A 121,896-nucleotide genomic window follows, 5' to 3' on the forward strand; every position below is an offset into this window, starting at 1 on the left:
CATAAGACTATTGTCTTTGGACGTGGACACTGAAGTATGTGATAATAATGAAAACCCAGGCCAGTCATAACAATTTCTGGACTTACAGTCTGGGAGTGGGTCCGGGAGTGCTACTTGGGTTGAAAATAAAACCATTCAGGCTCAAAAGCTCAAAAGGTTCTTCATTAGAGTCAACAGCAGACGAGAACAGCAACTGCTCAGATCTCTTTGATAACGGTTCATGTGATCAAATCATGCAAAAAAAAACAAAAAACCTGGGGAGATTTTAGAAACATCTTTGCACGTGTTGACCCGAGCTCGTCGTCTTTGGAAGGCACTCTCTTTGTACATGTGAAGCAAGATATTACAGCCAGCTACATTGTTTGTTGTTTTAAACATTCCTCCAGTATGCTATGAGTTTCCTAACTTAGCCATGGGAGCTATTTTAGAGTGAACCCCTGGTTGGGTGTGACGTCAATCAGGGGACAGAGAGCTGCACTTGAAAAAAAAAAACCTAAAACCCCTTTGAAAAAAGAAACACAACTTTTTGCAGCAGATTTTTTCCTTTATAAATACTCATTGAGGCCAAAAAAATATATTTAAACAGAAACTGTTTTGCAGAAAAAATTGAAAGTGATACTCATGAATTGCCTATTGTAGAATTTTAAAGCGTAAACACCATGTAGTTATTATGAATAAGAGGCAAATTACAGTTTCCATTTGCTTATCTCTGAAGAATCAAATTGTATAGAGTGGGATGTTATGCAGTATGGGGTTCAGTAAACACACTGAACGCAGTATAATGTCGAATGATATGTGAACTCTGTGAAAGTTACTTGAGGACTGACGAAACAAAAACAAATCAGAAAATGTCACAGTCACTACTTATTGATTTTGTTACTTAGTATGTCATTTATAGTTCTTGCAAAAAGCATGTATTTAGGTGCAAACAAGAAGGTTGGAGGGTTACACTGCCCTGTCTGTTGACAGAGGTTTCCGTAGTGCAGTGGTTGTTGGTTCACACCAACACATCATTGCCACTTATCATTCTCAGTATTGTAAGGTGTGACAGTCACTCCAGCAACACTCATAAGAGCAAGCCTGGGCAACAAGTCCTGACAGTAAAAAAGTAGAGTCACAATATGATAATATTAAGTTCTGTTGTTAGAAAATAATTTTGTGTCACCTAATATATATTGTAACAATATTATTATTAATATTTCACTTATATCACTCAGCATTGCTTAAGGGCCTCTTTATTCCCAGAGGCATTTTCCTCTGCCAGGGCTTGTGGGTACCCCCAATCCTCAAAGCCCCTCCAGAAGGAAATGGCAGTATTTGTGCTGCTCCAACTCCAATTACAGTCTTGTAAAGCATCTCTACTGGCATCTCATGTGCAACAGTCCCACTGGGAACCACAGAGTGAGCACTGAGCACTGTGAACACACGCTGGAAATGTCTGTAGGGCCAAAAAGTAACAGGAAACTATTGCACTTGCAGGCTATTCCCTGTAAGGTAAAATACAGAAACTTCCTACTACAATAAAGTGTCATTTAAATCTGTTGTTCTGGTTCTGTTGCCTGGTTGGATCAGTTCCAGTAGTTTCTCTAAAACAAGAAGGCATTGCCGTGCACAGTGGCGTCATGAAACATAATTATTCGGGGCTTCAGCCCTGAATACTTTGAGCTCGGCCCCAAAACATATTCAGTCCTGTCACTAAGTTAACTCTAATGTCATGGCCTGGAGTGACATGGAACTTATTACAGTGTCGGAGACAGGCATAGTAATTCAGTGATGCTTATCAAGGAATCAAGGAGGAACCCAGAGGAAGGTGCAGATTCACTGACTAGCAGTCATAAAAGCATGAAACGCTGGAGTGGTAACACCCAGTCCGGCCTCCCTTCAAGAAGAGAAATGAAGGTAAATGAGAAAACTACTACATTAAACTGTGTAGGACTCGAAGTTAATGGCCCAAAGTTAAAACTGTTACTGACATGACTTCTAGTTGCAAACCAGTGGGAAAATCCAAGTTGTCCCTCAGTTACACACACTGCTGTAAGTCTTAGCAGTCAAACCATTTACCTCACTTTGCACATTATTGTGTGTCCACAGAAGGATGGACAGACAATTATTTCTCATACAAAATTATTCAAACTCCTTTACAAAGAGGAAATTGCTCAGGCAAAGTACAGTATGTTATATGTTGATATTTGCATGTAAATAAACAAACAGATGGAGACTGAATGGACTGTGTGTGTGTGTGTGTGTGTGTGTGTGTGTGTGTGTGTGTGTGTGCGTGTGTGTGTGTGTGTGTGTAATGACAGTTTTATTACATTATTTGATATATCTGTAGGTGACACCTCCCCAACCAATGGTACAAGAAAACATAAGCCCAGTGCAATCAAGACTTAGCCCCTGATCATTTCAGTTGCTAAAAGCACCCCTGGCCATGCACACGTTCAGCAGGTGCACATCCAGCTGGGTTTACCTAGAAACCAGGAAACAGCTTGAATATACAGTCCTGTATGTGATTTTGTTTCCTGCTGAAGAAATGTGGATGGGAAAACACTGCTGCACTGCTACCAGCGCAACTTTAACATAAAATAACCTCCAAAATATAAACTGACAATTCGGCTGTCCCATTTCGCAACAGTGACATCTCTATTTCGTCAGGTGTCTGTCAGGGAATTAGCCCTTGATGATATATCTATCCCTGGGGCAGTGAGGGAAGCTAGACCTAAGTGTATGGGTGAGGGTACTGTCTGTGTGTTTCCTCACCATATGACATTTTCTGTTATGTTTTTAGTTTTTTCATTTTCATTGCTCAACACCATTTTGCACCAATATTAACTATAACAGAGAGGAGCAGGCAGCTCTGGTTGGAAGGATAAAACCTTCTCATTGAGCATTTATGTAAAACCATAAGACCAAAGTTAAAATAATGGATCAGGACACTGTCAGACAGAAAACCCTCTTCTGAGCCTGGACCTAGAATTCTAATCCAGCTTCATCACCACAATAACAACAAAGCGTTAAAAGCCTTTTGACACCAGACAAGGCTGTCTGTGTGAATTACTTGCATATATTAATTTCCCATGAATTGACCCCTGTTTTCTTGACTGAAGAGAACTGTTAATATGTTGGACACATTGAAACTGTCATTTGTTATAAAATCACTTGATCGACTGTCACATTTTTACTGCAAAACATTTTGCACATCAGATTTAAGTGTAATCTAGCACACATGGACCATAGATCCATAGTAAATGTAAAATGTGATACAAAAGTGATAACTGAATTAAAAGCCTAGATCACACCACTGTAATCTGAGAGCTGCTGTTAGTTTGATAAAAGCTTGGTAATTTGATTAAATGATCGTTTGCAGTCCACTTTAAAGAGGAGGGTAAAGAAAGTTCAATATACTTCTAGATCTAGATTTGTGCATGCGGCCTTAAAGTCTATCTGATGATCTCTGTAGTTCACAGTGAGCACAAAGATCTCTGGTGAACTGTTTGATTAGACATGGTGATAAATTATTTGAAGGAGCACAGCGAGGATATCAGCAGCTCTGGGATCAGGCCCTTCACCCAGGAAAAACCTCTCAGTCAGCTGGGTCTAATGTGCGCCATACTTGATGGGTGCTTCATTGATCTGCCGCCACAGATACACAGTCTCCCAAAGGACGGTCAGCTAGCAGTGACTCAGCGGTCAATATGTGTCAACCTAGTGGTCGTCCTGCATCGACCTGCTCTGAGGAGGACGTGCAGCTGCCAAAAGCAGCAGTCTTCTTCTTCTTCCCACCCACGATCCCGGTACTCTTCACCTAAATACTAGTCCCTCTTCTTATTTTGACTGTTTATCTGTATGCAGGCCCTTAATTAGCAGATGCAGATCTCAGTGAGACTAGCACTATAATTAGCAGTTCTTGGGAAAGATGACTTCTGGCATTCTGAAGGTATTTTTTGACTACGCAAAAACTTTCAGTGTTTTGTCTATGTTAACGTGTGAGGCATGTGCAGCCATTTTAGTTGCATTTCAGACAACACTAGCACTTATTTTAGTTACTTTAGTCTAACCTCTGCAGCTGTGTCCACTGAGTGCTACATATGGGGCCTCCTCCTGCTGACGGACAGCCCTGCAGGTGAGACAGATCTCTTATCTCAGTAGCAGGGAATGACGTTCTGCTACACAAGCAAATCTTTGTCTGCTTGTGACTGCCATCCAAACACATCTGAGAAACAGCATCAGCTGCTTACAGCTCTCTGTCTGCCCTGTGGTCCCAGAGCAGAAAGGCCAGAGACTCACTCAGACATCTTCTACAAAATTTCTAAATAGGCAGGTAGATGGTTATTTTTCCCACTAGGTTTTTATTACCTAAATGGTCAGTAATGAACAGATTAATCAGAATAGATGAATCAAAATAGCTACCTGCATCCTAGTTTTGGTATAATCCCATTTTGACACATTATACTGTATCTGAACTACCTGTGCAACTCCTTTGTGGGGACGTATTTCATAGAGGAAGTACAAATAATAGCACTGTGCTAAATTATATCAAACATCCTAAACAAACCAATAATAGCACAATGAAGACTTTATCCAGCCTTCATCCACAACCTTCCTTGTAGGAGCAGAAATTCAGAGCTAAAATGCCTCTGTGCAGTCTGACCGACAGACACATTAACACTTTGTATCTGTATGTGAGTGTGTGTGCGTCGCAGTGGGCACAGTCGAGTATTGAAGGGCCTCTGGATGGAAGCAGCAGAGCTTTTGGGATTTATTAATTACCCCTTGACGGGGTGTGGTGTGAAGTAAACATTGCAAGTGGGACATTGGTCAAGAGAGGTGTGATGGTCAAATGACATCAGCAGGGGATCCTGGGAAATCGTGTTCTGCTTCACTGTGTTCAGTAGCTGGCTGCTGCAAGACTGATCTGCTCTGTAACACACTGTTATGACGCACCAACATGTGGACTGAAAACTGAAGTCGCATCTTGATAAACGACTATATGAAACAAGAGAGTGTCAAAATAAAAGATACAACAAAAAAAATCACTTCTGATGACAAAGCACATTTGTAATAATAACACATCAGATTCAACGCAGTAACAAGTGTGTAAATGTGAAGGCCTTTTCTGGATCTTTACACAAACACACACTCACGCAGACAAACTGATTTATGTAATCTAGTATTGCCCATCACATGATAAGTGAGAACATGAGAACAGGACTGGCTGCAGGGATTGCTTCCAGGAAGCAGTGACGATCACATGATGATAGGTCCCGCTTTTATCAGTATAGACTTAAACTGGAAATTACCAGAGTAGACATTTGTTAAATAAATCTACAAGTCAGATTCCAGCCATTATCTCAAAGCAGTGAGCATTCAGCCTGTGCAATGAACCAGAATTTAGACAGTGCTTGTGTTTGAGTGGACACAGCCGCTGAGAGGAAGACACAGAAGAAGCTGCAGAGCCTTCTCACAGTGGTCCGCTAGCAGAGGAAGTGGACTTAGAGAGACACTAGTGATGTGTTGCAAAGATCGTCCCTGGGAGGGACATTATGAGAGACTAGTCAAGATGTTTATTAATTATAACAACCAAATTTATTCCATAATTACAGACTAACGTCTGCACTGCACAGCTGTCAAAGATCTCCTGCCTCGGTGCCAGAGATGAGGAGTGGGCTAGAGAGGTCTAGTAAGCTCATTTTACACCCATACACCCACGTTTAGTTCATTTTCAGACTTCAGCTCCAGCCAGTGCTGATTCAAGTGACGTCACTTGAGGAAGTTTATTGAATTTTTCACAGCTTCCTCTAGAGCCACAAAAAGCTTTACACAACATTTGTCACACAGGGAATGGTACACCCCAAGACCTGAAGCATGTGTAACATCGGTGGAGTTCTCCTTCATTTCTTACTAAATGCTGCCAATAAACACACTGACACTAAAGCTGCATATGGCCTTGTAAACTTTGTAAACAGCAGAGTGTGAAACCATTTCCTACCAAAACAGCTTTTAATAATGTAATCTGTGATAAACAAAATAGTTGGTATGGTTCTTTAATTTGGAAAGCATGGGAAAAATCTTGACCTTTGCACTGAGGGAATTTCATTTTAGGATTCATACAATAATGTAAAACTGTGACAAACACAGAAACATGAGGCCAAAACTTTTTGTGACTCAACATTTGGCTTTGCACAGACTTCATTCTCTAACCTGAGCTACATGGCAACAGAGATTATTGTCTCTTTCTCACACATGTAAACTTAAACACACATGTATGGCACAGGTATATATACTGTGTAACGGTAACTGTTTCAAACTCAGGCTCACACTGGACAAATCAACGCCTCTTTATGGCAGCAACCGCAGCTCCAAAATGTGACAAATCCTTCCTCCGCCAGTTTCCCTCTTCACTTCAACACACCCACACCCTGAGCCAGTACAGCCCTCCCCACCACCACCACTACCCCTCCCCTGGGCCCCCTTCAGCCGGCTGCATGTCTCTGGAGGTCGCCTCTGACGTCAGCAGCTCGACTGGGCAGAGTGCCAGCCCTGTGGGCCCTTGATGGATGCGGTTGGTCTGAGAAACAGTCCACTGTGTGTGGAGTGCACGGCACCGACTCAACTCGGCCCGCTCAAACACATCTAATGACCCGTAAACACCCGACAGGCCCGTTCCCTCTGCTTTTCTTCTATTGTCTATCACACACACCGATGATTAAAGGAGACACATGTGAAGATGAGTGATTTGTGCTCCAAACAACCCACAGAGGCACACTCTGCCTCTGCTCTGGTTATCCCTTGTTCTATAAAACAAAAAGTTTCAGTTTTTCATCACAATAAAAGCAAACAACGGACATGGCTGCAGATATTCAGGGCAGCCAGTGTTTGTGGTTGACTAGTCGGGAACTCATATAGGATTATGTGAGCTAAAAAGTACAAACATTTAACCAAAGCAAAATATTTCAGAAATTACACCTCAGTGTCTGAAATCCGCTGAGCCAATCATCATGTTACACTGATCCAGTGAGCTGTAGCATGTGTGTGTTTCCATGTCTGTCCCTGTGTGTGTGGAAGTGGGTTTACCTGCAGGCCTGCTGCTGGTCTTCCTCTTCAGCCATCTGTCCAATGTTTCTGCACTCACACTCTCCAACACAAAGTCATCCAGCATCTGCGGATGCAGCGAGAGGTAGGCCTTCACTTTCTCATCTGTCAAGCCTGAAGAGCACAGAGACACAATGTGTTTTTAGTTCATGCACCATCCAACTTTCTTCATGATTAAGTAAAAATAAACAAATAACACTGGTGGATGTTGCACAAAATCATACGAGAAAAATGTGGAGGAGAGAAACATAAGAAATTAGAGAATGGAAATAACATCTCACATGGGCCCATAGTGTTCCTGATAATCAGCCTGTGCAAGGTCATCTCTAGCTTTAGCATGAGATCAGCGCAGCAACAGCAGCAGCACCTAGATTCCAGCTAAAGCTCTAGCGCCGTAATGTTTACTGTAAGGCTGTGTCTCCTGGGATAGGAGCCCCCAACAGAGGCAGCAGGATAAAGGAGGACTCGATTGTGCTTAATAGGCAATTAGGTTCTTGAGAGCTCGCTAAGTGCTGCTGTTTACTGTCTTTGTTGTCAGGGAAAAAAGCCATTTGCCAGACCATCACTGAGGGGAAGTTGTTTTTAAAACACCCGCTGGCGTCTGAAAGGCCGTCATGACCATCATGTTTAGAGCACTCATGCAAATTGAGCATGTGTCTGAAACATGTAACTTTCTGAACCGTGAATGCAGCACTGACATGAAATGCAACCCAAAGTATAAATTCCTGGAAAAGAACTTCATTGCTGAATTAACAGTTTATGACATGGTACACTGTAGCTGTAGATTTGTTGTCATAACTGCATAGTAGAGAAAAATCTGTATTCAGACGACCCTGATTGTTTTTATGCAGCTTTCTCACGAAATGTCTGGTTATATGCAGCATCTGTGTAGACTCCCTTTGAGTATGAATCACAGGAGGATTTGCAGCTGGGAGGCATGTGTTCTTCAGTCAAATACACACACACACAGGGTATGGAAATATTACCAAGTGTGGTGTCTGTCTGAAATCCTGTGTGATATCAGGGGAGTAAATGGACACTTGTGGATAGCAAAACAGTACATGTAGGGTGGCGCAAACTTGACCCCTGTGCCAGATGACAGAACAAAATCAGATGCAAGATACAGAAGCATCCACTTCAGCTGCAGAAAACCTGTTGCGTGTCTATAGAAAGTGTTAAAAAACGTATATTTTAGGAATAACTTTTACTTATTTGAATTAAATTTAATTTTAGAATAAAACTGACTCCGGCAAACAATGTAAGCAGCTACCTATGACCTTTGATTTATTCCCCACTCCCCACCATGAACAAATCATTTGATCAGTTACCATGGATCATCTGCTCAGTGTGCGTGTGTGTGTGGGTCTAGCAGGCTTGTGGTTGCAGGAAAATAAGGCAAACAGAGGTGGGGATAAATCTGGGTGGGGGGAGGACAGTGCAGTCTGACACTGTCCAGACACGAGACACAGCTCTTCAGGAGCGGAACGCCTCACGAGACTCCTGGCCAGCTCTGACGCACATCTGCAGAATACAGCTTAATAAATCTGAGAAAGTTATGGGTGGAGGGGTTGGGGGGAAGGGAGCTGCAGGGGACAGAAGGAGAGGAATAACATGGGAGCACTGCAAAAAAGACCCTTACAGCTTTGTCCTATTTGAAGCACAAAGAAGCCACTGTCATTAGCGATACTACCAAAAAAAAAAAGGAAGAAAGAAAAACAAGGATTCTGTATCAACTTTTAAATACACGCTTTGTGGCTCTGAAAACTTATCATATGTGTGCACATGAACACAACCAGCGAAATGTCAAATTTCCGTGGGGGAAAAAACAGTAGTGATAAGGAGTTTGGGCATGTAATGGATGAGAGAAGTATGGTCTAGATACATCCTTCTGCTTAAATGTAGTAAGTCACACTAGGACAGTGTGTGAAGCCTTCAAGGCAAGAAAAAAAAACCCAAACCATGTTTCTCTAAAACAGCCACAGTTTATTTCTGACCCTGAAGTCAACCCTTAACCTTTGCTTTGGCTGATGGACTTTTTCATGAAAAGGTTCAGGAAAGAGAAAGTAAAGTATGAGCAAATTCAATGTTAGTGATATTATAAAGAGTAGCACAATACAGTGCATGTCAGCTAATCACTGTCAGGACAGTGCCTACTTAAGCTAAAATACTGTCTGTATTTTTCGTAAATGTACATGTATTTATTATATACAGTCCTACATACTGTACATTTTACAATAGTCCAAATGCAAAAAAAAAATAAAATAAAAAAAAATCCAACCAACATGTTTATATCTCTTGATACTTTGTGACTTCCCTACATATCAGTGCTGATTTGTTCCTTCTTACAATAAATCTCTCTCTCTCTCTCTGTCTATGAGAGAACATATAACATATAACATATATATATATATATATATATATATATATATATATATATATATATATATATATATATATATATATATATACACACATGTTCTCATTATAAGAATACAAAATCATTTCCTAAAACAGCTGAGCACTGCAGTTTTTATCAAACATTATTTGAATACATTATTTAAATATTGCATTTGTTGGGAACTATTTTCAGTGGATTAATACACATTTGTGCTCTAATGGTTATTTCAGGCAGAAAAACAGTGTTTCTGGGATTGGCTCAAAATAAACTACAGTGCCCAAACTCATCATAATGAGGGAAAAACTCACCCAGTGTGGCTCAGTCATCTGTTTTTATTACTTTTTGGACAATGGAGCTCTATTGCACAGACAAGTAGGCTATACCAGGTTTGCATCAGAAACACACACACACACACGCACGCACGCACGCACGCACGCACGCACGCACGCACGCACACACACACACACACACACACACACTTTTTAGTAGTAAAATCAATTCATTATTGATTTTGGTCTTTTCATTGTATATAAATGTGTAGTAATTCAAAGAAGATTTTTTTTAAACATACTTCAGAACAATGTTGATGATGCATTAATTAAAAAATTATTTAAATAACACATTGTTTAAACATCACAGGTCATTTAAACTCCACTGTTGCATTTATATGTATCACATTAAAAAATATAAATTTGTCAATCTCTATTGATGCTCTCTGGAAAAAGGGGCCAGAGGAATGACTGGTTTGACCCATGTGCCACTATACTGCAGCCTGATGGTGATTGACTTTGCTCCTACTTTCTGCAGCCCTTACAGGCTTTCCCCCTGATTCCTTCTGAAGTCTTTTGAGCCACAGCTCAACTTAATGTGACCACAGTGACACTCGGAGTTGTGGGATATGCGTCATTGTCCTGAGCCTGTGACTATGGCAGCTAATCAAAGGTGCAGTAGATTTGTCCCATGTGCTGTGGTCCAGAATGGTTAACCCCATTGGGAACCACATGTTCTCAAGCAATCGGTAGAGAGGCACTGCTGTGGGAAAGTTTCTTTTAAATTTAATTTTATCAAACCTCAGTGAACCACTGAGGCTGAAGACAAGTATTGTCAAGATGCAAAGATCAAAATGCATTTCATTTGATTCTGATAAACATGATAGAGAAACATGTCCTCATGCCCTCAATGACACACAACATCAAACTAAAAAGTATGTCCACATCTGCATTAACTTCATCCATTGGCTCTTTTATTTAGATTAGTTGCATTTAATTTGATTCAATCCAATTTAATTTGATTTCTGACAGAGCAGTTGGTTCTTCCCGTATTTATGACTTTAAATTGTCTGCATACTGTAGGTTGTGCAAAGGCTGTGGCAGGAAACTGCCATTTACTTAACATGCTTATGATTATGCCTAAGCTGTGATTGGGCAGAGCCTGTGCTTACTTAAAAGGTAAAAATGCTCTGTCATATGAAAATATGCAGTAGAATCCCACAAAAGTACAGGAGTATTATCAACAAAATGTACCTATAGTATCACATGTAAAAGTACTCACTCTGCAAAGAAAACAACACAAAAAAAAGCGCTATGACTAAAGGGTCATTTTATAAACCTGTGGGGTTGTGACATGATTAATGGGGTTTTGGGGTTTAGAACCTTTTGCTCTACAAACATGTGTAAAGTGATGCTGGAACTACACTACTTTTTGACAAGGGGCTCAAACCAGAAAGACGCATGGAACCACTGGTGTAGTCCAAAGATGAATTTAAATCTATGTTTAAATCTAAGTAAAATATAAGTAAAACATTTTTAAGTAAAATCTTGACTTTCTATTAGATAAACGTAATGGAGCAAAACAAAGTGGGATAAACTTTTATTACAGAAATACTAAAATTGCGTTTACCTCAAAATTGCACTTAAACCATTACTCGAGTAAAAGTACAAACATACTGTAACTCACATGTTTGTGAGTGGCTGAAACCCAGTTGGCAAATATTTTGATGTCTGACTCAGACTTGGGCTTCCTGTGTAAAAACTGAAGCCTGAGTTCATGCAGTTAGGTATTGTTGCATAACACTTATCTTGACTACAGCACACCACACCCTGGGACTGGGAAAGGAAGGCCAATCCAGTTGTAGTTGTCTGGGCCTTGGTGCTCTCACACACAGTACAAGTTTCAGTATGAGTACACCCCGTTTGACTGCGGACGCAGCTAGCATGGACCATCAATTTGTGGTATTAATATGGAATTTCAGGCATCAAAACCTTCTTACTACAAAACAGTACTTCCTTGGGTGTTACGATTCAAGTTTATGAGCATTTTTATTAAGGAAATCAATTAACCATGCGATGATTTTATATGGAAAAGTAAATGGATTGTAAAGATGCTATAAAATGTAAGTCATTCAGTCCATTGTATAATAAAATGCATTTCCAATAAATGTTTTCTCAGCCTGTGTATGGGTATAGCATATTTAAAGTAATGAAACCACCATCAGCAATCAAACTTAAAACCAAGTTGGATTTTGTGAGATGTCATAAGTTTGCAGGTCAACCTTTATAAATGGCACACAATAGCAAAAGCCCCAGGGTATTTCTGATGCAACATCTATAGGAAGCTCCTGCAGAGAACAGGAAAAGCAAAGAAACCCCTATTTTACTTCTGTTTAACTTGAAGGACTATATTTTTAAAATGAAATTGTTTTTCAGCTGAGCGTGTTTGACTCATTCACATATCACTTGTATTGTATGTTTCCTATACATCAGCATCTCACTGAAATTTCAGTGAAACGCTTTTTTAAAAAAAAATCATTGATTAATCTGTCGTATAATGACTAAGTTTCTGAAAATGGCAGTAATGGTGGAAAATACCATCAAACATTTTGCAATGTGACTTCTGTTGTTTTTGGGTTACAAGACTTATAAGTAGGTACATGTGAAAGGCTGCTTTTAAATTTAGGATTAGTTCAGTTGTTTTATTCTTGCTATAAATGATTTCAAATTCCTGGGGACTTTCAAAAGAAAATTTTGCTTTCATTGACACAATGAACTCACATATGCAGATAAAGGAATATTTGGAGAGCTGCTAAAAACAACAAAAAGCTCCACCCTATCTCTGTCACTCATCTCTACTTCCCACGAAGCAGTAAGCTATGTGTGCCACAACGCCAGAGCAGAAGTGAACGTGTGTCTTCTGTGCCACTGTGAGACGATGTGGCAATGATTAGAGAGCAAGATGTTCCTCCTCTGCAACACATAGATAAAAAATGCACATGAGAGAAAAAGGGAAAAGACCACTTCTCTAGCGCACTCCTTCTGGCACAGAGTCAAGGGCAAGCTGCCAAGGTACTACTTTTCACTTTCCTGACATGAGGCTGAGGCAGGAAAGGGGAGGGAAGAGGAGAGGGCGGGCTGCAGGGTGCGTGCGTCAGCAGGTCCGCCTGGGACTCCCTTGCCAGGAGGTGGAAAGAGCATGTGGTTCTTATCTTATCTGGAAGGCTGGAGCGCAGCGTCTAACGCTGACATTTAGTGAGCAGCAAAAGAGGAGCGAACACTGAAGATGAAAACCCTTTGACTCAGCATGTGGTTCCGAAATTGGCTATGTGTGTGTATGTGTGTGTGTGTGTGTAAATGCAGGTGAGCACACACATATACACCCTCCTCCTATTCCACATGAGCCAACAGTGAGGTGACCAGTGCAGCTAAATCAATACAGCAGTCAATGAAAAGGTGACAAATTAAGAAAACGCTGTTTCACCCTGGACTTTAACTGCAGTCCCATCACTTCCAGAGACACACCCCCACATGGCGAAAACAAACACCACTGCACAAACACTTCTTTCTTTCTCTCTCTCTCTCTTTCACACACACACACACATACACACACACACACACACACAGAGGGAGATTTCCATGGAAATGTAATTTGCATTATTTCCACTACCATGGTCCAGGTCATTAGATGTAAAGGACAAGGGCTATAAATGGCAAAGTGAGATATAGATAAGGCATGTTCCTTGATCCACAGGCTAATAGTGTGGTCACAGACAAGCGGCGACACTCTAACTGCAGTTACAGACACACTGTCAACCTTTACCTTGAGCTCAAAACTTTCTTGTGCATTTCCTCCAGTGAGAGGAAACTGAATGGCAGCCAGAGGTTGTAGATCACACACACTGCAACACTAGTGATGATTAGTTTTAGCAGTAAAGCTGAGGCCACTGCCTAAAAGTTTGCATCTCGCCTGAACTGGTGATTTGATGTAGCGCTGTATTCCCCCCCCCCCCCCCCCCCCCCCCCACCTCCCCAGAGCCACATCAGTAATCAAGGGTCATGTTCCCTGTTCCACATCTGGACCAAAGCTGAACTCTGCAGCCGTTCTGCAGAGGGGCCAATGGGGACCCGGTAATGAGAACCACAGATCCTTGCATCTTCTCCAGTGTCGTGTTCTTTTATGAGCCTTGACACGAGGACAAGTTGTAAAGAAATCTACATGCATGTGGCCTTTTCCCATCCCCTCAGATACCAACCCATGACAAGCTGACGGGGGTCAACGGACGCCTCGAGGAGAATGTCATCTGTTTCACCGCTCAGCTCATACAATGTAGCCTGGCACTGATCCAGTTCTGCACAGATCTTGAAATAAAAAAGGGTTCAAACTACATAACAAGCTACTTTTCTTTGGCTTGAATTTCCCAAGAGTTTAAATAAACACCAAAGACAAATCACAAAGAAAAACTATCTGGCATGTGCTCAGTCTGGTCTGGAGTTGTTCAGCCAATCAAATCAAGCTTTAATTTTTATACTGCAATTGTGTCGCTATATGTATTTATATGTGACAGCGCTGAGAGAAGTCCTCACTGTGAGAGAGAAGGCATGCGGTGAGGCAGGAAATATCCAGCCTGAGCACTTCCGGCCTGACAATGCAGGCTTCTTCACTGAGTTAAGCAATTCGTCGACAGCCAATTGGCTTTGAAAATGCCTGAGAGATCACATTAGGGCAGACCCAGAGTGACCCCTGATACTGACCAGAAGTATCCACAAACAATGCACACAAACACACACACATGCACATGTAGTTTCCCACACTGTGAGCCTACACACAGCTTTAACATCAACCTTCAACTATCACGTCTAATGCCTGCAGAAAGCAGTCTATGTAAATCCATCCATTCAGTATCTACCGCTCAGCCTGCCAGGGTTGCCGAAGGGGGATCACATAGAGACAGACAAATATGCTCACATTCACACCTATGGGCAATTTAGAATCAACAATGAACCTAACCCCACAGTCCAAAGAGTACCTGGAGAATACCCACACAGACACACCGAGAACTTGCAAACTTCACACAAAAAGACCCCGAGGTCGAACGGGATTCGAACCAGGAACCTTCTTGATGTGAAGTGTTGATGTAAATATTGCCATAAAAATATACGGAGCATATAATCACCTGTTTTCTAATCTGTTCTCGTGTGTTTTTGTCACTGTCAAAAAGCTGTGAATGGGAAAATTAAATATTTTCTGATTTGAAAGCAGTCAGAGAGGGACATGCAGTGAGGAGGCAAACGGCGCGTCACATTAATCTTACTTTTAACCCAGATTACCTGACAGTTGTACAACATAAAAAAAAAAACAGCATACATATGAGTGCTGCTCACACAAAAAAATAAAACGGACAGTCGATGATGAGCTTTTTGTTGGGCCAACAAATTTGTGAATGACTTTGTGAAAAGAGCATTTAGACAACATGATCCTGCAGATGTTCCTCTGAGGTGCTCGACCCTGACTGCCACCCACATCTACTCTTGTTTTGTAAATTCACAAAGTGAGGAGCTTGGTGAAATCTGAAATTCTTGTCCTTTTTTGGTCAGTGTGAGGGCGGGATACCTACATACTGTACCTCAATAATACATTCCATGACTGCAGTTTACTGCTATGTGTGTACTTTGGCATCCCCCAGCATCCCAGACTGTTAACTTGTTATTACAGGGTTGCCACTAAAGGTCACTTGAGGTGCCACTGACACAACTGGAACCACTGACATAATTATTCATCTGGCACACAGAGTAAATTATGATCGCAGAAATGATGAATTACAGTAAGTTCCCATAGAAATGTTACCAAGACACAAAAACAGACAGAATGCCAAAACATGCAAAGAGGGCTTTCACTAAACTATGAATCCACCAAACTTTCTTCTCAATATGTGTAGTTGTATTTTTAACAGAAACAGTGTGTAACTGTGGGGGAATCTGCCTCTTACATTCATCATACTGGGCCCAAAAATGTAGGCTACAAAATAAAAGCTAACAGAAAATCCATCATTAATTTTATGAGGACAGCAAATATTTATCACAGCTACAGATTATGAAACCTTTGAATATTTTGAGTATTATATGAATATTTTTTAGCAATATAAGTATTTCAATAAAAGTATAAAAGATTTATAATAATCTACTGTTTTCCTAAACACGTTTCTGTGCGATTATTTGCGAGATTACATTTTTTCACACTGCTCACACGTCGCTTCGCTTTTTTGATGCCATGTCTCACTGCAGCACCGCTGACCGTCCCCTCCGTGACAGACCGCACCGTGGGATTCACAAACCCCCGCACTATGTGTTTCATTTGCTAAGTAATTACACACGGTACATTTTTCGAATTGCAGTCCTGCTTGGTCCTCCTCCAATGAAGTCCCCACCCATCCAGATCAACTATCAGTCTGTCATTCATAAAGTTGGACGGACAAATAGGTAAATTGCGTCTCCCTGCATGACCAGTAAAAATAAAACACCATAAATATGTTGATGTTCTTTACCATAGTAGAAGTTAAAGCGGTGTTTATTTTTTTCGGTTTAAATTTCGGTTGTGGTTTTTCTACTATTCTTTCTAAGGGTTGGTCAGAAAAACACTTACTTGCACCCAGGAAACAGTCCGTTAACCTTCTGAAACAGCTTGTTGAAGACGGACCATCTTCCATGTCGGATTGTGAGCGCAAGAGGAGAGAGGAGCCACGGAGAAAAGTGCGCCTCTGCAGCTGCAACTTGGTGCGTCTGGGCAAAAAAATAAATAAATAATGATAATAATAATAATAAAAAAACAAAACTATTCCAAGACGCAGGGTCCTCAATGCTTGAGGCTGTGCACGGTTTAGGAAGGGCAAGAAGAGCAGTGTGCTGCCCCCACCCCACCCCCCCCTCCACCAGCACTATAACCCAGCACCGCTGGCCGAGGTGTAGCTACAGTCGGTCCTCCTCCTCGGCGTGGTGGCTCCGCTGTGGATGTGCAGCAGCAGACTGAGAGGACGACGCATAGACACGGAGAAATGGGAGTAAACACACACACGTTCTCTCTCTCACTCTCTCCCCCCCCCCCCCCCCCCCCCCCCCCCCCCCCCCCCTCGCTCTCTGTCTCTCTCTCTCTCTCACACACACACACACACACACACACAGGGAATCAGGAGAGCTCCAGTGTCAAGTCAACCACAACTATTACGCACGATATCTACTGAAATTATCAAAATAAAAGCATGGATGCCTTCGCGGGAATGGTAGAGTTTATTTCGACACTCTTATCAGAAATTACTTCATGCTTATGTACAGATTTGATGTGTATAGATAAATTGGCCCTTATTTGAAATACGACATTTTAAGGTCAGTACCGACAAAGACAACAAACACCACGTGAGGGTAGAGATTTTACCTATTCAAATTGAATGAGTGGATATAGTCCCTAATATTATATTGACAGTGTAGGTTTTGTCATTTTAATGTGAAGGGTCAAATGTCAGTGTTTCCGTTTGTGTTTCAAAGCGTCGTCTTGACGTGACGCTGCTGCGCTGCTGTTCCTGTTCCTGGATTTGGCTGCGTAAAAGGGGCTGAGCCGTATGCCCAGCGCTCATCAGGGACCTGCTGCTGTCTTCCTGATCCACGACTCAGTGGTCAAGAAGGAGACAGGAGACAACCTCCACATTTACAGCATGGCAGGGCAGAGAAATGAAGCGCCTCATTTCGCATGTGCTGCCTGAAAAAGCGCAGTGAAGTGTTTGAAGCTGTCATACCGACGCTGAAAAGACACTGAATTCACGGTCTTGAGGTGCCAGCGCAGACCCTGCCCGTACTCTGAGCAGGGACAGAGTTCAAAACAGGGAGCGATCTGCAGAGGTGGAGTTACATGTGGGTTATTACACCAAATGTTATGAATGCCTTGTGTCCAACAAACAGGGCTCTCACCTAAAGCCTGGCAGGAAGCACAACAATTTATCTGGTGTCTAATAAAAGTCAAACATCTGAATACACACTTTCATTAGGGAGTACTACTACTACAACAACAACAACAACAACAAAGTGTATTTAATGTACAGAAAACACAGTGTGTGTTGCCTGTGTGTTTAAGAGTAAAGTAAAGCTGGGACAGGTCTAATAGTTTTTTTTATCTAGCTCAAGATTTGAAATCTAAAAAAAAATCTAATAAACCTCAAATTCAGGTCAATGAGCTGAACGTTTTGTGTTCTGTGCTGACTGGAGAAGACAATCTGGAGAAAACATAATTATAAACATGATGAACATGGTTAAAATTAGAAAAGGGAACAATTATAATGTTTATCACCAAATGCTAGATTCTTCTTCTTCTCTAGCTTATTTTCATATTCATATGTTAAAATGTCAAAGGATTTCCTGTATCACACTGAACTTTCTCTGACGTCTTTAAGGCCGCAGTTGGTTCCTCTTAACTGTACAGTTTTTGCTTTAGAGCAATCACAGAAATGCAGCACTCTACTGCTGTTTATGTTTTGGATATCTATGCAGAACACAGACAGAGCAAAGCAATCTTGTCACTGAGTTATTATTGTTCCATAATTTGACTAACTGTATATGAAGCCTTTAGCTCAGATACAATGTAGAAAATGTCAGAAGTTCAGCTAGTTAGTGTTTTTCTGTATGAATAGTTTAAGTCATGATGCCATATCAAGTCTCAAATGAAATGAGCTGCCAATCTTCACCACCTCTGTAAACATGTGCTCGTGTTATCAGCACCCACGGAGCACCTAAACAGCCCTGAGTCGGCAACATGATACGGCACAAAGTGTGCCAGCCTCCCTCAGGGCCACACTAATACATACTGATCATATCGGGACAGAGTGATCGGGAGGGGAGAGAGAGGTGTGGTTGCTGTGTATTACGTTAGCGTGGGATTCCTACACTCCTGAGCAGCAGGTCATGTATATCTTAAGGGATTTTCTGTGACGCACTGTCATGTTTTTCTCCCGGAAAACATGAAACAGTTAATGTGCCACATATACGATTCTGCTGTGTCAAAGTACTTCACTAAAACATGCATGTTTTTATGTAATACTAAATACTGGTGTTTTCTGATGACCAAAATCTTAGGAGGAGAGATGAACAGATTCAGTCATTTAATGGAAATATACCACAACACATTGCCAGCGTTTTCTTTGAAGATAGATACACACTAATGATATCTCACTCAAATCTAAAAAATACACATCAAAATGGCCATATTCATTCCTTTAATAACCCGAGCATTAATAAGATTTTATTTTAAAATTGTGTTGAATATACAGACACATAAAAAAAGAGAGAGCTCTGTGCTTCTTCAGGGCTCACCTCTGTGCTTCTTCCCTAAACTTCACATAGCTTATGCACAGAAATCTGGATAGAAAACAAACGTTCTGACTGCAAGGTTGCAAACTGCAGGTTTCTGAGCTTCTGTGAAACGATTGTGGTTGAAGAACTTATACGGTAATGCAGCAGATCACAGGGATTACCGCAACTCTGTCTGTGACCCACCAATGAACCCCTCGGATCCACAAGTCTCCAAAAAGGCAGAGCAACCGAAAAAAAAATGGTTACATAACAGGAAGCAAGTGACCAGCTCAACCTGTCAAATAAACCATCTGTGTTTAAAATTAGGCCACTTGGTTTGAGATGAATCTCAGCACTATTACATTACTCCAAAACAAACTATTGAGACAAATTAAAAACTAGCATGAATTGCACTAATACATAATAATCTTTTTTTTTCCCCACACAGAGATCTTTAATAATTTTCGCCCTTGTATACACTAATTGTTTGTCTACACAGTAATACAATATGTGCAACGCAAGGAATCTCTTTTCAATCGACCGTTGCAAAAAGGCATAAAAGCAACTGAGAGATCCCAGCAAATCTTGAGCTGTCAGATGTTTCCTGTACTATTTTGTGCACAAAGAGAGAGCTGCATGTAGTTAGGGAGCTGTGTGGGATCTCTGCCGGGCAAGTAAAAGACTCTTTTGGCAAATTGCTACTTTAAGACCAACATTTTGAGATTGTGTTAAATAAGTTTACAATTATTTTGATTTTAAATTATAGTAATTGTGTGATCACAGCACATCCACTTGTACAGCATCTTTATTCAAGTCAACACAATTTGGTGTGTTACTCCAGACACTAAAATTTTGATTACACAGAGGAGCATTTATTTAAACTGAAGTAGCAATACCACAATTTTCCAAATATTATTATCAAAATGCATACAAAGTATTCAAGTTTCATTATTACTGATGGCCAAACAGCATTTTGTTGTTATAGTCGCTGCAGGTGGAGCTAATATTCACCGTAAAAGGCTAAAACTATTTTTTTCATTAAAGATTAATTTAGTTTTCAAAACTTATTCAGTTTCCCACGATGTAAAGCAGCAACAGTGTTACATTTGAAGCTGGAATTGTTTTGGGTCTCATTTAACTCACTGTTAGGTGATGAATCTAAAAGTGCATTATAAACAGCATATGCTACATAAATATAACTTGGTTTTACAAAGTAACTATAGCTGTAAAATAATAAAAACAATGTTGCTATTTTATTTTTCTGATCTGTACTTAAGTACTTGAGTAAATGTATTTTGTTATATTCTACCACTGCTACACACACACACACACACACACAAAAACTCACAAAATGTCCGCCAGTGCTCTTTGCCTTGATCTGTATCAATTTGGACAGGCACTGTGCACTCTTTTCTCTGTCAACATTATCCTGACACTAAATCCCATATCCATCTGTGAATGGGTACGTCTGCTACAGAAAAAATGATGATGAACTCTCATTTGTCTCAATATGAGATGTATCACATCCAATAGGTTCCTATGGCAGTTGGTGAAATAGCAGATTTTACTATTGTCCACTGGGGGATCAACAGCTGAGTGAGGAGCGAGGTGGTCGGCAGCCATGCTTAACTGTTCTCCCCTCTTGGCTGTTTTTAGCAAACATCCTCCTGATGACTCCGGCCTCTGTCTCCCAGCATAAGAGCTGCACATCTTCAGACGTCTGTGTGCTTGTTCACACACAGACTTACCCCCTACCCCCACATTACAGACCTCATCCACTTAAGCACATTTCTGATTCAAGGAACTGTACAAGCTTTTTGCACACTGCACACACACACACACACACACACACACACACACACACACACACACACCCCAGCTGTAAGTGAAACATTTACAGATCATATGCAAGCACACGCAAACGTGAACACATATGCACACAGGAGCATACTTACATCTATGTAAGATCTCACACACACACACACACACACACTCACACACTCACACACATAACATGCGGCAGACGCGCACCATAGAGACTTTCAGTCCCCTCCCCCTACTGAATAGTCTGTTCTGACAATCCACAGGACAGCCGGAGCATTGACGTCAGAGGCAGGCCCATGAAAATACAGGGTCCCTGGGGGGCTGAGGGAGTTATGCACATCTTCACAGCTTGGCTTGCAACTAGTTCAACAACCAATGAGCATATTATTGCCTCTGTTTACTCTTATTTGTCGGAAAATGCAACAATAAAAAAAAGGAGTTCCACATTTACACAAAGCCTGGCGTGCACAAATTTGCATGCGACTGCAATGCGGATCATCTCAAGTGTGACGTCAATGGACGTCATTGCACTGTGATCCATTAGGACAAATGTGAGATAGGTGCATTATTTAGGTTAATGGAAATACAAATCACAGCACATCGGTACCTGCGCTCCGTCATCTTAATAATTACCATTTTGAAGAACTACTGTCAGATTACGGAGTATTAAACGTACCCAGAGGAAAGGTTTGTTGCTCACTCAGACATCCTCACAGTCCCAGGGGAAACTATGACATCTTTGTTTATCGCTCAGTGTTCTGAACCTTTTTCAATTTTTTCTTCTTTGAGGACATCATTAGAACATCAGAGTCATTAATCTCATTGTTCTCCTCCTCACACCTTTTCTGACACCGTCCATGGCAAATTATGAAACACAGTTACTTTCTGTCTGTCTGCCACCAAATACGTTATTTGTTGTTGGGGTCTAAGCTGCGCTCTAATAGATAGAATATATCCCGCACGAATTACAAAAAATTGTTGCGTCTAAATATGTCTAGAGATTATTAAAACAATGTTAGTGATAGAGTGTCATTATACTGAAGGAGTATCAGATTGTGTTTGGATGTCAGAAGAGCAAGTGGAAGAATTTCAGGAGATAAATTAAAGACCAGTTGAAAATCCATATTTTGGAAGTATAATTAATACATGTATAATTAAAAATACATGTTTAGGATGTCCGTTTAAAAGAATTTGTAGATTTTATCCCAAACACTTGGATTTTTATTCTAACTTAAATAACTTTTTTTTTTAATCTGTGTTACTTTAATACGCACTTTTAAGCTCTACCTGCTCACTATGTTTGTGCTTCCATCTTTAGCTTTGCTCCCAGTCCTTTGTAACTGTTGTTTCTTCCAGAAAATGACAACAAAAGGGAGAATAGAAAGAAGCATGAATGAAATAGTGGAAAGGCTTTTCGTGCATATGAATTTATGTGATACCACTGCAAGGCATCAAAGGCTTAGTTTTCTCACAGCCATGCACGTCTATTGAAGTTGGTGAAACACTCATCCAGGGGTGTTGGATTCTCGCTCATGACCACAGACTTCACTATATTAGACGATGTGGAAGGTGCATCAAAGCCATCTGATCTGGGTACGCTATAGCTGGAAGTGGAAAGTCAAGAGGTTTAGTATTTGACTGCAATGAAGAGAGAGGAAAGTGAGAAGAGGATGTAGAGGTTTGTCTCAGGTGACTTAACCTCTTTTTCCTAATTCTCTTTAATGTAATTTTCTATTCCAGTGCATGATTCCTGGGATTTTTTGATTGCCCAACAGAAGCTTTGGTGGTTTCCTTCTTGTTGCAATAAATCAGAATCGGGGTCCAATCTCTAAATGAAATCCAAATGTAAATATTAAGTACTTGTGTAATTACGGGTGATGGCCTATTTCTTTTCAGGGCTGCAAGAAATCACATTCAGGAGTCTGCTTGAGCATCTTTTTGTTATATATGTAGTTCTATGCCCACAGTTTGTGGCCTGCACAGCCTCCACATGTACTAAGTTGACCATTTCTTGGAAGAACTTTCTTCCATGTGGTGAATATGGTTTTACAGGAAATTAACAGTCCAGTGCAATGGAACCATTAAGAACAAGCAGATTTTTTCTCAGCATCGATGCATCAGCGAGAGCACTGTGTAGTTCATACACCAGGGATTGCATGTTGTGTCCCCATGGGCAAGTGTCCACTAATAAAACTTGGCTCTTCAGCTGCCTGCATGTCCTTCCAGGAGAGGTGCAGCGCTGGCCTGTCAACAGGAAACAGGCTGATCTGGTGAAAGTTGCCTTTTATGGACTCACTGACAGTAATGCTCAAGTAACCTGAGGAAGATGAGGGTTCTAAGTTTCATTTTGGGTGAAGCAGATTAAATGAAATACAGTCCTGTTCTTTCCATCATAGTATTGGATGATACAGGACTGTGCTGCCTACTCTGCTTCCGCTGCACATCACTTAGACACACAACATTCTTGCTTCTCTTTGCAGCAAGCCTCTGGACATCCACAATGTCATAGTCGTCTTGCTACGAACCTGCCCTAACAGAATGGCAGAGCTGGATACCCTTCATCTCTACTAGCCTCTATCTTCCAGTGGTGCTCCACTGGGATCTGAACAACAACGGCTCAGTCAGTTAAGCCCAAACAATACATGAGGTAATACCTGCACACTGACTCTCAACCAAAAAATAAAATAAAATAAAATAAAAAATAAATTATAATTAAATTTAAATTGTAAAAAAAAAAAAAAAAAAATTCCAGTCACATCATAATTAGGGCAAAATAACAGGTTACATTTTTTTTTCCTGTGAGTGTCTAAACACTGATTGCAATGTTTAGGCATGAGTTTTTCCACTAACTTGTGGCGTTGAACAATATTTATTTGTGTTAGAGCAAAAATCCTAAATTAGCACAGGCAGCCACAGACACAAGAGGAGCAGGAGGTAGAAAAGCAAGTAAAACCAGCCCATAACTGACATGAGGCAACACTTCATGATCGCTAGATTTTCTAAATGATTACATTGCTGGTGTTGTTTGTATTAGAAAATAACTTCCCCTGCAGGGAAAGTCTCATATGTAATCAATTTCTACAGAGGGGTCAAACCTAAACTAAGCCATAACTTGTTTTTTTCAAACTACGGAGAAACTTACAAATAAGGTAACAGTTTCACTTCCCCAGGTGGTACTTACATTATTGAGTAATTGGATAATATGCTATTAGTTATTAAACTGAACATTTTTTAAATTATAAGTACATTTGTCACCTGAAAAACTGCGAGACAGGTTCAGCCTGGAGGCAACCGATCTGTTGCTTTTCCTGGCTAAAGTTGAAAAAGCCAAGTCCCACACAGCATCTACAATAATGACACTGACTCATAGCTATCGCTCTCCAGCACAGTATTTTGCTTATTTATAACCTGTTCATTGTGTTACTGCACTTAACAAAAGTACACCATGAAGCTGGCAGAGAAGCTGTAATCATGTGACACAGGATAAAACACATTTCATTGTACATTTCAACAGTTTTAAATGCAGCAGCTGACTGAAACAGTGGAAATCGTCTTCTGCTTGTTTACCCCATGCTGACAAATTGAATGTGACCGTATAACGCTGTCAGTGGCTCACTGTGATTCAAAGCTCATATTGCATAATTAAATTCACAAGGAAAGGGGATTAACATGGATAATATGGTGAGAGATAAATGAAAGAAATGGTGATAGGGTTCTTATCAGTACATGAGAGAAAACTGAGGAACTAGGTTCAGACAGCGCACAGTGTATGTACAGACAGGTATAGATGTGTGATGCGAAAATGTGTAGAGCGCTGCAGTGGAGTGAACTGCAGAAAGCACATGAATTTAAAAAAAAAAACATTTAAATGGGTGAAAAAAAAAAAGAGATGAAAGAAATGTGCAGGGGTAGGGAGGGGTTAGTGGGTGTATCTGCGTCAGTGCTGGAGCCAATGAAGTCAGAGATGGGGCAGGCTCGAGCAGGAGATGCTGTTACTGCCACTCACGGCACCCGCCTGGGCCTCATGTCCTCTACGTCACAGAGCTGGCACAAATTATGCCTGCCTGAATGTTTGTCACACACACACACACATACACACACAGATGGTAAAATGTAATACATGTGCACTACACACATATACTGCACCATCAGACGTCTATTTTATTTCCTTCAAAGTCTAACCACAGCAGCAGATTTTACTCTGAATTCAAAAAAAAAAAAAAAAAAAATACAATGCTGACAACTGAGAAATATTTTTTTATGTGTTCTGATATAGCAACAGTTTTTCATGCTTCCTTCTTTGCACCTTATATAACATCAAACTGTTCGACATCAAGCAAATGTATGTGTATGTATGTATGTACTCAAGTCAATGCAGCGTAGAGTATAGTCTGACAGCTGAGGCGCAAGTGCCATTATCTCCAGAGGAACCAAGTGGCTTGCTTGTGTCACAATGCACTGCTAATAAAGCAACCTGTCCAGATTTTGCATACACTATTATTGCCATATTATCATAACATTAAGCAGTATTTCTGAGTGGCTCTGAAGTGAAAATGTAGATATGGTATAGTGTTTGATAATAAAATTTTAAAAAAGAAATTGAAACCAAAGAATTCCTGCCAGTGTTGAGGTAACAAGCAGGCTTTTTTTTGTTTTTTTAACAAGAAATAAATGAACAAAACCCCATCCAATATTTACAAACACAACAATGCATCTCTCACACATGCAAATCCTTTTATTTTTTTTAGATGAGTGGGTAGTTGGCATCACTTCTGACCTAGATTATCACGTCCGTAATTCTAGAGGATGAGTGTGATGATGAGCATGTGGTCAGAGGTTTGTGGTGAGGAGAGAAAAAAAAAAGGCCATGCTCATTTGCTTTGCTGACGTCACTCGGCCATGTAAAATGCTTCACTGTGCAATGTTGTAAAACTGCAGGCAAAACAAGAGGTCAAACGTGTGTCTTCAGATGTGCACACAAGCACATGCGATTGTGGCTTCAGCACATTTGCAAAAACACACACACAGACACACACACAGACACATACCTGCAAATATTGCCCAACCAAAATGAAAATGTAAAAGCATTCATTCTGTTGTTTCAGCATATGATTTGTACGTTTTTTTCATCAGGTAAATTTTGCTTTCTACCTCAGGTTTGCTGGTCTTTCAGTTTTTAACTATATTTGGATTAAAACATGTTTCACATTTTGTTTTTTGTTACAGTCTTTTTTTTTCTGCTTCTGCTTTGTTACAACATCCAGAGTAGCAGCTGCAATTCTGCTGGCTGGAGCCACATCTTATAGGCGATGACGCAAGCAGGAGACATGAGCCATGACCTTAACAGCTCCTCATCAAACTATCACTCAGCTTTTTTTAAGTCTCTCTCCCTCTCTCTTTCTCTTACACACACACACACACAAACACGCATACACCTGGTGATGAGTTACCGCTGGTTTTACGAAGGGCAAATGCTCCCTCGGTGCTGTAGGATGCTACCACTGTGCTTGTTGAACACAGCTGACAGGCAAGCAGCACCCTGGCCAAACAGAGGCCTTTTAACCACCAAACACACTGCTTAACGCTGAGTGATGTCTCGCTGTCAGACAGTAAGTAGAGTGTATAGAGCGAGCTGCTGTCGACCAACTGTTAGACTCTACTTACTGTGCAAGCATTACATTGAAACACACAACATACACAGTTCACAGCATTGAAAAAATTAAGACTTCAATCCATCCATTAACTATACCTGCTTACTCCTATTTTAGGGTCACGGGGTTCTGCTGGAGTCAAAAATGAAGACACATATGTATATATATATATATATATATATATATATATATATATATATGCTTCTTCTTGTACTTGTTTGTTTGATTTAACCCAAAATTTGCTTAATGTCCTAAAAGAAAAAAATATTATTTGGCTATTTCCATTTTTTTTACATTTTTAAAATATGACTACAAGTTAATTCTTTAACAAGCCTCCAATAATGAAATTCTGTTCCACTGTTATATAAAATGTGCACACATATGTTTCTCATATTTAAACAATAGATAATAAAATGTTTAAGTTGTCTTTTTTCTGATCTTGGAATTTCTTTAGTCTTTAGTAGAAGAAAAACAGCAAGTGATGGAAGAATAAAGCAAAGTGAATTAAATGCAGCTGACTTTATCATTAATTTGTATGTGTGGCCATAAATGGATTTGTGCCAAAAGAAAAGAAATACTTAAAAAGAGAGAGAAAAAGTGAGAGAGCTCCATAGAAGAATTTAGGGAGTGGCTGGGGATTTGGGGGGGGGGGGGGGGGGGAGTGTTAGCTGAGTGCCTGCAGGCCTCATCAGCTGCCAAATAAAGTCATTAATCGTAGGTGAGAAATATGGGTGCCGGTGTGCAGGCCTGTCAGTCTTTCTGCGCAGCAGAAATCAGAACAGGCCAAGAGCAGAGGCCGAGCAGCCAGACGTCAGCGCTGTCTGTTTACTGATAACACATGGACACAATCCACTTCCGAAAAACGCACACACACATTCTTGTTTCTGTCTTGTACTTCGGTTTTAAACTACGGAACAATATTCCTGCAGCCTTTAAAGAGCTATAAGAGCTCTTTTCAGATTCATTGCCTTTAATAATTCCAAACAAATTCATTACAAGAAAACTTAACCTTGCTCAGCACTACAATCAAACTGAAATTATAAAAATAAAAAACCAATAACTTTGGTTTTGTAACATCAGTGTCACTTAGATAAAGGAGTGGAATTTTATTTGCCTGCCTTGTGCTGGTTCACAAAAAATAAATAAAACCTCTTTTAGAAGATGATAGAAATCTGTAATTTTATGGGACCTTTCAGTAGTCATTTACAGCTCTGCAGAGATATAAAGATATAAAGGAATATCTTAATCCAATGTCTCTGGTCGTCTCAACGTTGTGGGTTTTTCTGATGCCTTTCCCTGTATTTCATCTTTATACTTTAGCTCCACCTAGTGTCTGTGTGTGTGTGTGTGTGTGTGTGTGTGTGTGTGTGTGTGTCTGTCTGTCTGTCTGTCTGTCTGTCTGTCTGTCAGACAGGCTGAGGACACTAATTGAGGCATCTGACTGTGGTCGAATTGAAGAGAGGGCAAAGGTCACCATTTGTTATAAATGTTTTTAAAAAGCAATAAACATGATGAAATGCAGGATACATAACCTATAAAACTTAATGTGTGCTATTATGACCTGCAATACACATTAAGACCACTAAGTGGTATTGTTGTACAAGTTGTGCTTGTTGCAAGCAGTCTGCAGCTATGGTCCTCAAAGTATGAAACTATGCTGCTGTACAACATTGTCTTCAGAGCAAAACATGGATGCAAGTATTTTTATTTTATTGATTTTTAAAGATGTGTGAGTGTGTGTGTTTGCACGAGGTTTATACACTAGGCGCTCTGTGGCTTCATAGAAGTCGCCTCTGTTGCACTTCCAGTCTTTCAGCACTGTAGGCACAAAGCCAAGCTAAAGACACACACACTGTGTACTGCTGGAAAAGTCATGTCAGTGTATGATGCTGAGCTGCCCCTTCAGTGGAATTGATAAGTACATTATCTGTAACCCATTACACAAGATTTGGAGCTATTCTTTCCACAGTGTGCATTCAGAATGAGTTTGAGAAACTCTAACTGGTCTTGACTGTACTTAATGTTTATCTCAGCTTAGGTTTATATATGTCTTCGACATCCAGAGGTAAAAACAGTTCAAATTAGGTGTATATTTTCTGAAAACAAGCTTCATGATTAGCTTTGCAGTCCTATCGAATTGTAATGGGACAAAACTGGAAATCTGCACAGCTGTGGTTGGTGGTTGATGGTTCAGGTGCCGGAGGGGGCACCCAGGAGTGGCCCTGTAATAGACAGGCCCAGGCTGCACACGGAGAGACAAGACAAAAAACGCTTTGTCTTGATATGAATCTCAATGCCCCTGTTTCTACACCTCGCTCCTGGCCTCACTGTGGCTATCTGAGTGCACAAAAACGATCTCCATGAGAAAATACAAGCCTGAAGACTCAGAGGCGACAGTAAATGGAGCAGCAGCCGTAACAACACCACAGGGACTGGTGCTGCTTTTCAGTCTGTTCATGATGCACAAATATATCACGGACAAACATTTATATCACAAAATGTTTTAACACTTTCATTTTAAAATGGTTTTATTTAAAGCATTGACCTGACTGATTTCAACACATGTTCTACTGATAATCAAACTACCAAGTGCTATTCCCTGAATGTTTCAAAAAGAGAATTTTGTAAGAGGTTAAAGTATATTCTCTGGTTTCTTTCCAGAGCCAAATGATCTGTTGACTTTCTTTTAAAATCTACATTTATTTTGACAATTTTTCTGTAGTGTACCAAGCCTGCATCAAATCATGAGTGGGAGGGGTTGAGTGCGTGTGTACCCCCTAAGTAGTCACAGATGCCAGGCACAGTCAGGGAAGGAAGTGCCCGGCTCTCCTTCCGTGTTAGCCAAGGGAAACTCTAATTTAGGCGCAGGCCCAAAAAGACACACAGCCAAAGACTGTGATGCAAAAGGGTCAGTGCGAACAAACCTAGTCTGCAGGCCTGAAGAAGCCATAATGTTTATAGCACTATATCCTTCAGCTTAGACTGAGGTCATAAAGGGTCATAGTTACTGAAGTTACAAAATAAACGTACCCCCAGAGGTATCTAACCATGCAGATAAATGTATTTGTTCAGGTTTTGAGAAATATGTGTTGTTCCATTTCTGCCTCAACAGTGAAAGAAATCTTGTTTGCGCAGCTCATAGAGTTGAAAAATTAACAGTGTAATATCAATATCTCTTGCAGGACTATGTGTTTCTCAGGATAATGCAGAGGACTCACACCTAGGACTACAACAATTCAGCCCTTATTGTACTGGTGATGGGGCAAACATAGATATCTCAAAACCTGTGCAAATAAAAGCATAAGTTTCCACAGAAGTGAACTGAATTGAATGAGATGTCCTGTGGTAGAAATAAGGGAGTTCAGTAAGTATGAGAACTAAGATGAATGTGATTTGTTCTTTAAGTTTTATGAAACAGGACAAATTCCACTTTATAATCAGACGTGATAATGAACTTTGAACTTGAATAATGTGACCACACACATCTTGTTCTCGTGCGAGCTGTTTCCATTGCTACAGCCCTATTCATGCAAACAGACGCGGCTCTCCGCTTGGAGGTGAGGCTGTTCTTGGCCTTGAACTTACAACTCCTGTCATGTGTTTGCCAGCATATTAAGCAGGCGTACTGCCTGGCGTGGTATTTCAAAAGCTGCATCGTGGAATACTTGAATTTCAAACTAAAAGGATGAGCCAAACCTGTGTTTTCAAATATTCAACCAGGGGTGTGGTAGAACTAAACCCAGCTGCACACAGTCTGGCCATGTAAGTCATCAAGACACAAACTCACATTAGAAACCAGATTGAGTGGCATCAGACAGGGACATCATTCCTAGACAGGGAATCGCGTTTTGTTCTAAAGGTGACAGCCACCAGTTTGGTGGGGGTATCAGGGGTGACCAGAGGGGTTGTATTCTGCAATCTCACCACTAGATGCCGCTAAATCCTTCACATTTTACACATTGGACCTTTAAATGAGCACAAAGACAGAAAATGACCATAAAGAGACACAAACAAACATATGCAGAAACAAAACGAAGATGAGACACAAGAGTCTTGCTCCTATTTAGGAGTGATGAGGGACTTTTTACACGTCTATGTCCATGGTCTAATAATCCATACATGATTGTAGAGTTGGGCTTACAAATAGCAGGTATTTACTGACATAGTTTCATTGTAGAATATTAGAGCTGTTTACTTGGCAATAAATGTTTTACACTGAATACACAATGTAACTATTTATAATGTAAAGTTTATTTTTGCCAAAAAAAAAAAAGAAAAACAGCTCAGGTTTGTAAATATGGCCTCTTCTTAAAAATAATGCCCTAACACATCCTGGAGCCAACCATAACTCATCTTTAATTAAAGAAAACATATTTTCCTGCTAGATCCATCCCTTTGAACCCACACTGTGACATCTACCAAATAGTGGCCACCACAATGTGTGAAGGATCAACAGGTCTACCTTTACCTGAATGATGATGAACCTAAGATCAACCAAGCTGAGTTCACCCCATCTTTGACTGAGATGCCACAGTGTGAAATGAACTACAGTGCACTTCCCTCTGAAGCTGAAAATGAAAGACTGTTCTGCAAAGCAGCACTAATGTCGCACAAATGTGACTCTGCTGAGGACTGACGCCAGATTAGAAAAGTAATCTGCAGCAGCACACAAGATTTTTTGTAGGGATAAAAAAAAATGCTTTAATTTAGTGGAGAGCTGGCTGCATGGCAACATGGCCATGTCAGTGTACAGGTTTAATACTGTGTGGGTTCATAGGGTTAACACAGGAGCTGCAGCAGCTGTGCACCCTGAGTCTTTTCTCGGTGCCTCTGACTTTGCAGTAAAACTGTGGCTCCTACTCAAAAGAAATAGGAAGATAAAGGAAATGATCAAACAGTCCCTGAGGGAATTCACATACCTGCACTCTGACAGCAGTTCAACTTTCAGACCGTCAGTTCTGACCATGACTCCTACCTTGGTCGCTGCATCGTGCAGGCGGCGATTCCTCAAAGCCCTGGTCGTCAGGACTTTTCCGTTTCTTCGACATTTGCTGCGCCCTATTCGACTGATGGCTCTATCCGCCGCTGAATCGATATCTGCAGTTACCGCGAGACACCTTCAACCAGCGGGATATACAACACATAAAACAGTCTGGGGGAGGCGAGAAGAGAAATGCGAATAAATCTCAGTCCCATTCATTCAGATCTCTGGTCTATACGTCCTCTTTCCAGCGTGCGGTGTGCGCAAAGTTACCATGTGGTGGCCGGCCGAGCATCTGGAGACGCAGCGAGGCATGGAGCTGGAGCCGATCAGCTCCTGAATCCCGCCGTAACCGCACAAAATGTGTCTCCGCGGACTGTCCGGGGTTTATTTCTCAAATGAGAAATATCTGCAGCTGAAGTGATTTGTCGATCACGTGTGTCGTCGATTATGCTTGAACCCCGCTCAGATGGAAATTACGCACTGGAGGCAACTTGTTGATCTGTACTTATATGAAAAAAAAGTGGTTTTCGTCACTCCGGATGATGTTTGAAAGAAAAAAAAATCAATTTAGATTTTCATCACTGGAGCCTATAAGATGTTTTGCTTGAATGGTGCTCGGCGACGTCAAACTACAAGTCTAATCAGGCACGGATGACGCCAGTCGACACAACGGGAACTCTTTCGTATCTCAAAGAGTATAGGCCAGTGCACACGGAGACTATCTGAACGTGGTCTGGCCGCTAAAGTCCACCAAAGCATGTGTCCCTGTGGCATTTGAACTGCATATTAAGTGGCGGGTACAAAATATTCCCCGGCAACATCTGTGAAAAGATTCCCCCCCAGTGCAAAACTGGAGACTGTGCACTAAGTAGCGCAGGGTACAGTACCTTCTCTTCTACAAAACTATCTGTCCAGCGACGAGCAGGACAAACTCTGCTTGTCTGTGACACTTCTTGCGCAAAACCTCCTAATCCAAGTGCCAAAGTAAAATGAAAAGAACAAACGCGCATTGTGTTATGATGACCAGTCTTGGACAACTTGCAACTTGAGAAGAACGTCTGAATAAATGCAGCAGGAGAGACGTGGTGCTGCGCGTACTATAGAAGAGGCAGTGACGCCACCGGTCTGGCTTTTACAAATTGCTTGATGGTAGTTTTCCCCTCCGGTCGACTCAGCTCTGAATGCCGGAGAATAGAGACTCAGCACTCCTCTTTCACTAAAGCAGCATGCGCTTGTGCGTGTTAGGGCCGTGTTAAAAGACATCCGGTTGGATAAAACTGCACAGACAGATGGGCAGTGACTTCTATTCTCACACATTTATTTTCCTTTCAGGAGAAGAGTGTCTGACACCAGTTGAGCCACCCACCTCCACCTCCACCCCCTTCATTTTCTCATATGCTGATTTATTTATGAACAGTCCCAGGTCAGGGGATCCTACTCCATTTACTACATCAGGTTCTGGTTTCCACTCACCCAGCTCTACAGGGCGAATAGTTTCGGAAATGAAAAAGCTGGGATTTTTCTGTGCATCTTTGCGCACATCCGTGGCGGTTTTCTAGCAGAGAGCTAAGGTTGCATTCATGCCAGTGACGTTGGTATTTTGTGGTATTTTCTGAAGGCAAACACGTCTCTCTCTCCCGCTCTCCCTCTCTTTTTCTCTCTCTCTCTCTCTCTCCCCCTCCCATCCCTCATTCACTGCAGCTACTGACGTCAAGACATGCTTGCGTCAATGCTCCCTGCTTTGACAGGGAGCTTTTTTTTCATTGGGATCATAATGGGATTATTAGGCTTAGAGAAATACCCTGCCTTCATGGCTTTTTAGATTTTTTTGATAGATGTCCCATTATCTTTCTTTGCTTTAAATATTATTCCTCATAATAAAACAAGGACATGAGGCATATAATTGGCTCTTAGAGCAACACAAGCACTGAGTTATGGTACACACTTCCATAATACGATGATGATGATGATGATGATGATGATGATGATGATGATGCTCTTTCCTTCTTTTTTTTTTCTATTGCATTTGTAACAGCACCGGACACAAGCCTACAAAGAACATATGGAGAGCCAATATTCATTTATAAAAGACAAATAAAAGTGTTTATGATCATGAACCAGCACAAAAATGAAGAAAACAGTTCACCTCCTTATTTGTTATTATAAGTAGTTACAATACACGTAGTCCTCTCTGTCTGTGTTGATTTATTTGACGCTGATATGCATCATGTGTCAGTTTAAGTATCTCCGGCCACAGACAAACAGCCGGTGCGCACACACAGTTGTATATACACACGGTGACACATAAACTACAGACACAAACCATGTCTTCCACTGAGCTGCTCAGCAGCATCAGTGATTCAGGCAGTTGTGTATCTGATTTAGTGGACTCTTCCTTCCTGTCATGATGTCCTTCTGACCTTGGTCTTCTGGGCTGAATGGGCTCTCACGTCAGCCATAACGCTAATACTGTCTCAGCTCAACGACTCTGCGCTTTATGCCGCTCTACGGCTTATTTTTTGAAGGATCATGTACTTTGCAAGTATTAGTGATGTTCGCTTTTCTCTTCATACATCAGTGTGCTGTGCTGTTACAGAAAGTATGGCAAGAAACAAATTTGCTTCCATGCAGACTGATGCTGTATGTGCAGATTGCAAATATTAGAAATATTAAAAAGATGAGACAAATCTTATTAAAGTTTTAGCACAACACTTGATCACTGTTGATTCTTTTGAGTTATCTGACGTCTTGAGTTGAGGCTCTGTCTTTACCCCTGGTCTGGCTGTGAACAGTCTCCCTCTGGCCCCTTCCCACCTGTCAAAGTGTTTTAAATACCCACACAACAGCATCAGGGTGGGCTTCATCATCTGTAACATGGAGCCAGCAAAGATGACCGACTTTAAACTACCTCATATCATGATGTTATGTTAGCACAGGAGCCAGATTATGTGCAAATCACATATATATCATCAGTTTACCTCTTTACAAACTTACTGTAATCGTCACCAACTGCAGAGCAGTGACTGAACAGAACACTTTGCTGAGTCACTTGAGGCAAAATTAGGTTGATTTTCAGCACCACTATAAAGTGGTACATGAATATTTCTTGCATAAAGTCCTTCCTGTGGCAAGTGAAACAACACAGCAGCTTCCAGAAAATGTGGAATAATCTATAAGCAATTACTGCTGCATTTCACCCTGTTTACCATAAATATCTCAATTGACATTCAAATGATACTGACTTAGGAGAAGATGCTTGTGATGGGTGGAGCTCTGACTGATCAGATACTGGAGAATAATCACATGTTTTCTGAATGTGCAGAGAAAAGAGTTTCAGCTGACACAAAGGTGGGAAGATGGGCTAATGGGTTTCAGATCTCACTCTGAATTGATTCTCCACTGCTGCACTTTTCCCCACTGCTGCACACTAAGGCTGCTAAACACATGCTTATATTTAGGTGCACTTTATACAGTAGGTGGTTAAGACTAGGCATAGTGCCATGGTTTGATACAGGATTTCTTAAATTGTAATGAAAGGAGCAGGAATTGCACACAACCTGAGAGGAAATACTGTGTGTGAGGCTCAGCTCAGGCTGAGAGAGTCTCAAAATGTTTTGATATTTTTCTACTTTAAACTTTGGAGACATTTAACTTCTGATGCTGAAATTATATAATTTATGTGATTAATTAATTGCATCTTGGTGGTTTTGGCAGGTATTTTAATCTGGATAAATCAGAGGATATGTTGCTTACATCAGCTATAGGAAATATGTAGTTTATCCTCAGAGATAGGCAGATGTGGCAGCAGGAAGAAGAGACTAAATACATTTTGGTGTTGTAATAAATAATTATAAGTTATTACATTTAAGTTAAGTTTAAGTTTTCTAAATATAAATTACATAAAATATTATTGTAAATCAGTTCTTAAAATATGTTTCAAATGTTTCAGTCAGCTGAAAAAGAAAGAAGAACAAAGAACACATTATCATATATCTTCAGATCATCGTATTGTTGGCCAGCACCGACATGACAATATATTCTCTCAGCTAATTAACTAAATTCATGTCTTGGCTTGCACCACAGCAGGACGGTGCTATAAACCTCTGTATATACTTAAGGAGGGTTAGAACAGAGTGGGGTCTGAGGGAGTTTTAAGAAATACTCATTTATTTTGAAGACAGTCTTAATCTTTAACATGCCTTTTAGCTACAGGCTTAAAGTAATATTTTGTTAAATGCATCTGAAATTCTATTTAGGATAACGATGGTTCTAAGATGCCAAACATTTTTGGAATCAGTAGTTGAATTAACAGCATGTATAAATGACTGTCTGTGTTTCATATGATGCAAATGGTACAGTCAATAAAAAAATTTGATTGAGATCTGATTTTGCGATTCAGTGTGATTGAAACTATCCTGTTGTCAAAACAGTGAAGAACATATTTTATCCAACTTTAAAGAAATCAAAGTATAGAGAATAATAACCCATTAACATTAAGTGGTAAAACTGAGTGTGAAAGGAATTGGTAGCTCTTGGAGTTCACATTGGAAAACCTCCTCCCCCCCAAAAAAATCCCTGATACAAATGACGACAATGTTTAAGAGTAAATGGCTTCATGTGCCTCATGTTAAGGAGATGTAAATGAAAACAGGGTTAAGGGAGCTGAAGTTAAATGTGGATCACCCTCATCTGCTGCTCTACACTAAAAAGGGGAGTGGGAGGATGAGCTGAGATCGCTGACAGATTCACAGCATATTTTGAAGATAAAATCTGTGACTTTAACATTATGTTAAAAAAATCGGTAATGTTGAAATTACAAAAACAGCTTTTATAAAATGTTTCTTTGTCATTTTCAAGTGTGATATAAGGAACATTACGATCACACAATGAAAGCAGTGTGTTGTTTTAGGAAAAAGCTTCTTTTGTCTTAAAGCGCTAATAATTAAAGTTTTTTTAGTAGTGTGTTTTGTCACAAACGTGAATGAATGTTCATTAGACAAAAGCCTAAACAAATTAACAAGAATTATAAATGATACGGTAAGATAACATAAGAGAAGAGAGGACAAGATAAGAACTTAACATTGTGATTTCTGCAGAAATTAAGAAAAGACCAGTTTGACCACTGACCCAGTTTTACTTCCCAAGAACCAAAGAATACTCAGTTATCCTACCAGGGACCTCCCTTACTTTAAGGAACTCCAGACATCCCTGGACCTGGCATTTCAAAAATTGCCACTGGAGGATTGTCCATACCCTGATATTTCAGAAAAGGATGAAATAAATAGGGCAGAAATCTGCTTGTGCCCATTTATCAGTGAATTAGCTCACGTGTGATGCTTTTGAGGAAATCATACCACTGTGGGATTAGTATGTCTCTGCTTCAACTAGATGGAAAGCTGAGGATGCTGTAACCATACATTAGGACAACTCAACAACATAAAGAGCTATATAGTGTGCAATTCAAGTTTTTAATGTCATGTACATGGCCTCAAACAGCTATTTGAAAGACGCCATACACATTTCTAAAAGAATGTGTATCATCTGCATAGCAGAATACTGATATTACAGCCCACTTTCTATTACATTTTTTTAAAATCTGGAACATAATATCTTAAATGGGATCCTTGTGGTACAAAAAGCTTAATTTGACTATTTACATGGTAGACCTCGATTGCTTTCTCATTTACAATGTAAACAATGTTTAAAAGGATTTTTCAGCAGTACACACTCTGGTTACTGCTGTGACTACTGCAGACTTGTGCTTAATATAAGCAGGTCAAAATAAAGTGTGGTTTACAAACATTAAAATATACTTTTTCTAGCTGTGCTGAATGAAAACATCTGATTAACTTAAGAGACAAATCAACCGAAAAGAACCAAACAAAGAAACATATTCATTTTGTTGCATGCTGGGTATTTTGGGATATTTGGGATATTTATGGAAACTAAAGAACCTTCTTTTGATTAATACCAATTGAAAAGGAGAAAACAGTTACTGTAATGTGAAGAGATTGAATTAATCCAAATTGGATTAGTAAAGAAATAAAACCTATTTAATTTGGGGTTGATTTGTCCCTGAAGTCACATCAGATCCAACATTTCATGGACATCTCCCTCCCAACTTGCAGAGATCATCAGAGGGACGGTGGGGTAACAGGGGTCCAGGCTGAAGGCAGTCGACTGTGTGGAGAGGTGTCGTACTGACCTGCATCATGCATTTCTGTGGCTGTGCTGTTGTCGTACATGGGAGAGCCAGAGGAGGGCACTGTGGCTGAGTGAGACAGGCTGGGGTAGTGGCTGCTGGATCCTCGAAGGAACTGGAGGCTCAGGCTATTGTTGATCTCTCCATTGTGGGACACGGGAGTCAGGGGAGAGTTACTCACAGACCACAGGCTGGTGTACTGACTGCACAGGGAAGCAGACAGGAAACATCTTACACACAGATACTGTTAATACTGTTACTGCAATGTTTATATAAACTTACAATTTTAGGAGAATCTCAGTCTCTTGTTGTTTTCAAATTCACCTCCTCATACTCCTGTGGCCTCACTAACATTTTCCTATTTTTAAACACAGCATCACTTCGATAGGTTTTTCTGTTGCTCTCATTTCTTTCTAACCAAAGCAAAGAGCACTGAAAGCCATGGCAAAGCCATCGAGTAGAAATATGCAGTTTTCTAAATTTTATGGGGAATCTTTAATTAATTACTTCATCATGACTAATATTAAAGCCAACCTGTTGTTTGTCATTAGGTTCAGTTGCTCTGGTCTTGATTTGCAATATAAACAAGTCAAAAACAGAAATATTTGCAGATAGATGAACACTGTGTGCACTTTGGAACGTCCCAGTAATTTTTCCATCATATTTTTTATGTTTATGAATTGATGTAAAGAAAATAAACCAGTTGGAGCTATACAAACCCAGAGGTGGTTCCAGGGGTGGAATTGTGGGTCATGGGCATTGTGCTGGAGTGTGTTGGCATCTGACCAGACCAGTTGTCGTGTGTTGGAAGCCCTGACAGACAGGCTGAAGCGTTATCTGAGTAACCAGCTACGACACAAACAGAAGCACTTTAGCAGGTACATGGGCTGCTGGTGGTGTCATATATTTGTCAGAAGTCAAATTCAGTATCACAAAGTTGTGGTTTTATCAGAATGATTCAGAAAACTGTCCCTCTGACATCAGTATGACAGTCAAACGCTTGAATCTTGTGCCCATAAGTTCCTCATCTGAAGCCCAACTATTTACAGCTCTGTGGCTCCACTCACACAAAAGCCAGAGGAATGCAAAGCATTCTGCGCTCAGCAAGTTGTTTGAGTTTCTTGTTAATGGCTGGGGAGGAAACGATGCATTTTCAGCATGTATGGAGGTAAAGAGCGGAGAAGAACACAACACTTACTGGGAGAACTGGTCCGATGGGTGTATGGACTGGTGTAGGGGGCAGAGCGGTGGTTCCTCAGGGTGGAGTAGCTCTCACAGCCATGGGATGGCGAGAGGGAAATGGGACTCCCAAACTGGTTGTGAGGATTAGTAGGAGGACAGAGGGAACCTGTGCCAGGAATAAACCAGCCACCCACTGGCTCCACAGAGGAAGAATGACATGATGAATAACTTAGAACATATCAGTCTGAGACAAATGTAGTCAAATAGAACATAATCAATATTGTGGACTTACATTGAGAGTAGGTTGATTGTTGGCTTTCACTGGCATCTTCTCTGAAGTCTTTGTTATCACTCCTGCAAAATAAATATGAAATCATTCCTCTTTTATAGACCTACTGTTGCATTTCTGACATCATTTGATTGTTCCTACCTTTCCTTTGCATCTAGGAAGGCTTTGGCAAAAGGGTTGTATTTTATCTTAAGCGAAGTTATCTAAAATCCAAACATAAACAAAATAAATAAATAAATAAGAATATGGATTGGCAACAGTAATAAATCAACAGGTGAGCCAAAATGGGCATAAACGCTGTGCTGAAATTACGCACACATTTTACGCACAAACTCAAAACGTAACTGTTACATTAATTTTTGATAGAATGAATATTTTTGTCAACCTCTTCGTTTTGATAAGCTGTGACTGCGATGAACTGGGTCTCCGGGAAAGAGTGGCTGGTGATCATCCTCCTGGGGCCTCCAACCCGCACTATATGGATACGTGGCTCGTACTTGTGCAGGGAATTTAACATTATCTGGAAAACCAGAGATCATGTCATGTGCCCGAATCATCACATATATGTATTTTATTTCGAAGAAAAAACAAGATGCTTGGGGAAAAAAAACATGAGAGTAACCATGAAAGACACCAAAAACCAAAAACATATATATCGAACCATCCCGTCTTTCCCTCTCCTCACCTGACCTCCTCCGTTTAGTTTATTGGTGAGTTTGACTTTACTAAAGGAGACGGGTGCTTTCATCCAATGCGCACCAAAGTTTGGAGAGTCCGGGTGAATATACACACAGCTGGGAGTTTGAGGTTCAGGTTTTCCTCCAGGAACCCACTCCCCGTTCACGTATTTCCACCTGTGATTGTCCGCGGATACGAAGTCGAGCAAAATGGAGTACATGGCGTTCGGGTCCAATCCAGACACGTTCATTTTCAGCACGGGAAACATGCGCCTTGATCAAAACAATAATAGAAAATGTGTTTATTAGTAGTAAAGGTGTTTCATTTATTATCTGGTGTTTGTTATTTCTAAACTCACCTGCCATTCTTTGTAACTATCATCTCATTAGTAAGATCCTTAAATTTCTGCCACAGTTCGCTCTCCTCTAGGGAGACTTTCAGCTCCCTCTCCGTGGGGTCGCCCTTCTCGCTGCCGACCTGCAGCTCGCTCTCCACGGCACTGAGGAGGTGATCCACCCGGTACTGACTGGCCTTCCCGGGACACTCACCGGCCATCCTGTCCAACAGATCTAGAGCCGGATAGTTGCTGAAAATACCAAATCTGTCCCCAGACTTACTTTCCTCTTCTTGTGTCTCTACAGCTTTAATCCCAGGATGCCAAACGTCATGAACAGCTCCCAAATATATACCCCGAAGAGGAGCTCCATCTCAGGATGGGTGTTTGGGTCAGAGGTGGTTGGCTCTTCTGCTCTTTGATCTTTGCGGGTTGTCAGTGATTGGTTGAGAGCGGCCATATCATTGAGCTCCACAGGAGGACAGCGGCTTGAATGAAGCAGTTTAGCTTATTTTATTACATCAACGTGTAAATGTTGACACTTAGATCAAAGCCACAACTGCAGAGAGCAAACCGGTGTAGGCTGACAGTGGTTGGTCTCCAGCGCCACAAGGCTCAGCTTTTAGTCCAGGCTTGTTTCTGATTTGTGGAGCTTTCTCTGAGGAGTGCTGTGCTTTGATGACACAAGCTAGTTTAGATTGAAACAGAAACCCTGAACCAGTTAGGAGAAGGAAGAACAGACATAAAAAATGTAACAAAAAGATTTTAAAAACTCCTTCATTAAACTGAACACGGACACACACGGTGCCAAAATTATCCACTCATAGTGTGTTAGTCCACTTTCCTGGGATTGTTTTTAAACATAGACCAACACTGAAGTGTCTTAATGAAAATAAATAAATAAAATGTTGTTTTTAACTACTCATCATCCTGCAGGCATCAGCCCTCATTTCAGTACAAAAGGTTTTCAGTTTGATTATAGTGTCATTTTTTATTTCAGATTTCAGCAAACCTACAGATATATGAGGTCATCACTGTACATACAGCTAAAATCAACAATAAAGTCAACAATCTACACATGAAAATCATAATAATAATAATTAGATCATTAAATTATCATCAAGTACATTACACTCCATATACTCTGTGTTTTATATATAGTTCCTCCACAGTTTAGGCCCATGGTCAATTATCTGAAGCAAGAAGAGACACAAGATTTAGAAAAACAATATATTCTTTATGAAGAAGTAAAAGTAATCCAGGGAAAAAAATCTTACCAATACATGCTTCTGCTGACACACATCTTCAATGGACAAGGGATCAGGTGTTTTAGGGCAGCACACTGCTGCATCCCAAACCAGAGTGTCAGCACAGCACTGGCTGGTAAGAAGAGACCTGCACATGCACAGCAGCAGCTGGCGATCAGTCTTTTGTCTCCAGCAAACACATTAACACAAGGCGCTTTTGAATAAGGGTTTTTATGCACCTGGTTGAGGTCAGTCTGCTCAGCAGTCGGGGACTTGAAGGTTGGTCAGTTTGGACACTTTGTGTCTGTTTCATAGAGCTGAGAGGAAGCTGTTTGGTTTGACTCCTCTGCCCTTGTTTGGAGCCAGTGACTGAAAGCTCCTATGGAAGAAGATTAATGTAAACAAATCTCTCGGTGATAACTAACATCTCAGTTAATGAAACACCATTCACATCCAGACACAAATAGCTACTGTATGCTGGTAATTGCATTCACTGTGACCTGATGCCATGGTGGCTTCCAAAAAAAGACATGTTAAAAACAGATAGTGTGTGACAGCTATGTGTTAGCTTCCATAGAGCTCTGCACTGCTGTGTTGTGTTGTGTTGTGGCTGGTTTGTGTTACTAACCGAATCTTGGATGCCTTGCTCCTCCTGCCAACACACTGAGTCTGTCTTTCTGTCCAGGAGTCTGGACCAGAGTTCGCAGCAAGCAGAGAAAAACAAACCTCACTCAGTTTAAAGAACAGTTGAAAGACTTCTTCAATACACCTCTGATCTCCTGTCTGCTCTTTAGTTCTGAATTAAATCTGAAGTCATAGAAAGGACCTAAATTCTCTATGTCAGTGCATTGTTTTCTTTACGTTTCATCCTGTTTACTGAATTACCAACCTTTGGGAGAAAGCCATATTGCTTAAGCAAAGATTGTGCATTTGTCTCAGTCGGTTCAAGTAAATCTCCGCTTTTCTGCTCTTCTGGGGAATCTCAGGGATAATCTGGGTGGAGAAAATAATAACCATGAGCATTTCCTTCTGCTGTTCAGTGCTGAAAGGCTGTAACTACAAGAGGCAATGTTAATTGCTGACCTACCAATTTAGGGATTTTGCTTTGGAAGTTCCTCATAAAGTTAGGCTATAGAGTTGCAAATGTGGGGACTTTTATTTGTGGGTGGCACATATTACATGCATTTATCATTTCCTTGTGCATTAATCATTGTGTAATTTAAAAAGAGATGCCCCCCACCCTTGCAGATGAGCTGAGGTAAATGTGGGGTAAGAGTCAGAGGTGTCACAGACAGTGTCATTTCCCACAGTCCTAGTGTTCCATTTGGCGCCTTTTACTCCTCCTCCAACACCCACCCAGCACTAAGTGTCACACATGGTCACTTCCTGATGTGGGGCTGCAGCACAGTGAATTAATGTTATGGCTCTATATGGTACTATAGATCTCCCAGCCCATTCTTATTCCCCTTTAAAGGATAAAATGCAGGTGCAGCTCAAACAAACCTAGATAGGATAAGATCATATAAGATAAGATAAGATCTTCTATTAGACAACAAAGCATCATTAAATAACATAGGTGCATATATGCTGTTGACTTTTTCCCTTAAGACAAACACATTTCATGTCTTTATTAGTTTTTTTTTGATGGAATAGCTAGAAGATATGTGGCATAATTGAATTTATAATTAGTGTGATTAAATGGAAAAGGCAGGCTACCTCAGGACTATCACTCAGATAATCAAAAACTAACCAGTTCCTCTGATGTCCCTACTATTCCCACACATGTACTGTGGAGTAGCTGCCTCAAAGCTTGAACCTCAAATGGACACCCTGAGGATGTCAACAAGGGTGAGGTGCCTCTCCAGCAGTGGTGGAGCTGCAATGTCAGTGCAGAGCTGCGGTGAGTGAAGCTCCTAAATGCCTGTTGGCTTTGACCAGTCCAGTCTGACCACTGTTTGCCTTCCCCTGCTCTCCCTCCAGCCGGACTCTTCCTCTGTTTGCTCAGGCCCAATTTGACACAGAGGTGAAACAAAAATGAGTCCTGCATGCTTGTCCATATATGCTCATCTCAGCACCTGAGCATAACCTAATTTCTTTTACCAGCCTCTCTCCTGATCTCTGACATGACTGTAAAAATATGAAAATATACTTCTCACCACTTAGTATTATCTTCTGCCTTCTTTAAATTCTGCAGAATTTCATAATTCAATCAATAAACTTTAATAAGTCCTCTCCGTAGTGATGGGTAATACCCATGTTTTTTTTTTTAAAAAACTACACATTTTACATGATTTGTTATACACATTTTTTAAAAAAAATTAATTTGCTGCCTTACTGAGAGAAGACAGATACAGTTTTTATATGCATTAAATATTAAATATGATTATTAGTGAGCCTTAGAGGTGGAGCTAAGGTCTGTCTGTGAATCAAGCCAAGCTAGCTGTTTCCCCCTGTTTCCAGTCTTTATGCTAAGCTAGGCTAACTGGCTGTTGGTAGCAGCTCACACTGCCCAGTCATGAAAGTGATGACAATCATCTGATCTGACTCTCAGATGGCGAAAGAAAAATAGAAACTGAAACGTGAGGAAGTGAAAAAGAGTGAAAATAAAACATTAAGCCAGTAGTAATACAGCTTTCTGCAAAGTGCATTCTATCGGTGTGGGTTTATGAGTGTTGGTTTGAGGTGGCAATAGGGTGATCACTGCTCCAGGTGTGTTTGCCTCTCACTACCCCTGTTAAAAGAGATTACTGCTCCTGTGGTTTTGACACTAACCTTGGGAAACATTTGCTCAATTTCATCCTTTTCCTGGCTGCCACCGTAGTTCAGCTCCACTGAAGTCACCCCTGAGTGAGACCCTTGCTCTAATAACCTACATACACACACATGAAGGGACAAAAAATGTCGTCTATAAAAATTATACATTAACCCAATATATGAAATCGGTCTCAGTCCTTTACATGTGTATAAAATCATCTTTGTCAACGTCCTTGCTGCTTGTGATGTGTGACCTGCACACAACATGCCAGGTTGTTAATACTGTATATTCCTAATGGTGTGCTACCATCAACACCATTATGCTACCATAATGGTGTGCTACTAGCCATAGTGTGGTGCTGCTCACACCCGATAACACTGCGCACTCGGGTGACAACACACTTTGTCTGCTGGGTGCAAACTAGCTCCAGGGAGGACTCCTGAGTACGGCAGCGTTTACTCACAGGACAGTGCAGCAGCTAACAGATATATACAAACCGTACGGGCTGCGCCGGATGCAGGTGGAGGAATGAGGATGCAGATCTATACATATGTACAACAGTTGTACTGATATATACTGACAGGTGATGTTGTAGAAGGTTGACTATTAAAAACTCTAAATTACTTAGAGTACTGTAGAATAAGAAGCAGCCAGACCAGCTGTCACTTATGTACATTTTCCATCCATCATGGTCATTTTTCTAGTAATATACATGGTATGTTCTGGTCAGTCTACTTTTGCAGATCTGTACTGCATACTTGTGAAATTCAGCATGTTGAAGAGACCATGACCAGATGGCCACACAGATAGCAAATTACTGCCTCAACTGTCCAATAAATCATAGGCGCTAATAATAAACATATAAATAACCACAAAGCAGGACAGATTGGATAAACTGGCTCATTGCCTTAAAAAAGGAGCACTTCATATTTTGGCTTCAGCTCTAATTGCTTTTATTTTGGGTATTTCTCATGGATGTGGGGAATGTGCTTATGGCGCTGTCTCGCCATGTTTGTCTGTGCAGCGGTGAGATTTCACACTGATGGAAGACTTGTCAGCGCGAGCCTTCACTCGCCTTCTTACCAGGCTCCTAATGTCCCAAAGCCAATGTGCTGCTTCATGGTGGCAGCCGTGTGCTAACATCATACATGCCCCTACTAAACAGACTTCAGCTCTAATTAACAGGGAGTGACAGTGACCCACACCGTCCTGTTATACAGTCACAACATATAAACACCATGGATCCTGAAAGTGATATGTGTACAGGTCTGAACCACGTGGACTGGAGATGAACTAAAAACAAAAACACCGGTATAGTGTTATATATGATATATGGAAATTTTTGGGGGAGTTTTGTTAAATACCAGAACAGTCGAAGTGGCATTTAATATAGAAATTTTAATAGTGTAAGTGCTGATTGAAGTATTGAAGTCCTGAAAAAAAATTAAGTGTATAAACTGAATGACTATGTCAGCTCTAAATCACACCATGTGTAGTTAGATTCTTCTAAATGACCGGGATAATATTTGTATAACTAGTGACCACATTACAACTCAAAGTCTAACTGACTCGCTCTCTATCGCTGACACTTTAATACAGGCGTTGTTTGCCTGAAAGCCCATAAAGCTTTACCAGAGAAGCCACTTTCCAAACAGGTCAACATCTGCTTGCAGTGCCGACGTGAAGTGACACCACTGGCCCAATTGCTATATCTCTTTTGTCGTGGACATAATTATGACATTTTCCCCCTGGATGATGTTTGCGAGAGCCAGAGCAGCCGTCTGGGGAGGTGAGTCTCCACAACAGAGGGGTCAGATTGTGTTTGGTCATGTCACTTCTACGTGAGTAATCAGCTCTGTCCTCCAGGAGGGTCCATGCTAAACAAGCCTCCAGTGGAGTCGGTGTTTGTTCTTGAAGGCAGCACAAACAGAGATCCAGAGTACTCACAGTTTTAGCTTAGTACCATCTCTGCAGCTGGGTACCATTCCCCTGCCGGCCCACCACCGGCACCTGCCCTGTCTTTGATACATAAAATCCCACTGCACACTGCAGTTCCTCAGATATGGAGATAATACAAAAAGAAAACAACAACATTTGGCAAACATGTTAATGCCAGATGAATTTCAGTTTGCTCAAATAAAGCTCAAGTCTTATTCTACCACTTTAAAAGTCATGAACTATCCCCTTTTATATGATTGAATGAGCAGAGATTATGATTATTTGAAAAAACTTTGTTGGATTTTTCAGTAACATTATCGTGTATTAGTTTCATAAAGTAATCACTGAAATATATTTTGGAAAAAAGTGATGCATATTGACATTGACCAACATGACTAAAACAAATGTAGAGTTTATGTTGACACAACCTGGAATTGCAAGTGTGATCCCTGTGTCCTCTGTCTTCAGCAGCGCAGGGATGTTTTTCACATGTCCTGTCCTGAGATGACAAATCAGCTGCAGATCTGCTTGCCAGCACTGTCAACATTACATCAAAATATGCACATGGTCACTTCTGTTGTTTCTCCATAACAGATATAAGAACAAGGAAAAGAGACAGTAAAAATGTGCATGGATCTATAACCGAACTCATTTTCCTGACATCCTGCAGACTTCTGCGTAGCTGTGATGGTTGATGGTTATATTTGATACTCCTATAAAAGTCCTCCAAGTCATGGTGGGTTTTCAGACATCCATGTTCTGCTAACTGCTTCTGGAGATCAAAGATCTTAGAAAATAGATCCAGGGGAACAATGCTGTGATTAGCGTCATAGTGAGTGATCTAACATGAATCAGTGACAGAGCTCAGGTGTCACAGTTTAAGTGTAATCTTACTTTCAGTGCTGGGTCAAGACCTACCAGGTAGTAACTGGTTTTGGGGAGAGACGTCAGGTACGAGTCATCGTGCTGCAACTTGGAGAAGGCCAGCTTCTTTTGTTTCTGAGTACAGAAGAAAAGAGGAGGTGGCAGTCAGACAGTCAGAGACAGGGGGCTGTGGGAATGGAGATTTTAAAGTGAGCCTCCTTGTTTCAGGAGCTGGGAAACAGAGCACACAGAACAAATGAGAAGTAAACACACAGCCACAGGAAGCCATTAACTGCTGTAGGGACCAATTAGGCCCCAGCAGGTGTTCTTGCTTTTGCCTGCTTTGGTCCTGCCTCACCTCCATGTCTGTGACAGTGCCTCTCCATCTGAGCTGAGGAAACAGCGGGTAGTTTCATTTGCTCAGCAGTTTGAAGCAAAGGATTCCTACTAGAGGGCCTCTGAAGTCTTTTATTGTGTTCTGTTTGCCCCCCCCCCCAAAAAAAGAAACTCAGCTTTTACAGGAGGGGAAGATAAGACAGGATCTCTTTCACATGTTAGACCCCCTCTCTGAAGCTTATTGCTTTGTTCACACCCAGTCAGAACAGACAGAAGACAGTCAAAACCAAAGTCAATCAGAGCTGCCACAGCAAAAGGTAAAAGAACAACAAAAAAAAAGAAAAGCATTTCAATGGTGTAATTGAATTTATATTAAATTTCAACATTAATTATTCAGTAGTGATAATCTGTTATTTATAGGACACAAATTATTATGGTCTATCTTTTCTTCCATAGAATTAAATAAAAAAGCCATAAATTAAAAGCTGGAATGTTACTTACAAATCATTTAATGTAATTTTTGATTTGACTAAAGCAGGTTTGTACAGTAGTTGCTGCAGAAGTCATGTCCATCAGTGGTGTTTGCCTGTGATACTGCTCACACAGTGTTTAACATAAAGACTGACAGGATGAAGTTGTTAAGTGCAGCTGTAGTGGTGTTAATGATATGCATGTCACTTCAGAGAAAGTGAAGGTGTTGACAAGACAGAGAAGCTTTGACTTTGCATAGTTGTGTATCTGAGCCCAGACACAGTGTTGACAATGGCCAAATCTGGCCCAGAACAGAATATCTGGGCCCCACCCCCAACCAACCAAGCCACTGCCAACAGGCCTCTGGCAAAATAATAAATATTCATTTCATCTCAAAGTTTGTTTGGGATTTTGGTTAATTGGAGATTTGTTAGGAATGTTACAAATTAACACCATTAAAGTACAACATCAGTGAAGTCCTGGATTAATATCTGGTTTTGCCTGTGTCTTGTAGAAGAGAACTAAAGTTTAGAACTTTTATTATTTCATTTCATGCTGTGTTATATCTAAATAATGTTGTGATGAAAAAAAAAGGCAGCATGGTGGCACCAGGGCACGGCTTTGACTTCTGTTGCCTCACAGCAAGAAGGTTCCTGGTTTGAAACCCATCAGGGGCCTTTCTGTGTGGAGTTTGCATGTTCTCCCTGTGCTTGTGTGGGTTTTCTCCAGGTACTCTGGTTTCCTCCCACAGTCCAAAAACATGTATGTCAGGTTGATTGGTGACTCTAAATTGCCCATAGGATTGAGTGTGAGTGTGTGAGGTTGTTTGTCTCTATGTGGCCCTGTGATGGACTGGTGACCTGTCCAGGGTGGACCCCTGCCTTTCACCCAAAGAGAGCTGGGAAAATCTTGAGCAATATGAGGAATAAGCGGGTATAGATAATGGATGGATGAAAAAAAAATCTTATCTTTAAAATTAAACCATTAAATGTGGACGTCAGAGAGGTTGTATGCAAACTCTCAGTTTTGCAAGTTAAGCTTTATAATATTATAAATGATGTACCTGCTTCGTTTCATTCTCTGACTTTGCTCTGGCTGTCTCCTCTCTCTGCTGCAGCAGCAATCTTTGTGAATGGACCTTGTCTTTGAGCAGGGCAGCATAGCGGTTATAGAGAGCGTCTCTGAGACGGTGCATGTTCCTGTAGGCCTCTAGATGGCGCTAGAGAATAAACAAAGACAGTGAAGGCGACAGCATCTTAAAGGAAATTAGCTAAAAGGAAGCAGTGGCTGAGCTCAGGGGCAGAGCATGTTGTTCCTGTATTGAGCACAGACAAAAGTGAAATCATATATTACTATGAGGCATCAATCAAATGCTATGTTCTGTTGCAGTGTTATTATGCCTTGTCTGTGACGATAAGTGTTTTAAAATGTTATAAGATGGGTACAGTATTCATCAACCTGTTCCAGTAGAGCCTTCCTCCGGGCCTTGGCCTCTTGGTCTGGGTCTGGACCACTGTCTTGCATCGCCTTCCTTGACTTCCTCATCCAGGGCAAGGCTTTGACTTCATTCCCTCCCTATTAATAGTAAAAACCCTATTTAGACGCTGTGGGAGTGAACCAGTCAGCTTGCATGGAGATTAAAAAAGAATGCGTTTTTCGTAATCCTTCTCGCCTGCCAAGCGCATCTTCCCACACAACTCCCCTGACACTGTGCTCTTTCAATAGCCAGCAAAAAGAGGGGAAAAAGATACGTAGCAGTAACATGTCCACCTCCTTTCCTACAAATCCCTCCCTTATTTCCAACTCTTAAGCGTGTCTCTAGCAAACAGATTTAGATTATGATCTGCCCTGACTCTATAATGGGAATGAACAGAAGTCACAGAGAAAAGTTTCAGGAACATATTTCGTCTTCTACATCCCATCAAAGACTACAAAAAGTCTAAAGAGAAAAGGAAAATAATAAGATAGATTCTGCAATGCAAAATGTGGAGCATTAGTTGCTCATTAGTTCATTTTTAAAAAATGAAAGAGTTACAGCAACAACGTCAAAGCAGATTAATTACACAGAAAAACATGGAGCTACGTGCCTCCTTTTCTAACCCTCAGATGAAGAATAAATCATGTCTGAGCTTTTATGGGAAGACTGCACTCTCTGATCTAAGTCTTCTCTCTGAGGTCACCCTGCCCCGAAAAATGTCCTGCTCTTAAAAGGCTGCTACTGAATGACCACATTACTAAGGTTTATGGGTAGATTTTGTTCAGGAAGTGTCTGTTTTGTCTTTGGAGATGCAGGATTTATCAGAACTGTTGCCACAGTAATGTCCTGGCAGAGCAGGAGGACCTGAAGTTCTTTGCTCTCACTGCTGTGTGCAAAGTGTCAGTGACGGGCCAAAGGCAGCATCCGTCTGTGCTGCCTGCCACTGTAAATCAGCGGAGGATGATGCAGCTGTCCTGCTGTACTACGTCACTCTGCTAGACAGTAATCATGATACTGCAGTGTGATGGACAGAAGCCTGCGGCAATTTCTTTTTTTACTCTTGATTTAAAAACAGAAGGCTCGATGGCACTGACTGATCAGAGACTGAGTCATTGCAGACTGAAACAGAAAATAAAGACATTAGATGCTGCAGGGGTAAACAGGAACAGTTTTTGGCAGAGGATGAAATATGGAGAGACCTGCAGCATGGGTTGGAGTTAACAGCTCTTTATGAAAAGGACCTTGAAGGGCAGGTTGGAAAAACCGTCTCAACTGTTGCCAGCTCCTGCTATTTTAAAATTCTACTTTTCCTATTCAATACAAGTATTCAAACTACTCCAGTCATAATAATGCAGTTCTCACCCCCAGGACTGTGATGAATAGCCCGGCTTCAGGCCTAAGTCAGACAGCAATGAATATGAGAGGGAGGCACATAAACAAGAGCACAATTGAAATGACACAATAGAGAAGGATTACACAACTTTCAGTCACTGAGCCAGTTGATAATATCGTCACAGGAACCATGGACAACCGGACGGGTCTTGGTACAAACTGTTCTGGCTCAGCCCTAATCTCACCCTGCCACATGTGACAATAAAACCACTTTGTGACACATCCATTCAAGACAAGATGCCTTGTTCTAGGAGCTTTCCAGGAGCTCCTAGAACAATGTTTGCCTTTGGTTCTAGGAGAACAAAATGAAAATCTGTAATTTCACATACAATACCACAAAATACGCTAATCTGAAATACCTTTCGAACTCCAGCAGGTAGTACGCGTACATCTGAAACAGGGGGCAGAGTGCTGGACTGTCTCCACTCAGATCTCATGGCAAATCCACTGCTTAGGTAACCTTTAGAGAAAACTGACACAGACCACTGGGAAAAAACGAAGAATCCGCACCGCTGACAGGAAAACGATTTGCCATCAGATTCCAAAATCATAACAAACGACAGTGTTACATGAAGGTATAAGTGGAAGTAATTATACAAAAACAGCTTACCAGTATTTTTATGTGTGAGCTTTTCAAATGCACACTTATAGCCAAATGTCTCAAACGCCACACTGCTCTGTTCAAGTTGTAATTGAGCAATAAAGTGTACAGCACTGAGTAAAACTCTGGTTACCAAGTTACAGAGAATACAAAAGAGTTCAAGTTTATTGCAGGGAACTGCCACACTATGCAGATATTTCAACTATGTCTGAAACCCAGTGTGCAAAGCTTGCAGGTGATTGTTGTTTCCATCAACGTTTCTCTTGACTGATTTGATGATCAGTACAATAAAGCGTAGGACGCTGAAGTGAAGACAAAAAGAAGCAAAAGCTGTCTGTGGTGTAATTTGTAGATGTTTAGTTTATTGTTCTTTTATCCCCACAGAGAACAGTTTGGTTTGTTTCTAAGCCCTCACTTGGTCCCTGGCCAGCTCTTTCTCCCTGAGCAGTAACACAAAGTCCATTACCACCTGTAGAATAAAAAACATGATCTTTTGTAGCTCAGTGAATACCACAAGTATGGAAAGGGCAGGATGAAGATGTTAATTCAATGTATCGATACCTTTATTTCAAATCATGTATTTTTGTCACTTTGGGTGAAGACATGGACCAGATTCTGATACCAATAATATTTCTCTCTAGTAGCTACATGGATTATTTTTTTTTTAGACAAAACCAGATTGGTGGTAATTTCCTAAAGGGATCATGCACCTGGGCCCTGCAGTACATTGGTCAACCCTGCTTAACACGAAATCTAAGAAGCTTAAAGCACTAATGCCCAAATGCCTTCAGGTAGCTCGAGTGGCAACAAAGAGTCTTTACTGTCTGGGAACTGGCCAAGCATGTTAAAGAAACATAAATGACTGCAAATCAGCTTCATGTAACAGAATTATTTAAGAGGCACAGCACAAATCAGCCTTTAAGTGATTGAAAAGGGTCAGTGACACTTATTTAATGAACAAAAAAAAAACAACCAAAAAACATTTTACTTCAAGTGGCATGATGTCAGCTGAGAAAACGTTTGACAGTACAAATATTTAGCCAATATTAAATACTGTGCATCGCTGATAAATCCCTACAAAGGATATAACCCTCCCATCAGAGGAAAAATAAACAGTACAGTTTGGTTTCAGCAGCAGGCGCGTATAAAGCCATGTTGCTGACACTTTATTGTTCTTCAGCACAAAGGAACCGTTTTGCGTCCCTTTACGCAAATGCCTCTGCCAATCTAGAGGTATCCCACTGGAAAAAACAAAACAAAACATGTGCAAAGGTCGAGAATAGTAAGGTATTAAATTCAGACTTCAACAAAACACTGAACAGGCATTGAACTCGCAAAGCAAAATCCCTGTGCAGAGTAAGAACCCTGTTTGAATTAACCAAGCTGCAGTTGAGCTTTAAAATCGGATTTTCGTTGCGACAAATGTCAAATTTCCTCTTACAGTAATGCAACTGACTCATCTCTTTTGCTTTATTGAATGGGTGTCATTTGTAAAGGCCGTGACATCTCGATTAGGAATTAAATCCTAAACAAATGCACAATGCTTTGGCGGCAAGTGGATAATGTTCTCCTCCCATTTACATATGTTTTCATTTACAGGACTCAAATTTAAGATGTCACTGCAGCAGGCCTGCATTGGGTGCACGCATTTCATAAGTTCATCATCTGTTCCTTCTCGTAAATGAAAGATCCAACGATCAAACGTCAAGTATCAGCAGCCTTTAAGGTGCGGGAGTGCAGAAAGTTTGTCGACTTTTCCCAAAGCAGCAGCGTTTTCGACCCCTTTCAGCCACTCTTTGCATTTCCTTACGACAGTCTCGTCCACGTCTCCGTCCTCTTCTTCATATTCCACATCGTCATATTTGTATTGATCATTTAACAGAGATATTTTAACGATGGCGGTGATATCCTGTTCGGCGCTCTCCACTTTGGCTACAGGAGCGCAGCCCTTGGACGCTCCGTGCGCCTTTTTGGATGGGAAAACTCGTCTGTGCCGAAAGTCCGCGGAGGCGCAACACTTCTGCTGCTTTGCCATCATCTGTTTTTCTAGATTACGTTTTTGGATGACAAGAATGGCTTCAGGGGTGAGACTGAGAGTAAACTGAATCTCCTTCTTTCCTTCGTCTTTGCTCTGGAGCTGTCTGGCGGAATCCATGGAGCTGGAGCGCCGGACTCCTTCTGATGAGTCCTGAGGTTTGGGAACCGTCAACCAGGAACACTTTCCCTGAGTCTCCTGATCGGCACCCGGCTTCTGAGTTGGGCTTTTACTCTTATCTCGCTGTGGTTTTCGCCCCAAATTCCTTATATTCGCCGACGTCCAGGAATTGGACAGCTTTTCTGACACCCCTTTCTCTCCGCCGGATTTGCTGGTGTGCTCAGTGTGAGGAGGCACTCCGTTGGCTTTCTTCTTCCCGAATAGGTCCCTGCCAGGAGATGAAATCCGCTGATGGAGGTTGATAGGCGGAAAAGGCATTTTTGTGTCTGGAAGTGATCAGGATATAAAAACGTGCAAGTGTTCAAAGTGCAGATGAGGAAGCCCTGCGCAAACAGAGGAGCGGCGCTCTGCGGGCATTATCCGACAGAGGTGGAGGGAGGATGTGGTGCACCTGTTGTCTGCACTGACTGGAGTTCAGTGAGTGCACGCGCACAGCCTGGCTGCTTTATGGTGGTGCTGGCAGGAAGGCGTGGTCAGGAGACGCACCAAACAAAGCCACGACAAAACGGTGGTGATGTCATTTCATAATTTCCAAACACTTCCTCAGGCGATGAGCCACGTCCACTTCATATACCCTCCATCTTTTCTCACAGCGCCGCTCCGCTGTTTCCCACTGAACCGGCTGATGCACATAAACTACTCAAAACATGTTTAACTGCTGATCAGTTTGAAACATTAATAATCTCTATGGAAACGTGGCATAATGACTGGATGGATGTAATTGCCTAAAGTGTTTTCTCTTTATTCTAATTTTAATAAAAATGTACTCCACTGAAGTGTGTATGCAATCTTTGTCTTACATGTGCTCATAAAAATACACTTTGCCTTGGTATGTAAAGATAATCCTGCCTGTCCTTGAACTTAAAGAGCATTTCACTAGAACAAAGAGATGCTCTTTGATTTTATCCATTCAGTCAGTCAATACAGTCTCAAAAGTCAATTAACTGATAGATGGTCCATTGTTGTTCTTTTGGACATGCTGCCTATGAAAGACATCAGGGGGAAAAACAAATAGTCTGCGATATTGATTTCTCTTCCTTTCTGCTGTTATCTGCACTTTCACCCAGACGGTTCCACTCCAGACCCATTGATTCAGTATGATTTTGTTTCCCTCGGTGTATGGCATAAGAAAAAAAATCAATACTTCCAAAATCTATGGTTTTATACTGTTTTCAATGATGCTCATATTCTACAATATGTGACACATTTTGCCATTGAGAAAAATAAACATGAAAACAGTTTCCTTGACTAGAACTATGCACCCTGTACCAAGTTATTTACTGGTCTTTACACAAGGAGTTGGCTTGTGACGCCAGCGAGGACACGGATTGTTTAATTTTAGTGGTGGTTGTGGTGTGGGATCCCCCTTCTCTCTCTGACATAACGGATTAGACATAATGAAAAAGAAACAGCAGATTGCTGCAGAGGTCAGGGTTTACTTCCTCTCCATCCTCAAACTTCAGCATAATCCAAAAATGGCAGGAAATGAAAACAGATGACAGAAAGGCCCACACTCCCTCCATTTTACAGAATGATTTTATCCCAAAGATTACTTCAAGAGGGATTTGCTGGGTCTTTGCCAAGTTAGTTGAAAAAGTAGTACTGGAGGGCGATTCTGTCTATGCTAATCCTCCACCACATTATAATGAGTGTCTAATGAAACTGTGTGGGGGCTGCACAACAGTTGGGTGACACAACACTGTCACTCTCACAGTTTGCTTATTAGGACCAGTCATCACATGAAATACTGGACCAAGGAATCCTAGACACAAGATGTGAAATGCAGCTATTTAGTCACATTTAGTACAGTTGATACACATAGTGCTGGGATGCATTAGTACATTTTTATAAACTGATGAAGAAAAAAATCAGTTCAAAAAAATATATTTTCAGTATAAAGCAAAATCTACTGATATATTCATGATGGGCTGTGGGTACCAAGGTATAAATTGAAACACACCTTCTCTTTAGGATATTGTGAACATCTGGAATAGAGGTGGGGGGTGGGCAGCATTTACGAATCTTCTGGAGGAGGTTGTCATGACAACCCCCTCCTCAAAGGCTACAAAGCTGAACCAATATAGGGAACGTAATACAAGCCATACTGGGTTATTAGGTCATGTCAAAACCACAATGCTCAGAAAAGCATAATTAACTAGGTCACTGCTATACCTTGAAGGAATTCAAATTTAGAGAAAGAGAAGCAATTTTAATATTATTTGATGAGCTAAAGAGAAGCAGGCGAGTTCAAATACACACAGAAGACTAACAGACTAGACAGGAGCTGCTTTTTTAATCTCTTTAGCCACAAAAACCTTAAAAGCGCCATGGCTGTCATACATCCAAGTGCATCAAGAGTGAAAAAGAGCCTCAGGGAGGATAATCATATGTAATCATAGAAGAGCACCTGAGAGTCTGTTCATACATCAGTGCCTCATACACAAAGTGAAAGCATGTGCTGTGCGTGACGTGTTTTAATAAGGCTTGTGTGTCAGAAATCCGAACACCAGTTAAAAATGCAGAAGAAACCATTTAAGATGTAAATATGTATTGCTGGTCAATATGTCAACAGATGTGTGAGTGTGTGTGTGTCTGTGTGCTGCAAATTACAATTTAGAGCAAAGTCAAAATCATATACCTGCACTTAAATGGTATAAAATTCTCAAAATATAGAAATATCTTTAAATATATTAAGCATTAAAGGCACTCATTCCTCTCACATACAGTAAAAGACTGATTTGTGTTACAATCTGATTACAGTTAAAGACCTTCAGCTCCAATTAGAAAGCGAGAATTCACAGTCCCAAACAGCTATTGTAAAAATTGAGATATAGTGTACAAACATGGATAGCATATTTTACAGAGCCACTCTTATAGTTTGCTTATTAGGACCAGTCATCACATGAGATAGTGGACTAAGGAGTCCTAACTCAGACAGGTTGTGAAGCATTTCATCACTGCATCCCTGTGGAAAACAGAGGAGAAAATGTCTAAATAACAGCAAATATTATAACCAATAAAGAGGAGAAATAAAAGAAAAGGGCATGTTGCATGTGCGCTGTTCTAAAATTATCCAGGAAAAAAATGGATTCAGTGGAGGTAAAAAACTATAATGCGTACAGAATTAAAAGTGCCAAAAAAAGAAGCACTTCCATCCTTTGTTGTGATCATTCGGGTGGGGCCCGACATGAATAAGTGAGTGCGGTTTGGGAGGGAAGCACCACATGTTCAGGGCGATGGGGGCTCCCTTTCTCCAGGTACTCTGTGACCCGAAGGATGATGCAATCTAAATGATTGCCATGGCAACCACAGGCTATGCTGCCTACTCCGTTTCCCTTCACACCGTTTGCTCTTGCCAATAGTGTGTTGCTATGCAGACTTTGCCTGCAGCCACAGTAAGATTTCGGTGGAGGGGGTGTGAAACCGTTCAAGGTTAAAAGGAGAAGGGGGAGAGCGGTCCGAGAGGGAGGAGGGGAGGTCGGTGAACAGGCAGGAGAGTCGCTCCATCAAAGGCTCTGGTCCTCCTACACAGCCTGGCTTTTATTTATTTATTTATTTCAACTCAGATGAGACGTGATTCTATTTTTGCTTCTCCAAAGATGCATTAAAAATAATCAGTATATGAGACTCTTCCCCATTTCTGATTAAACATCAGAGCAACAGTCGCCTTAAAGCACTGTGGGAAGTGCACATGGAGTCTTGCAAGCGTGAGAGGTTATAAATAGGAAACAAGGTAAAATACATTAAAGGATCAAGTTCATTGGCCATGTGATAGTGTGGCTAGCCAGATATCCCAGATTGTCAGGACTTGGAAGACACTGCAATATAATGCTTTTTACTGTGTCACCCAGAGGGACACAGGTGTGAGATCAAAATATGCAGGTTCTCAGTAACAACATGGCAAACAGAGAGCTAAATGATCAAAACTAAATGAAATGAAAAACAGATTAAAGTAAGAAGCTTAAGAAGAGCAAGCACAATAACACGCTGACAAAAAATGTAATAGATAGGAGAAACAAATATATCACTAAATCACTAGGACATCAACAATTTCCCCCCAAAATTAGCATTTCTTCAGTCAAATTTGGTTTTTGTAAGGGTGGCAGAGGACGATGTCTTTGTCTCAGCTTTGCATTGTTGATAGCATTTTGGTTGGGGGAGGGGGAGCTTGGACTGGTTATAGGATGTCTCTCAGCTGTCAGAATGGATTATAGGGTTCCCCAAATACACAAGGCACTTAGTGGGGGGGCTGTATGGGGGGCTTCAGACCTCTCACCAAATGAGACATAATCCTGCTTACAGCTGGACTGACAAAACAACATCACACCTCCTGCTTGGCATGAAGGGTCACCACTGAGGTTTGACACCATATGGGACCATTTGTGAAGTGAGAATGCCTTTCTCCTATTTAACATTTCCTACAGTGGAAGAAATTACAAAATCAACAGCTCGGATTTCATAGATTTCAGTTCTATATTGTGCACAATAAAGGCAAAATATGAATCCTTTTTGCAGGACAACCTATGGGGGTCTAGGTCTAATCAAAAACTTGTATTGTGCTTTAGCCCTATAGAGCTTAACATAAGCTCATCACACATAATGCAAACTCTGCATTAGGAAAGACATATTTTGTTTAATCTGGCTGAAAGAGCATTATTCTACAAAAATTGATTTCAGTCAGACATTATAGATTGATACAAATAACCACTGGGCTACAGCACAGAGTGTGAAACAACAAACTACCATTTGTTTTGACACGCAGAGCCTGCACTAGTCGTAGAGGAGGGATTACAGACAAATGTTGGGGGCAAAAAGTGTTAGGAGGTAAATAAAAACATGTTTTCCTTGAAGGGTCACTCGCAGTATGCACTCCAGTTTGTTTGTTGTGTGTGGTGCTATAGTGTCCTCTTTAGACAGGGCTTTATGGACATGGACAAAAATGTATTTAGTGTCTCGTTTACCAAAAATCAATTTCTCAGACGTGGCCCAGGTGAAAGGCATGTTCTTGTATTTAGTGAATTCATTAGACAACAAATACAATACAACAAGTCTATCCAGACAAAACATAGACAAACACATGTGTAATCATGCTTTCTTACCTGGCGAATGGAATGTAAGAGATGCTATACCTGAAAAGAGAAACATATGAAACATCAGGGGAGGGCACAATGACTGTGTATGTGGATGACACGTTGCTGAATGTAGTTACTTGTTGAATGAAAAATAATATAATATATTAAGATGCTGAGCATGTCAAATACAAGCCGAAGAAAGATATTTTTAAAATAGATGGCCATTACTGCAAACATGAAAACACAAATGTTTTAAAGCATAAAACACTCATAGAATCTAAGATCAATTTAAGACTCAAGAGCAGCAGAATAATAGTCATTTGATGAGAAATACACCAAAATGTATAATAATGTTTAAATGCTCCATGAAGTAGTAACCGATGGACTGAAGGGTATCTAATGTTGCTCAGCAAGGAGATTAACCAACTAATTGTAAATGGACTGGATCATGTCTTTGCACTACAATAAAAACATGACACCCTGTCCTGAAAATGATCACAGCTGAAGTTTAGCTAAAAAAATCCCCTGATCAAAAATCTAATGTATTAAAAATATGTGAGGAATCTGGTACAGCAGTTGAATAATTAACTACAGGCCAAGCCTGAGCATGATTGCCACTATATCTGATCACCAGTTAGCAGGTCGTCTGTCCTGCTGAACGGACCACTGTGCACATTTTGAATGTGCAGGTTCTGAATCTCTAAACTAAATAATAAACTAAGAAAATGAGTTAAGTGAAAGATATCTGTAGTTTTGCTGTTAATAGTCATAGCCATGCTCTGTACTGTGTTGGGTGTCACTTCACAGAATTCAGCCTGAGGAATGGACTTTGTCCACATCTGTGTGTGGGTCAGTGGCGATGTGTTATCACAGAACCACCTTCATGCAGACGTCTGAGAGCCGGCGTGGGAGTGAACTATGCCCCCAGTCTGTTATAAATGAGGTTGGGATGTGTGACTTGTGGTTGCTATGGTGATGCCTCTGAGAATGCAGCCAGAGCGGAAATGAATCTACTTCATGTAGGTGCAAAAGCAATGTAGCTATGAGGCAGACAGTCCTGCTCAGTGATGCACTGAAATTGTCCATTCCATCTTCCTGAACTGCTGGGGGGTTTTTGTTTCTATGCACGTTCACATACCGAACATCCTCGTTGCTCTGGTAGAAGTATGTTTAAATTAACGGACATACAAGTGCTGACATGCCAATGCACGTCACTCACAGCTCTCATTATTCACTGGTATGCTGTAAATTAACCCCTGTCCTTTTGGTTGTCAAAGTGCAAGGAGTCATGCCTCAATATTATTATATGTAAAACCTGTATATATTTCTAATGTTTAAATGTTTTATTGATTAACCTAAAAAGTGTCAGAACCAAATGCGATGTCTTGCTTTGTCTAAAATCCAAAGATATTCAATTCAAGATGTTAGGGACACAAAGGCTTAGTAAAGCAGATAAAATGCCAGAAAAGCTCTTTGGGTTAAGCAATAAAAGAGTGAAGCTTCTCTACAATAAGTTGGAGAAATTTAAATCGTACAAGTCCAAGTCATTGTACATATTTTTTACCTTATATTAAATAAGGAGTTTCATATTTTCTCATTGAACCAGGCACCTGTGATTTTACCAGTAGTAATGATCCCACATATAGTAGGGAGTAGCCTTCTTGTCTGTAAACACAGGCAGAAATACCCGTTTGTCTCTTCTTACTGGAACCGGGCATGTAGGTCCACACTGATCCTGGCGCCACTACTTCCTCCACAGACCAAAAATATATTGACCTACCTGCCGGTCTTACAACAACAGTGACTCAACTTGTATGTGAAGCTGTGCAAACTAAGGCAAATCAATTTAATTATAGTTTTCATGTTAAATTATATGTGCTTCTTATTAGAATTACAGGGCATTTGTGTGATGACATTCACTCTTATATAGCCTGGGTTAAAAAAAAAAAAAAAAAAAAAAAAAAAAGCTTGAACTGTACAGATATTTTGTTTTGAGGAAAAAAAAAAAAAAAAAGGGGGAAAATCCCATTAAAATCCAGTTAGTAGCAGGGTTGAATTTGCAGTGTGACTGATTGTGCAAGTTTAAACATTGACAGATTTAGTTGTGCTCATGCCAATAGGGTAAATCAGTTTAAAGCATCAGCAGCCTGATTAACTCAACTCAGACATACAGAGCAAGCCAAAGCAGCTGGAGAAACGCTCTCTATCATGGACAGACTGCTTAGTCTGAGTGGGTGTGAATGATGAGTAAAGGAACTGTCAGCTGTAGTACAGTGCAGAGATGGCTCAGACTCACAAGTCACACTTACCATGTCATTGCCAAAAACTGGAGAATACAGAAGATGATAGCCAGTCCTTTTTTATGCCACTGAAATGAAACACAATGTTTTTTCATTCCAGAAAACACTACACTAAAACAATAAAGAGGGTAACAGCTTTTTAAAAGGTCTAATATCTGCTTACCCAAAACACTGCACAAAGTGTTAAGACAAGGCAGAGCTGGTGGGAGAAGAGAGGAAACAGTTAATAGTCTCTTCTTCAATAACCTGGACAGCTGATTGCTTTCAAACTTTTACCAGGATTGTACAATTCCAACCCAAAGCAAGTCACCAAATCAACTCACAGAAAAAAACACATGATTATAAAATATGCTGTTAAAATCAGTCACATCATCTTATCAGTACTTTAAAGATATTAGACCATTAACTGAACCTGGTCTTGTAATACAAACTCAGAAAGCTCCCAACCTTTCAAAAGTATATGAAAGTAGAGGACATTGTTAAAGGATTGCCAAGGAGGATTTAATAAAAAAAATAATTCCTTCTAACACTATAAATGCATAGAGCTCAGATAAAGTGTATAGAGATCCAGTGAATATTTTGGACCTTATAAGACAAATAATAATTACCAGCATAACAATGGTAGCTATCAGCCTTGTTCGCTCAAACATGCGCTGCAGCTGTTTTAGCGGTCCCATTAGGAAGCAGGTGCTTTAGAAGAACAAAAGAGAAATGGACAAGTTACACTTTTGTATACACCTGGAAAAAGTTACACTGACCCTCCATCCATTGTCTATACCTGTTTATTCCTAATTAGGGTCACAGGGATCTGCTGGAGCCTATCCCAGCTCTCTTTGGGTGAAAGGCAGGGGTACACCCTGGACAGGTCACCATCCAGTTGCAATATGCGGACACACAGTTTAACATATCAATCCATTAACTTACTGTTATCATCTTTACTCTCTATATCAGGTACAGAGCATTCATCACTGTGGCGCACATGCATTGCTTCTTCTGGAGATCAACTTTTGAACAGTGCTGCCAAGCCTGTGTGAATGTGTGATGATGAATGTGGGTGTTCTCTTCTTTGTCCATGCAAACAGGTTTGATAAATAATACAAGTATCAGCCTGGTCAGCCTGTTGCAGTCATTAGGGGGTAAATATTTCATGCCCAACGCTAGTATGACACATTTAACAACTCCTACATGATGCATGTGTTACGTCAGTAAATGTAACAAGACAAAGGTTTCCCCCCCTGACGAGGCACGCAGCTCTGGGCTCAGCGGAGCTGCGTGGGTAGAGGGAGTCTGTGGAGCGTCACATCTGTTAGATGAGACACGAGAGAAGTCGGCGTTGACGCAGGCTCTTTCTGCTGGTCCAATGGATGCTTTTTATCCCAAGTGCTCAATGTGACAGAGACACCAATGAGATCCACGCACATGCTGCTACTGCTGATTAGAAGGATTATTAGATATCTATACTTATTTGACTGCATGGGTTTTTAGCAAAATTAATTATAACCAAACTGATGCTATTAGTGGCATGAACCTAATACTGGTTACAAAATACATTAACTAATAACCCCAAAATGGAGTAAATTTTCCAAACATTTACATTGTTTGTCAAATTGAAGCTAAATAAAAAAACAAAAAAAACAATACACGTTAGAGATGTGTTTTTAATGTTGTTTTTGGATTACAGAACTATTTTTTTTACATAACCTTCTACTGCTGTGGGTGGAAAGAATGCAGCCACAGTCACATACAAGTGAAAAGTGATTTAAACACCTTAAAATATGACCATCTGTGGCTTTGGATTGATAACCTACGCTATTAAATCAGAAAGTGAGCCTGTTTCTTGTAACATGTAAACCCACTGGACATGCAGTATGATATTGGAACTGAAAACAGAGACCACCCTGTCTGAAAACAATCCTCTCATCCATGGTTCACTACCAGATTTAGACCTTGCATTACAGATTACAGTGATTAAAATATCCATAATTGACTCGAATCCATAATGTTGTTAAATCCAGTAGCCGGCTGATATCTAGTGTACAGAAAAACTTCTTCAAAGAAGATCCGTCCCTGTCAGTGGCAAGGAATTGAACTTGTATGCACCCATACAGAGCAGAGATCATTTAGTCACGCCTCTCACAGCAAACACCAAAGTCATGACACAGACACCTAGTTCATTCACACTCTCCTGGGCTTTATACCTAGTAATTAGTTATTGACTTTCAAGTAATATATCCTGTAATTAAAGTGCAGGGCTACAGAAGTAGTTATTTAATAACACAGGTCATTAGATTAACTAGGAAAGTGCAATAATTATCCTTTGTGATCAGAACGTTGGCTTGCTCTGTTGCATCAAATTGTGCAAATCCTATTCACAGGTAAGCCTGCCAAATCCATTGCTCTTAAGCATGTAGTGACTAACAGCCTCTGCTTCCCACATGCTTGCAGCTGCAGGCTAGAGCATTCTCACGACACAGGTAAACTGTAGTGCCAGTGCATTTTCTATGTAGGCTTCTATGTCAGTGTTTATATGGCGGCATGTTGCAGTGACATTATTAGCAAGTTTAACCAGCATTACTTTTTTTTAGTCACCCTTTATTATGTGAGCTTTTTATGTAGCAGATTTTATAGAGTGTGATTTAAAAGGCAGTTTTCTGGTCATATAAATTGCAGTAATACGACTGATTAATACTAATGCTAATATGATTCAATCCTGGAGATGATCCTTTTATCTGCAATCTTACTGGCCTGAACGGAACTGATAGTCACCCCTATTTATCATCAACGAATCAGAGTGAAAACTCCTCATGGGTCCTCATGAACTGTGCGTTAAATCTGAGCAACAGGTGGTGAGTGCACAGAGGAGAAAGGCAGTGAAACACAGACATGACTGCTTGGTATGTCTCCTTTACAGAACAGCTTGGAGGTAAACCACCACAAATGTGTAGCTTTGCCAAGGATGACAGTAACAGGGTTTGGCACTGATCAGGCAAGATGATTTCAGAGAATGTAGTGCTCATGTTGTATTCGCTTTAGTGTATCATACTAATGAGAAAAATATGACATCAAGATATTACAATTCTGCAAAGACTGAGCTGGACTTGAGGGTCTTACCTGGAAAGAGCAGCAATATTCCCTATTGTGTAGAAGACAGCAAAAAGCTTGATTCCATTTGGTAGGAACAGCAGTGCTGTGCCCTGGAAAAAGCAGAAAAACCATCTCTGTAGGCAACATGCATAAAACAGTTTTACCTAGTAGCTAAATGAATCCTGGACTTAAGATTGAAGGCTAACAATTTTTGTTATGTCTTTCATGGAAAAAAAAAAAAAACAAAAACAAGGGATTCTGTGGGGTGTCCTGTGTGTTTACTGAAACACAATGGGCTCCCCCTAGTGTCAACATATATAAAAAAAAGCTTTTAATAAGGTGCAGCAGCTAACATCTTTCTTGAGTCTTGTTGTTTACTGGGGGGGGCAAACATCCAGCTGATAAGTACTTTTTTTATTAAGTCCCACCAGCAACCTTCGTTGTATCTGCCTCTCCCTCCATCGTTCGTTGTCACCCCTATAAAGGTTTAGAAACTAACGAAATTGTTTTAGCAAAGAAAACAAAAGAAGGAGCTCATTTAAGGGCATATTAGTTACCAGGTTTACAGCTAATGAAAACCAAAAATCCTATTATGTGTGACTTCATGCAGTTATATGAGTTTTTCTTGGCTGTGTTTGGGGAAACTTATTTACTGTTTAGATACAGCTGTGATTTGGGATTTGGGAAAAATTCTTACGCTCTTCAGCTCAACCAAACGTATAATTTAGCTTGAACTGTGAAGATCAAACCAAATGGGGCTGTGTGAATTTTTGTGTAGAATTACAGCAATAAACAAAATGAAAAAAATACTGGGTAGCTGATTGATTTGTTTTTTGTTATATGTTTTCTTGTTTTGTTTTTCTGTTTTTTAACAAAGGCACAGAACTCTCCTGTCTCAGTTCTGTACCTCCAGGTGTCCACAGAGAGGAGGTGTCGAGGCTTTGTCAGTATGAATTCACACTATGCTGTCGGTTGAAATGGTTATCAACAAGTGTCATCTGTGAAAAGACTTCCCCTTAACTGCAAAACTAAAAAGGGCAAGTGCAAGATAAAACTAATTTGTCTACAACGTATACCACAAAAAAAAAAAAAAAGTAACTTGGACCAACAGTGTTGTATGTGCTCTGCATTCTTGGCATCCTCAACATCACTACATTAGATAGACAGAACATAAAAGCTGCATTTACAATTTTAAAAGCTGACACACTCACAAGTATTGAACACAGGATGCCTCCAGCAAAGCATATGACAAACCATTTGACCCTGGTGCTGTAGCTCAGAGTGGTGGCATCAAGGACCTGGTGGGAACAATGAGAGGATATCACAAGTCAGGACTAATGAGCAACAGAAAGAGCCACCGGCTTCCTACTGGTGATGAAACCATGTCGGCTGGAGCAAAGCTGATAACACCGAGCTACAGTTTAATCTAACACAACACACAGACCCACATTAAAGCTGCAGAACATTAACGTTACTCAGTACATGTAGGCAAACAAAACCTGACATCGGTCCAGACTGAAACTTTAGCTAATTTAGTTACAAGTGCAAAAATAAATGAGTATTGCTTCGGATAAAAACACAGGATTGAGGGCAGCACCTTACCTCGTTTCCTCCTCATGGCGAAGGCGTGTAAAAAGTATGAATAAACAAATTTTAAAATGCGGGAAGAATATGATAGCTGGTCTGAAACTGGGCTAAAAACATCGGATATAAAAATGACAGAGTAACGTTACTGTGTTAGCTAACGTTAGCCAACTAACTAGTTAGCTAGTTAGTTAACGTCCGGGCAAAGCTACACGGTTAGCGTCTAATTTACTGAATAACTCCAAAAAAATAAAACACGACAACATAACCAGCAGAAAGAAAATAGCAAAAGAACTAGTGCAGTGCTGTTTTCATTCAATGTTAGCATTAGCAGGACACGGTTATACAGTAACTAGAGTTAACGCTAACTAGCTAAGTTACCTGTGCAGTGAGACCCAGCTCCTCATTCTCCTCCTGTCCGCTTAACACACGACGAAGCTTATCCATCGCCACAAGCTACTGACCAAACCCCGTAGGAAACAGTGTGATCCGCTTATTGTTTTTTATATATATCTTTAAGTTTTGATCGGCGCAATAACGACTTGTAACTTCCTCAACGACGTTTCTTTTCAGGACTGACTCAAAGTCGGTTTTTCCACACCCACTGTTGGGACTAATGCTGGGGAGGCATGAAAAAAACAGACCGGAGATCAGCTCGTGAAGGCAACTTCACCAACCAACCCCACTGTTGCTGCCTTTCGTTGCTGTCGGAAATAACCATACTACAAGTCAAACTGCGTATGGGCCTATACTGTTAAAGGGGTGGCTTTTCAGCGGTGATCTGCTGTAGGATTTGAGGAAAATAAGCATATTTATTAAAACCAAGCATGTAGACACAAATTGATTTTTAAAATTTCACGCTAAATCTTTCGCTTATATCAGTGGTATGACAGCAGTATTTCTTGGCTTGTTTTAGCCTCTCCAGCAGTACTTCAAATAATTACTACTAATAAAATGTCTTTGTTCTAAAATATAGAATATATTTGACTAATATTTGACCACCGTTTTATGCGGATTTGTCTCCACACAGTGGAGAAAATGTGACAAGGCAAGTGTTTTGCCTAAATCCAAATAGGAGTTCAATATTACCCAGCCCATTGAGAAGATACTGAAGGTCAAATGCAGTTAACTTTTGTGGGATGCTTTGATCATTTTATCTGTGAAATCAGTCAGTCTTTTGGAAATTATGCAAAAGTTCATAAATATTCTTTTGCTCAAGGTCATCAGTCCTGAAGGCCTAAGTGGTGCTCTCAATTTCATAATGAATTATAGTCTGTCAGCATGACATGTGTCATAAGTTTATCAAGACAATATAATGTTGCTTTGTCTTTATCAACAGCATGAGTAACATCTAATCAGATACAGTTAAGGAGGCTTTTGCCTTTGGGTCACGCTGCCTTTGGGTCACGCTGTCCTCGAAGGACACAGCCACTGATTTGGTTTCTTATGTGTACGCCTGCTGAAATCTTTATTTTAATTTGCCTTAACTACACAGCAATTACAGACACTAGAGTTAGCAAACACAATCAAAAGACACCCAGTCACAACTAACGCTTGTCCGTTGAAGAGGATACTGATAAATTTCAGAATCACAACTCTTATTACACATTATCACTTGAAAGTTTGATGTGTTTCCAGACATTTTTTTATTACAGACATACAACAAACTTTTAGAAATAGGTTATATATGCTCAAGATGAGCTACTGCATTTAAAGGATCAGGGAGGTACAATTCTTCTTGAGTCACAACAGTGAAAATATCATTGTAAATCTTAAATATCAATATTAATATTTATGACAGTAGCTTTTCTCTTAACTACTGTAGTAGTTATGAAGGGTGGAATCTCACATTTGAATATATACCAGTTGTAATTCAGCACATTAAGACATACAGTTACAATACTGAATTAAAAAACAAAATGCCATCACGGCCACAAGTTAATAAAACGCTGGAACAGATAGTTAGTGTGTGGCCACAAGAATGCAACTTGTGACATGGATTTTATACTTGTGGGTTTTTTTTCCTTGAATGTCACCAGAGGGAGAGACATGCCATTATTTTACAGTTTTGTTCCAGTTTCTCACAGATAGCTGAGTTTCAGTTAACTATGTGTGGGAAAACCAATTGTCCCATTTGGAGATAAAAGGCAAGAATGATGTACTCAATGGAAATGTATGAATGTATAAGTTATTCACATCGTTAAAACCTTCTAACGTGCAACTCTGTTTAAACAGTACTGATTAAAGAGACATACCAGTAACATTCAACTTCCACATGACAACAGCTGTTTACAGTTCCCAAATCCATCGATTTTCCCATTATTGTCACTACAACCTTGAATTCAAGAGACCCAGAAAACCGAGCATCAAGTGGCTGAGATTGGAAGATAACGCTGTTGCAGCTACAGCAAAAAAAAAAAAAAAAAAAAACACCACGAGGATGGGCCAAATCCTCAGCATTCAGTACACACTCCAGCTGTTCAGACGTTTCCCAGATTACAACAACAATGTGGACATCAACACCAGGGCTCGTTTTCCTTTCTGTTTTATTTTTCTATGGATGCAAGTCCGCTTCGGGTTTTGTCTGTCCGAGGATCTGCCGCTGTTTCTCCAACACAATTAGATGTAATAATGTGACAGAGGGGTCAGCTCTGATGATGGGCCAGAGAGATAAAAGACTGTAAGTTCACACCTCTGACATGGTTTTATGATGGTGAGTGTATGATATGAAACATTAAATGGTGGTAAGTACTGACTGATAACTTATGTTTGTCAGTGCGTTTCATTCGTAACTATAACAAGGCTCAAAAACCTTCAAATGAAGCCATTACCAAGACGTGCGTATTTGCGCACGAAGCGAGAATTCATCTGAGTGGCACTCACTTGATTACTTGCTGAAAAATATTTAAATGTAAGTTAAATTCAGCTGTTTCGATCACATCTGAACACAGCGTAAGTTATTTGGGAGCTCTGTCTCCACTTCGTTAAATTGATGGAACATTTTATAAGCATTCCTTTCGAATTTACAAGAAAAAAGGTTTGTCAAGTCGGCTCTTATATGGACACTGTGTTGGATTAATAATGATAAATAGGTGGTCTTCCACCTATTAAGCAAATCAATCAATCGATCAATGAACAATCAATCAATGAGTCAGGATCAACATTTTGCTAAAGGTGTCATGATATCACATCTATAAAAAGATGCTTAAACAAACAAACATTTTTAACACTCATCTTATTAGGCTGTCTGGAGTTTTTTTTAAAAATGGAAATTTCTAATTTAAATCAATTTTGTAGCGAACGGTTTGCTCTCAAAACACTAAGGCACTGCCCCAACCACTGTAGTTTTGTTTTGTTATTGTTGTTTTTTATTATTTTTTTTTTTTTACTAACCTACAGAATCTAGTTTTCTTTTAATGAAAGTTGTTTGACCATTGCAATAACTTTAGTTTCTTTAATTATTAATTATGTAGCTACCTGTGCATAATTAATAAGAAATTTAATAGCATTTAAACAATTTTTTTTTTTTAAAACTAGATTTTTAGTGCAGGAGTGAAGCACTTCAGTATCTGTGTAATGTTAAAATTTCCTACTTTATGCTTCCCCTCATTAACAAAAAATCACACCCATCACACTGGTGTGGAAAAATAGAGGGCCCAACACGTGTCCAACTTGAAAATATCAAGCTGTTTTCACAAGGTCAAGCACACAGGCCATCTCCTCCTGTGGGTGCGAGGGCATCAGACCTCAGCTTTAGAGTTCACCCATTGGTGAATCTTGACCTCTCCTCGGGTAAATCACAAAACCTTGAGTCTCTCCTGATAAGAGTCTTCTGACACCAAGGATAACAACCTCATGCATGTATGAAACTGTAACTTTGTACTTTGTCAAATGAAGAGTATTTAATATTGTTTCATTTGCTTCACTTAATTAAAATGTCTTTGAAATGATTGTAAATGTACCCCTCCCTATCCATCTTGCAGGTTTCTTTATCAGTTGTCATTTAACACAATTTCAAGCCATTCTTTTGAGGATTTGACAGGCGTCCAGAGGATGTACGTATCAAGTATCATTGATTTATTACAACTCTGATCTAACTAATCTTTTCATGAAATGACTAAAAGGTTAGCAATCTCATATATATATTAGATATATATGTTTTCACTTTGTGTGTTTCTTCCATTATTATTTACAGAAGCAATGCAGAATGATTATCATCATAAAAACCTTTTTCAGTTCAGTTCTTACAATGCCACCCTGTGAGTTAGTAGCAATGTATGAGAAACACATGGATTAAGTCCCCAGTGTATTCCATAAAAGAATAGAGCTAAGCATAAGCTCATGCAAAATATTTTTAGCCTTAACTTTGTGTTGACATGCCCTGGACACTGCACTGCAGACTGTTTTTCTGTGTTACAGTGTAAATGTTCTTTGGATTAATTTAATTGCTTTGTTTCTGCTGTATACTCAGTGAAATTACTCAGAGTGTAACCCTGGAAACCATTGAGACATTAGCGTTCAATAACCTTCCCAGCCTCACTGAAATGTAAGCATGTTCTATGATTTTTTTTTTTCATTTAAGAAAAATAATGGTTACTGTAACACAGTAGGACTGATGCTTTATATTGCTCTGCAGCTCCATCCAGAACACCAGGAGTCTGATGCACATTGGCCACAAAGCATTCAACAGCCTTCCCAAACTACGTTACATGTGAGTGGCCTCAACAAATATAATTTATATAAGTGCGAAAGAGCCACATTTGTTTTCAAATTTATTTGGTACCAATGATCAAAAAGTATAAATCCAACATCCAACACTAACTTAGATTATACATTTCACTACATTAAATAAGGTAGGTGAAGCAGTTCATGCACATTTGGTTTACTTTAGAAGTCACAAAACCTGATGTTTTTTCTTTTTTTACTTTCTATTAACAGGAGCATCTCAAATACTGGGATAAGAGTTTTTCCTGACATTACATCTGTAAATTCTCTTGAAACAGAGTTTATATTGTAAGTGCATCTTTAACACTAAGTGTTATAGACTCATGACAAATCAAAACAAAAGCACACCATCATAAATACATTTCACTGATTTGGGTTGCTGTGGATTTGCAGGGATATCTGTGACAATTTATATCTACAGGAAATACCTCCCAATGCTTTCACTGGAGTGACAAAAGAATATATTACAATGTAAGTGATGAAAGAAAATTCATTTCAATTTTCTTGCACAATGTCAATCAACACGATGAGTGCTTCCTCATGATAATCTTGTCACTTATTGCAGGAATCTGTACAACAATGGCATTAGAGAAATTCATGACTATGCCTTCAATGGGACAAAGATAGATAAGCTGTATTTTTCCAACATTTTGCTATTTTCTAATTAAATGATTTCAATTGATTTTTTTTGCTTTCACAGAATTAAATTTTGTTCCTTTATCCTGCACTCTGTTATTTTTAGGGTATTAAAAAATAATCGAAACCTCAGGGTTCTCCACAGAGACACTTTCAAAGGAGCCACAGGCCCTGGAGTCTTGTAAGTGACATTAATAAACCTCTTGAGCCACTTACCACAACATTTATATGCTCCGAATTATTCGGGAGAGAACATTGGATCAAACCGATCATATAAATCACAGATTAGTTTCAGGCTAGATGAGGGATGGGTGATCTTGACACACTTCACATAGTACAACCAGTACAACACTCACAAAGACGTCTTTACACCCCAGTGTAGTCATATTATTGCACCTGCACTCAATTATTTCACAGGGACATCTCTGCAACAGCTCTCACTAAGTTACCGTCACAGGGACTGGAGTCAGTTCTGGTGCTGTTAGCTCAGTCAGCATACGCCTTGAAGAGTCTGCCCCCTCTGCAGGGACTGTGGAGCCTACGAGAGGCTCATCTCACCTACAACAGTCACTGCTGTGCACTGCTGAGCCTGAACAGAAACAGGTGACTTGCACCGCCCATCAAGAAAAGATTTGCTTAGACATTACATTATCTCAGTAGACAATATGAGGCAATATGAATATAAGCATTTTACAGATATGTTTGGGTGTCTGACATATTTTTGAGTAGGTCTTGACATGACTTCTTTTTTTCTCCAGAGATTCACTGATTAATCCTGCATGGAAAAACGACTCTACATATTGTGATGAGAGTGATCCATCAGCAAGGTAGAAAAAAGTGCTTGTTGCTTTCCTGTTTGTAACATCCTTTTGATGAAAGTGACATCTGTGTCTTTAGCAGTGGTAGTTAATGAAAGGATTTACTGGTAACACCAAACCAACAATATTTGATTACATCACTGTATCAGTCATCTTTGTGCTTGACATTACATTACAGTCTAGCCTTGTTGATCTTATCAATTCTTTATACTCGGTATATGTTCTTCAGTTTAAGGTGAACTAACCAAAACTATTTCCTGACCCTTTACCTTTCTGAAAATAGGGTCCAGCAAGTACTTGGAGGTTCAGCAGATACGCCTCTACTTATGGATGTACCATTTTTCTCAGCTGTTAACCTGTTTGTAAAGGAAGAAGACTTTGGAGATGTGAATTTCCACTATCCAGAACTGGACTTTTGTCAGACCCAACCAGCTTTGGTTTGCACACCTGAAGCAGATGCTTTCAACCCATGTGAGGACATTGCAGGCTTCAGTTTTCTTAGAGTGGCTATTTGGTTTATCAACATACTGGCCATTGCGGGTAACCTGACAGTGCTCCTGGTCATCTTTACAAGCCGGAACAAGTTGACGGTGCCTCGCTTCCTCATGTGCCACCTGGCTTTTGCTGACCTCTGCATTGGGATCTATCTTTTGATGATAGCGACTGTAGACCTGCGCACACGTGGTTACTACAGTCAGCATGCTATTGAATGGCAGACAGGGCCTGGCTGTAGCATTGCAGGATTCTTGTCTGTGTTTGGGGGGGAGCTGTCAGTCTACACACTTTGCACCATCACCCTGGAGCGCTGGCACACCATCACCAATGCCCTGCAGATAGAGCGCCGTCTGGTACTTACACAGGCAGTGACTATAATGGCAGCTGGTTGGCTCATCTGTCTGGGGATGGGGATGCTGCCTCTAGTTGGTGTGAGCAGTTACACCAAAGTCAGTATGTGCTTACCCATGGACATAGAGACTCCACTGGCTCAGGCCTTCATCATAATTATCCTACTCTTCAATGTGGGTGCTTTCGTTGTGGTGTGTGTTTGCTACGTGCTGATCTACCTGGCTGTAAACAACCCTGAGTTTCCTGGAAGGAGTACTGCTGACACTAAGATTGCAAAGCGCATGGCTGTGCTCATCTTCACAGATTTTCTCTGCATGGCACCCATCTCCTTCTTTGCCATCTCTGCTGCCTTCAAAGTTCCTCTCATCACAGTTACTAACTCCAAGATTCTGCTGGTCCTTTTCTTTCCTATCAATTCCTGTGCCAACCCCTTCGTGTACGCTATCTTCACCAAGGCTTTCAGGAAGGATGCATATCAGCTCATGAGTGCCATGGGTTGCTGTAAAAGCAAGGCCAGTGTTTATCGTATGAAGGCCTACAGCTCAGAAAAGGCAATCAGGAACAACTTGAGATCTAATATAAAAAATACCACGCAGGAGTGAGGATGGCTGCCTTTCCATAACAGACTCATCACCTGAAAGTGGAGGGAGAGTTCACCTGAGATCAACAAGGAGTGTGTAGTTCTGTAATGTATTATAGACAAATAGAAGGACAAAGTGATTGGAGAAATAACAGGTGGCAGATTATCATTCTTTTGTCATCTAATCTCAAGAACAAATTTAAATGAATCAGAAAATAAATTAATGGAAATTAATCTACAGTTTTGTGAAGACTGTATGGTTCATCTTCTGATTGTGAGATAAAACTGAAATAGCTACAAACTTTTAGTTCAACATAAATCCTGAGTGATCACCTTCATCTCCATGTGATTGTTCCAATGGAAACCAAAGACTAGACTCTGTCATTTAAACCCAGTCCAGCTATTACTTTATGTCAACTAAGTTGTGGCTATATATGTGCATATGTTAATAGCTACACCTATGATTAACACAGAAAGCTCAGTAGCCATTACTGATGAAATGTACTACATGTATCATTTAGGCTTGAGATTTGGTTTAGTCTTTTACAGGTTTTTCAGAGCTTAATGAAAGAGATCACCTATGATAGTTTATATGCTAGTATGTTATTGTATAATGCTTATCAGCCTGTTTGTTGTGAGCTTATGTCATTACAATGTTTGTAATGTAATATATTTGTGACTTGAAAAAGAGAACAAGAAAAAAATACCAGTGTATGGTACTCTGCCTGTTGTTTGTGGTAATTACATTAAAATGCTTGATAGCTGCTGCTGGGTCTCACTGCACTGGGTAATTTCTTATAACTACTTTCTTATATCATTCAGAAAGATGTTACAATAAACAACTTTTCACAATGATAATTTATGAACTATTACAAGCTTTAATGAAAGTGATTTACGCTTAAAGATGTCCTCAACTACTGTTAAAGGTACAGCAAATGCACACAGCGAATAGTTCATCTGATTTCAAAATAAAAGATGCAACCATGTTTCATTTTAAATACATGATTTTTGGACTCTAACAAATGTTAAGGTCCTATGAATCTTGCCCAAATAAAACTGAATCATTTGATGAATAATACAGAAATTTGGTGAAAAAAAAAAAGCAATGTAAACACTTTTCATTTTTAAAAAGAGAAAATGTTTGTCATACCCTATAGTTATGAATTCAGGACTATATAGTCTACTCGTAGCTATTGTATGAATAACCTAAAATGAACTGTGAAATAACTATCAATTAACTTACTAATGTCATCATTTCTGAAGATACATTTCTTCCATATACTTCAATAATTCAGTGACCTTCTGGACTATTTGGGCATCTGTCACATTTTGATCAATCTGATCGCTCCACAATAGTTTGCATGCAAATTTATTATGATTAACTGTTATTGTTATTTTGGGGTAGTCGTTACAAATATCTAGATAATGGGATGTTTTTACAGTTTTGTAATGTACAAAAGGAGACCAAATTTTGCCGTATGAACTGTGGTGAACATGATATTTGTAAGTCAGTCCCATGTATCATCCAGAGGACCCTCTGGGCGATACAGGGCCGATTTTCAACCCTTTTTGGGGGTGCTCAAGCACATCTAAATTTTATCCCAGCACCCCTAAAAATTTAACTAATAATTCATCATTAGACCTATTATTTACAAGTGTCAGACTTTGCAAACACATTGCTCCACCACACACAAGCAGTATAGAAGAAGAAGGAGGTAGAAATGGATTTCGTGGTGGAGATTAAATCCGCACGTTGAAAAGCAAATACAGTTGCTCCCTGTTGTGACTGTGAACACTGGGTCATTATTACAGTGACAAAGTGTGCGGTTGCAGCTCTATGGTTAGCTGGCTCAGCTTATACATTTGTCAGGTAATGAGCTACTGATGCACTTTGCTATTTTAGTTTAAGTGGAGATAAAATACCAAACCTGTGCAGTATTATAATGGATTGCAATTATTAATCTTCATAAAGAAATAAGAGAAAGTGCAGTTTTATGTTTATAATAAATGTAGTTTTTTTTTCTCAAAGAAAACAACCTCACAGTAAATGCTCTTATACTTGTATGGCTCTTTTCTACACACGTGTACTTCTGGTGAGGTGTCAGAGGGCCAGTCATGTTAAATACCCTGCATGTTTTATTTTGAAATCCGGATGTATGTCTTGCTGTTTTCGGTAATGTTATAGAGCATAGACTATTTTCAGAGATGTCACAACAGATTGTGACATGTCATAAATTAGTGAAACATGTTCATTTTTTTCCTGCAGTCTGATTAATGTGAGATGTGTAGTAATGAGAAAAAGCAGTGCGCAGTAAACTACCACTCTCAATGCGATTACCGTAAACATCGGACCAATTGCTCCTTCCAATCAAACGCCAATGATGTTTGGCTTCACCGCAGTATTTCCACACCCAGTCCCGCCTTCGTGGGATCCCTCCTCTGACGTGGGAGAAGTAAACTTTTTTTTCTCCACGTAAATGTGATTTCGGGTCAACAGCTCTTCACAGAAGCTGAGCTGGGGACAGGAGCGGGTTATGTTGGTTCTTGTCGGAGAGGTCCTGTCCCGCACAAAGCAGTCTGTTTAGACTAAAACAGTCAAAGTATTCAAGCTGTTGCGGGACTCGGAGCAGTGAGGCGAGCCCAGATTGATTGACCATGGCAAAGAGGTCAACCCTAGCCTGGTTTGGACTTTTTACAGTGACCGTGGTGGTGCGGAGTCCGGTCAGCGGTGAGTTGTTTGTTTGTTTCTGGAGTTTTTTTCTCCGCAGGCTGCTGATTTCAGCTCAGGATTAAGATTTAACTCGATCTAGTGAGCCCGCAAATTCTCTTCTTTGCATGATTAACTGCAGTTGAACTCTTATTTTAATAGCTACAGTCTTTGCACTGTTGGAAACCCTAAAAGATTTCATTGGCTTAGTTTACAGAAATGAAGAAGTTTAATGTAAACTAACTATAAAATAAAGTCCGTGGCTTCTTTTAAGTGATACGTGCGAACAATAGTGGAGACAGCACAATAAAAAAATAATACAAACAACAAAAAAACTTCAAACATTCTAAAATGCTTTAGATTTGCTCTTTTCTCTGTTACATCATTTTAATCACAATTTAATTTAGTTTTGAGCTGTTTGTCGACAAAAATGTATGTATGTAAAGTATCTCCAGTCACAGTGGGTCTGGGCAGGCTGTGATTTTTCACTCTTTTGTAACATAATAAAACATAAATGTTAATATTCGAGTATTTGAAACAGTCAGACCCAAAACAGTCACCCAATTGTGATCTTTTCATGCTGCTTTGTGGTGGATTTGAACATTTTGGATTTAAACACATATCTAGTTCAGGATGCTATAAACCACTAGCCAATGCAACACTGTGTTTTAAAGCTTGGCATGTTTAAATACGGAAACTCTATTTTTTATTCAGGCTGCTGATATTTGAGTCAGTTCACCATAACCTAACATCTCCATCTGTAAACAGCTCAGGTTTCTCAGAGCCTGTTTCATCGACAAACCAGGGTGTCAGAGCCCCATGTGATACCTGGCCATGTTTTGAGGGTGTATCTGACACCAGATCAGCTTAGACGACTGAATTTCAAGCCCACCATTGGGACCATCCAGCTCTCAGAGGGCCATGAGGCCAAGTTCAACTGCTCCATCAATATCCCAGATGCCAGGCTGGAGCCCACCATCATCTGGGTGAAGAACGGCCAGGACCTGGCTCCAAACATGCAGGTGGTGATCAACGAACTCCAGACCATCACTGACGGGGTCACGACTCTCCTCTCCACTGTCAGGTATGTAACACATGGAGGTGAAATGTGATCAAAACTAAATGACAAGCTGAATACACGGAAAAACATGTTTTCATGTACCGTGTTACAGCATTAACCATGTCCAGAGAGCTGATGCAGGGGAGTACCGCTGCAGATTGAGCCTCAGCACCAAGATGGTAGAATCTCAGCCAATCATCCTTGAAGTGGAAGGTAAGTTTCAACATGAGAGCAACACTGAGTACTTCTTGGGGCATCTGTATTTTCTGTGACACTTTCACACGTCTCAAATTGGTCTGTAGGACTACCCACATTTATCCATCAACCGGAGGACAGAAACATAACAAGAGACACACCTTTCACGCTGTCATGTGAGGCGATAGGACCTCCTGACCCTGTTCAGATTCGCTGGCTTCGTGATGGATTACCTGATAGTGACTTTCATAACTCTCCCAGCAGCTACTCTGTGTCAGGTAAGACAGCAACCGCTTATTCCTTATTTCTCTTTCACACAGAGGCTTCACAGTTACCTACAACTTTTCTGTGCTTTAGGGTTTATTACACTCAGATGAGATTTACACTCTGTTCCCTTATCAGTCTGAAATATTTATTGGAACTGAAGAAGTCATTTCCTCTTTACTTACTTACTTTACTTACTTTAGGTATTTTTTGTTCAAGCTCTATTTGTGGGTCCTCTTTCAGAGCAAAGAGAACTTTTACTATCACTAGAGTTTCTTGCCTTTATAAAGGTGTTGTGTATATATTGTGCACTGGCACTTTTAATCCAGTTAACTGGTTTCACTTTGATGGACTTTCTCCTGTGATCTGTGCCATGCTTACTTACATCATTGAGGCCTCCTTATGGACTCATGAATGGTTCACAGCAGTCATTGATAAATAGCCAGTTTTTGTATGGATTGTGCACATAATGTAGTGACTAGTGAGCTGTAGATGTGGATTTTCTTAGCGTTGAACACAGCTGGGCCAGCCTTTTGCCTGTTCCCAGTCTTTATGCTAAGCTAAGCTCAGTAGCTACACAGATGACTGTAACAGTGTGATCCATCTTTTCATCTAAGTCTCAGCAAGAGAGAAATTCAGAGTATTTACAAGAATTTCAAACTGTTGCTTGAAAATAGACCTGCAGCTAATATCATTTCCATAAAATCTCCAACAAGCTGTGGTTAAAAATGTTCATCACAATTTCCCAAAGCCCAAATTGACCCAAATGGATTGTTTTCAAATATATAAGCTGTCCAAAACATCCATCCATCCATGCATCCATCCATCATCTATACCCACTTATTCCTTAACCAGGGTCCCAGGGATCTGCTGGAGCCTATCCCAGCTCACTTTGGGTGAAAGGCAGGGGTACACCCTGGACAGGTCACCAGTCCATCACAGGGCCACATAGAGACAAACAACCTCACACACTCACACTCACTCCTATGGGCTGTCCAAAACATATTTTGTTTAATAACATAAGGGGAGCCAACACAGTTGTAAAAGAGTGTTATTTTCAAGTAGTAATCTAAAATAATAATATGGTATTTTTTTATTTATATATCATCAGGTTTTGAAAAAGTAAAAAAAAATTGTTGCCTTTTTAAAGTGGATTTTCCTTTTCTGGCATCAACTGCAGGTTTCTGAATGCAAACATTTGTTATTAGGAGGATAACCTTCCTGCTCTGAATGCAATAACCCTTCATTTTCAGCTCGCCGCAGGCTAAGAACTCCTGCTGTAGTCAGTGAGTGGTGGTGCAGCCTAAGGCTGAGGGGGTTAAAGGTTCAGAGCTGAGCTTTGGTCCAGCGTGTGCTAGGGCCTGGGCAGTGAGGGGATGGGGGGCTGCACAGGGAGTGTTTTCGGGGGTTGGCTCCGGGGACAAAGAGCTCATTCACAGGACGGCCCACTACTCCAGCAGGGAGGGGCTGGACACAGAAGCTGGCATGCTGCAGGCTACCACAAATTTGTGGAGGACGAAACACAGGCACAACAAAACAGTGTAAACACACTATTCTACATACCCGCCTAATGTATACCATGGCTCTAATGTGCCTTTCCTACTAAAGGCTTATATGTTGTTAAAGAGATGCAGAAATTGACAGGGGTTTAATTTAAGTTATGGAAAGGCCTATTATCTGTATTTCATTATCTGTCAGCAGCATTAAGGGCCAGTTTACAGCAGATTGCAGTCTGGTACTTGGTACAGCTTTGAAAATACAAAATGTGGCACACAGCAATACAGAGGAAAAAGTTATAGGCTAATTTGACGGAGTAGTTCACTATATTTGCTACCCAAATATAAAACTGGAAAAATAACAGCCATCTCAGCAGCTCAGTACACTGGAGCGCTCCCAAACCGGATAATTACAGGCTACTGGATCCACACTGCAGGACTTCCACATTATACATTCGGTTGTTCCTGCCTGCTTGCTGCTCTGCATTTACTGAATCCCTCCATCATTTCTGATGTTTCCATTTGAGAGGCCAACCCATCTATTTTTTACATTGTTGTTGTTTTTTGTTTTGATTTACTTGCCAAGTACAGTAAAAGCAGAAATAGCAATGTAATTTTTTTCATTTCCTGTTTCCCAAAAAAAAAAACATCTGTCGTACAAAGAAGTGTTTTTACTGGTACCGTTTCATAGGTATTGGATTGAGGATGGACCTATAAAACCACTTCTGCAGTATAATCCACTTCCCTGTGGTCATATGCAGTATTAGCACAGTATTTGGGAAACACCTCTTGTCTTACCAAAATACTGCTGATTGTTATACTTTTTAAAAAAACGATCACCATTGGAATCCACTGTGCCATTTTAACATAGTTGCAAATAGCAAACAATGAACTATACTCAGCAACGTTTCAACCCAGCATGGGCTGAGATTTAAGACTGAGACGAATTGTGAGAATTTGACATTATGATAATATTGTGACATTGGGCCTTTTTACTGCTGTTTCTCTGCTCTTTTATTAAAATTATATAAAAATGACAAGTTTACCTTTGGATAACAGTCAGATCGGCTCAGTTCCCACTATGTCCCAACCATCTGTTTGCCATGCAGTTTGAAATGAGGCATGTGGTAATTATGTTTGCACAGCTTGTCTGGAAGCATGTTGTTGAATTTGCACATTTTTTCATAATTTGAAGATCAGGTTTATTTAGCCATTTTTATCTATAAGATCCAAAGCCTTATTTTTTAAATTTTACTTACATAAATGTAACTTGTGTGAATGACATAAAGGTTTTATCTTTGTGCAAACAAACATACTGTTGTCGGTGTCTGAGTGGGAATTCAAGCACTTTTTTACCCTGGTGTGCCCGAGCATAGGCGGGCAGACTAATGAGGTCATGATATTCTGCAGAATATAAACAAAACAAACCAAGTTGGTTCCAGTCATCTCGTACAAGCTGTTCTGTCATTAGCTTTGTGGAAAGGTTTCTGAGATAGAGACACTGGAAAACAGAGGACAAAAGTGACATTATTTAGCAGCTCTCCCAGTCCAATTCTAACTGGGCAGATCTGTGCTGTTGAAAGATGAGAATTGTGTGTAGAGAAAAGAGACCCAGCAAAGGGATTGTGGATCACACTGGAGAGGCTCAATTTGAGCTTTCTGCACGAGGCAATGCTACATGGACCTTTGAGGTATATTAAAGAAGTGAGTCATCCCTAAATGTGTTTTTGCATCAGTGTCTTTGCAGCTTCTCTATTGAGGCTGACATGACACTTTTGCCCCAGAGTCACCTTTGACACAGAGAGAGAAATGTGTTTGCTTGTACAAAATGTAGAAGCTGGGGAAAACATGTTTTGCTGCCTTGTATTTTGTTTTGTTTTTATCCCAGTGCTCAAGTGAAATAACCCTTTAGCAGAAGTTAGTCGTCAAAATATTCAGCGATATCATGACCTTGAGGATTGGTTATTTTGGATTTATGCAGTAATGTAAGTGCTACTTTGTCCTCTCCACTATGTCAACTGCAGGTGTGGAAAAGTATACTCAGTTCAGCTGTGAAGCTCACAACATGAAGGGTGTCACCACCTCCAGAGAAGCAAATATCAACATCAAAGGTAAAGCAGGCTCGCTCGGAGCTGTTAGACATTTCCAAAAGGTTTTCAGACTCCACAAGTTAACCATCTACATACATCTTAGAGAGTTAATACAGGTTTTTATGGTGTTTTATAGTTCTTCCCAGTCCTATGTATAATGTCACTGTGATGGAGAGGCAGTCCAGTAAGATACTGTTGAGCTGGACCCCCGGACATGATGGTTTCTCTCCACTTACCAAATGCTACATCAGGGTAAGCCCCACATCTGCACAAGCATCGCTGTTGTTTAATGTCCTCAGGTTCGCCCTCATGTGTTTTCTCTTCCGTTAAGGTTAAAGAAGTGAGTCAGAGGAAAGGGGAGGTGATGATCACCAGGTTTGTCAACGTCACAGTGCCGCCTTTCCAGAGTGAAGTCCCTGGGTTAAAGGCTATGACGTGGTACAACATGAGTCTTTCCTGCAGCAATGAGGTGGGAACCTCTGCTTTCACCGCATGGATCCAGAGCAACACAACAGAGGGAGGTGTGTGTGTTGTGTGCGTGACTACCTAAAGAAGCATGAAAGAATTTCAGGTGGAATTTTGTTGGCAGTCTATGATGCACCACCAGGTGTGGAGTGCAGTTGCAGCAAGTGAGGGAGAAATGATTTAAAATCTGACTAAATGCATCTGACTGTTTTAATCTAGAAGGTTTAAAATCTGTCCTTTGTATTTACTTTTAAGAAGAGCCTCTGTATTGTTCTCCTGCCTCCTTCTCACCATGGCAGTGTAGCAATGTGCAATTAGCCTAGTTTTTCCCATGCACAATGTGCCACATGTAAGCCTTCGCACAGAAGTAAAATAAATACTTGCTCTGCTCATGTCCCCTTCAGAAAAATGTCATATCCACTCAATCTCTGATGTGTACCGGAAGGTCCACATAGGAAATAGGAGTAGTCACTCCAAGAAAACTTCTTATTGGGTGGAGCTGCTTTCAGTTTCCTTCCTAAACATTCCATGGGGGATATTTTAGTTGAAAGATTTGATAAACTCTAACAGGAAGTGACCACATTTCTAAACTGTTGTTAAGGTTTTCAATTAAGGACTAGATTTAGTTTCTTGATTTAGTTTTGAGGTTTGTTACTGTGTGGTGTTTTAATCCCCGTGGTTTCCATTTTCTTGTCACATTCACAGTGCCTTCAGTTTATCCCCGAAATGTCACCGTACAAGTGAACGATTCTTGGCTGGTTATCAAGTGGAAACCTCCACCAGATGATAAGATAAATGGCATCCTACGCGGTTATGATGTTATTGTCAGACATGGTACAAAAACAAACCAGGTGAGCTTAAAGATTTAGCCTTTCACTTGTCATGATCCTTTTTGTGGTAATATCAAGCGTGGTGAAACAGACACACATGCATTTGCAGTCCATTATTGATGCTGAAGTATATGTATGCCTACACTTCCAATACAGTACATATTTTTATGTTTTTCGTTTTTTTTTTTAGTTTTCGGTAACAGTGACTCATTTATGACAAATATGAAAAGAATGAGTCCCACGTATTGGAAATATGTGATCCACCCTTTATCCGTCCTAATGACCCAGCAGTCAGCTTTCCTGTTATCTGTGAACGACAGTTTTTCCAATTCCTCTCAAGAATTCAAAATAATTTTAACTACCTTTTTATGGATGCACTTTCTAAGAGCACAGTGTAATTTAATACCAACCTCTTTTGTCCATATCAAATATCCGGTGCAGCATTCCATGATGCTGGTAGTATGTTTCCCCTCCTTCCTGTCTGTGTTTGTAGGTGAAAGGAAGCTGATGGTGTGAAAACTGGTAATCAGTGTTTTTGTTCTTTGGACATGTGACCTTGAGTCATCAGAGTCAGTCAGTGAATTCAGCTGGACGTGCACCATAGACCCCAAATACTCTGACATGTTGTCCAGTCAGTTGGTGATGTCATTACACACAAAGGCTTTGTAATAATAGCAATGACGGGAAATGTTCACAAAGGCAGCTTGTGACAAATCAGATCTAAATTAAAATAATAAATTAGTAACACAGGCTCATGATTTTGTGTTTTGTAGAAGTCATGGTTCTGAAACATTTTGAATTTGATGCACTTGCTCCTCTAACAACATTTACCCACAGGTTCTGCTCTTTGTGGTGCTACAGACATGATCGACCATTAATCATGTGTTCAGCATTCCCTGTACGACCGTCAGCACGTTGACGAAGCACAGGAAAGCCAGATGCTGTTGTGCGGTCTTGTGAAATACAGGCCTATATCTGTCACATGCTCCCTGTCGTTGTAGGACACCATCTGATCCAGAAAGTTCATCTCCTTCCCTTTTTTTTGTTGAAAGTTTCATTATCTATAAATTAATGTGCAGTAAACAGTTCACTGGGATTTTCCAATAAGGTTTTATATTGTAAGTGCCAACTTTAAAGGAACTTTTGAAGTTGCATTTGAATTTGTTATTACGTTGAAGTGAGAGAAAGGACATGACATACTGGATTTGAGATGTTGCACAAATGCACAAGATGTTCTTTGACATGCTGTTCTACAAAATATGAGCTGTTTTCACAGACCTGCAAATCTGCTTCTCATTCAGTTTAAGGGCTTACCTTAGTTGTACTATTTTGTTCAAACTTTTCTCTCTGCACATGCAAAGCTTTGCTGCAGGAAGTGCATCATCATTTCTCAATGTCAGGGTGATTGTTAGGAAGTTTTACAACTTCCACATTTTTGCTGTTTTTAATTAATATGGTTTATGGGTTTTTGACTTGTGAATTATTAGATTAAGAGAGGGCGTCATTTAACTGTATGACTTGTTTGGAATTTTGTTACTGTCTGTCTTGACTATGAGCCTCTTGCAAAGACATTTTTAATCTCAATGGGGTTCTCATATTAAAGGTTAAAAAATGTTCTTTATAAAAATAATTAGGCTTTACTATGTCTTTACACCTGACATTAAGCACAGTCCACATTTAAACTCATTTAAAAGTATCTGTTGTGTGTTATTTCAGTTCTACAGTCCCACCAATATGGCCTCTGTAGCTGTGCAGGAATTCAACACAACCTACAGTGTGGAGGTGGCTGCATGCACACAGGCAGGGAGCGGCATGGTCAGTCCACGAGTCTGGCTGTTTGTGCCAGGGGACAGTAAGTTGCTCTTTTGTTTTATCTCATTATCTGGAAACTGGAAACTTTATAAGCTGCTGTACTGTGGTTCCCCAGTAATAGATAAAGTAACTATTAAGGTGTTACACAGTATCTACTAAGCTGCAGGGTTGGCAGTATTGACCAAATGATAAACTGCTTTTAGTCCAAATTGTAACGTGTTGGATTCATTGCCAGGAAATTTTGTACACTGATCCATGGTCACCAGAGAATAAAGCCTACTTACTTTGGCAATCCCCCCCCCCACCATTTTCAGTATTATTATTACCAATTACCTGAAGAATTTGCTAATTTCAGCCTGCTCACAGGCTAATACAATATAATACAACAAGAACAACAACACAATGTCCAGTTGCCATCACTCAGCTTCTACATAACTTCGCCTGGATGACTGAGAAGCTTCACACACACTTCACACTGATGTTAGCATTACGCTATCTGCGCTGTTCCCCCTGTGTAATAAATAAATTCCTTTTGATGGCAACAAAAATATGTCCAAGTTAATTAGATTTTAACTAAAAATTGTTTGCTGGGTAGATGTTTTTAGATAATTAACTTAGATATAGAATTTAGATATACACAAGTTGCTCTAATCTTGGTTTTATTGTATTAACATAAAAGGACTAAACATTACTACAATGAACTATTCAATTTTCTGTTGTTGTGTAATTAAAATATTAATTGGATTTTTGGTGAATGCTGTCTGAACCTTAACCATGCTATCATTTCTCCTGTCTCAGAATCAGTGGTGTCCCCATCGTCCAGCCCTGACACCGGGGTCCCACACCCTGTCTTTGTCGTGCTGAGTGTGGTGTGTGGCTTCTGTCTTCTGCTACTTATCCTCTGGGGCACTATTTGCATATACAACAGGACTTCTGACTCTTGGCTTGGGTATGCTGACAATCTTTCACCTTCTGTGCAATCACTGATGATTTAATTACCAACCTTGCTCCAATTTTGATTGTTTTATCTTTGAGGTTGCTACTGATCGCTGTGACCCATTTATCTACACGGTTTGTTTTTCACTCAGTTTTTATTTTGGAAACAAAAGATTTGTTGTAATCTGAAGTTAGCACCCAGGGGTGTTGAGTAATCCTTCTATTGTAGTAGAACTCCAGACAATTCAGTCTCTGTTAATATATTGCCTTTACTTCCTATTAATCATCAGTCACCAGTAATAACTGTGCAGCTGGAGAGATGAACAACAACCAGATGTTAATTCATTATTATGATTTCTGTGACTCAGTCATGCCATTCAGGATATGGATAGGAATGTGTCACAGGCTGCTGCTCAAATAGGAAAACAGTATCTGATCCCAAAGTGAGGAAAAAAACAGCTCAGAGGGCTTGCTCACTTTAGCCAGACCTCAGCATATGTGTGTATTATTTCTGAGCTATAATGATTTTAGCTCACTTTTCAGCATTCCCTGTTTTTTTCCCATCTCCCCATGCAGGAAGGTGTGTGGAATTGGAGAAAAGCCACAGCCTGTTGTACAGTACAAACCCCAGAAATCCTACAATCGATCAGCTATAGGAATCACACGTATGTCCTTGAATGCAACTGTAGGAAAATAATGATGTACATATATTTAGGTATTTGTGATAACCTGTTTAAAGTGCATTTAAATGAACACTAACTTTAGTGCCTCCTGTCTGTAGTTGGGAACCTTGGTGTTAGTGATGAACTACAGGCCAAACTTCAGGATGTAATGGTCATGAGGAATTTGCTCTCGATAGGGAAGGTTCTTGGAGAGGGTAAGATAACACTTTAAGTTTGCTATGTTTTTAAATATTTCTAGAGGCACACATTGTTGTGTGTATAGTAGAAGTATTTACCATTCAGTTTTACTTTTCATCAGGTGAATTTGGTTCAGTGGTGGAAGGACATTTAAGACGATTAGATGGAACATCAGAAAAGGTTGCTGTGAAGACAATGAAATGTGAGTTTTACATTATTAAAAGACTTGCAGCAATTATTAATGAGTTACAAAACATGTAGAGCTGGCAAATATTTGACTTTCATGTTTTTCTACACACAGTGGATAGCTTCTCTCAAAAGGAGATCCAAGAGTTCCTGAATGAGGCAGCCTGCATGAAAGATTTCAACCATCCTAATGTCATCAAACTCCTCGGTATGAATAATGTATCTGCTTTCTAGTCTCTGGTCTATTTTCATATGTGCATCCTGACATTATTTATGTGTAATGACTTTTCCTCTTTAGGTGTGTGCTTAGAAGTAGGCTCAGGATATTTTCCCAAGCCCATGGTTATCTTGCCATTCATGAAGTATGGAGATCTACATAGCTTCCTGTTGCGCTCACGTCTGGGAGAGAGTCCAATGGTAGGACTTCAACCAATCGCTAAAATATATACAGTACATGATTATTGGACTGAACATTATTAACTCAAAATTGTTTTTACATAGTTCTTGCCCACTCAGACGCTCCTGAAGTTCATGGTTGACATTGCTTTGGGGATGGAGTATCTCAGTGGACGTAACTTTCTGCATCGTGACTTGGCGGCTCGTAACTGCATGTAGGTTGCAAATGAAAAAAACCTTAGAAGTTTTATTATTATATTATTATATTCGAGGTCACTTTGCTACCTTGAATATTTATGTTGTTTTCATGTGACTTCACAGGCTGCGTGATGACATGACAGTGTGTGTAGCGGACTTTGGTTTATCTAAGAAGATCTACAGTGGAGATTATTACAGGCAGGGCAGAATCGCTAAAATGCCTGTAAAATGGATTGCAGTAGAGAGTCTGGCAGACAGAGTTTTTACTGTAAAGAGTGACGTGGTAAGCATTTCCAGCTGCTCCTGACTGATCTGCACTGTCAGTCTTTGGTCATGGTATGCACTACATCTCTTCCCGTAACAGGAGTCATTGTAAAACAGTACAGGAATTAAAAGAAGAACTGACCCCTCATCTACTCCATCTCTTTCACTTGTTAGTTATAGTTATACAAAATGGATTTAAGAGGCTTTAATCTGAGATTGACATTAATTAATTAGAAATTAGAAATTTATTGAAATTAATTCAATAGAAATCCTATGGAAATTTGTACTGGACTGCAAATACAAATAATAATTCTTATGAAATAATAAGCTGTACTATTACACTTTCAAGTCAGAACATTTTAGGGTTAATCTAGGAAAGTATTTCTAGATAGCATATGTGCTGCAAGTTTTTCACACGATGAACAATCTGAATTAAATATTCTGTCATACAGTGGGCATTTGGTGTTACCATGTGGGAGATTGCTACACGAGGCATGACTCCGTACCCCGGCATCTCGAACCATGAAATCTATGACCACCTTGTTGAAGGACACAGACTGAAGCAACCTCCAGACTGTTTGGATGAGCTGTGAGTGTGGAATTTGTATTTGATTGTTTTGAAGTTATCAGAGTCAAGTTGGTTTTCAATTAAAATACTGATAAATGGAACATATGGAGCATTGGTCAGTTCTTATTTTTGCCTAGATCTAACTCAATAAAACAACATTAGTCTAAAAAAAAAAAAAAAAAAAAACTTTAAAAACTGGTGCGACTGGCTCACCACTGCCATTTGCAATGAAAGAAGACACTGGATATATAACTTATGTTTTTAAAAGTTAAATTTATGCATCCAGTTGTTAGCAAAGGTTTGTTAAATTTGTTCTTTCATTTGTTTATCTGTGTCTAGGTATGAGATCATGTACAGCTGCTGGAGGGCTGATCCACTGGACCGACCTTCCTTTTCCCAGTTGCAAGAAATGCTGGAAAAGCTCACAGAAAAGCTCCCGGAGTCTTTCAGCAGGGACGACATCATCTACATTAACACCAGCTTTCCTGAAGAAGACCCCGATGGGGGAACACTTCCTGCAGAACATCCCATGCTCAGCTCCTCACCTTCTTGCAGCCATCAGGCAGCAGAGCGTTCAGTAGTTACTGCAGACATTCACGGGAGCCTGGAGGATGAGAACGATGAGGACAATGGTCGTTATGTGGTGGTAGTCTCCTCCGATCCTTCCCTGAGATCTCCTGCAGTGGACACTCCTCTTTTGTCAAGTGATGATTACAGTCAGGAAAATGGAGACATGGGCGCTGATGTGACAGGGATCAATCACAGCTCAAGTGACACTTTTTTCCTTCTGTAACAATTGGTACCCAGTGGATTAAAACTGGAGTAAAACGGTCACATGGATTCATCAGTACTAAACATTTTGCCTTGTTGCACTGGGAGCACCTTGACATTTGCTGATGTGGATGCTCTTTACACAGCAAAATTGCCAGTGTTAAATCAACACTGAACACTGTTGACAGTAGACAGATATAAACACATTTTAGTCTTGATATAACACTGGCAATTTAGCTGTGTAGTTTTGCTATATAAACAGTTTGTACTTCCCTTGGCCAGCCTACACATTATTGTCAAACATGTTCATGCACATACTCCAATAAGCTTAAGATACACTGAACTGTGAAACTTATTCATTTACTGAATTGTACTGTGCTGCAATGTAAATATAGAAATGTACAGAACATTTATAAGGTAATCTTGTATATTGTAAAAATAAATGGTTTATTGACTAATGTCAGACTTGATAAAATACTAAGCTAAACTAAGAAACAACTCCTTTCGTTTAAGATAAAGAAACCAAAAAAGTGAAAGAGAAATCTTGAAGCTTAAGAAAGAGAAACTTAAAAAAGTATTCTAGTGAAGAGAACAGTCAGACACAGTTAAGAGAACTACACTGGAAACAAAACATTGTGGGTGTGAGTGCTGGACAAGGTGGAAATGAACTTTTGAACCTCAGCCATAGTGCAGAACTGCGCATGTGCACAGTGCCAACACAGGAACTCCGCCCCTACAGACCAGGGAGAAAAACATCTCAAAAGTCTGGCTTTTGAGCCAAATCTTTTACATTATCAGTTGTGCAAAGAGTAGCTGAGCACAAAATTATATTGCATTCAAACACAGATAACACAGTAAATTGAAGAGGCCAGCAAAGGAGGTTTGCAGTGATTGTTTGTCAACACTTACCTATCAATTAAGGGTTAGACGGAAAAGCTCCTCAGGTTTACATGTCCACATCCTGAGAACTGGAGTCTAAACTTTAGATGTGCAATGAATTTGAAGAGTTTATCAACTACGGGACTGAGAGGAGTTCAACAATTGATTTTCTGTCCTACAAAAAGGACAGCATCATCCATCATCTATACCTGCTTATTCCTCTTTAGGGCCACAGGGATCTGCTGGAGCCTATCCCAGCTCTCTTTGGGTGAAAGGCAGGGGTACACCCTGGACAGGTCACCAGTCCATCACAGGGCCACATAGAGACAAACAACCTCACACACTCACACTCACTCCTATGGGCAATTTAGAGTCACTAATCAACCTGACATACATGTTTTTGGACTGTGGGAGGAAACCAGAGTACCTGGAGAAAACCCACACAAGCACAGGGAGAACATGCAAACTACACACAGAAAGGCCCCCTGTTGGGCTTTGAACCAGGAACCTTCGTGCGTTAACAGTGCAGACCAGCAAAGGCACTGTGCTGCCAGGAACAGTCATTTTACTTAAATTACTCTGAAATTACTACAAGCCAGAATACAACCAGTTTTCTCAACAGAGTAAACTTAAAATGAAATTTCATTTATCAAATATCACTTTAATCAGACTGGCATCGTTCACCCTCTAAATCTTTAAGGTAAGCCCTAATTACTAAAAAGTAAAGAAACATAGCCTATCTTCATTTGACCTCACCTACTTCAGTCATTAGTCAGTAGCTAACTTTCAAAGTGTCATGATACAGCCTAATCAAGAGAGAAACCAAAACTGGCCAAACAGGAAAACAGAAAGTGGAAATGTGTTTTTGTTCAAGGTCACTTTTACACGTTTGGCTGATTAGGACTTTTATTTGCACTTTTATTTTTTTATCACTTTTATTTCACCTTCCTTTCTGAACAGTCCAATCACGTTTTTATCCATGCAGTTGATGCCATAATAAGAGCTTGTTTAGTGTAATACAAAGGTATCCCCCCACGCTGTGACAGGTGTTTTCTACAGGTAGAGTCAGACTGTTGCTGTTGCTCCTCCTCCTCCTCCTCCTCCTCCTCCTGTTGCGTTCACGGCGCCTCCTGCACGGAAGTGTTCGAGCCCACGAACGAACATGGCTGCTACCGTGATGATGAGGACGTGGAGCTGTCCCACAAGAAGAGCTTTCTATCCGTGGACATTCCTTCTGATAGTTTTACTCAGTATTATAGAAGCGGGTGTCGCGGCTCCAGAGACAGGGCTGTGGAGAATCACAGTTGTGAATGTGAGTGTTTGACCAGTCGCATAAACTATCGCGCCGGTTAGCTGTTAGCTACATTAGCCTTGTTATGCTAGCTCGCTGTCAGCTGTGAGTGAGCTGATATAACTTGTCCTACATTAATGGAGCAACATTAACCACCGTGTCTTGTTGTTATTAAACGATTTTGATTAAGTGTGCGTGTAGAAGGAATAGGGCATGTTGTTAGCTAGTTAGAGAAAAAGGTTGTTGTTACACTTTAGGTTGGCAGTCGGCTAATTGGCTGGCTTCTGCTTAGTTAGCCTTAGTTACATTAAATTAGTTTATTTATTAGTTAGAAGAGTTCCCGAGAAAAACCTGTGTTTCTCTGGAGTCAAAATCTCTGTTCAGGATTAGTTTGTGCCTACTTAAGCCCTTTATCACCAACCTGAAACACATATTTGTAATATAACTTAAGTGAAAACCACAGTGAAAGTTGTAACGTCACTTTGAATCTAAAGCATTGAGGCACAGATCCCAGACTTGGTTCAAGGAGACGTTCAAAGCCTTGATGAATAATTGAAGTATTGTCTCAGTTTCCCTCTGTTGTTCTCTCCATTATCCAATTGCAGTGTTAGGTGTGCTGAGAGTCAGAGCAGAGGTCACCATTCTGTCATAGAGCTCAGTATTCACATCTGTGGACAGTATTAAAGTTACCAGTCCACTTAAAGTAGTTTGCCAAGTTAGTTACATATTATCAATAAGAAAAATAATTGGTTGGCTGCTATTTCACAGATATCAAGACCGCTGCTGCTGAGGAAATCCATGTATAAAGACACGGACATTGAACTGAAAGGTAGGACATGAAAGATGTGCACATGACCAGTCACCACATATATATATTTTTTATCATTTGTGTTTATCATCACTTTTAGTTGTGGATTTTCACTGTCCTGAGGAGTTGACCTTCAGTATTCACTGGTATTTAAAGTACTACCCCTGTCACAATGAATTCAACAATATCGAAGTAAGTACAGAATCTTAATCCCATAATAAATATTAGTCTATCAATCTAGACCTGTTTGTTTATGAATGTTGAACTGTGATTCCCATTGTCTATAGGAAATGTATGAGAGAACGCCTTTAAGTCGTGGGGAGAGCCTGGATCCAAATCCCCTGGGACAAGGAGAGTACATCGAACACAAACACAGTCCAATAACCTGTTACAGCGGATTGCGTTCCTTCCCAGTGCTCAAAGTATGTTTATTACCTTACTCTCTAAAACAGAGCCACCTAATCAGCATGGAAGTGTTTATGATCTATTAACAGAATTATAACATCCAGTAACTGTGTTTTTCAGAAAGCCAAAGCAGATCCACATCTGGTCAGACCACCTGTTGACGGTGAAGTGCCAGTAAGAAAACATAAATGCTCTTTGATTTTAATACATTGTCATTAGTAAAGATTTAACAAAAGTAGCAGAGCAATGGCCAAAATTCAGTATTTTGAACACACTATAATTTTTTTTAAAGGTGATACAATTCATTGTTTTTGTAACACTGCAGGATGGAAATAACAGCAGATGGATTACTGAGGAGTATGACAGCAGCAGCACGAAGAACAGTGGTGTGAATATCAAAGACAGTGTCATAGCCACTACATGGAAGGATGGACCTTACCTGCTCGTTGTCAAAATTGTGTCCAGTAAACAAGAGGCCAACTGGAATTTAACAGGTGAGATTTTTTTGAACTGGTAATTACACCATGAGCAACTGATACACTGTGTGGTTGACACTGAGGACTATTATGATCCTGGATCATTTTACTGTAAATGGAAATGCTGCTGATTGGAAGGTATGCCAAAGTGTCATGGTGGCTCATAAACGCAGAGTTGTTTTGTAGCTGACGCTGAAGTGTCAAATATTGCAGCTTGTCACCACCACAGTCCATTTTTTAATGTGTTGGGAAACACTGCCATATTTCATTTGTCTAATGCCTGGATTTTGTTTTCCAGTTAATGTGGTGATGAAAGGCAGTCATGGCTACATTTCTATCACTGAATGGCCTCTTATGATTGTAAGTCAATTTTTGTGATGTATGTCTGAAACATAAATTTCTCATTTTGAAAAATCTATGTACATTATTATCGTGTGCCTACGGTTCTTTGCTGGCTCTAAGGAAACATACAGTTGTAGCTTTGGTCAACCCAGTTCAACCCACTCTTTTGATGGTTTGGGTGGACTGCATTTCATAAACTCAACAGCAACGCGCAATTCCATACATGAAGAAGTAGTCTCTCAGGAGTAAACAAGGACCCCATTGGGAACATTATAAGTGTACCCAGTCAGTTTCTTCAGGAACCTGATCTCTAGCTACTGACGACGAACTGATCAATGACTGTATGTGTTTTTCTCTCTAGTTCTACATGGTGATGTGTATAGTGTACATCCTGTATGCCCTGCTGTGGTTTATCTGGGCTGCGTGTTACTGGAAGGACCTACTAAGAATCCAGTTCTGGATAGCGGGGGTCATATTCCTCGGGATGGTGGAGAAGGCTGTCTTCTGCGCCGAATATGAAAACACCAATGCTGTCGGCGCTGCTTGTGAGTGTCTACGGATTATGACGGATTCTTTTAACCATTTTCATGTGAAGATAGGAAGATATTTGATTTAAAAATGTTTGTTCATCTGCTGCGTCTGCATTTAGCTCAAGGTCTGTTGATCTTTGCTGAACTGGTCTCTGCCCTCAAGAGGACTTTGGCTCGATTGCTCGTTATCATTGTCAGCCTTGGCTATGGCATTATTAAGTATGTCCAAATATATCTGCACACACAGCTTTTTATTTGTTTAACTGAAAATATGAAATCATTATATAAACAAAATCCAGCAATCAGCTTTTTAAAAAAGTTTTCTTTGTGTTGTAGACCTCGACTGGGCACAGTGATGCACAGAGTTGTGGGCCTCGGTATCCTGTACTTCACTTTTGCTAGCATTGAAGGTGTCCTGAGGATTACTGGGGTGAGCTGTGTTCTTTTACTGATTTGTTTTATATCGTGATCAGCCTGTACAAACGGCAGTAATATCGCATGCCTATTAAACAAATGATAAATTCATATTGCTTATTCAATTGAATCAACAGACATTAAAGTAAAAGATTTTGAATCAAAGGAAAGCAAACAAATCCTCAAATTTGACAGTGAAACCAGCTAAATTTAGTTAGAAAGTTAGTTTCTAATCATCAGTGAGTTAACTCATAGTTTTACCACTGCTTGACAGACAAGTAACCAAGACGTTTGTAGTGTTAAAGCTCTGTGGTTTGTTGTCAGATTGTTTTAATGTGAAATCGACATCACAATTTGCATATTTTCTTTATTTGTTGGGGAAACAAAAATCAAGGGTCGAGACAATGGCCCCACTCTCATTACAGCAATTGTTCTGGCTGTGTTTGACTCCTGCGCCATCTGGTTCATATCCTTCCAGTGCACTCCTCAACATCATCACTAATCAGTGCTTACTGTACTCCAATGTACCAAAGAAGTGGACTTTACGTGTTAGTTAATTGATCATCTGGGATATCAAGTGTTTTTGACCTTTTGGGTTAGATGATTAATTTTCTTCCGTGGTTCTATATTTTACGTGCTGTGGTGCCTTTTTTATTTTTTATTTTTTTTTTTTTTAAATCTCCCTTCCCAGCTGTGATTTTTTTTTTTCCCACATCTTTCTCCTCTTCCTTGTGTTCTTTTGTTCTGCTCTGTCCTCCCTTCTAGGCAAAAGACTCAGATTTGGCCCTGCTAGCCAACATTCCCCTGGCTCTGCTTGACTCTTCTCTGTGCTGGTGGATATCCTTTGTGCACCTACAATCTTTCCCTATGTGGTTCCCCTCTGCTCCTCACCTTCTTTGTATGACCCCAAATAAAACTAGGAGAGTTTGATCTGCAGCCATCTTACTCTTTGCCCAGATAATTAGCAGTGAAAAGGCCCTTAAAGTACAAGTTGGCAGAGAGGCATGATACATATTAGAAGAAACAGTGCTGAATTAATTATTCACACTGAAATCAACTCATTTTTTTCTGGTTGATGATTTAACTGCTCTTAAAACCCTATATTTTCACGTTTCCTTTCTTGCACGATTGGTTTCATCAGTTTGCTATGTTGCTGTGGACAGTCTTGGTGTAAAATAGCTGAAGCAATTGATTTGCACACCCATCCACTGTTTTTTATAGGTGATCCTCTATATTTATTCATTTATTTATTTAATTTTAATTTTAAATTTTCTGATTTTTCTATTAAAAATATATTTTTTTCACTCTATATACACTGATCCAGAGACGGAGACTTTCCCCCCATTTCTATGTTGCACTATTTATGAACTACTGTTAATATTTTAATCCGACATTCATCTTTTAGTTATATGGATCCATTTGTAAAATTACAAAAATATGGCAGTGAAATGTCTGATGGAACATTGTTTCCTAATATTTTAATTGGTTTACATACAGTTTCCCAGAATTTCATTATTTTAGGGCATCTCCTGAATACATATCCATTGCCACCATTTATAGAGCTATATGCTCTCCAATACAGTGTTTTATTGACAATATAATGTAGAAGCTCCTAGGACAGCTGATATGGATAAAATGCTCTATAATATATATTATATTAAAATGTAATAGAACTAGTTGAAGTTGTTAATGATGAAATTTGTTAAAATATCCAGTGTTGTTAAAGTAGTTCCCACTGTTCACAAATTTATACCATCTGACATTGTTGTACTATTGTAATGTAGCCCAAACCCTTTGTTGTGTAAACAGGCAGGTGTACCTGCTAAGTTAGATTGTTTAAAAGTTTATCTTTGTAAGAACTAAAGCGAAGCATGGATGTTATCTACGGTCTGTATTATGCTATAGAGTAATATGGTTTCTACAGTCTGTGATGTCTGCCAAATGTTTACCTTGACTGCCGCTAACATCTTTGTCAGCCTGGCACAAACCATAAAGACTCTAAAGCTCAGGAGAAATCCTGTCAAGTTGTCTCTCTACAGGCACTTTACAAACACACTAATATTTGCAGTCATTGGTAAGTAGCACGGTTGCATGTAAACTTTCTTGATTTAAGTTCAGGCAGCTTCCAAAAAAGAAAAACATTGTATTTGTCAACACTTTCCTTTTTCTTGCCTGTTCATCCTTGTTTTCTTAATGTGCTTTTACATCTTATTTTAATTTACTTTATTTGATTTAAACTTATTTTATTTTAAATGTCTGTTTTTAAATGCTCTTTTCCATGCTTTTAATGTAATTATATGCCTTGTAAAGCACTTTGAATTGCGTAGTGTATGAATGGTGCTATACAATTAAATTTGCCTTTGCTTTTGCCTTTCTCCTTCAGCTTCAATCGTATTCATGGGTTGGACAGCGAAAAAATTTCGACTAGCAGATTGCCAATCTGTAAGTATGGTTTGGAATATTTGGCAATATTAGTGTTTTTTTAAAAAAAAGTAGTTTCGCATTTTATTTCTAACTAGACCTGTTTTGTGTCAAGGATTGGATTGAGCTGTGGGTGGAAGACGCTTTCTGGAGGTTCTTGTTCTCTGTCATTCTGCTTGTCATAATGTTTTTATGGAGACCGTCCGCAAACAACCAAAGGCAAGTAATAAATTAGGATTATTATGACTATGATTTGGAGCTTAGGAATTCAGCAGCTTGAACTGAATCGGACATGTTCTCCATAAGGTATTTCATTACTCATCACTTAATGTGGCGTCCACAGGTATGCTTTTACTCCTCTCATTGATGACTCTGATGATGAGGAGATTGAGGAGTTCATCGCTTCAGCAAATATTGGTACGGTAACATCACTGAAGTGTTGCTTTTACCCAGGATACTGCAAACATTTGGCGCATGTAGTGGTTATGTTGATTTATTTTTCTCCTTTCCATTTTTTTTTTTTTTTTGTTTTATTCTCAGCTGATGGCATTAAGCTGAGAGCAGCTAAAAGTGAGGCAAATGGCACAGTGAAGCCTGCAGAAACCAACCCAGTAAGAAATGCAGCTGCACATGTAACAGTTGTTCTAGCTTGCAAGTTTAGGGGGAAAAAGTGTGTAAGGTTTCAGCAGATGGCAGTATTTCCTTTTTATTTTAACCTCTTCTTCTGCCTGACCAGGATGATGACTTGAAGTGGGTAGAGGATAACATTCCCAGCTCTCTTACTGATGTGTAAGCATCATGTCAGATTTATATTTATTAAGGTGTCTTCATATAAGGCATGTGCGATTCTGATGGTCTTTTGTCTCATTTGTCCCTGCAGAGCTCTACCAGTCCTCCTCGACTCAGATGAGGTAAGAATAACACTACTTCATAATCTGCAAATCATGATTACCACACACCATGCTGTTTGTTTAATCAGAGACATGGTGGTCTATATACATGTTTATCTGAAAACAGTAAGAAAGACGTTAGAGAGATCATTTTGGAGTTGCTGTATTAGTGGTGATGAGAGTCAGAAGCCAGGGTGAATTCTGTGGCACTATCAGAGTTTGACCATAACTACAGCAGTCCACACGTGACCGCACCCAGCTGTGATGTCAGCTGTGGTTAGAAGTTGAACTGATTTCTACCGTACCTTTCAACCCATAGAGGCCAGTGCAGCTATGTTTATCTTCTTTCCAAAATTTAGTGTGGAGTGGAAAAAGGGTGCGGTTTTTCTCCTCATACAAACTCTACACTATAATACAAGACTTTTTTTTTTTCTTAAGTTCATTAAGTGGTGGGGTTGCTAAGTATTGTCTGGAAAATGTAGATTTAGTCTCAGTTTTTTTAGCACGCTATGTTTGTAGTAAGACCACTTTTAAAAGATATTTCTTTTAAACCAAAATCAGCTGGAGACTGTGTTTTCAATTAACTCCTGGGGGTCAGCCTCACAAAGACAAACACTGACTGCAACTTTGATCTAACTAATAGTCAGACTGCAGACAGACATCTCAAATTGAATAAACGTACAAACTGTCTAGTTCTTGTAAAAGTACGATTAATTTGTCATGGGTTTTACAAACAAACCAAAAAAACAACCCCCAAAACTCAGCTCTTTTTATTCCAACAGAAATAGTTTGCTTTCCTGAAGAAAGTTCAGCAGAGAGAGCAAAAATACAAACAATAAAACTTTCTGTAATACAAAATCTCAGTGCAGTGCTGACCTCTATTCGACTTAACGTGGCAGGCCAAACTAAACTAACTGCCAGTCCTCACTGCTGAATGTCTGTTGCTCTCTGCACAAGCTATGACCCATGTTTTACCTGTTAGTGTTTGTGTGTTTGTTTGTTTATGGGTTTTGTTCTTTTTTGTCACTAGATGCCGCTTAGTCTGCAGGTGTCACTGGTTGTTATCATGGTGATGTGAGAGTCTCAAACATTTTAGGTTTAAGTGACCCTGTGCGCCAGATAAATCTAGAATATTTAACATTTACCTTTCTAACTATTACCTGATAAAGTTTGCTAAGAGCAGTCGCCATTTTACTCAGCAAAATCAGTGGTTAGACCCTAGAAATAATTAGAGGCAATAACACTGGATTTCTGTCTGAAAATCATCGCCTGTTATTTCACAGGAAATCATGACGACCAAGTACGAGATGTCAAAGCTTGAGTGAGACAAAACATGTCTGCCTTCAGCTGAGGGAGAACACAGCAGCTGCCCCGGACTTCACAGCAGGGTTTTCCAGGATTTCTAGTCAGGTGATGGTGGCGGCATGCCATTTATCTTTTCTGGGGATCCTTCTCCTGAATGGCTGCTACTTTAAGGCATGGTGCAGGCCACAACTGAGGGGGACCCCTTCTTATTTCCTCACAAGGACTCTAACCAGAAGAAAACTGCTTTTTGTTTTTAAACTGAGCATCTGGTTCACTATTTCTTTGACATGATTAGTTTTCCTTCCAAAGAGAATGTTTCATTTTATAATAAGTGCTGTATTTATTTATGTCCATGTGAATTTATTTTATCAGAGAGTCGAGAACAGTGGGCCTCATGTCTGAACATGCTTTCAGAAGTACTTTAAGTGTCTTTTTTGAGGATATCTAGATATTGTTGGCTGGTTGTAATAAAATAACATTCTTATTTATAACGTGGGAGGAGTAATAAAAGGTAATGAACAGAATGAAAGAATTATTTAAGCTATTTTTGCAGCCATAGGAGAGACAAAGAATTTGACTTTAGTGTGTTTATCAAATGCTTTCAAAGTGGATATTGCTTTATATTGAAATATATGGTTAGGTTTGCAAAAACTTTGGAATTTAGTAAATGGTATGTATTTTTATTGTGACTGGAAGCATCCATTCTGTTTCCAGCAGTCAAATCTGACACAAGGCATTTTTGAAAATTCAAATGCTGTAACTTTGAATACAACATTTCCTCTTATGCACTTTGGAGATAAAAGTTGTGCCTGCATGTGTCATGTTTTCTTGTAGGAGCCCTAATCTACGTGGGAAAGTGTTTGTGAAAATGGTGTTCATGGGTTCGATTGGAATTATCCAGCATGCTCAGTATTGGGGAGTGAATAAATGTGTGAGGAGGAAGCACAAACAAATAACTTGTACACTGAGTTGAAATGTTATTGGATTAAATGAGGCAGAATTGGAGTTGGAAGTCATGTTTTGAATTTACTGTCAATGTGTGGGTGGGCAGGTATTGTGTCCTCTGAAAATAGGAGCAATATACTTTGTCGTTTAATTTATTTGTGTTGTTTCAAGTGTACTTATAGTGTGCTATGTCCAAGTTTGTGTTCACCCATGTTTACTCTAAGCATGTTTACAATGTGAGCTTCCTTTTTTTTTTTTTTTTTTTTTTTTTTAAATACAGTGTTTCCTGGCAAACATCAAACTACAGCTTGATTTTCTGTCTTTGTAATATTTGCTTTCACAGACACCTTAAAACATTCATGTTCTTTTGAATAGGTCTTAATCTTTGTGTATTTTTTGGAAATGGCTGGCCTGGTGTTTTTGTCAGTGTAGTTTTGGAGTTGGAACATTGCTGTTTTCACGTGTTGTCTTGAGTAACAGTAACAGCAGGATGTGTAACCTGCTCCATCTAGGCCATTCCTTATGGCATATAATTTATGTGGTTAGCACCAGCACCAGCTGATCACCTGAATGGTTTGATAATGTCACTGTTGTCAATGTTTTGTTCTGTTTTTTGTTGGAAACCTGGAATAATTATGCTTATGATGGCAACCTGTCCTCCTTATGTCTAAAACTGCAGACACCTGCAGTGGACTTTGATTATTTGTACAAATGGATTTTGGCTGATTCCTGTTATTTTGTACTTATCCACAGGTGGAAAGGTTTCTGGATAGTACGATGTGACTTTTTTTAAATGGGTTTTATGGAGAATTGGGTTTGAACTTTTGATGCAAGAAGGTTTCTTCTCTCTTCCTTCTCAGGAAGTGTGTTCCCTCAGATTAAATATGAATTAAATACAGAAGAATGTTGGCTTCCTGACCTGTTATTTTAGAGTTAATTTGACATTAAAATGCACATTTTAGCATTAGTTAAAATCTGAAACATTAGTTAAAATCTGTTTTTAAAGCTGCCTTGCAAATACCATTTCCAAGCAGTAATAGCAGAAGAAACACTCGCATGAATGGGCTATTGTAAGGAAAATTATGATGAATGATAATGAAACACAGAGACTGGAATTCTGACAGGAGAGTTTGAATGAAGCCCAGTTACTCAAAATATAAAACAGGTTTTTTTCACAGTCCATTAGTTTTTAATAGGCTTGTGACTAAGAGGGCTGAAACAACCCACAAACATGTATTTGTCAGTGTGACGTTACCAGTTGTTTTATGGAGATCAAAATGATGAAACCTGAAATTACAGTACCACTTCAAAGTGACACTTATGTGCAGCATCACTCTCAACCTATTATCCATTAATAAAGATATCATTTCAAACGTGCTGTGTCTACAGATTTGGCTTTGACAGCCTAAGCATTAGGAACTCATGCGCTCCATTTTAACGATACAATTATCAAATTAGCAAGAAGACCATGACAGTCTGTGAAGACAAAAGGAAAACCATGGCATCATTGTTCCTCTGACAGTTTTATATAAAAGCAGCCTTATACATGAATATTGTTTTTTTTTGTTGTTGTTTCCTTGTTCCTGCCTAAGCTGATAATAACACTGTATTAAACAGTGCATATATACTGTACATACATGTAAGATTCATTATGATGTGTAATGGGAGACTACATGCCACGTCAGAATCAGAGACAAAAGCACAGGTATTGTACCTTCATTCAGCTTTCCTATACTCTCAAATATTTCTGGACTTCTTCCAAATATTTATCCACAGACAACCTCTCCCCTTGTCTGCACAATAAAAATAAGGTAGAATTCCACTACATGCCCTTTTATTCTGGGCCAACACACGTCTTTTCTGTTTCAATATAGATCCACAGATTTAGTGTTTTTGCTGTTTCTCCTCACAGTGAATTATGGCTTTGTGCAAAGTTAAGAGATGTTTTAGGAGGATGCTCTATATAGGGTATCTCAGCGCTGGAATTGAATGGATTTCAGATGTGGAAAATCTTTAAAGTGGGTGTGCTTTTCGTAGGTGGCATGTGACCATGAGTTTTATAGTCAAACTACAGTACACACACACACACACACACACACACACAAAAAACCCAAATATGCACTATAGCCCTGCAGCTAAATACCAAATTTTTTTCATTATTCTTCAGCAAATGGATTTTGTTATGTAGCTCAGTGCTCTCCATTCGTCTTTGGCAATATCCTTCCGCCTCAGAATTGATAAAACATGCGAACATCAAACAGAGTGAGCGTAAGCCTGAAACAAAGGCTGCAATATGAGTGCTAGTGGTATGGTTACTGAAGGAAATTAGGTCTGTCATTAAGACACGCTGTCATTTTCAGAGCAGTGTGTACAGTCAGGCCATGTGTTTTGGTTCTCACCATCCAGCCCAGGCAGCTCTTCTGGCCACATTTAATACAATGTTAAACCCCTGAACTGAGAGGAGTGAAGGAAATCAAGAGAACACATGCTGAACATTAGTCTCTTCTTTCTCTAACACACAGACAGAGCTGTGTTTAACGTGTGACAGTTATTCTATTCAAGTCACATAGTAATTGTGTGGGAAATGCGGCCTTGACTTGAATTGTCTATGAACTGCTCCCCTACAGATTATATTATAAAACTTTCTTCCTTTCTAAAACTTTATCCATGAACTCAGAGAAGGTTGTATAACCATCCGGTATCAATGTGTTGGTTGGCATTTTGCACATTATAATCCCCTCATAGATTATATCATACAAATCCCCTCAAACCCCCTCCCCTAATAGACGTAGAATGAGAAGAAGCACTGCCACAAGGACATTTAATAGCAGACTGTTCAGCATCAAGTGAGGCAGTTGTAACAAATGCAGAAATGTTGGACTGACTTTATTACAAGTATGTGAAGACAATTCAAATGCCAGATAAACTGTGTAGTGCCCTGGCAATCTCGCCAAATCACCTTTGATTTAGAATATATACGGCTTTTCCTGGGTCACATGCAGAAAAATCATAGAGGACGTATGCCCAGCTATAATACAATATCTATTGTTTATAAAAACTCCCTTAGTATAATGATTTGCAAGCTAGTACAAAATACAAATATACAGTATATGATGGAAGACAAACATGGAGTATAGTATGTTACAATGAAAAGACCAGCAACAATATTTCCAATAAATTAGAGTCAGGGGAGCACTAATGTTTTATAGAGATATATTATCAGTAAAGCGATGGCAGTGCACCAGCCTCAGGGCCTGACCCTGAGCTACTCAGACATGATCTATGATAGATATAAAAATGCAAACATAAAGCAACAGCAATGATCCAAACACCTACCCATCCCTCCCCGCCCATTCCTCATGACTTTGTTTAGCTAGTTTTTATCAATTCAGACTCACTCAGTGATCATCAGTCATAGTTCATACTGACACTTGTTAAAGAAGCATCTACTGAATGATGTGTTTTGCCATGTATTGTTATATTCATAATATAACTGTTAAATGCTGACATTGGCCTCATCTTCTTTTGGTATTTGGCCACTGAACAACTGCTGGTCTGCAAGTGCCTTATAGGACAAATTCATTTCTTATTGGGGATGAAGAAACAAATTGCTCCTCTTTCTGTTTTTAGTCTTCCTCGTTTGCAAACCTGCTCTCAGAACTGGTAAGGCGAAACCAGAACATGGACCCTGGCTACATGTTTGGCCTGAAAGATGCGGTCGCTGTACTCAGACATGTCTACATCGACGCTGGTCTCCTGAGGCCCGCGTAGCTGCTGGACCAGAATCAGCTCACCCGTCTGTCTGTCTGAGCGCTGCATGACAAAGATGCCTCTGGAGTTTCCGCCCGCTATGCCAAAGCGCAGGCTATCTGGTCCTGTGCGTCCAGGGGCAGCGGCAGTCGCCATACGGAAAAGTGTGGCAGGGGTCTGCAGGTTGGAAGGCAGAGAGAGGTAGTGGAAGGACACAGTCTTAGGGGCCAGGTGGCAGGAACGGCTGTCCATAGGGCAGGGGTTTCTTTCACACTGACTGTAAGGAAGAAATGCAGCAAACATTAGGCAAAAGGCATTACATGACAAAATGGTAAATGTTTTCCAGTCTCTGTGTGTGTTGCTACATACTGTTGCCATATTGTCATGGAGAAATGGTTATAATATTAATCTATCCCCGTGGGAACTGTTTCTTCATGACTAAAGAGAAGTGACACACATGCCCAGTACATATGAGGCCAAGTGCTCTCAAGTGTTGGATCACAGCAAGCTGAACTTTTTTTCTGTATTATGGGCAGTACATGTTGGAACAAGAGGAAAAAGAGGACATGAGGTTTTCACCTGCATACAAACTTTCATTTGTGCAAACTCAAAAACCCTGCAGGTCACCTTCTCTTCTCACGAACATTAATTTTCTCCCCCTCAATACCACAATAAAGTATATACACATTTTCACAGTCTACTATTTTGCAGTTAGTATACAAGAAATAATAAAGGGCATACACTCAAATGGTTGAACATAGACAATTATACTTTACAGAAAAGAAGAGACATTCCAAAGAAATAAAACAACTTTTAATTTTCTTAGCTCTTCCTTAAGTTGTCTCATTATCATCTATCATTTCATGGGTGGGTTTTATATTTTGAATCCCTATAAACCTAGAACCAGTTTAGAAAAAGTACTTTGTATGAAACTGGGACACAGCCACTGTCTTACTCGACTGCCCTCCTTCTCCCAGTGTTTTCCCAAACATTTATCCATCCTCTTTGCTGGCAGTGGAGCAGTATTTGACCACACTGATGGTTCAGTAGAAGCAGACAGAGCTTTGTTTCATGCTCTTAAATTAGGCTTCTTGCTGATGACTGTCAAACAAGGATATCTGGCTTGGACACAGACATTCTACATGGTCATAAGGAAACAATAATGTCATCTAGTGACGTCCTGTGTGCATATTCTTTGTCAGGAATGATTAGCATCATTGTGATACAGCTATAACCACAGTTTTTTTTTAATTGTCATCATTTCTGTTAGCTATGATGACAATGCACGCACAAAAGTAAGACTTGGGAACATAGGGACATCATTACAGTAATGGGGGCAACATTCAAAGCCAGTCACTCAGACAAGGTTTAAGCAACAGTCAGCATTTTGGTCAGATTATCTCAACCACTTCATGTGGAGGAAAAACTAAAAGTGAATGTACCAAAAAACCCTCCACCATAATACACAGAACACCCAACTACAAGGTTGCAAGTAAAAGGTTGAGCAAGCTGGTCAGGGTTGAACCAGGGAGTTAGCTGGTAAACTTGAGAGATTTGATGTTTACAATAGTTTTAGTACTGGTTTCATCGTTAGACTTGGATTTCTTTACCAAAACAGTTTTGTTAATTTGTTATTGAGGTGTTACTGTTTTGTCAGTTCAGTTATCATGGTCAATTATTTCTACCAATATCAGTGAAGACCAAAAATACCAAAATAAGTCCTGAGTTATGTGCAACATTTGCTATGGAGGCAATTTGAAAGATCTGTTCCTAGTTATTTTTTTACAGCTGTTAACCGACAAAACAAATGACAAACAAACCAAACAAGCCACTTTGGGGTGTATCTACTTACAAGGGTGATGTCTTCACGTAGCTGATGTTGCCATGAGAACTGGGACACTCTGGGTTGACACACTGGAAACCTCCCCCCTTGTTGATGCAATTTGTCCCTCGGCTACAGTTGTGGTGCTGGTTTAAACATTCGTCCACATCTGGAAGACAAAACAGTAGAGGTATGTAAGAAGGAGAAGCGGGAAGCGAGACTTGCCAGACTGACTCCCAGCTTCCTGGTTACCACAGTTTAAGCTGGGGGTGCTGTGCTGTGATTGTTTATTTGGTTTTTTAGTTTAGTCTCCCACAAACCCTCATGTTCTAAAGATCCCTTCTGCTGGGAAAGGGTGAAGTCATTCATTCCACTGGCAAGATTTGCAAGCTTCAGGGGTGCAAATGGAAGTTGTAATGAGGTTTGGGGCCAGTTACCTCGGCAGAAAGTAAAAACTCTGCTGCTAAAAGGCTCCTCGCCTTCATGAATCACAGATATTCCTGTCTAGACCTACCTAACCAACAAGATCTGCAGCCCTGTGACTGGGCCTTTGTCCTCTATTCCCTGTTATCACTCACCCTCACAGTTCCGCCCATCTGGGAGCAACCTGTAGCCAGCTGGGCAGGAACAGTAGTATGAGCCTGGGACATTAACACACTCATGGACACACAACTTCCCTCCTTGGTCCAGCCGGTACACTTCACACTCATTTACATCTGTGAAGAAATCACAAAGACAAATGCATGTAGATGTCTGCCATATTTATGCATCACATAGGCTTTGTGCATACAGAGGCCACAGGTAAGGAGGAAATGTTTGGGATATACAGTTAGTAATGATATATCTCATACAGTTTCCAGCACACTTTGAGGAACCAAGGTAAGTTGTGTCTTTCTCTCAGTGTTACGGTCCCTTAGTTTTGCCCTTTGAGCATCTTGGATATCAACACATTTGGGGAAACAGATGAAAACTTCCAACTAATCACATCTTAAAAGCAACTGAGCTATGACCCAAATTGATGCTAATCAGATTGGGACCTCTTGAGAGGATTATTTTGTTTGTCACAGACTGGTTCTACAGATTATTCCAATTTGTAGCCAGATTAATCACCAGAGGGAGTGAAAGATTCAGCTATTCGGGGATCCTTTCAGCAGGAAACTCGCTAAAACATCTGCTATTTGCCCTGCAGAGGTGCTCCAGGAAGATGCACTGTAGCTGACCTTGCCTCCTTATGAGGAGGTACAGGAAAAGGAGAATTTCACCACAGGGATCAGTTAAGTGACACAGAATTACAGCTCACCCTGACAGATACTGTTGTCAGACGTGCCAGTCATATGAAAGCCTGCATCACAGCTGCAGTGTTGCGCTTGGTTCACTATGGCACAGCGAGGTCTCCGGCTGAATGCTGGGTCGTTCATAACACTCCACTCAGGTGGTGCTGTATAGGGGGAGAAAGTTAAAGACCAGTGCTCCAATTTGAACACATACACAGCAGTGGATCTCTAGTCCTTATTCTCAGAAAGAAATTTTATGTCACTGACCTGTCTGGGTTTGGTGCTGGCAGTGAGAGCCACTCCAGTTCTGAGGACAGGTGCATTTGTACTGATTAACACCTTCTACACAGGTACCTCCATTTTGGCATGGATTACTTGCACACTCACTTATATCTGTGGATAAAGAGGAGCATTATTGCTGCAATTGTTTTTAAGTGGAACCATGTTAATATTTTGTCATAATATGGTGTATACAGACCATAGTCACAAAGTTGAATTGTTTAACAGTCACATTATAACTGCTTCCCTCTGAGATGCATATTCCCGAGCATACAAAAAGACCAGTATAGCTTGAGTTGCAACTGGTGACATTGTTTTAACAACTCTTCATATAAACTTTGCTTACACCTAAAGTTGATATCCATACATGCAGCTGTCTAGTGGTGAAACTTTATCCAGATATATATTATTAGTGTGCTTCTGTCAACCTTGACAGAATAAGAAATACCTTTCTGGGTAACATGCAGAAAAAATGATAGAGGAAGACAGCTTCAGAATAAAGTCTACAGAACAATTTGGCACAGACTCAAAGACTCTAGTGACAACATTGATTGGTCAAAATTGAGTCTGCAGCTCTATTTAGCAGAACAGTTTGACACTTGCAAAGAAATGCAGAAACAGAAATGAAAGAGCCTCTATAAGTCCTTCTTGTTTGTCATCTATCTACAGAGCAGCAAAGACTATCCACCCAGTTTAGTAACTGATACTTAAGAATGAGAAAGTAGCACTGTCATTATGGGAACAAGACGTCAGCAGTAAGTCAGTGATGCCCTTTTATTTGTTCCATGTGTAGATAAGTAGCAGTGAGCTCCATGGAATCTAATGAGGATCATTTTTAAAGTGCATGTTTAAAAAAATCTATGTTTACTCATATTTTGCCTTTATTGTAGTGATGATTCGAAGGGTTTTCCTTTAAGCAAAGCAAAGAGCTGCAAAGTAATTTTCTGTCTGCACATTCTCAATAAGTTCCCATAAATTTCTCAGGATTACAGTAATTCTATTCTTACTTTATGCAGAATTCAATGAAAATTTGTTATAAGTGCTTCTATGGTCTCATTTTGAACATGTGCAAAGTCTTATTACTTTAAATACCATTGGCCATTAGTAAGGGCCCAGCAATGGTTAATATTCTGATGCTAAAATTTTCCTGTACCTACTACTGAATACACACTGGTGACATCTAATTATGTAGTGTATAAAGCACAGATCCTCACCAATGTAGAGTTTTTCTACTTATTCGTGATTAATTAATCATCAAACAGTGGCCAAGAAGATGATCAACCTGTATAAAATATACTCCCTTTTATATCTGCATACAGATATACTACAAAATGTGAACTGTTGACAACCTACAGTAAAATGACCTTTCACTCTAAAACCTGTTGTGTTTGTCAAACTTAGGAAACAAGTGGATAGACCATGATAGTCCATGATGTCCTATGATTTTTGGAACTGTAGCCAATTCTTAAAACTTGTGCAGATGTTCAAATAATGATGTAGTCACTGCTCTTTGAGCTCCTTCACTGAGGCCACAGTATACTGGATGACAACCAATCCCTTTAATGGTCATTTGGCCTCTCCGGGGTCCAACACAGGGACATAACATAAAAGGGCCCACTTTTTTCCGCTATATATTTTTAAACTCTTTTTTAAGGTTTTCACACTCAGTACTGCTTTTAAGCATGACTAAACTCAGACCTCTTCTGCTGGGCTGAAACACATGAATAGGGATAATCCTGTGCAGAGTCAAGGCTTTTCATGTTGTTTTAACCGTGAATGTCAATAAATGTATGCACATGTTCGACTGAGTGTGCCACTTGAAATCTTTTGAAGCGTGCCACTAGCACAGGCTGAAGGGGGCCATCAATAGCATGCTTAGCATACTTCTGTGCTATCAGACCATGGTGTGGATATAATGTCTGGACCTAACCCCGTCCAGTGGGACTACTGTCAAAGAAGCAGGGAAACATGAGCAGAGGGTGTTACAGTAGCCTAGCCACTGCTGTTCACGAGTAGAGACCTGAAAGTGAGGCGCCCTACAGTGGAATGCAGTACAGGTATTGCTTCTGTTTAATGCCTTTTTAACGAGGGCTTCATTCAGTAGGCTGAGGAACTCAAGCCACTCTAAAGAATAGCTCTTTTCTTTGCCTGTTATCTGTGTGTGCGAGTGTGTGTGTGTGTGTGTGTGAGTAAGGAGCCCAGTTTGGTTTATGGCTGCTGTCTGTTTCAGTCTGGCTTTGAGACATTGCTAAGCCCAACATTGCCCTAAATGGGTGAATAATGTAGACACATAGCAGTCTGGCCTCAAAATATTCCACCTAATTATGCATATGTGGTAATGGATGGGCAGTGCTATGTGGAGAAAGTCATGGGACTCTAAAACTCTGTATTCCACAGGTTGGTTAGTTGCTGTATCCTGTTCAGCAAACTATAAACTCCAGCTGAGGCTCACCTTTACAGATGGCACTGACGCCTGTCCAGGTACCATTGTCCTGGCAAACACGCGTGGAAGAACCAACAAGATGGTAGCCCTGGGAACAAGTGAAATGGACCTCATGTCCAACAAAATACTTCGAGCCGAACTTGGTTCCATGAGCAGGGGCTTCAAGGGAGGGGCAGGTGGTGGAAGCTGCAGGAGGGAGACAGAGAACATGAGAGGAAGGCTGGTCACATGTGGCGAGAGCCTCCCGACATCCTCTGGCATTCTCTGCCTGGGGATATACACGTGTCAAGTAGAAAGCCTTCATGGGAAAGGACTGTTCAAATGCCTCATTTACAGTCAACTAGTAGAGAACAGAATTGCACAAGCAGCCACATGCTATGTTATTTTGCAAGTGGAAAGTTTAATGCTTGTATAACATAAAATGTACATTATATAACATTGTGAATGGATAACATTTTTTTTACTTTTATGACTCTTTTTGCTTTCACCAACTTGGAAGACTGTAAGAAAATGTTTCCTATTCTTTCAACCGCAAGTGAAAATGTACTTTACAGAATGTATGATAAGTCTCACACAGCCAAACCTCAATCATGTCCAGCTATTAATTCTAGTACAAAAACAACCAATTTTCTCCACGTGTGTCATTTTTTGGCCAGTTTTTTTAGAGTCAGATCTTTTCCAGATCATTATTATCTTCACAGCCGAGGTCACGCTACACAAGAAAACAATGTGAGAAATATTTTGTTTAGGGTGAGGAATATATCAATTATAGAAATATCTAAAACCAAAAGCTGACATATTATAAGTATATTTTGGGATTTGATCATGCTCTAAGCATTTAAAGCAGGTGGTGCCATGACTTTACTTCTGTTTTTTGTTTTCTTGAGACTTTATTGCCGCACATGTAAAATATCAGCTCCTTCCTGTCGTGCCAAGTGCTCTCCGTGGAGTTACGACTGCATTGGTCTATCACTAACAAACTGCCCTCAGTGTTTGCTGCCAAACAACACAATTCCACAAATCCACTTCCCCTGTGAAGCTCTTTAACGGAGATGGATTTACGCTGCTTGATGGATCTAAAATCTTTTAATACAAGATGCCATCACTGGTTTTCACTGCATGACCAACTGAATTTTCCAAAAATGGAGCAAATTAGGTCACTGGACTCTTTAGGTTATCCAGTAGAGACTTCAAATTACATACTGTGTGTTTATATCATCAGTGGAGCAATTCTCAACACCTATTCGATATGGTAATTGGACAGCAGATACAATAAGCATGAATGCCTGTTAAAATAAGACCATAAAATCAATTGAATTAAATTAGTAAAAGACTTTTAGTAAAACACGGACATTGCATAAATATGCAGTGTATTACTTTGATGCTACAATCAGTCCTAAAGTAAGTAGATACGGATATTTTATACCTAAAATTGACAGATAAAAAGAAAATGTTAGACACGGTCTAAAAAAAATCATGCTTCTATTAGAATTACAGTTTTTTCACATATTTATTCATTTCTAAGAGCAATTACATTAATGTTTAGAACTATATCTTTTAATTCGCCTATTGTTCGCCTACTATGACCAGTGAGACCATCTGCTGCAAAAAAGGGCCAGTACAGATGACAGCGAAGATGATTATGATGAAGACCAGTGTGTTGGTAATGGTGGTGCTGGTGTGTGATGTCAAATTATTACGCACAAGCTGACTGGTCTGCTTGAGGCAACTTGGAGACAGAGTTCTGAAGCGCTGCCAGCTTTGACTTCATGATCCTGAGGCCCTCTGTAAATCGCATCTCCTGGCCTTTCAGGAACTTCTCCATCTGACGGAGCACCCCAACCACCTGGTGCTTATCCATGCACGTCTGAGAATAAAGCGTGAGCACCGTGAGCAGAATTAAGACTTATAAAGGTATCTTGGCAAAACATTTTAAAATGCATGGACTTTTATGAATTAGAAAATGAGTGCTGGAATAAGATTACCTCAGTTTAACGGTCATAAAACACAAAACATGAGTGATAAATAAACACTGATGTGCAGCTGGGGAGCATGATGTAATTGAAACTAAACCCATCCTATTGGAGGGCACATGGTCATTATGGTTACATTTGTATCAAAATATATTATGTAACACTGACAAGCTGTATTAGATGTTTTTCTGCCCTTGCATTATACTGTAACTCCACATTATTTCTTTCACTTATATTTATTTTTACTCTTCTCTGTTTTCCATTAGACCTCATTGCAAACACGTGTGAGATATTCCAGGCCGACCATCTCACTTCTTCTCTCCCTCTCCCCTTTTCAGTCTTACTGCAGACACAGCTGGACAAAAGCTGTCTGGCAGATGTCAGCGGGACCTAAGTCTAAAATGCTGCTCCTCTGTATATTTTTGCATGGCAGTAGGAGAGCCCATGCTCAGTGGATAATCCTGACTGGGCAGACTCATAATAACATGAGTGCCACTGGCAGTTACTGAGAGAGAAGGCTTGTCAAGCCATTACAAAGTTCCTGAGAGAAAGTGCCTCTAATCCTTTCAGGATGGTTTAATAATCACATGCAATTTCTCAGAGCAGCATACCTTAAATTCCTGCACTGGCATTTGGAGGACTCTGTACAATAGCGACTAGCTTTAATGTATTCAGATTCATTGTGCACATAGTTTGGACCAGTGCTGCACGTAATGTGCAATTGTGTGTTCAAGGTACTGGTTGCCACTGTAGGGAAATGCTCACTTGTGTAGAGAAAATGATAAGCTCGTGTGATTATTTAATGATAGTCAGTTGCGCAATTAACCCTTGATTGAGTAGCACTTCAAGTAATGTTGTATATAGGAACGATTTTCTGTAAACCACCTTGTATTTGGACATTTTGTATCCTGCAAAACTATTAATGTGTGTGTGAGTCTGTGTGTGTGTGTGTGTGTGTGTGTGTGTGTTGTATAGTCAGTCTTGTCAATCCTCAATTTCTTGCAAAACTTAAGCTTAACGCATAATCAGAGGATATAATTAAGGCATTAAAATGAACGACTCTTTATCAAATATAGGTGTTAAATGTTATAGAGTATCACACTTATCACACCATTTTGTCCAGATCGTAAATTATTCTTACCTGAACGGCAGCATGACCACTCTGGATGGTTGTCAAACACAGCAAAATCAAACACCTGCGTCGAAACGCCAGTTCCATCTCTGAAGGTCCAGTAAAGTTACACTGTTCACTGCTGATATGTTCCAAGATCTAGAAGAATGAGTGTTATTGTAGTGCTTCGATCAAATCCAAAAACGGTTATGTCAGGCAAAGTTGCATCCTCGGGTCTAATGGCAGAGTTTGGTAGGTGCTCATCAGATGTCAGAGACAGAGATGCGCTCCTGTCTCCGGAGCTACACTGTAAGAGGTTTCAGCCTCTGGGCTCTACACGCCACCTAAGTTTCCTCCGGCAAAAATCCCTCCCACCTCCACGGTCCCACACGAGTTTTTTTCTTCTTACATCTCTCTGTTACCGACACGCACACGTCTCACACAACATAATCTCAAATTACTTGTATTATAATTAAATAGTTCATGCGTTTTTACGCGCAGTTAAAGGTGAAATAATTGATTAATTTTTTTAAGTATTTTTATCTCTTCAGAGTAAAGTTTCCTCAGAATATGATGCTGGTCATTAGGAAACATGTCGCTGCTCCGAGTCTCTGCCTGAGCCTCCTAAAACACACCTACACTGACAGGTATGTCTGCTGCGCCTCAGCCCGACGCATTTGTAGAGGCGCAGCTACACCTGGTGGTCGGTACCGGGGCTGAACGAGCGCGAGAAGTCGAGCTCCTCGAACGGTCCGCGCGCGGTTATGCGTGCGCGTGCATGAGCTCTGTAAGCTTTAAAAAAAAGGAAAGAAATACGTAGCCACTAATAAAGCGATAAAAACGCACTTCTGCGCCTATTTTGACTTTAAAGTACCACAAACTATAAGTGCGTAAGTCAGAAAAGGAAACAATGAGCCGCTTCACTGTGGCAGAGTTTAAAAATAATTGACATTGCTTTTAGCCAATCAGAGTCACAGCTCGCTGCACCCCCGTGCGATGTTTGACCAATCCCTGACGCGGGTTTGTTGTATTCAGGTTAGATAGATCCGCATGGGGCTATATATAGCTGGGAGACTACATGGGCGAGAAATGTGCTGCAGAACTCAGAAGCCATTTTGAGATGAGGTCCCTGTTGAGAAAGCCTATGAAGATGCAGAAATCAGCGAACATGGTTACATTTCTGTCTGTTTCTCCCTCCGTCTCCTCTGTTGCACCATGGCAGCTGTCAACCGACGGGACATTAGCAAAGCGGGGTATCAAGCTGTGCTCCCAGAGTTAAAACGTCATTGATATGAAAGAGGAGGGTGTCTGTTTACTGTCTCTGTCGAGACATGTAACACCGTGAGTTTTTTCCAGTCTGAAATCTTCCAGCATCTCTCACAACCCAACGTCTCCTTGTGTTACTGAGTTAATTCACTCTTGTACCGGAGAGAAGGGAGGCAGATCCGCTTTCCAATGGCTTCTGTGAGCCTTGTTTCCAGTCCCCCAGCCCCTGTTCTTGACAAAAACATGACAGACTCTGAGCTTGCAGGGGATGAAAGGTCGAGTAACATTCTTATGCAATTCTTAATACGCTCATCTGTGCGTTTCAGTGCTGTGGGTCTACATGCTTGTGTTACTGTTTTATTTTTTTCACAATGAATTGCAAGGTATAGAGACATTTCCACGGTTTCCCCACCCCCCCTCTCAAAAATCTTTGCATGCCTCTTTGGTGCACTTGAGTTGTCCACGTAGCCTAGATTTCCCATCACCGTGTCGATAACACTCATTTATGATCATTTCCATGCAAGATTGCAGACCTCATCGTTTGTGTTGTTGTGTTACTGGGGCGGATTCATGGTTTCATTGTTGCCATCTGCAGGAGACTATGCAAATGACTGAGATGTAAATGCCACGCCCATCCTCGTACTGTACTCCCCCTACCGGACACCTACCAGTACTGCAGGAGCTGGGTTCACGCAGGGTTGAGGTTATGTGCTGCTGCTGGGTTTAGGCCATGCCTGTGTCGTTGTGATGGGTCTGTCCAGCAGGATTGTCAGAGCATGTGAACAAAGAGAGAAATGAATTTGCCCTGATCAAACACCAGCACCAGGTGATTAGATTTAACCAAAGAAGATGAACCACCTGGCGTAGTGTTGGGATGGAGGGAAATCTTAATGGCTTATCATACATGCCTCAGTCTGGGTATCTGTTACCTCTTATATATTGACACCACTGCTTTAAGTTTTTAAAATGATTTGGAAAAATCATGCAGAATTGCACTGGGGACACTTGCAGTGGTCAGTAAGGAGATTTGGTGTTATTGTGTTACTATATGTTACCGCTGTAAAATACATATTTCCGTAATCATCAAATAGTTATGTTGGGATGTTTGTATACCATCCTTATCACAAGTATTCCAGCAGTGATGATAGTGTCTGCTGTTTGCCTGGACTTATCATTATTCAGATTGGTGTAATAAATGTGAAAATAGTTTAGGGTAGTTTTATGTCATTTTCCCCATATTAAAAATATTTAAGTTGCAAATATCTAATATTGGCTCATCAAGTCCATGCTGCTTTAAGGAACTAGTATGACGCTGAAGTCTAATCTGGTGGTAGGAAGAGGAGGACGGTGTTTGTGTAAACAGACCTGAAACAGTGGGTGGTCATTTTTACCTGTTTCATAGTGTTTTTGTTTCTTGTTTCTACCTGCATTATGTTTTAAAGCAGCTGACAATATGTTATGGATATAATAACAACACTGAAATACCACTTTCATGAGCAGTATTTTTACTAAACATTTTAGGATATACTTTTACATGAAGTACTTGCTGTTATGCATATATTACTATAAAGTAGTATGTATTACTGTCACTTTTAAATATTAGAATCACAACCAGTAAAGGAGTCCTGTACAAATCGAACCAAAGGTTTCAGAAGCTTGTTTGTAACTGTAATTTAGTGTTATAACCAGTTCACCTTTACAGTCCATGTCTGAAATGTGACAGATTACCAAAATAGCGTGTATTTAGTAGACACATAAAACTAACGCAGTCTGATGCTACAGTCTTCCTTTATGAAGGTAGTAATGGTCCCTTCTTATTTAAACTGTTTTAGAGGTGTTGATTTACCTGCATGATCATTTCTGAAAAAAAGACATGATCATGCTGAAAAGGTATTTTGTGGTGCTCTTGATGGATGGTTTTATTATTTTGCCCAACCTATTTATTGTAATGCCAGCAGGTTATATAACAGAAACAACTCTGTATAATTATGTAGCATTAGACTGTGTAGTTAGGTATTCCTAATAAACTGCCAACTGAGAATATGTGATGTATTCACCAGGTCAGTTGTCTTTCAGAAACACATCCAATGCAGACACACAGGGGTTGCAGGTGGTGCAGAAAACTGACAGTTCTGACATCCTGATCATTACAGTAATAAAGTTTAGAGTAGAATGTCCTAATACTGGTATAGATTTTCTGGCTTTTAGATAGTTTCGGTCATGGTTACTGGTATTACCTTGGAGCAATCCTACAGGAGTCAGGACGCAGACATTTCAGCTTGCTAAAATTTGGAAATTATATCAAAATAGGAATAGTTGATTTTTATTTCAGTAATAGTGGTCATTGGTCATACAATTTTTATGAACCTAAATAAAACATAGCCCATCTCTGACTGCAAACTGTCAAGTTTTCATAACAAACTGGTTCAAAGGAAATAAAATCTTAGACTTTAATTAACATGTTTCCATACAGTAAGGGATCAGGGAGCACTGTACACTGTCTTAATATTTGATACCTCTTCCAAGGGAAGGCTGAAGACACACTTTTATTATAATGTTATTTTTTTTTAGTTGTGAAAAGGTGGTGAAAATGTCTGAGGCTGACACAGAGCAGTATTTAAACCCTTATAGCTATACTCACTGCACTGTTTGTTTTTTTTTTTTTTTAGAGAGGACGGTGAGCTGGAAGATGGAGAAATAGATGATGAAGGGATTGGAATTGAAGAAGAAAACAAAGAGACTGTCGAGGTGAATGAAGACAAAGAGAAGGAAAAGGAAAAAGAAAAAGACAAGGCTAAAGAAAAAGAAGAAAAAACTCACAGACACTCCAGGAAACGGTACAAGAAGACCAGAGAGAAGAGGAGGTCAAAAAGGAGGAGACGTGACAGACAGAAAGTAAGAAGCTGTTGCACCATAATATAATACACTACCACTTCAGTTAGGGCATGCATGTAAACTACTTGGACTAAATTAGAACTGACTTTGATGTTGTTTCTCCTTTTTTCTCCTCAGCACCACTCCCCGTCTAGCAGCTCCAGCACTGACAGCTATGACTCTGACTACGACCGACCAGAAAGGCCCAAAAACAGGAAGAGCAAGGGATCTAGCCGTGAGTCTGATGACCAGTCCACTCGGGTGAGTTAATCACTGTTGCCGCACTGTTACTTAACAATCATGTAATCATTGGTGTGTAATGCTTTGTTTTGTGTTTTTTTTTCTTGGACTGCTCATTTGTCAGCACGGACGGGATTCAAAGGGAAGTCACGGCAACTCACAGAAGTCCCCGCCGCGCAAGAGCAGCGATTTTGATAAATACAGTGACTACAGCGATGACAAGTATGACTATAATGAAGAGGAGGACGATTATGAAGACGAAATGTCTGAGTATCAGCAGTCAAAAGATTTATCCTCCCCAAGTCAGGGAAAGGGACGACATGCTAAAGAGCAAATGAAGAGAGGAGGCATGAGGGGGATGAAACACCAGCAGTGTATGAAAATCATTCACATTTTCTAATCACAGAATCTGATAATTTTTCATTTACTTTGAATGTTCCAAGAGTCAACACAATTAGTAAATGTAATGTTTTGCATCAAGAGAGTAGAGAGTTTGATCAGTTCTTTTAAAATGTCACTTTTAGTTGGGCAGAGGGGAAGAGGTAGAGGGAGTGGACCAGGAAGGGGGCGTGGGATGCTCAACAAGAACAAAAAGCTGAAGGGAAAACCATGGGGAGGACGTGGGCGAGGCCGAGGAGGAGACCAGGGCATGGAAGACACTGCACTGGTAAATATGCCCCTAAAATTCAACCAGATATTTTAATATTATGGTAATTACGGTAAATGGAGTACACTTTTTGTGTTTTTCAAGGTTAATAAGTCGGACATCGGTTGACTCTATTAAGGGACGCTTTACTCTACCACCTAATTCACTGCCTCCTAATAATTATATTATTTTATCAGTAATGGGGAGTTAAGCTACGGTACAGCATGTATAATATTTTAGTGTTTGCATCCTAACTTGAGATATATTTGTTTAAAAATGAACAGTGAAAGTTGTGAGAGTCAAAACCTAGACCATATCTTTTTGTTTATTTTGTGTCACAGGAAGGAAAAAATTCTTCTGGTTTTCAGAAAAAACGGCCAATTATGAGCAAGGAGTTTATCAGTCAGCACACAGTCGAACACAATGGTAGATACATCTGCAAGTATTTCCTGGAAGGTCGATGCATCAAGGTGTGCTCGTACTAAAGTTTTTTTTTTTTTTTAAATGTAAGCCATTTCTGCTCAATTATTTGAAAATAATCTGATCTCAATTTGAAAAATAAAATGATTTTTTTCTCCATACAGGGGGAACAGTGCAAGTTTGAACATGACCTTGTTGTACCAGATAAGAAAAAGGAACTTTGTAAATTTTACCTCCAAGGATATTGCAGTAAAGGAGATAATTGCATTTACATGCACAATATCCTTCACTATTGAAAACGAGTGTTGTATAATTAACTGAAGTCTCTTCTACCCTTTAAAACAGAGGTCACCAACCCTGGTCCTCCAGGCCCACTGCCCTACCCACTGCTCATTACCTGGATCACATGTACTCAGCCAGTCGAAAACTGGAATTGCAGGGAAAGTTAGAAAACAAGCAGGACAGTGGGCCTCGAGGACCAGGGTTGGTGACCCCTGATTTTAAAAACTCCTCTTCCTTAACCTGTGATTGCACATGAATATCCCTGCAAGTTCTTTCACACTGGAGCCAAATGTTATCAAGGAGACAACTGCAAATTTTCCCATGAGCCTTTGACTGATGTGACCAAAGAATTGCTTGATAAGGTAAGGCAAAAATGAGGTGATTTTGATTTATATGGCAAGATATTCATCCCTCTCATGGTAAGCAGTTGTCTGATTCTGCTTTCTGACTCATTTGTCAGATAATTAACACTGAAGAGGAGAATGCTCGTGAAGATGAGTTGGAGCTAGAGGATCTGAGAAAGCAGGGTATCGCCCCACTCCCGAAGCCGCCTCCTGGTGTGGGGTTGCTGCCGACTCCGGGTCAGAGTAGTCCTAATGATGGAACTTCTAGCCAAGTGGGGAAGAAAATCCCCTCCCTTTTTGAAATTAAGGTTCAACCTACAGTAGACCTGGCACAAAAAATCGCTCTGAGGTAACCAAAATAATCTGTGAAATCAAACTGTGATGCATGCATGGAGGTTATCCTGGACCAAACTGTGCACTTTGTTTTTCAGTGGATCCAACTTCTCACAGAATCAAGGTGAAGGTGCAAATCCATTCAGTGGAGGTTCAGAGGACACACAGAGTGGAGGTGTGGTGCCTTCAGGCTCCTCTGTCCCTTCTGTGCCTCCCTCTGGATCACCTGGTCCCATGGGTCACCCCATTGGCCCACCCATGCCACAGAGCCCCCCAGGACAGATCCAGTCACATGGATTTCCAATGCAGCCACCTATCCCCTCTGGCCCACCACCCCCCTTCCATGGAAACCAACCCAGTATGAACCCTCCAATGAATATGCAGAGGCCTCCATTCCCTCCTATGCCAGATATACAGATGATGCAAAATCTCTTCCCGTTCCCGTCACCGAGTCAGAACCCAGTAGAGTTCTTTGGCAGCTTGCTCCGAAACCAGACCATGGGTCAACAAGGAGGTGAGACTCATATTAATACCCCGTAGGTACGTTACCTGTCGTAGAAATTGCCAAATGTTCTTTTGCTTTATTTAATGTTGTAGATCCTGGTCTGGCATTTATACAGAACCTCCAGCAGCAGATGGGTGCAGAATCACAGTTGCAGTCCTTACCACCAGCGGTACAGAAAGCCATTTTTTTACACCTGACACAGCAGCAGCAGCAAGAGACACATCCACAGGGGAGTGAGCCACAGACAGCAGAGGGCCAGGATGACAACAGTGGAAACAGAGGTACTTGCCCAAGTGCTAGAGGCAGGTTTGCAGAATTAAGACAAAACACCCCCGGAAATGGACTGACCACCCTGGAAAAGTATCCAAATATCTCAGTAAACCTTCTTTTTAAAAGGTGTTAGTAATTTACAAAAGTGTTCTGAGAGAACAAGCATTTAAATATGAATTCATCTTTTTTTCCAGATGAGACTACAAACTGGTACTCGAGTGATGAGGAGGATGGGAGCTGCGTTGCCTCCATCCTAAAATCTCTGAAGAAGCAGAGTGAGATGAAGCAGTCTCAGTCCAACCCGCCCCAGGCTGCTCCGGTGACTCCACCACTGGGTGACCCACGGCTTGTGAAAGAAAGGCCCCCACCGAGTGACCCACGCATGAAGATGGACCCTCGCCAGCGACCCCCTGATGTGAAAAAGGAGTCGGATGGAGCTGCAGATCCACGCCTCTCCAGAGACCCCAGGAAGATGAGACCAATGGAGACAAGTTCCTCTCGCCAGCACAGCCACCCTGTTCCCGCGAAGCCTCCTGCAGGAGAGGAAGATGATGAAGGAGAGCGGGAGCTCAGGGACAGAGCTGTTCTCATCCCCCTAGATGCCAGCCCCAGTGTGGTGCTGCGAGACCCTCGTTGCCAGTTAAAGCAGTTCAGCCACATTCGAGTGGACATTCTGCTCCAGCGACCTGCCTTTGCTCAAACAGTGGTATGGGCCCCTGAAGACCTCATCCCTTCTCTGGTACCCAAACAGGAACACTCCATCAACCTCCCCCTTCCACCTCTGATTGCCGATGCTCAGATGAACCGAGCAAGCCTGCCCGATCATCCCCCAGTTTCAAGCCCTCCACCGTCAGACCCCAGACTGGCAGCTGCACGTTTGAAGGAACGTATAGGTCGATTGCCTTCTGGATCTCTAGAGTTTCGATCTGAGAGACCTGTAGATCCTCGCCAGCAAAAGACTGTGGACCCCAGACTCAAGCGTACAGGAAGTCTGGACTCCAAGCTGCTTGGTCAGAAAGAGCCATCCTCTGGGAGTGGAGTTGTTGATCCCAGGTTACAGAAAGCAAGTGGCAGCTCCTCTCCTCATGCTGTTCGAGCCAAGACAGAGCCTGAGCGGCTGCCACCTTATGCCCCCCGCTTGGCATCCTCTGGAGTAGGACTAGAGAGCCCTACGACAATTCTTGGCGGCATCAGTCTGTATGATCCTCGTACTCAAACAGAGCAGGCACAGAAGGAGCAGGTAGAGGCTCCTAAAAAGACTGGGATTCTGAAACACCCTGCAAAGAAAGACAATACTGCTCCACTATCACTCTCGCCAACCCAACGAAGTGGCTCTTTTGAGGAGACCAAAAGTGTAGATGTTGCGTCAGATCACATTTCACCTTCCAGTTCTCCCACAGTGCCTCCTTCCTCACCTGTCAAGCCCCCAGCAGTTCATAATCTCCCCATCCAGGCACTGGCTGGGCTTATCCGACCCCAGTACACTGACCCCAGACAGGCCAAACTAGGAGGACCGAGCTCTACAGGAACACAAGAAGAGGCAGAGGATAAGAAGGAGCCAGATGAGGCCGTGGAGGAGGAACCAAAACAGGATGATCTAGAGGAGGAGGCAGATGACAGGACGCTTAAAGATGTGTTCAAGACCTTTGATCCCACTGCTTCCCCTTTCTGTCAGTAAACACTCCAGTTTGAAAATACATCTATTCATCTTTATTTAGCTTTACATGAATCTATTTATTTCTGTATATAAATGACCTTGTATAGAGTCACATATTAATACTAGTGAACCACAGATCTGTCAGTATGGAGATGATGCTGGATATGTGCTGGACATACACAGAATGGGTACTGTAAACATAATCATATTAATGTGGACATGTGTTTTGAAAAGTGTGTATGTCAAGGTCTTGGAAATTTATATATATATATATATATGTTCTAAAAATTCACAAAGAACTGACCAATATGTTATTACTAAACTCTACCCTGTAGAATAGACCATTCATTCAGTCCAAATGCAGTCAATCAAACAAAAGTATTCTCTGGAGAATGTGTGTATTTACATATGAATTCAAATATACTTTTTATATTTATGCTCACATTTGTTTTAAGGTTAAGGGATTTTAAGTCGATTGATGTTTTCTTGACCATTTACATTTTTTACCACACACTTATCACTTGTGATTAGTCAAACATGATCAAAACAGGACCCCTGCAGGTACTTTTTACTGTAACTTTGCCAGAAAAGACACATGTGCTGATGTTGAGATGCAGGTGTGCATCAGTTGCCTGAACTACATGCAGCAATAACTGATTGCTGTTCCCTTTTGCGGTTTTTTAAATTAAATACTATTAAACTAGCTTACATGATTTGTTTAATATGGGACGGTTCCCTTCTTAGCTGAGAAGAAATGTCATTTTGCAACATTGCAGCCGTTCAAGTTTTGTACATTGCTGAACTTCATTTCAAGTGTCCTAAATGCTTTGAGGTTGTAACTGTAACTTTTCTAACTTGCTAACCTAACAGTAACGACAGCATATTGTGTAAATGAATATCAACTGTAAATCCTCATAAGAGTCACTGCTGACAAGCTTGTAAGTAGCTCTTGGAGCATCCTTCACTTGTTTTGAAAACATGACATCAGAGTATGAAAACAAGAAAGTATTCTAGTGTATTATACAAGGAAATACTGTCTTGGTAACCTTGCAGGTATATTATGGTAAATGTCTTTAAGGTAAGCTAATCTTGTTGGACTGAAATTAAGCTATTTTTTATTGTTTTCATAATTCACATTGTAAATGCTTATTTTGTATCACATGTACAGTGTGTTTTTTGAGTGTTATAACGAATAGTACTTTATTTTTTCCCTGTCAGTATGGTGGTAATGGTTGTGATAATATTGTATGACATTTTAACAATGCATATGCCTGTCATATTTCAGTGAATTTATTGTATGTGAAATAAAGAGATCAGTTTTACTTCAGAATTGAAGTTACAATGTCTCATTGTAAACCCATAGGAGGCCATGGTAACAAAAAGGTACTGGAAAGTTTCCTAAACAGCTTTTTCCTTGACTTTACCTCAT

The 121,896-nt window shown here is 40.2% G+C and overlaps 10 protein-coding genes across 17 annotated transcripts in view; 4 read left to right on the forward strand and 6 right to left on the reverse strand.

Moving 5' to 3' along the window:
- Nucleotides 1–16,705, reverse strand: part of pde10a (phosphodiesterase 10A) — a 32,248-nt gene extending 15,543 nt beyond the window's left edge. Inside the window, exons 1-2 of one of the 3 annotated variants that reach the window (XR_003295825.1) lie at nt 16,400–16,705; nt 7,072–7,203 (exon numbers count right to left, since the gene is read on the reverse strand). Coding sequence is in view for 2 of the 3 variants with exons in the window: in XM_026309096.1 (XP_026164881.1) it covers nt 7,072–7,203; nt 16,400–16,463 (196 nt within the window). In the remaining variant the exon portion in view is untranslated. The remainder of the gene's footprint in view (nt 1–7,071; nt 7,204–16,399) is intronic. The other 2 variants (XM_026309096.1, XM_026309095.1) reach the window with 2 other exon arrangements.
- A 20,977-nt stretch (nt 16,706–37,682) lies between these two features.
- On the reverse strand, nt 37,683–40,693 carry tbxtb (T-box transcription factor Tb). Its single transcript, XM_026309791.1, has 9 exons — nt 40,558–40,693; nt 40,258–40,468; nt 39,907–40,171; nt 39,607–39,741; nt 39,363–39,424; nt 39,225–39,286; nt 38,949–39,125; nt 38,470–38,599; nt 37,683–37,953 (listed from the first exon to the last, which is right to left on the reverse strand). The coding sequence occupies exons 1-9, from the start codon at nt 40,691–40,693 to the stop codon at nt 37,683–37,685; spliced, it is 1,449 nt and encodes a 482-aa protein (XP_026165576.1).
- Nucleotides 40,694–44,152: 3,459 nt separating this feature from the next.
- LOC113132209 (uncharacterized) lies at nt 44,153–51,558 on the reverse strand. 2 transcript variants are annotated; one of them, XM_026310170.1, is made up of 7 exons: nt 51,073–51,558; nt 49,303–49,419; nt 48,908–49,063; nt 47,092–47,172; nt 46,822–46,960; nt 46,602–46,710; nt 44,153–44,349 (listed from the first exon to the last, which is right to left on the reverse strand). In XM_026310170.1, exons 1-7 carry the CDS (start codon nt 51,262–51,264, stop codon nt 44,178–44,180), a joined length of 966 nt encoding a protein of 321 aa, XP_026165955.1. In that variant the 5' UTR covers nt 51,265–51,558; the 3' UTR covers nt 44,153–44,177. The 2 variants fall into 2 exon arrangements, with proteins under 2 accessions (XP_026165955.1, XP_026165954.1); XM_026310169.1 differs by lacking the exon at nt 44,153–44,349 and having other exon boundaries at nt 46,297–46,710.
- A 98-nt stretch (nt 51,559–51,656) lies between these two features.
- prr18 (proline rich 18) lies at nt 51,657–54,190 on the reverse strand. The gene has a single exon (XM_026310171.1). The coding sequence runs from the start codon at nt 53,785–53,787 to the stop codon at nt 53,026–53,028; it is 762 nt and encodes a 253-aa protein (XP_026165956.1). The 5' UTR covers nt 53,788–54,190; the 3' UTR covers nt 51,657–53,025.
- A 1,115-nt stretch (nt 54,191–55,305) lies between these two features.
- On the reverse strand, nt 55,306–66,235 carry sft2d1 (SFT2 domain containing 1). The gene is made up of 8 exons (XM_026310172.1): nt 65,951–66,235; nt 65,197–65,283; nt 64,013–64,095; nt 61,510–61,591; nt 61,065–61,100; nt 60,911–60,969; nt 58,629–58,658; nt 55,306–56,494 (listed from the first exon to the last, which is right to left on the reverse strand). The coding sequence occupies exons 1-8, from the start codon at nt 66,014–66,016 to the stop codon at nt 56,455–56,457; spliced, it is 483 nt and encodes a 160-aa protein (XP_026165957.1). The 5' UTR covers nt 66,017–66,235; the 3' UTR covers nt 55,306–56,454.
- A 1,807-nt stretch (nt 66,236–68,042) lies between these two features.
- Nucleotides 68,043–73,892, forward strand: lhcgr (luteinizing hormone/choriogonadotropin receptor). The gene is made up of 11 exons (XM_026310162.1): nt 68,043–68,249; nt 69,553–69,624; nt 70,041–70,115; nt 70,206–70,280; nt 70,508–70,582; nt 70,688–70,765; nt 70,860–70,928; nt 71,037–71,111; nt 71,348–71,533; nt 71,689–71,757; nt 72,032–73,892. The coding sequence occupies exons 1-11, from the start codon at nt 68,077–68,079 to the stop codon at nt 73,194–73,196; spliced, it is 2,112 nt and encodes a 703-aa protein (XP_026165947.1). The 5' UTR covers nt 68,043–68,076; the 3' UTR covers nt 73,197–73,892.
- A 1,752-nt stretch (nt 73,893–75,644) lies between these two features.
- mertka (c-mer proto-oncogene tyrosine kinase a) lies at nt 75,645–88,735 on the forward strand. Its single transcript, XM_026310161.2, has 19 exons — nt 75,645–75,902; nt 76,650–76,965; nt 77,054–77,154; nt 77,244–77,414; nt 80,921–81,007; nt 81,123–81,238; nt 81,318–81,507; nt 82,157–82,302; nt 83,998–84,133; nt 84,892–85,042; nt 85,606–85,694; nt 85,811–85,906; nt 86,011–86,091; nt 86,191–86,283; nt 86,374–86,492; nt 86,577–86,686; nt 86,793–86,952; nt 87,386–87,522; nt 87,841–88,735. The coding sequence occupies exons 1-19, from the start codon at nt 75,830–75,832 to the stop codon at nt 88,292–88,294; spliced, it is 2,826 nt and encodes a 941-aa protein (XP_026165946.1). The 5' UTR covers nt 75,645–75,829; the 3' UTR covers nt 88,295–88,735.
- A 1,564-nt stretch (nt 88,736–90,299) lies between these two features.
- Nucleotides 90,300–99,887, forward strand: tmem87b (transmembrane protein 87B). Of its 4 annotated transcripts, none has more exons than XM_026310165.1 (19): nt 90,300–90,463; nt 91,211–91,271; nt 91,351–91,442; nt 91,538–91,672; nt 91,776–91,829; nt 91,981–92,149; nt 92,430–92,491; nt 92,835–93,018; nt 93,123–93,222; nt 93,340–93,433; nt 93,812–93,883; nt 95,383–95,491; nt 95,801–95,859; nt 95,954–96,057; nt 96,182–96,255; nt 96,379–96,470; nt 96,575–96,627; nt 96,719–96,749; nt 98,012–99,887. In XM_026310165.1, exons 1-19 carry the CDS (start codon nt 90,314–90,316, stop codon nt 98,051–98,053), a joined length of 1,737 nt encoding a protein of 578 aa, XP_026165950.1. In that variant the 5' UTR covers nt 90,300–90,313; the 3' UTR covers nt 98,054–99,887. The 4 variants fall into 4 exon arrangements, with proteins under 4 accessions (XP_026165950.1, XP_026165952.1, XP_026165949.1 ...); XM_026310167.1 differs by having other exon boundaries at nt 96,379–96,449; XM_026310164.1 differs by lacking the exon at nt 93,812–93,883 and adding an exon at nt 94,183–94,254.
- A 2,045-nt stretch (nt 99,888–101,932) lies between these two features.
- On the reverse strand, nt 101,933–112,061 carry fbln7 (fibulin 7). Its single transcript, XM_026310168.1, has 8 exons — nt 111,661–112,061; nt 110,251–110,413; nt 108,556–108,732; nt 106,092–106,217; nt 105,851–105,988; nt 105,129–105,266; nt 104,581–104,719; nt 101,933–103,005 (listed from the first exon to the last, which is right to left on the reverse strand). Exons 1-8 carry the CDS (start codon nt 111,736–111,738, stop codon nt 102,633–102,635), a joined length of 1,332 nt encoding a protein of 443 aa, XP_026165953.1. The 5' UTR covers nt 111,739–112,061; the 3' UTR covers nt 101,933–102,632.
- Nucleotides 112,062–112,733: 672 nt separating this feature from the next.
- Nucleotides 112,734–121,003, forward strand: zc3h6 (zinc finger CCCH-type containing 6). 2 transcript variants are annotated; one of them, XM_026310158.1, is made up of 12 exons: nt 112,734–113,171; nt 115,566–115,791; nt 115,909–116,031; nt 116,135–116,384; nt 116,535–116,677; nt 116,998–117,126; nt 117,241–117,355; nt 117,611–117,720; nt 117,819–118,051; nt 118,134–118,549; nt 118,633–118,821; nt 119,005–121,003. In XM_026310158.1, exons 1-12 carry the CDS (start codon nt 113,086–113,088, stop codon nt 120,486–120,488), a joined length of 3,504 nt encoding a protein of 1,167 aa, XP_026165943.1. In that variant the 5' UTR covers nt 112,734–113,085; the 3' UTR covers nt 120,489–121,003. The 2 variants fall into 2 exon arrangements, with proteins under 2 accessions (XP_026165943.1, XP_026165944.1); XM_026310159.1 differs by having other exon boundaries at nt 112,734–112,971.
- Nucleotides 121,004–121,896: the final 893 nt, after the last annotated feature.

The sequence above is a fragment of the Mastacembelus armatus genome, chromosome 15, assembly GCF_900324485.2.
Source record: "Mastacembelus armatus chromosome 15, fMasArm1.2, whole genome shotgun sequence".
Lineage (NCBI taxonomy): Eukaryota > Metazoa > Chordata > Actinopteri > Synbranchiformes > Mastacembelidae > Mastacembelus > Mastacembelus armatus.

Coding starts and splice junctions, on each gene's coding strand:
- tbxtb (XM_026309791.1), bottom strand. CDS start 40,693: ATGGCCGCTCTCAACCAATCACTGACAACCCGCAAAGATCAAAGAGCA. Junction 40,469..40,557: donor GGAGCTGTTCATGACGTTTG/GCATCCTGGGAT, acceptor ATCCGGCTCTAG/ATCTGTTGGACAGGATGGCC. Junction 39,425..39,606: donor CAGCTTATCAAAACGAAGAG/GTTGACAAAAAT, acceptor TTTGGATTTTAG/ATAACTTCGCTTAAGATAAA.
- LOC113132209 (XM_026310169.1), bottom strand. CDS start 51,264: ATGATTTTGGAATCTGATGGCAAATCGTTTTCCTGTCAGCGGTGCGGA. Junction 49,064..49,302: donor GGAAGGCTCTACTGGAACAG/GTTGATGAATAC, acceptor TTTATTCTCTAG/CGCCATCTAGAGGCCTACAG. Junction 46,711..46,821: donor GCAGGATGTCAGGAAAATGA/GTTCGGTTATAG, acceptor TAATGTTGACAG/TGCTGGCAAGCAGATCTGCA.
- prr18 (XM_026310171.1), bottom strand. CDS start 53,787: ATGCCTTTTCCGCCTATCAACCTCCATCAGCGGATTTCATCTCCTGGC.
- sft2d1 (XM_026310172.1), bottom strand. CDS start 66,016: ATGGATAAGCTTCGTCGTGTGTTAAGCGGACAGGAGGAGAATGAGGAG. Junction 61,592..64,012: donor AATATTGCTGCTCTTTCCAG/GTAAGACCCTCA, acceptor GTTCTTCTAAAG/CACCTGCTTCCTAATGGGAC. Junction 60,970..61,064: donor CACTTTGTGCAGTGTTTTGG/GTAAGCAGATAT, acceptor GTTTCATTTCAG/TGGCATAAAAAAGGACTGGC.
- lhcgr (XM_026310162.1), top strand. CDS start 68,077: ATGTGGACATCAACACCAGGGCTCGTTTTCCTTTCTGTTTTATTTTTC. Junction 71,112..71,347: donor GCCACAGGCCCTGGAGTCTT/GTAAGTGACATT, acceptor ATTATTTCACAG/GGACATCTCTGCAACAGCTC. Junction 71,758..72,031: donor GAGAGTGATCCATCAGCAAG/GTAGAAAAAAGT, acceptor TTCTGAAAATAG/GGTCCAGCAAGTACTTGGAG.
- mertka (XM_026310161.2), top strand. CDS start 75,830: ATGGCAAAGAGGTCAACCCTAGCCTGGTTTGGACTTTTTACAGTGACC. Junction 77,155..77,243: donor AATCATCCTTGAAGTGGAAG/GTAAGTTTCAAC, acceptor ATTGGTCTGTAG/GACTACCCACATTTATCCAT. Junction 81,239..81,317: donor TTACCAAATGCTACATCAGG/GTAAGCCCCACA, acceptor TCTTCCGTTAAG/GTTAAAGAAGTGAGTCAGAG.
- tmem87b (XM_026310165.1), top strand. CDS start 90,314: ATGGCTGCTACCGTGATGATGAGGACGTGGAGCTGTCCCACAAGAAGA. Junction 90,464..91,210: donor GGAGAATCACAGTTGTGAAT/GTGAGTGTTTGA, acceptor GCTATTTCACAG/ATATCAAGACCGCTGCTGCT. Junction 91,443..91,537: donor ATGAATTCAACAATATCGAA/GTAAGTACAGAA, acceptor CATTGTCTATAG/GAAATGTATGAGAGAACGCC.
- fbln7 (XM_026310168.1), bottom strand. CDS start 111,738: ATGGAACTGGCGTTTCGACGCAGGTGTTTGATTTTGCTGTGTTTGACA. Junction 105,989..106,091: donor CCAGCACCAAACCCAGACAG/GTCAGTGACATA, acceptor CCCCCTATACAG/CACCACCTGAGTGGAGTGTT. Junction 103,006..104,580: donor TACGTGAAGACATCACCCTT/GTAAGTAGATAC, acceptor TCTTCCTTACAG/TCAGTGTGAAAGAAACCCCT.
- zc3h6 (XM_026310158.1), top strand. CDS start 113,086: ATGGCTTCTGTGAGCCTTGTTTCCAGTCCCCCAGCCCCTGTTCTTGAC. Junction 116,678..116,997: donor GCATGGAAGACACTGCACTG/GTAAATATGCCC, acceptor TTTGTGTCACAG/GAAGGAAAAAATTCTTCTGG. Junction 118,052..118,133: donor GCACAAAAAATCGCTCTGAG/GTAACCAAAATA, acceptor TTTGTTTTTCAG/TGGATCCAACTTCTCACAGA.